Here is a 127,615-nt window from a genome sequence, read left to right as displayed (position 1 = left end):
CCCTAAACTCTATCTACCATGTCTTTTGCAATGAATACAGATGAGAAGTATTCCTTCAAGATCTGAGGTACATTCCCTGCCTTCATGTGCAGTTTGCTCCTTGGGTCCTTAATGGGACCTACTCTTCCTCAAGTTACCCACTTGCTCCTTAAGATACTTATACAATTCCTTGGGGTTCTCTTTAATCTTGTCAGTCAGTGATACATCATAGATCCTCTTAAATTTAAAAGAGAAGATTAGCTCTATTTGGCACACGTACATCGAAACATACAGTGAAATGCTTTGTTTGGGTAAGCAACCAACACAGTCTGAGGAGGTGCTGGGGGCAGCTCACCAACCTAGCATGCCCACAGCTTACTAACCCATATGTCTTTGAAATATGGGAGGAAACCAGGGCACCCAGAGGAAACATACATAGTCTTGGGGAGGACATACCAATTCCTTACACACAGTGACAGAATTGAAATAGGGTTGCTGGTGTTGTAAAGTGTTATGCTAACTGGAACACTACAATGCTGCCAGTTTTTAAAGAACTGTCCTACACTTTTGATACTCAAGGGTCTCCCCATTTTCAGGACTCAAAATCTGCCACATGTACTTTTTCTTTATCAAATCCTCAACATCCTTTGTCATCCAAGGTTCCCTAATCTTTCCATCCTCACTTTTCCACCTTACAGGAACATGCTGGCTGTGAGCTCTCACTATCTCCCCATCTTAAAGTATGGAGGTTAAGCCAAGTCTAACAAATACCAAATGTGCCATGGTACAGCAAAATTTAGTGCAATTTGTCTCATTCCCTGGACAAAAGGAGCCCCTGTACCATTGTGCCCATGATGTTTCCCACGTGAAACTTTGGGAGTTTTGTCCTGTGGCTTCACCTATGTTCCAAGTGACTTCAAAAAGTCCCAGGCTTGCTTTACAACCTCAGAGCAGACTATTCCTTTGTTCCTCCAGATCACAGTGTAAAACACAGTACATACAACACATAAAGTAAAGTAACAAATAATACAATGTATTCCAGATACTGGGCGCTTAGCAGAAGGTGCAGTTGTGACACAAGTTTTAAAAAAAGTACTTAGCATTTACCTGCATGGTTAAATTCCTTGTAGTTCATTAAATGTAATGATGTTGACTAAAAGGGTTTTTACTGGCACATAAATTGCATTGCTGAGGCTTGAACTTTCAGTAGCCATTAGCCCTGAAGAAAGCCCAGTGTTGTATGGGACAAAGCATCTCACTTGGAGGCACCCCACCCACCGCCCTGTCTATCATTTACAAACTGCACTGTAGTTAATCACCCAGGCTACACTGGCAGCATCTCCCAAGCCCATCACCTCTGCTACCCAGGTGCAGGGGAACACTACCACCTGCAGGATCCTATCCTAACCTAGAAATATACCATTGTTTTGCTGTTACTGGGTCAGAACCCTGGAACTCCCTCCCCAAAAGCACTGTGGGAGCACCTTCACCAGAAGGAGGACAGCAGTTCACCACCACCACCCTGTGAACGACAGTGAGGGATGGTCAACAAATGCTGTTTGCCAGTCATACCATATTCCAAGAAAAAAGAACTATTTAAAAAATTCCTCTCCTGCTGCTGTCTTCCTTTTGGAAAAGGAATTCTCTGGGGTAGTCAATGAGTTCATGCAAAGCAGAGATTGATAGGATATGAAAGGAATCAAGGGATGTGGGGATACTGCTGGAAAACGGTGAAATGGTACTGAGGTGGATCATGCTCAGAGGACTAGAGGGCTGCATCCTGTACCTCTTTCTCATGTTTTTCTAATATCATCCTTTCTACCATAAGCCACCAGTCGCTGAAACCCATTTGGCTTTTCCCTGCCTTACTCAGACTGTGACCAGAGGGCACAGCTTCAGAATGTCCCTTTAGAACAGGAGGAATTTCTTTAGCCAGATGGTGCTGAGTATGTGGAATTCATTGCCGCAGAAGGCTGTGGAGACCAAGTCATTGGGTATATTTAAACTGGAGGTTGATAGGTTCTTGATTAGTAAGAGTGTAAGTCGTAAGGGGGATAAATGAACCGAGATCGAATGGCCTAATTCTGCTCCTGTGTCTTATGGTCTCAAATCCCCAGACTGCATTACTCTCATCTTTTGTCTCAGTCTCTTCCAGGGTCACTATCCCAGTCCTTGAATTTCCTTCAGCACTAGGGGTTTAATTCCTCAACTCATCCTGTTCACTTCCCTCACCAGGAGAAGTTAGAGGCTAGTAAAACTACAATGTTTAAGAGACTTTTGGACAGGTATACAGATAGAAAAGGTTTAGAGGCCTTCTACCTGCACTGCACGTTTGCTGTTTTCTACATTCTGGTTATTTCTTTTCCCTTGTACTACTTCAATGTACTTAAGTTTTGAAATGATCCATATGAATGGCAAGATAATAAACCAATTCCAAATGCAGGCAACTGGGACGACCTGACGAATGCACCTTGGTTGCATGAATAAGTCAGGCAGGAGGGCCTACTCGCATGCTCTTTAACTCTTCGACTCAACCCCTGAACCCTCATTCTCCAGACTTCCTCCAAGGACCCTAAACCCATCATTCCAATACCTCAAGAGGTTGAGTACCTCTTATCCGAAATGCCTGGGGCCATAAGTGTTTTGGATTTTGGATTTTTGTTGGATTTTGGATGAGATAACTTGGGATTGCCATCATTTGCAACTGAATATAGGTGCTATCAGTAAGCAGACTTTGTCTTACACTTGTTCATTGTACGTGTGTACTTAACAGTAAAAGTTACTACATACCATTAATATAGTGAAAACGTAATGTGTGCAGTGTGGCAAAAGCAGCACAACATTGGGTGAATACCCGAATCAGCTGTTGAACAACAACTAACAACAGTCTCCACCTATGATACCGTGTTTTGATGAAAAGGTTACAGTACACTGTATTTTACTTTCTTTTAGGTTTATGTAAGGTATAAACATAATTAGCATTTTAGACTTGTTTTGGTGTTAAATATCTATCAGCCATGCTTTAAAAATGTAATGGCATTTTATAAGGTATAAAAACAATCAGCATCATATACTTGTTCAAGTGCTAGATTTTCGTGATCAGCATACACTTTAAGAACTTAATGCCGTGCCTTTTCTTAAATTCCTGCAACCAGCCTGTTGAATATTCACAATTATGTTCAGTTTCAGTTCACTGTGATAGATGCTTGCTTCATGATCAGCATGCCGTTAAGCAGCATAGCTTCACACTGACACTGACAATAAATGAGTAAGATTTTCATTTTTCACTTTATGCAATGCCTTTCTATTTTTTCATTACTTTCTGTACATTACATGTATGAGGTGACTTCTCAGAACTGTCTGTGGTGTGCAGAGACCTGCGCATTGCCTGGGAACCTTCCCAACGTCTTGTGGAATTTTCTATCTGTGGCATCATGTTAGTGTTCAAAAAACATCTGGATTTTGGAATTTCGGATAAGGGGTACTAAACCTGTATTTCCAGAATTTCCCTATCTCCCTCTACTGATTGGCCCACTGTCATTTTCTTAACCTGCCCCACTGTGTCCTGCATCTTCACTAGCAAGGTGTGTCCAGTCACTCCCACACAGGGCTCCCTCCAATGCAGGGGAAGTATCACACATTCAGGGTGTCTTTGTTAGCTGGTGATGTGATGGAATGGAATGAAGGAAGAGATAGTGATACTGGTAGTTGGAGTGTTGTAATCAAGGAAGGAAATTTGAATTACACAGGTTTCCAGGTCTGCAAATCTGACCTATTCTGGGAATCTCTCAGGCAATCAAGGATGATTAGTAACTCGTTAACTGCCTGTATCAACAATAACAATTTTGCATTTATATAGTACCTACAAGGTGAATAAAATAGCCCAAGATGCTCCAGGGTATTGTACAAAAGTAGAGCCAAAGGAATTAAGAGATCTTCAGCCTGGTTAAAGAAAAGTTTTGAGAAGAGAGGCATTAGTGGGGAATTCCACATTTCTGGTTCTGAAACTGGAAACTCAGCCTGAAAATAGATTATTGGATTTAAACCAGAGTTAAATTGGAGGTTTGCTAGTATTTTGTGCCTGTTTTAATATTTTAATACAGATTAAGAATTGTTATAACTAGGAAACAATATTTCAACTAACAATCAATAAACAATATACCATGGAATTAAACAACCAAAAATATATTTAAATATGGCAATACCTCTACTCTTAAAATAAAAGACAACTTTTACACTTTTACGTAGACACGCGACTTTGTGGACGCGACAGAGACATTCGGATTGTATGTTGCCTCCCTAGTGCTAGCATCAGAGATGCCTTGGATCATGTCCATAGCATTCTAAAGGAGGAAGGTGGTGAGCATCAGAAGTTTTGGTATACATTGGTACCAATGACATAGGTTGGAAAATGGAGGAGGTCCTGAAGAGTGATTTTAGGGAGCTAGGTCGAAAGCTGAAAAGCAGGGCCTCCAGAGTAGCAATCTCTAGATTGCTGCCTGTACCATGCACCAGTATGGGTAAGAGTAGAATGCTTTGGCAGATTAATGTGTGGCTGAGAAACTGGTGTAGGTGGCAGGGTTTCAGATTTCTGGATCATCAGCTTGTGTTTGAGCCCACTAGAGAATTAGCTATACTGGATTGGGTGTTGTGTAATGAACTGGATTTAATTAGGCAGCTTATGGTAAAGGACTCCTTAGGAGCCAGTGATCATAATATGATAAAATTCACCCTGCAATTTGGGAGGGAGAAGCTGAAGTCAGATTCATCAGTGTAGTAAAAGGAATTACAGAGGCATGAGAGAGGAGCTGGCCAAAGTTGATTAGAAGAAGACACTAACAGGGATGACAACAGACCAGCAATGGCTGGAGTTTCTGGGAGCAATTGAAATTGGTGGCTCTGGGCCAGTACCAGCTGGAATTTAGCTGAATGGGGGGAGGGGGTGAAATCTCATTGAAACCTATCGAATGTTGAAAGGCCTAGATTGAGTGGATGTGGAGAGGATGTTTCCTATTGTGGCGGAATCTAGGACAAGAGGGTACAGCCTCAGATTAGAGAGACGTCCATTTAGAACAGAGATGATGAGGAATTTCTGTAGCCAGAGGGTGGTGAATCTGTGGAATTCATTGTCACAGACATCCGTGGAGACCAGGACATTGGTGTATTTAAGGTAGAGGTAGTCAAGACGTGGAAGGTTATGGGGAGAAGGCAAGAGAATGGGGTTGAGAAGGAAATGGATTAGCCATGGTGAAATGGTGGAGCAGACTGGATGGGATGTATGACCTAACTCTGCTCCTATGTCTTATGGTCTTTCAGACAAAGATCAGTGAAAGTAGACAGGTGCCACAAGCGAGTAGCACTCACACTATTGTGTGAGAAAATTGAGGGTTTGAGTCTCAGCATAAAGGTTGGACCTTGGTGCAATCTCAAGTTTGTTGTCATAGGCATACATACACAGGGTATGTATGCCATGAATAGCAGCTTTTTGCAGCAACAGCACAGCACAAGATTATGACAAACATAAAAGTTAACATAAATGCAACATAACTGGTACAATATTTAGAATTCATACATAGTTTGAAGGAATGTGGCACTTCTTGGTTCTCGGGTAAGCGAGGGACAGAACTATGCTGAAGAGCATAGTTCCAGAATCCAGGCCAACATTTTTCTCTCAATCAACATCGGTGGAACTGTTTGGAATCCTGATGTTCACTGTCTTTATTGAATTTTAACAGTAACTAAATTCAAAGATTTACACGAATCCAAATCCTCTGATTAGTTTCGGATGCTGGAGCTCGCCAGTAACAAATATGGTGGTGGCGTGTAGCGCGGGCGGACGGTAACTGCCAGCGAGTGTCATGGCTGCGCAGGCTTCAGCTCTCGCCATGGGAGAGACGCGGCATTTCCCGGCGTGCTCGCTCGCTTCTGTTCCGTTCCGCTGCGGTCACAGTGTGTTTTGTTGTTGTTGTTAATTTTTGTCGCCCAGACTGAGTGAAAGCCGGGCTATCTGATGCTGTGAGGAGCGCCTCTCTCGGTGAGTCACTCGATCCTCACTTCCAGCCGAGGGAGTGGGCGCCCAGAGCCTGGATCCGGGGGAGGGGGCGGGGGCGAGGGGGAGGGGGAAGGTCCGGCCCGGAGGCTCTGCCTGCGCTCCTAGGCCGGGCCCACACAGGATTCCTCAGGGACTCGGAGGGCAACTCAGGACTCCCATGCAATTTATGGGGGAGGGAATGGGAATCCCACTCCAAAACACACTGCAACAGCGCTAGAGATGATTTATGAACCACAATGGGGAGAATTCGAAAATCAAAGCTGGGTTCCCACACACAGTGCCTGCGGCATCTCACTGCTGTCCGGGCCTTGGACTGACGTCTCACAGTCAGGAGAGTTGCCTTTCAGAAAGATCCAGCCCTAAATCTGCACTTTATTTTTTTTTCACATCTATGTAAACATTGCACACAGCTTCCACGCCCTCCTCAAATAACATCAGCTTACAGGCTTGCGATGCACTTAAACCAACATCGCTGTGAGGTGAACTCACTTGAACACATCTACATTAACGCCTCAGGGTCCGATGATGGTATGTGGCTACTGCGCATTTATTGCTGCTTGGAGTCCGCTAAGTGCTGCTATGTTCGTGTTCCAAAGAGCGTTAGATCTATCACCAAACATTATTGTGTAGTTTGTAAGATTCATAAAAGCGCGATAACTGTGGATGCTAGAAACCAGAAAGAATACTGGCAATACTGAGGGGTCGAGTACCATATGTGGAGAGGGAACAGAATTCGCCTTTCAGGTCAATTACCTTTTTCAGCATTTTTAAGGATTTTCCAGCTGGCGTGAACCCAAATTCCTCCCGATTTTTGAGTAGGAAATCATAGTGATGAGGGTGAAATTTGGACAGAAGTTGATTTTTTGTATTATTACCTTGAGGGATCTGAAATTCTGGTTTGGGAAGTGGAATTTGTATGATTATTTCTAATATGTTTCTTCCTCCTGTTACTTTCTCTCCTTTTGCCCAGACAAAATAATGTGAATAATACTAGAACCTCTAATGTTGGAAAACTAGTCAAGTCATTGCTGGCACCTTTTTTAAAATAATATGCTTGTGCCTTTTCACTACAACCCAGTCCCACATCCAAATTGCTATTCGATGTGAGACATATTTATAAAGTGCAATCCTGGGGACTAATCCCTATCTCCAAAATTTGAGATGAGATCAGCACCAGGTCAGAGAAAGCTTCTCCCTGCTGTAGATTGGTGACAAGAACAGATCACCACAAATTGGATTTGACTTTCTAACAGACACTTTAAAGGGAGTGTTTGAACATCCTAATAGTTAGAATGTGAATTTGCATAGCTTAGCTTAGTTTTGTTACTGAAGTAGCTTTTTGCAACCGATTTATCCACTGTCCTCTGGGTCTCTGTCATGGTCCTGCTTGGATGCAACAATGTGGATGATTAGGGCTGACTACTGCTTGCTCTCTTTTTCTTTCTAGCTAAAAGTAACAGAATGTTAATAGGAGATTGTTTCAAAACAGGGTTACAATAGAACATTTCTCTCTCCCTCTTGGCAATTGCCCACAGGAGTCAGATTCTGTTTTTCTTTTACTTCAACTTCTGGATATCCCACCCTCACCTCCATAACCTCTTGCCATTTAAAAAAGTTATTTTTTAAGGACATATCTTGTTGACTGGTGTTTTGTTTCCCCTTTGACATCGCCGTCCATGGATTAGCAATGTTTTGCCTGCTTTTTAAAAATTTACCATCCCGTGGTGGTATGGGAGGTTTTGCTTTCAAGTCCTACTCCAGAGTTGACCACTACAAAGCAGTGAGGAAGAGCGGTGGTGGGGGGGGGGGGGGTCTCCTTAGTGTCCTGGTCAATATTTATCTTTTAATATAAAGTAATTTATTGACCATTATCACAAACTTTGGGGGATTTGGAGATTTTGTGTAAAATTGTTGCATTCTTATATTACAACTGCAGTTCAAAGGTACAAAGTGACAGTAAATTATTGAAATGTTATTTGTGGGAGCTTTCTGTGTGCATGTTGGTGGTTGTTATTAGTGAATAGAGCAGTGATTGCACTTTGGAAGTACAGTGGATTTCAGTTAAATGGGACACTTTGGGACTAGTACATTTTGGCCCATTGAAGCGATTGCCCCAATGAGCTGAAGTTTCATGGATATAGTTAAAAAGTTATGGAAAAGACAAACTTTTAACCAAATAACAATTTATATATTTAAGTGAAACATAGAACAAATTAGAACACTCTCAATGCTACTACAGTACTATGAAGCTGTGTATTTGTTCCTAATAGTTATTGACCAAGGAATTCACGCAGTGTACGCTACAGTGTTATTTTGATTGACTGTAAGTAAAAAAAATCCACTCAGATACCTAGTGCAGATAATGGACGTCCTTCATACGATGCTTTCAATGATTGCACCCTCCGAATCTTAATTTTCATACCTTCAAATTCTTCATAGTTCTTAACTTGTGAAATTGTTTAATTTTCACTCCTGGCTGTTTCTGGCATCTCCAAACCTGAATGCTCGAAACTGCTGTGAGCAAAACGGTTCTGAATTGTCTTACTGCTTATTTCTTGCTAACTGTTAACAACAAAAAAGTTATGCTTTTTCAAAACAAGCACATGCAACTGACGCAACTTAACTGTAATCCACTATATTTCATTGGCTGCATATGATAGGAAGTCTCAAGGTCATGAAAAGTGTAATGATAATAATTTTTAATTTTTTAAAATAAATTCAAGATATAGATTGAAATCAGGAGCTTACAGTTTGGGGCAATTGCAGTTGGAGTCCTGTATCATATCATTGCACAATGTAATACTTAACTGCATTCCTGTGAGTGGCTCATAAGCAAGTCATTTGTCAAAATATCTGCATTGTTTCAGGTACAAATGGCTGTCCTTATATCAAAGATGGAAGCAATTTTTTCTAAGTATGGCAAATATGGCAAACATGGGTAGCAAGATCTTGAAAGGAAAGTTGGAAATTGGCATTTGTCTGCAAGACAAAAAAAATCTGCAGATGCTAGAAATCCAAAGCAATGCTGGAGGAACTCAGCAGGCCAGGCAGTATCTATGGAAAAGAGTACAGTCGACGTTTTGGGCCGAGACCCTTCAGCAGGAGTCCCAATGAGTTGCTCCTCCCAAGGAGGCCTGCTGAGTTCCTCCAGCATTTTGGTAGGGTAGAGTTGTTAATGATGGTACTGGTGTCCAAGGAGAAGGAGCGATTTGCAATGTCCACTTAGCGTGGTGGTTGAGGCAAAAAGTTGTGGCTGGCAATTTAGTGACAGAGTGGTCCAAAGAGCAGTGAGTGCCATGGGTGTGCATATTTTTTATTTAGAGTTACCATTGTTTTGTAACTAGCTAGAGGAGTTTGTAAGGCTTGATGTATGCAAAAACAATTATCTGTGTTGAGTGATTGGAATATGGTGGAGATGCTATGGTTAATCTTAGTGCCCCAGCCTTTGCTGCACAGTGGGGTTAGAGTGTTAGAAGGGAAGGAAAAGTAGCATTGATTAGGTTGCTGTTCCCAACCACTCTGTTGTGAGCTTTACTGGAAAATTCACATCGTGTGCCCTTCAGTCTCTTCAGTCGTGCTCCCTTACCTTCAGTCAAATTGTCTGTTTACATCCACTTGAATGGCTATTTCTGGTTGACAACTTGGGCCATATTAGAATGGGTTGTAACTGCTGCCTTTCTGGAGTTGCTTATGATCAAAGACAGCTTCTTTGAGGATATGGCTATCATTTGTGGAGCAGTATCCAAACAAGGGTGGGTACTTTTGGGGCGAGAAATTAGAGGGTTAAATAGTAAATGTGTTCTTAATGGAGTTGTGGAGGACAGTAAGTACTTCATTGTTTGGGTATTTTTGAATATCAGTCTTCCTTTGTAATCACTTTATTGTAGATTGGACTGACCTTTGTCTTGAATATTGACGTACATTTCTTATAATTGACTCCCAATGATTATATCTGTTCACAGTATTTCAGCCAGATGAGCAGGGTGGATGGAATTTCAGATCATCCCAGTGTCCCAACAGGTGGACAGCAGTCCCTCCTCGAGTACAGCAGAACTCCCCAGCAGACACCTCTAATCGACAATGTCATGTTACAAGATAACTCCAGAGAAGTTGGAATCTTGCAGGACAGCTCTGTCAGTCATGAGGTTGTGGGGTCGCACAGTCTCCTGCAGAGTAGCACAATCAATCATCAGCAAATAACTGACAGCAACCCAGTAACTCAAAACGCTTTGGGAAGTGCAGATGAAACAGACAATCACATTGCTGTTACTGTAACACGGGGTCTACCCTGTGCACCTGAGGTAAGTACTTTGATTTTTTTTAAAGAAAAACATTTTCACAAACAAATCTTGAACCTCCAGGTATACAAATCATATTTAAAGGCAGGAGATGTTTAAAATATCTAATGGAATGCTGGTTTTTATTCCAAGAAAACTGGATTCCAGAAGAGAAATAGTATGTTTCATTTACACAGAACCTTGGTTAGATTACAGTTAGAATATTGCATTCAGTTTTTACGGCACTGCATCTCAGGAAGGATACGGGGTGTTAGCATGATAGCAGGATTTAGAGAGTTAAATTGTTCCCTTGAGCATAGAAGGATGAGGAATGATCTAATGCTAAAGGATTTCTGTGCAGATCAGTGTGATTCAAGAACAAAACTCGTAATTCTCAGATGAGAGCTAGGTTAAAGATTAAAGATGAGCTTTATTTGCCGCATGTACATCGAAATGTACAGTGGATTGTGCCATTTGCGTCAAAGTGAATGGACTACATCAGCAGAAGATCACACTGGGTTCTACTGCTGTATCTAAGGAAGTGGCCATTGAGTGTCTGGCTTACTTCCCAATGCCTGCATCTGTTATGAACACTGACCACATGCATTGTAAACTGTTCCAATAGCCGAAAACTGTATACCTGTTGTAAATGAGATTTGATCGCAGAAGCAAAGAACACTTATGTTTCAGCCTGTTAATGCTTGACAACAGGTCAATGAACTGATTAAATCTGTGACGCAGCTGAATGCTTATTTTGACACCATGGATGCCAGAGGATTAATTGCATTTATTTTTTGTTTTTTTTTTGTAATTTTGGGTACTTATTCTTGCTGGTCATGTTACACAAGTAGTGAAGGCCACAAACAATCTTTGGGTGAAGTGGATTCAAAGGTAGATAATTAATTGGACCATGGTGTGCTCATTTATTCTCGATTCATTGAAAAGTCTAAAATCCTGCCCTTGTTTTGTACTCCCACTTTGCCTTGCTTTGTTCACACTTATTAGTTGCATATGCAGTTCCCCTACCAAGCTCTAGATGATGGAATTACAATTCCTATCCAAGGGTCTGCAAGCTGAAACATTAACTCTGTTTCTTGTCCCACAGATGCGGTTTGATCAGCTGACTTGCTTTAGCAATTTCTGTTTTTGTTTTAGATTTCTGGCATTGGCACTTTGTTTGATTTTTCACTTGAACTGTAACCTGTTTGTGTAGGCAGTTTCTTAATAAATATTGATGTAGGAATTTATAGTCAAGGTTGACAGTTTTTTTATATTGTGAATTTGCATTCAACTTGTGGAGTATGTGTAGTAAAAATTTGATATCTTTTTGTTTCAAACTTTGGACAGTTCAGTTGCTGAGAGGGCTGGGACTAGCAGGTACAGAATAGTTCATTTGTTTTGTTTTGGAAATATGGTTGAGTTGATTGGTCACCTTGCTTTTTTTTGGCAGGTTCTGCTCATTGGATTATTGCAAGAATTTAGTTATATCTCATCTGACAGTTCCGGCTTTTTTGACAGTTCTTTGCATTTAATTCAAATTCTTCTCTTTTCAGTTTTGATCTGTTACACATAAAGGTAAAGTGTAAAAATTACAAGATGTGCCCATTATGTTGCAAGATTTTTCAGATATTATAGATGTGCAGTATATGTCATGGTATTTTGCATAGGGACAATCTTTGTCTTGTTTGTATGTGGCTAATTGTCTGTCTCCTCCTGTACCTCAATTTCTCCATGGTTTTCTTTCAGTGGTGTCCTGTTATGCTTTTTCTTGGAGGATCTCAATGTGGAATAGAGCTGATAAATTCAAATGGCCTGTTCTTCTTGTAGTGCAGAGGGAAATGTAGCATGCCATTCTTAGTAATGTGCTTCCTCTGGCATCCCTCTATTCCTTTTTGTTTTTCCATAGCTGCCGATTATCTCTATGTTCACCTTACCACCACACTTTCCCACCAACCCATCACAGATAGAGGGAGAAGCTGATTGATGTGGAGGCAGCTGCAGGTAAGTACTGGACAAACAGAGCAAAATAGCAGCACCAACCAGAATTGCGATGGTTGTAAGGTAAATGCAGTGAGTTTCCAATCTAAACAACACAAGATTGCTCACAGGAAGGAAGCTGGACAAATCCAAGACTTGTGCATATAAATTAGGAGCAGGAATGAGCCACTCTTTGAACCTGTTCCTCTCTTGATTAAGATCATGCCTGATCTGCCTATAACCTTGACTTTTCTGCCTACTCCATTTATTGAGCATCTGTTTATCTCTGCTTTAAAAATATTCAACAACTCTGCTTCCACCCTCCTTTTGGACAGAGAATTCCAAAGACTCAGGACGCTTTTAAGACAGTGGTTCCCAACCTTAATGGTATTGGGTGGCATTGTGTCATGACATAAAAAAGGCTGGGAACTCCTGCTCTAAGAGGGAAAAAATATTATCTGCTTTGATTGGGTGACCCTTTGTTCCCTCGTTCCAGAAAGAGGAGACCATCCTTTCCACATGCATCCTATTAAAACATACTAGAACCTGAGGGTTCTCAATCAGGTACCTTTTCACTCTTCTAAATTCCAACAGACATAAGCTAAGATTGTCCAGACATTTCCTCTGAGGCAGCCTATGCATTCCAGGTTTCAATATGAACTGCTTCCAGTGTATTAACCCAATGCATCTCAGTGCTCTGTCATCATTTATATAGAACATATTATCATTTTTACGATAGAAATAAAACACATTTTACAACTTCCCACCCACATAACCTATCTATATCCCATCGTAGCCTCCTTGTATCCTCAGAATTTATTTTCCGCATATTTTCTATTTCTCACACCTCTGTTGTCGCCTCTTCTCCTGCTTGCATCAAGAACACAGTTTTCTGGCTCTAGCCTTCACCTCACTGATCTCTGAATACAATATATCATCTTGCACTATTTTTGCCAGTTCCTTCAAGATTTTACCACCAGACACATAGTTCCTTCCCCTTTCAGTATTGTTACTGATTACTCCATTCACAGCTGGTCCACTCTTCTGTCTCTGCTGGCTTCTTCCCATTGTATGGCACTTTTCCATGCAACCATAGGAGATGAACCACCTGTTCTTTCATCTCTTTCCTTCCCATTATCCAGAGGCTTAAAAGTCTTTCCAATAAGGCAGCAATTCAGTTGTACTGCATTTGGTGTTCATAGCATGATCTCCTCTGTACTGGAGAAACCAAATGCAGATTGGGTGATCTGTTTGTGGAACACATTATTCATTCTGTAAGAGTAACCCTGAGTTTCCAGTTATCTGTCACTTTAATTCTTCATCCCACTCCCACACTGACCTCTCTGTCTGGGATCTCCTGCAATGTTACAACAAGGCCCAGCATAAACACATGGAAAAACATGTCACATTTTGTGTAAGTATGTTGCAGTCTGCAGGATTCTAAATTGAATTCTCCAGCTTTTAGATAACTTGCTCTCTTTGTTTGTATCAGGATTGGCCATCTTTGCCTGCTGTTCCTCTTTCTTTCATCTATATGTTCTAGCCTGCTGGGCATGTCCTCTTGCACTCTCTCTGCTATGTAGACAGAGAAGTTTACTCTCTTTCTCAATTTCGAACTGAAATGTTAACTCTGTTTCTGTCTCTCCACAGTCACTGATGAGGTTTTCCAGTTTTTATTTCAGGGTCCTGACATCTGCTCTTTCCTTGATTATCATTTTTTTCTTATCTAACTTTTAGATTCATGGAGATTTTAAGTATGGAAATAGCCCGTTCAGCCTTACTCATCCATGCTGACCAAGATGCTGATTTAAGCCAATTCCATTTCACTGTGTTTGTTTCATGTTCCTCTGAATCTTTCATATCCATGTACTTGGCCAAATATTTTTTAAATAATGTAATTGCTCCTGCTTCTACCACTTACTCTGTCAGCTTGTTTCATATATGTACCATCCTCGATATGGAAAAGCTTTCCACTCGATCTCTCTTAAACCCTAACTCCTCTCACCTTAAACCTATACTCTCTGGCTTTAGACTCCCCTACCCTGGGGGAAAAGCCTTGTACCATATCTGTCTATATCTTTAGTATTTCTCTAAAACTCTATAATGTCTCCCCTCAGCATCTTTTGCTCCAAGGAAACATACCCAGCCTTTCTGATCTCTCTTTATAACTCAAGACCTCCAGTCCCAGGATCACCCTTGTGAGTCTTTTTAGCACCCTTTTTAGCTGAATCACATCCACGATTAACTTTAGCAAATTTAATGACCATAACCATACCTTTGTTGTCTTCACCCACGTCATCTGTATAAATTGTAAAAGGTTGAGGCCCCAAGAACTGATCCACATAGCACACCTCTTAATTGCCAACCAGATAATGGCCCATTTATGTCTAATTTGTTTCCTGTTAACCAGCTAGTCATGAGCTTTTATTTTCTGAATGATCTTTTGGTGTGGCACCTTACTATATGCTTAATGGAAAACTTATTCTTATCACCAGCAAATACTACTTATTCCAATATATCGATGAAACATGATCATGCTTGATAACTTCAATTTTTTTTCTGTGAACTCATTAAAAGTAACTTCTAGCATTTTCCTGATGACAAATGTGAAGTGAATTTCCTGAGGTTTCTTGTTTTCTGCCTTTTTTTTGAATAAAGGAGTTATTTAATCTATTTATGCAATTTTCCAATCTAATGCAACTTCCCCAGATCTAGTGAGGTTTGGAAAATTGAAACCAACGAATCAACTGTCTCACTAGCCACTTCTTTTAAGGTCCTAGGATGAAGTCTATCAGGGCCTGGTGTCTGGTCATCTCAGGTGTGCCTACTATTTGCCCAGTGTGACTCTAATTTTCAGTGGTGATGTTGCTTGCATATATTGTGAAGACTTATACAAAATACCTGTTTAATTCATCTAGCACCTCTCTGTTTTCCAATATTAATTGCCCAAACTAACTAACTTTAAGGCCATCACTCAATGTAGCTTTTAAATATCTATGGAATATTATCTGTTTTTACAATTCTTGTTAGGGTTTCTTGCCTTTTATCAGCTATTTGCTGCTTTTCATCTTCCGTCCAGTTTCTTGACTAGCCATCCATCTCAGCCTAATAATGCGCTTCTTCATTAAGTCTGTTATTATTTTTAGTTTATTTAGTGAATCACGGGAATTTTCTTTCTCATTGGAATGTATCTGTTCTGTGTATTCTGAACGATTCCCATCAACATCTGCCACTGTGTCTCCACTGACTAAACCCAGCTCACTTTAGCCAGCTCTGCGTGTTGTCCCCTCTTTGTCATTCTTATGTAAGTTTAAAATACTTTTCTCGGACCCACTCCTCTCTCTCCCCGACTGAACGTAAGATTCAATCACCTTCTGGTCGCTGCTACTGAGAGGTCATTGATACTGTCTCATTGTACAATACCTGGTCTAGTGTAGACTGCTCTCTGCTTGGTTCTAGAGTGTGCTGTTCTACAGAATCGCCCTGAAAACATTGTGAACTGCCCATCCGCACAGCATGCGTACATCTGAGTTTCTAGTCTACTGTATGAATAGACTGAAACTTCCCCACTCACTTCACTCTGCCTTTCTGACAAGCTCCCATTACTTTTGTTCACTCTTCCACGGCCTGTACAGCATTCTCACAAGCAACTTTAAGCCCTTTATTGTTTCGTATCTCCATGCAAACAACTCCTACATCCTCAGTTTCTGAATGAGGGTCATTGCTCTCGATCACACTTAGACGAATGTTAATTAACAGAACCACTTCTCCACCTTCCCCAGCTTCCTGTCCTTCCAAAATAGAATATCCAGGTCCCAACCTACGTTGTCCTGTCGACAGGTCTGTGTGATGGTCATCAGATCAGTACTATTTGTCCTCTTGGGTCATTTGTTTGTTTCAAATGCTATAGGCATCCAAGTACAGAACCTTTAGTTTTGGCTTGTCATGATTTTTTTTAACATTTAAACTTAATGATTTATTCTTAGATTTCTTCACTTCATCCCTTCCTGCCCCACTCTATTAATTCCTATGCTGTTATCTTACTCCTTCACCTTGTCTACAGCTCTACTCTTTGACTTACTGCATCTTCCTAACTTGTGTTGCTTGCCCCCACTACTTACTTTAAATCCTCTCTGGTTTGGCAGCTTGGTAAGGCACTTGTCTCGGCATGATTCAGGTGTGTGTTGTCCCACTGTGATAGTGCTCTGAATGGCCTGCAGTGCTGACAGGAAGTTGATGGATATGACTTTTCCATAATAAAATGGAGGTGATGGGGAGTTGGTTATATGCAATCTGATGTGAAGATAGGTGAGTGACAGTACCCAGTAATGAATAGGGAGGGGTGTATGAGGGTTGCTTTTATAAATATTTGAACATAGAACAGCAGCCTAGGATGGTTATTGAGAATGGTGAGGTAGAAGGGTTGAAAGGGCAAGGATGAGCTGAAGTGATTGGGTGAGTCTGAGCATGGCGTTTGGTTTGTAGTGGGTAGAGTGCATGGCTATAGTTAGAAATGGTGAGATTGGGCAGGATAGGAGTCGTGAATTCTGGGTGAAAGAGGAAACACGTAGCAGGCAGTAGTCCTGGAAGCTGGAGACAGTCAATTGAACAAAGAGCATAGCGACCAGAGCTAAAGCTCACAGGGTTGGAAGGGATGTGCTGGAGTTTGGGAGCAGAGTTGAAGGGCCAACTCGGTGAATGAAATAGGACTCCAGGAACCTTGAAGTGGGAGAATATCAATGCAGAGATCAGTTGCAAGCTGGAAATGCAGCACAGCACTAGACAAAGGCCAGTTATAGGCTTGGCTGTGTTACCAGGTGTCTTGTGAGATTGCGGAGAAATCTGATAATTAGCAGATTGAATTTTGGGGCGCAAGAGTGAATGAGCTAATGCTCATTTCAGGGTGGCATTGTGGGATTGAACTGTCTTTCAGACTAGTGATGCCATCCTCTTATTTGTCAGTCGTTTTCCAATGCCCCATCATGCCCTCTATTGTGCCATTAATGCAAGCTTATCGTACAGACTTTGCTACTAGCTTAAAGCACGTGATATGTTATTTGTGGTTTTCCTCATTTAGAATGTCATTTATATTTTTGCTTTGAATAAAATACTCAATACCAAATAGTTACTTAAAATTTATCATTATAGTAAATATAACTTAAGCTCCCAAAATGATTTGAAAGCAGAAGTTTTCAAGTGACTTTTTTTTAAATCAAAGAGGGATGTCTGTCTCCCAAATCACAACAACATGCTATTAGGTTAATCATTTAGTTGATTCCTGATGTAATTGGGTGGCAAGAGCACCGGGAGTTGATGGGTATTTAGGGATGAGCAAATTGCTGCAAAATGAACAGCGGGAATGAAACTGATGGGAATACTATGAAAGCCAGCATAGACTTGAATGTGCTAGCAGCTCATTGCATACACTCATAACCCTCTGAGTGAAGAAGTTTTCCCTCATGTTCCCCTTAAATTTCTCACCTTTTACCCTTAACCCATGACCTCCAGTTGTAGTTCCACCCAACCTCAGTGCAAAAAACCTTGCATTTACCTTGCATCTATACCTCTCATCATTTTGTATACCTCTATCAAATCACTATCAAACCCCAACAAACTCAATTATAAATTTCACACCAGTTGGAAAAGCACCCTTTCCCTGTGACGTAGCCAATTTCATTTCTGTGCTGTTGTAGCCCCTTTTTGTTTCATAGACTTTTATATGGATGTGGCACTTTACCTAATGCATTTTTTTGGAAGTAGATACAGTAAATGCTGTATCATTTGTAGTATGTTTATCTGCCTTCTCTTATTTCCAAAAGCAGCTCTACCAAGTTGGTCAGACAAAATTTCCCATAAACAATCACAGTTGTCCAAGTTGATTATGGTTCCCACAACTTGAGCATTTCCAAGGTTAAACTGCTTGGTGTGTAGTTCCTGGGCTTATCCTAAACCGACTGTGATAGAGCTTGATTAACAGTTAACAGAGATGATGAGAGTACAGCCATTGATTTCTGGGTTTGAGTTACAGGTTAGAACCTAACTGAAGTGTTCAGATTGTTTATGTATAGTCTGGATATTGTCGGGGGGAACAACTTACCAAGGGGAAGCCACAGCGATTGGATGTCTACAGGTTTCAGAAAGGAAGGGGGGAAGAAGAGGGTTGCAGTAGTGATAGGGAATTCCATAGATAGAGGAGTAGACACGAGATTCTGGAGATCCTGTGGACAGAGACACCCTGATGAAATGTTGCCTCCCAGTGCCTGGGTCAGGGATGTCTCAGAGCAGGTCCACAGCATTCTGAAGGAGAAGAGTGAGCAGCCAGAAGCCGTGGTACATATTGGTACCAGTGACATCGGTAGGAAAAGGAGGATGGTCCTGTAGACCGAACTTAGGGAGCTGGGTAAAATCTGAAAAGCAGGTCCTCCTGCAGAGTGATCTCCAGATTGCTGCCTGTCCCACACACCAGTGAGGGCAAGAATAGGGTGATTTGGGAGACGAATGCGTGGCTGAGGAACTGGTGCAGGGGACAGGGTTTCAGATTTCTGGATCACTGGGATCTCTTTTGGGGAAGGTTAGACCTGTACAGAGGGGACTAGTTACACCTAAACATGAGGGGGACCAATATCCTTGCTGGCAGGTTTGCTGGAGGTGTTGGGGTTGTTTTAAACCAGTTTGGCAGGGGGATGGGAACCAGAGTGATAGGGCTGAGGGTGGGGCAGTTGGTTTACAAGCAGAGGCAGTGTGCAGTGAGACTGTCAGGAAGGACAGGCAGATGATAAGGCAAAATTGTGGTCAGTGGCATTAGTTGCAGTGTAATAGGTTGACAAAATTGAAAAGGGTGATGAATACAGGACTGAAGATATTATATTTCAATGCACACAGTACAGGTGGTCCCCGAGTTATGGACAACTCGTATTTACGAACAAAGGAAGGAGAATGCCGTCCGCCATTTTAAGTCGGATCGTGATGCCATCCGCCATTTTAAGTCATTGCCGTTGACACTGTGTTGAGTGTTTAACTTTGTATTTGACTTAAATTTTTCTCAGTAAGATTCTCCCTGGGCGCCCCCCCCCCCCCCGCCCCCACCCCCTCCCGTTCCGGTCGGCTGGTGGCGCAGTGAGATCAGCGCCGGGCTCGAGAACGGAGGTTCCTGAGTTCGATCGACTGACAGACCACTCCCGTGCTGGGTTGACGTCGATCCAGTGACTCCCGTACCACCTGTGCCGAGCTGATGTCGAGCTTGCAACTCGACCTCGTATAAAAAAACCACTGCCACCTCCAGTTTAAATTCCCACGTGGAATATTGTGAAGGATCAAATACCCAAACCCAGCACAGCCCCCACTTGTCCCATTTAGCCTGTCTCAGTGTGGTGGACCTGGGGAGCCGGTGGAGCACGGGACCCGCCGCCCACAGTGTACCTGTTCCACTGATGGGAAGCGATCGCGATTGAAACTAAAGTGGAAATAGTAAAGCGTTTGGAAAGAGGTGAAACGCCATCGGTCATTGGAAAAGTGTTAGGCTACAGTCGGTCAACGATCAGAACAGTCTTAAAGGATAACGGATAAAGTGAGAATAATAGAGCATGTGAAAGGCCATGCCCCAATGAAAGCTACAATTTTTACTAAACAACACAGTGGTTTAATTATTGGAATACATACGTTTCTTAAATGTTTTATGGCCATAGAGAGGTAAAATATATACTGTACAAATGTTTGACTAACTGATGCTAAATAATACCGGATGTTCTTGTTCCGACTTACGTACTAATCCGACTTAAGGACAGACTCAGGAACGGAACTCATACGTAATCCGGGGACTACCTGTATACGAAATAAGGGAGATGAACTTGTAGTGCAGTTAGAGATTGGCAGATGTGACATTGTGGGCATCACTGAGTCGTGGCTGAAAGTGGGAGTTTAAGGTCCAAGGATGTACATTGTATGGAAAGTACAGGCAGGTAGACAGGGATGGTGTGGCTCTGATGGTAAAAAGAGCAAAATCAAATCCTTAGAAAGAGGTGACATAAGATTGGAAGATGTAGACATAAGGTAGAGTTAAGGAACTGCAAGGGTAAAAAGAACTTGAAGGGAGTTGTATGCAGGCCTCTGAACAGCAGCCAAGATGTGGGCTACAAATTACAATGGGAGAAAGAAAATGCATTTCAAAAGGGCAATATTATAATCATGGGGAATTTCAATATGCAGGTAGATTGGGAAAATCAGGTTGGTACTGATTTTGGATCCCAAGAGAGAAGATTTGTAGAATGCCCAGGAGACAGCTTTTTAGAGCAGCTTGTGGCTAAGCCCACTGCGGGATCAGCTATTCTGGATTGGGTGTTGTGTAATGAATCAGATTTGATAAAGGAGGTTAAGGTAAGGAACCCTTAGGAGGTGATAATCGTAATAAGATAGAATTCACCCTGCAATTAGAGAGAGAGAAGCTGAAGACAGATGAATCAGTATTTCAGTGTAGTAAAGGGAATTACAGAGGCACGAGAGAAGAGCTGAGGAGCAGGCCAAAGTTAATTGGAAATTGGGACATTAGCAGGAATGACAGCAGAGCAGCAATGGCTGGCGTTTCTGGGAGCAATTCGGAAGGTGCAGGATAAATACATCTCTCAGGATTGGGAAGATTTAAAAACACCCAAAAGGCAAATAAGAAAGTGATAAAGAGTGAAAAGATGAAATATGAGCTAGCCAATAATATCAGAGAGGATACCAGAAGTTTTTTGATGTAAAAGGAGTAAAAGTTAGGGGAGAGTAGATATCACACTGCTAGAAAATATCTCTCAGGTAAAAATGGAGGACAAGGAAATGACGGACGAACTGAATAAGTATGTTGCATCAATTTTCACTGTGGAAGACACTAGCTGTATGCCAGTTGTTCAAGAGTGTCGGGGCAGAAGTGAACACAGTTGCTATTCCTAAGGAGAAGTTGCTTGGGAAGCTGAAAGGTCTGAAGGTAGGTAAGTCACCTGGGCCAGATGGACTACATCCCAAGGTTCTGAAAGAGGTAGCTGAAGAGATTGTGGAGACATTAGTAATGACCTTTCAAGATTCATTAGATTCTGAAATGGTTCTGGAAGACTAGAAAATTGCAAATGTCACTCCACTCTTCAAGAACGGAAGAGGACAGAAGGAAGGAAATTATAGGCTAGTTAGCCTGACTTCACTGGTTGAGAAGATGTTGGAGTCCAGGCAGTTGTGGAGCCCAGGTCATTGAGTAATTCTTCAATGTCTTATGGTCTAATTACAAACTGCAGTCAGAAGGTTGAGAGTAGGATCAGTATATAGTAAAGCCTTATCAGTTTATTTCTTTTCCAGTGACTTCCATGCTGGTGAGAAAGTTACGACAATGACAATTAGGTTAAAAAAAAGTGAACGCTAAATCTCTTCATGTACTCAATTGAATAGGACGTTTGACTGAATTGGATGGAAGTGAAATTATAGGCAGTGGGGGTAAGAGGTAGCAGTGCGTGGCTGGAACACTATCAGAATGAAGGCTGCGATGATGTGATGAAATCTGTGATGATTTGGGAGATGGGAGCTTGGTGTTCATAGCATCAGTGGGGGGGGGGGGATGTTGTGAGGGGGACCGCGGTTGGTGAAAACCCAGCGGGGTTTGGAGCTGGCTCAGGCATAGAATCAGAAGAGGGTGATGGGAGGGAGGTGCGAACTCATCAGGTTTATCACCTTCACTACAAACTTCAAACCTCAAACCCACCCTCATTTCTGACACCTCTATCCCTTTTCTGCATCTTCATTTCAGCAGGCAAACGTATCCACTGACATTCATGTCAACCTAGACTTCCAGTCCTTACGAATCATCCTTTTAGTGAGTCAACCATCCTTTTTACTCAGTTTCTTCATTCTCCTGCATCTGTTCTCATGGTGAAGCTCTCTGTATTCTACTTAAGGAAATCCAGCTTCCCTTCTGCTGTGATTGATAGAGCTTCACTTGCATTTCATGCATTTCTGCTCTCACTACTCCCATCCGGACAGCACAGAAGTAGAGTTCACTTGGTCCTCTATTCTTCACCCTACCAGCCTTCACATTCAGCACGTTATCCTTTGCCATTCCCACCAGATGCACAGTGATTTCACCACCAGTCACATGTTCTCATCTCCTGGCAGGATATAGGAGGTATAACACCTGTCCCTACACCTTCTCCATCATCCAGGGATTTAAACAGCCTTTCTGGGTTAGGCAAAGATTCCTTTGCACCTCCTCCAACCTGATCTACTGCATTCGTTGCTGTAAATGTGGTCTTCTCTACATCGGTGAGACCAGATGTGAACTTGGCAACTGTTTTGGGGAATATATCTGCACTTTGTCCATAATGACCAGACCTCCTGGTTGCGCATGCCATTGTTTTACTCCCCTCCACACCTGGTTCCATCTGCATGTCACTAACTACTGGGTCTCCTATCCTCTTCCTCCACTGGTTCCATCTGCCCCTCACCCCCTCTTATCTGGTTCTATTCATCACCCTCTTCACTTATCTGATTCCAGCATCAGTAGCCTCTTGTTTCTACTTATCACCTTCTAGCCTTGTCACTACCTTCACCTCCACCTCCCCTTCCTCTCCTGCTCACCTCCCAAGTTGGCTTTGTCTGCCTCCTTTTTTCTTTCTTCTTATCTGTATGTACCAGCTACAAGTTATACTGCAGAAGCTTGTCACATTTTTTTTCAACAGCACCTCCTAAAACCGCTGATAAGAGGACAAGCGTATTGGAAACAACATGACTTGTGTGCAGACTGTTGTGCAATAAATGTCTCATCCTTTATCAGTAGGTCAAAATTCTGGAGCTTTTAACTTAACAGCATTGCTGACATTGTTATTACAATTAAGAATTGGCATTATGGGCTGGTCTTAGCAACAATAATCACTGCCTGGAAATATTTTGGGGTGAATTATGGCTGGCAGTGACCTGTATATCTAAAGGCAACTGTTAGACTTCAGTTGCTTCCACTTGAGTTAACTAAACATACTGAGCAAAAACTGTTGACTTATCTGTAGTTTAATTCTGTTATTGGACTCCCATGTGAAGGTCCATCTTGCAAATATTTAGAAACAGAGGTCCCTTTCTTTTATATGTGGATTTCTGGCCTGGAGATCAGGATTATAGTAAATTATTTATTTGTACATATAATTATATTAGACATAATGACCAGAGCAGGCTATTTGGCTCACCTGGTCTTTGCCGGTGGTTAAGCCCCATTCAAGTCTCTTCCTGTCAAAATCTGGCAGCGTAGCTCTTGTTCCCTTATCCTCATACTCTTGTCCAGCCCCCCCTTATACTTGTTGTTCTACTACCTCTGTAGGAATCACGTTCTCACTGCCCTTTGTGTAAGGAAGTTTCTGAATTCACTTTTAATATCTTAGTGACTACCTTAGTTATGCTCTTCACCACAATTAGCAATAGCCGCTCCATCAAAACCTTTTAGCATCTTAAAGATCTCTATAGGACACTCTCTCATCTTCCTCCATATGTAGAGTGAATCAGCCTGACAGTCTGATCATTGTTTTCTGACACGGTAAGAATGGGGGCACTACGGTACTGTAGTGGTTGGCGTGACACTATTACAGCACGGGCATTGGAGTTCAGAGTTCAATTCTGGCGCCGTCTCTAAGAAGTTTGTATATTCTCCCTATGACCGCATAGGTTTTCTCCGGGTGCTCCAGTTTCCTCCCACAGTCCAAAGACAGACTGTTTAGTAGGTCATTATAAATTGTCTTGTAATTAGTCCAGTGTTAAACAGGTGGGTTGCTGGGGATACATGGCCCGTTGGACCGGGAGAGCTTGTTCCATGTCGTATCTCCAAATAAAAAAAAATACCCTTGCATTGCTGGTGTTGTCTTTGTAAATCTGATCCATTACCTCTATATTGAGTGGCAGTATTTCAGGTCAGCCCTCAGCCTCCTCTGTTGCTATCCAATCACTCCTTGTAACTGAAATCCTTCAATATGGGCAGCATCTCAGTGAATCTCATCTGCATGCTCTCCAGTGCAATTCCATCTTACTTTCCATGGCACCACTGATCTTTATGTTGTCTGTAAGTTCTAACCTTTTGGACCACCAGGTCTTGCATATGAGGTGAGATTAAGTAGATTTAGCCACCATAAGTGGAGTTGTGAAGAATGAGGTGACCTCATTGAAACTTTGGATAGGGTAAATACAGTGAGGATGTTTCCTGTGATGATGTAGTTTCAAATTAGGGGCCCAAGTCTCAAAATATAGGGCAAGCCATTTAGGACATCAGGAAGAAATTTCTTGACTCAGAAGGTGTTGGATGTTTCCATAGAACATAGAACAGTATAGCACAGTTTTAATTTTAAATTAAACAATTTAAAACAGGCTCTTTGGCTATGATTTTGTGCTGACCTTTAACCTAACTTCCCTCCCACATAACTCTCCTTTTATCATCCATGTACCTACCTATCTATAGAACATAGAACACTACAGCACAATACAACTTTCTCTTCAAGAGGGCTGTGGAGGCTGTCATTTAGTTCATTTATACTTTCTTTTTGCACAATTTATTTATTTTTTTATATATTACTGTACTTTAGAGTGATTTTTATGTATTACAATGTACTGCTGTGACAAAACAACAAATTTTACAACATATGTCAGTGATAACAAAACTGATTCTGATTTTAATTCTGTCTATGAAGTTTGCATGTTTTCTCTGTGCCCGCATGGATTTCCTCCTACATCCCAAAGATGTGCAGTTTGGTAGGTTAGTTAGCTGTTGTATGAGAATGTGGGGAATAAAAAATGGGTTAGACTAGAATTGGGAAGAACACTGGGCCAATTGGCTGGTTTCCCTGCTGACCCTTTCACCTATCACCTTCCAGCTAGCCTCTTTCCCCTCTCCCCCACCTTTTAATTCAGACATCTTCCCCTTCCCTCTCAGTCCTGAAGAAGGGTCTTGGCCCAAAATGTCGACTGTTTACTCTTTTTTTTTCCATGGATGCTACCTGACCTGCTGGGTTCCTCCAGCATTTTGTGTGTGTCCCTTTCTATGTTTCTATGGCTAGAGTGAAATGTGTTACATGTGATTTGACCCTCAAAAGTAATTTGGATTACCAGTCTGTTCCTCCTTACCAAGGAAAAGGTTGTGCATTATTGAGGTAGATGGAGGGAAACTTCCACTTGCTGGAAAACTCCATATCAAGGGTGCATAACTAGATGTTCAAGGGTAATGTGTTGGCCAACACTTTTTGTTTAAGTATAAACATTAAGGAACTCCCTCAAAATTCTGTTGAGCTTGAGGACTAACGGTCAGAACTAAGGCTACATTTTCTACAATACGACAACAAAAAAAAAACCCCAAGAACGAGATAGGAAATTAATACAGTGCAAGATAAACATACAATGATAATATAGTTCACAATAATAATTGAAAAAACACCCAAATTAAAGTCGTGTAAAGTTAGTGTTCTTCCCCCCCCCACCCCTGCAAAGAAAAAAAAAGAACTAAGGCTACTTACAAATTTTATTTGTTGAGTAAGAGGTATAGTACCAAAGCAGATATTTGAAGTAGGGTTTGATGAGCTACAGTCAAAATAAGCTTTGGAACAAACTGTAGGATCTGAATGGCTCACTCATCTTGTGTACCTAAGATACTTGGTTCTGTGTTTTCAGTAGTTCAATAATTAATTCTTCACCATTTCATGGGGACTGGAATATGTTATGTTTCTTGAGAAGCTGATTCCGATATGCTGCTTTTTCACCTTACACTCAATCAAAAAAGTGTTTTTGGGGAGTGAGTTACTAGTGACCCTCAAAATGTCTGCACTCTGCAGTTCTCTGAACTTGAGACTTGTGTTTCTTAGGCATTGGAAAATTTTGTTAAGAACAACAAAATTGCTAGATGAGTAAAGGTTTAGTTCCATCAGACCAGGTGATCAATGGTCCTGGTTGACTCAGGAATCAAAATACTTAATTTCCATTCTCTTCAGCAGACCCAGGAAACACCCAATGGTGGAGAGGTTTGTGACCCACACATATAAGGCCTCAAGATGGAAAAATTAACTTTTAAAAACTATTGTACCTGACTGTCTGTCTTAGTATTCTTTGTGTTTAGACTTCTGGATCTTTTTTGACTTCTACTGTTCCAAGTCTGTCACCATTCAAAATACTTATTCCTATCCTTTCATCCAAAATGTTCCATATTAACGTACCTGTGTTGAAATCTGTTATCTACAGTTCTTATTCACTTAATCACTTAATGTATCAAAGTTCTTTCTAATTTTGTGCACATTTCTACAATAGTCATTGCGTCAACAATACTTACCTTATTATAGGTCACTATTGTGGCATTTAAGTTATTGTTATAGGTTGAGGTACTGCACAGACCCATATGGGATTTGAATTCAAGAAAGTATCTATTATCTCTCTTTTGTTTTCTGTTGCCTAACTGAGCCTTGATTAAACTGGAGAAGAGACTTTGAATATTTTTAGAGCAGAGTTAGATCAATTTTTGATGAGCAAAGGGTAAAAGGTTATCTCAGAAGTTAATGTTACACTTAGATCAATCATGATCTTAAGCTGGACAGGCTTCATGTGCTGAGTGCCTACTCTTGCTCATAATATGTATGTTCATATGATAACTGGATCTGTAGATATCCATATGGTCAGCTTATTTTTTTACCTCTTCAAAATAATCAGATGAGTACATTATATATTGTCACTTTTCACTATGTCTTTCCTGGTAAGAACACATAACTTATGTAAATCACCCCTCGTACACCAGTCTCTTCAACCTCTGTCATTCTGGTTGCTCTTGTTAATAGTTATGTTATCAAAGTCTTTTGATGACCAAAACAGTTTACATTATCCTAAGTATGCTCACACCAATGATTTAAGAAATTACAGATTTATTTCCTTTTTTTTGGATCCTTACTGGTCTATTACTGGTTATATTTTATTAGGAGTTTGAAAAGATTTGGTATGTCAACAAATACACCCAAAAACTTCTATAGTTGTACTGTGGACAGCATTCTGACAGGCTGTGTCACTGTCTGGTATGGAGGGGCTACTGCACAGGACTGAAAGAAGCTGCAGAAGGTTGTAAATCTAGTCAGCTACATCTTGGGTACAAAGTACCCAGGACATCTTTAGGGAGCGGTGTCTCAGAAAGGCAGCGTCCATTATTAAAGACCTCCAACACCCAGGGCATGCCATTTTCTAACTGTTACCATCATGTAGGACATAGGTGTCAAACTCAAGGCCTGCGGGCCATATCCGGCCCGGCTTACAATTATATCCGGCCCGCGAGATCATTTTAGATAGATCTATTATTTTAATTATTAATGGCCCGGCGATATGAAGCCTATGATTGTAAGTTAATACCAATCATAAAAATAATGCTTGCTCAGCAGTCTTCTTCATAAAAAACAGAATTTGTGAAGTGAAACACTTTGTAGTTATAGCAGAGACTGAGGCACATGAGAGCAGGCTGAAAAAACAGAGGCAATGAAAGCTGCGTTCACACGCGCCCGACTGATCCGGCTCGCATGAAGCTGCATTTTGCCCAATCCGGCCCGTGACCTAAAATGAGTTTGACACCCCTGATGTAGGAGGTACAGAAGCCTGAAGGCACACACTCAGTGATTCAGGGACAGCTTCTTCCCTTCTGCCATCCGATTCCTAAATGGACATTGAATCTTTGGATGCTACTTAACATTTTTTTAAATGTACAATATTTCTGTTTTTGCATGTTTTTTAATATATTCAATATATGTAATTGATTTACTTGTTTATTGATTATTATTATTTTATTTTACTTATTTTTTCTTTGCTAGATTATGTATTGCATTGAACTGCTGCTGCTAAGTTAACAAATTTCATGTCACATGCTGGCGATAATAAACCTGATTCTGATTCTTGATCCATCACGGAATATGAATCACTTTATTCCTCGCCATTGAGTAATGTTACAGTAGCTTCATGTTTTTTCACATCAGGATCCCCAGCTCTCTGCCTGTAGCCAATAGGGGAGTCGGGGGTTAAGAGGACAGACTGGAAAGTCGAGTTGAGGCCAAAGTCGGATTAGTCCTGACCTTAATGCATGGTAGAGCAGGTAAGAGAGGTTGTTTGGTCAATTCCTGTCCGTGAATTAAATTTTCTTAAGTGATTACTGATAGAAAATTTGGAAAAGAATAGAAGAATCAAGATGAGAGCAAGATGGAAATTTACAATTTGACGAAATGTTCTCGTTCAAAGTGAAAGAGCAAGTGATGCTAAAATAGTCAATAGTACAGCACAAAAAGTAGTGAGGGAGGGGACTCAAGTTGAACTAAAATAAGAATATTACAAAATTCACAAAGGGTGTGTTCTTTGTGTATTCTGATGTCCTTGGCTTGAGGCACTGGCAGAGACACCTGGCATGAGTCTTTTCTACAATTCAAACTCTGCACTTGAATAATGGTTGACTCACCTGCCAATATATGCAGTAAAGTCTGTGTACAACTGGTGAGAATGGAATATGACAGATCAGCATGACAGTATGATTTGGGCAATTCCTCCATTGGCTATAGAATAGTGAAAGCAAGACCTCAGTTTCACCCTTGAAAAGGATCTCTATATTAAATAGCTAAATAGTTCAAGAGCAATTAATTCATAAAAATTAATAAAAAGTCTGATTGATTAGCAGCTCCTGTTCTCATGAGGAAGGATTTTTAACCATTCCCAGAGAAATCATTCACAATCATCGAAGCCCTTCAAATGGAAGCATTATGATTAATGTTTCTACATTGACACATGAGCTACTTGGAGCATAGCAGGAAGACTTAGTCACGGACTTTTTTCAACATCATAGCAGATGTAGCAGCTGTCATAGCTTGATATCCACCATATTATAGAACATTGAGTACTGAGGGATCTCTTTGTGCCAATCCTCATCATAGCAATTCAATGTGGTTGCATTGCCCCCTCTGATGTTTCAGCAGTCCTGAACAACCGTCCTGAACAAACCAGGTGGCCAAAAATACAAAAAATACAGATTATGAAAATTGCAAACCACTGAATTTCTTCAGATCTGTGCTGTCTAATATCCTATTATAGGGCAGTCTCAAGAACATGGCAGTAGCCGTGTTGTTTGACATATTTGCACTGACAAGTGTGACAGTCAAGAAGGCCGTCCATTTGATTTAAACATTGTATTTCCCTGTTGTCATGCTACTTGACAGTAGTTTCACAGCATTCATGAATATAGAGTGTAAGAGGGGTTACTGTGAAAACAGTGTAATGTGAGTATCTTCACATAGCCGTCACAAATTAATGACAATCTGTGCTACTGGCTATAATTAGCAGAGTTTGTGCAAAAAATGATACTATCAATAGGCTGCAGTCTGCAGGCAATAACCCCACCGTTATACAACCCAGATTATTGTGAGTGACAATCATGGGAGAGCACTGCCCACAGAGTAATCGTGCAATGCACAGGGTTGACAGTTTCATTGGAATTACATTTCATGTTACCTTTAAGATTAGTAGAGGAGGTCAGTTGTCACCAAATTCATAATTGAGCCTGTAATCATTCAAACAGTTCTGTGCACTTGAGCATGGCAGACTCCAAAGTTCCCACAAAACTCCTATGGGAGGCTCATTTGCCTTTGATCTGATTTACCTCCTTGCAACTCCACTCGTGCTGGAAAGTGAAAGTGGGTCTTCTTCAAGGCCTGGTCATTGCTGATGGCATCACTGCCAAGATGCCTTAAATCTCTGGTCCTCTGTGGTGTTAATGTCCACATGTGACTCTCCATTGAATTCTCACTGCTGGTGCAAATACTAGGGAAGGCCATGCAGTTTGATCTCCCCCAGTTTAGAGGGCAACTAAACTGCCCTCTTCACAGGGATGACACACCAGGAAGCATTAAAAAGTCATTAAAAAACTGGTATAGATGCAGAAAATATTTGCTAACATGCATGTGTTCAGTTCTGGTCACCTCATTATAGGAAGGATTGGAAGCATTAGAGAAGGGTACAGAGGAAATTTCCCAGGATGCTGCCTGGATTAGAGAGCATGTCTTATGCTGAGCAAGCACATGGGAAGGGTGGATAGGACAAAAGAGATATCTCTGACAGGATGAGACCAGAGCTGCATGAGGATAAACTGTTAAGGCATTTGATAAGGTATCCCATGCAAGGCTTATTGAGAAAGTAAGGAGGCATGGGATCCAAGGGGACATTGCTTTGTGGATCCAGAACTGGCTTGCCCACAGAAGGCAAAAAGTGGCTGTAGATGGGTCATATTCTGCATGGAGGTCCGTCATCAGTGGTGTGCCTCAGGGATCTGTTCTGGGACCCGTTCTCTTCGTGATTTTTATAAATGATCTGGATGAGGAAGTGTAGGGATGGGTTAGTAAATTTGCTGATGACACAAAGGTTGAGGGTGTTGTGGATAGTGTGGAGGGCTGTCAGAGGTTACAGTGGGACATTGATAGGATGCAAAACTGGGCTGAGAAGTGACAGATGGCGTTCAACCCAGATAAGTGTGAGGTAGATCAAATATAATGGCAGAATATAGTATTAATGGTAAGACTTGGCAGTGTGCAGGATCAGAGGGATCTTGGGGTCAGAGTCCATAGGACACTAAAAGCTGCTATGCAGGTTGACTGTCATGGTTTAGAAGGCATACAGTGCATTGGCCTTCATAATTCGTGGGCTTGAGTTTAAGAGCGGAGAGGTAATGTTACAGCTACATAGGACTCTGGTCAGACCCCATTTGGAGTACTGTGCTCAGTTCTGGTTGCCTCACTATAGGAAAGGTGCAAAGGAGATTTACAAGGATGTTGCCTGGATTGGGGAGCATGCCCTATGAGAATAGGTTGAGTGAACTCAGCCTTTTCTCCTTGGGGCAACGGAGGATGAAAGTTGACCTGATAGAGGTGTAAAAGATAATGAGAGACATTGTTAGTGTGGATAGTCAGAGGCCTTTTCCCAGAGCTGAAATGGTTGCCACAAGAGGACACAGGTTTAAGGTACTTGGAAGTAGGTACAGAGGAGATGTCAGGGGTAGGTTTTTTACTCAGAGAATGGTGAGTGAGTGGAATGTGGTGTCGGTGATGGTGGTGGAGGTTGATACGATAGAGTCGTTTAAGAGACTCCTGGATAGGCACATGGAGCTTAGAAAAATAGAGGGCTGGGGTAACCCTTGGTAATTGCTAAAGTAAGTACGTGTTCGGCACAACATCATGGACTGAAGGGCCTGTATTGTGCTGTAGGTTTTCTATGTTTCTATGTTCTAAAAAAATGTAAAAGCTGCAAAGTGAGGGCAGTTAGAGAGAGAAAGCATGAACAAGGAATATTTAAAAGCTGTGAAACACAGAGCTGTAGAAGATGCCCAGTAGGCCAGCCCATGCTGGTGAAGAGTGCCAATATTATAAATGTATGACTTCTAGTCGAATGGGCCAATTCTGATATAAATAGAAAAAGCAGTTTACCTGATATTATTGAATTCAGTATTACGTCCACAAGGCTGCAATGTGCCAAGAAGATGAGGTGTTGTTCCTTAAGCTTGTTTAACAGTATAGGAGGCCGTAAACTGACTGGTGAGAGTCCTTCGATTCCCTTGATACCTAAAATTCTATCAATCATCGATTAGTTCTGGATTACATGGGTAAGATTTCAATGGGGGTAGGCTGAATTAGGGACAAAAGTAGTGGTAAATATTGCTGAGGGGTATGTAAGTAAACCTATCGAATGGACATAGAACCTCTTTTTGAGTTAAATAGGATACTAAGATTGCCAACAGCTTGTTCCCCCTGAGAGACGACAGTGGGAGGTGAAATTGACGGAAAGTTTAGAGGAAATTATACTAAGCCTGAAAGAAATGGTTTAGGTATTCTCGGTGCTTGGCTGGGAAAAAAATGTGACTCTTTCAGTTGGATGAAGTATGGCTAACCTGATACCCCAGAGGCTAACAGAGGGAGTCTGAAAAGTGAGAGAAATTCAGAACTGGTTGCTGCTGGCATGTGTTTGAGAGCTGACTCGCCCTGTGTAAATGATGCTACCAAGAAATAATGTGGAGGTGAAAAAGAGGAATGGACTAGGGATAGATCCGTGGGTGACTGAAAGTACTGGTGCAAAGTGCGAAGAGAAATTAGAAGTGCTCTAGTTGGACAAGTAAGAGTGGAACCAAACAAGTGCAATTTTGTTGAGCTGGAACATGGGGGGAAGGGGAAATTTTGTGGGGTAGTTTGCATGAACTACATCAAAGGCATCAGGCAGGTCAAGGAGGGAGAACAGATAATGGTCACTGTCACAGAGGTTGCTGTTTGTGCAATAACTGCAGTGGTCAGGGCAGAAACCTGATTGCTTCCAGTACTTCAGAGGTCTAGAGCAAGGGATTTTGTTTAGCATTGTTTAATGAATATATGGAAGAAATTTATAACTGATAATGACGAAAACTGCTTTATACTGAGAATTCTTCAGGCTGTGGAGTTTGCTTTTAGGATTTAGGCATTAAATGGATGAAAGATTGTGGGAACAGGTTGACTAAATATCATTGAGATCATTTGCTTCAATGGTAAGTGAAAATGTGGACAGATTGAACTTAAAACACTTTGCCTCTCAGTGAAATAGCTATGCTTGGTTCGGAAGATCAATAGACAACAAACTTTCAAAGAAAGTTGAGGAGTGAGCTTCTCTGAGAAGGAGGAGGAATGTCAGGAGATTCTGTGCCACCGATGCTAGCAAAAAAAAGCAAAGCTGACTTGATTAGATGGCCAGATACTCAAGGTTGAATTTAGTAGGTTTAAATGTGTCTGGGGAGAGTGGTGGCCAGAAAGAGGGTTGCATCACTGAGCAAGTTGAAAGGATAATGATATAATTGGGGTTGTTGTTGCATTTAGTAGGTTTAAATGTGTACACGTCAAAAGCAGGACAGAAATACAAGATTAGCTCTCTAAGTGTATGATCAAAATGAAGAAGTGACTGATGAAAGGAAAAGAAAGCATGCTTCATAAAGATAAAAGCTATTGGGTAACTGTTGGCAGTGAAACCAGATTGACAAATGCTGATTCCAGTTTATTTGGCTATGGTCCATCATTGGTTTATGGTTTCAAAACCCCACAATTTAGAAATGTTCATCTTTGTTTTGAACTCTGTCATTGTCTTGCCCTTTCTTATTTCTATATCCCACAGTAACAACTCCCTGAGGCCACTTCCCTCTTTCATTTCTGGTCTCTTGTGCATCTTGTCTTTAATCACTACACCACTGATGACCACACTTTGAGCTGCATGTTACCCAGGTTCTGGGATATGCACCCTAAACCTCTCCACCTCATTTGTTTTCTCCATTAATTTGATCCTTAAAAATCTAATTCTTTGAGTAAGCTTGTTCAAGTATCTAATTATGTGGCTCATTGTTCAATATTGTTTTGTAATGCTCTAGTGAAGTGGCTTGGGGTGTCTTACCAAATGAAAGTTGTGGTTGAGATGGTAGCAAAAACAAAAGTGATCTGATAAAATGCCCAAAGCTTGTCATTTGCATTTAACAAGTTTTTAATCTGAGAAAAAGAAAGTTCTTAAGTCACAAAAGTAGTTCAGGAGAACAAGATTAAATTAACCAAGAGTATGACTAGAATGCAGAAGTTATTGACAAAAGTTAAAAAAAAAACATATTTCCAACAAAGCCCCTTGAATAACTAGAAAACAAAGAAACCGGAATTGCAAGTGGTACAGATTACAGTTATCTGAGTAATCCGTTAAAGAACACAACATGCCTTAGCGATACAAGCTTTGTAAATTCATTTGGTGGTTTCATTTATCATATTTTGGAAGCAGTGAAGGAGTTTGGATCTTCACAAGATAAGGGAATAGAACCTTCTATTATTCAGTTTCTGTAATGTACAAAAAATATTCGTGTAAACTATACAAATTGCATCTGTTTCGAATGGACAGATTTATGTTTTGGGGAAAGGCCTGCAGAATGCACATATTCAGAATGCACAGCTGGGGTGGAAGTTCTATCCAACTGGAGAGAGAGAGAAACATATTCAGTTGATGGCTTGATTTCTGACACAGGCTGAGGGCTTTAAGTATGTTTTCAGATGAAATTTTAGAAAAGAGAAGATATTCTTAGTGGGTTAATTTCATTGTTATTTTGAAATACACTTTTAAAAATGTTATTTAAAATGTTATTTTGTATGTTATACATGTCATTTATATAGCAAAATAGCTTTTTTTGAGTGCTTTTATCATTTTTTCCCAAATGGTTTGTAAAATTTCTCACATTTCTCATTCTTTCACGATATAGAAGGAGGTCATTCAGCCTGTTGAGTCTATGTTGGCTCAAAGAGCAATTGCATCAATCCAATGCCCTCACTTATGTACTTACAACCTATTTTCTTCCATATACAGTTTGTGAATTCTTTGCAATTACTTGGTTTTCTGTATTAGTTACTCATAAAATGAGGTCTGATCTTCATCTAAGTCAAATAATAGAAAAACACAATCTGCCTCAACTAATAACACACAAACAATTGTACTTCTTATCAGTACTGAGTACAGCATTTAAACAATCACAGTCTAGGTTCAAAAAAGTATGTGAGTCTCTGGGGTAATGCCTTCTTCAAAAGCTATTTGGAGTCAGATGTTCCAATCAATGAGATAAGATTGTAAGAATGGGTTGTAGAGGTACCCTGCCCTATATAAAAAAAGACACAAGGTCAGATTACTGACAGAGCTTGCTCTTCTGAAGAAAGATCTGTTTATGTGTACCATGCCTCAATCAAAGCAACTTTAAGAGGACGTTTGAAGAATTGTAGAGATGCCTGAAGCTGGAAAAGGCTACAAAAGCATTTCTAAAGACCCGAGTGTTCATCAGTCCACAGTAAGAGAAATTGTCTACAAATGGAGGAAACACAGTTCTGTTGCTACTCCCTAAGAGTGGGCTTCCTGCACAAATCACATCAAGAGCATAACATGCAATGCTGTAGGAGGTGAAAAAGAATCCAAGGGTGACAGCAAAAAACCTGCAGAAATCTCTAGAACTTGATAAAGTCTCTGTTCATGTGTCCGCTGTAAGAAAAACACTGAACAAGAATGTTGTTCATGGAAGGACACCACAGAGGAAACCACTGCTCTCCAAAAAAACACAAAGCTGCACATCTCAAGTTTGCAAAAGACCACCTGGATGTTTTACAACGCTCTGGGACAATGTTTTGTGGACGGATGAGACAAAAGTTGAACTTTTTGGCAGAAATGCACACTGCTATGTTTAGAAGAAAAAAAGGCACTGAACACCAACACTAACATTTCATGTCAACTGTGAAGTATGGTGGAAGTAGCATCATGGCTTAGGGGTACCTTGCTGCCTCAGGGCCTGGACAGCTTGCAATTGTTGAGGGAACAATGAATTCAAAATTGTATCAAGACTTGTTACAGGAGAATGTCCATTTCATGTGTCCCTTGAGCTTGGCAATCAAGGTAATCTACCCTCGACCCGAACCGGCAGCTTATAAGCCCCTGGCTTTAGCCGTTCGGGGCGAGAGTGTTCAGAAGCCTTCGCAAGTCACCGCCACAACAAGCCAGAGTGATCCTGCCCACATCGGAGTACCAGCAATTTACCTTCTGTCACCAGGGTGGGTCCGGGCAAGGTCAATCTACCAGAGGTGAGTTGAAGGCGGAGTCCCGACTCGACGTTTATGCCCCTTGTCCGTGTCTATCCCTCGAAGAGTCCAGGCTCGGTGCCTGAGTGGAAGGTGGAGTCCTGGCTCGATGTTCATAACCATTGTCCGTGTCTACCCCTCGAAGAGTCCCGGCTCGGTGCCTGATCTGAAGGAGGAGACCTGGTTCAAGATTCCTTGTCCTGTGTTTTGGTGTCCACGTTTCTGGCTGCAGCGATCCATGGTATCCAAGTGTCTGGCGGCAGTGAATCAAGGTCCCAGTCCCCAAGTCCAAGGGCCGTGGCGGTCCATGCTCCCCCTGTCCGAGTCCAAGGTCCGCGGCGATCCAAGTCCATAGTCCCCTAGTCCGAGGTTCGTATTCCTCTTTGTCCTCGATTTCCCAATCTTCTGTGCAGCGAGTAATAAACACTATTTTATTGTACCTAAGAAAGACGTGTTTGTGTCCTGCGTGTGGGTCCTCTCCCAGCACCCTTGTCTCCACCTCGTGACAGAACACTCTTGCCAAACAAGGACCCAGCAGACACAAATAGTATTTTTTGTCCCGAACGCTCACGAGCCAGGGTTCCACACAGTTTTTAACTTAGAAATTCATGAAAGAGACTCAGAGTCTCAGTTACCCTTTTAGTAGGAATTAGGGCAAGGTTTTATCATTTGTTTTTTGCCCACTGGCCCAAGACCCCTCCCCCCCCCCACCCACCAGAGTGATTGATAATATGGGCGAACATGTTGGTCGCCTGGAGGCGACCATTAGGGAGGGGGTACTGTCATGGTCCGGATCGGTTCCCCTTTAAATTTAGTTAGGTTGCAATCCGGACCATTGATGCCTTGTTCCCTTCTAATTCCGTTTCACGCGTCCCTTGAGCTTGGCAGTCAAGGTAATCTACCCTCGACCCGAACCGGCAGCTTATAAGCCCCTGGCTTTAGCCGTTCGGGGCGCGAGTGTTAAGAAGCCTTCGCAAGTCACCGCCACGACAAGCCAGAGTGATCCAGCCCGCATCGGAGTACCAGCAATTTACCTTCAGTCACCAGAGTGGGTCCTGGCAAGGTCAGTCTACCAGGGGTGAGTTGAAGGCGGAGTCCCGGCTCGATGTTCATGCCCCTTGTCCTTGCCTACTCTTCGAAGAGTCCCGGCTCGGTGCCTGAGTTGAAGGCGGAGTCCTGACTCGACGTTCATGCCCCTTGTCCATGTTTACCCTTTGAAGAGTCCCGGCTCAGTGCCTGAGTTGAAGGAGGAGTTCCGGCTCGATGTCATGCCGAGTTGTCCGTGTCTGCCCCCCACCCCCCGAAGAAGAGTCCCGGCTCGGTGCCTGATCTGAAGGAGGAGTCCTGGTTCAAGATTCCTTGTCCTGTGTTTTGGTATCCACGATTCTGGCTGCAGCGATCCATGGTATCCAAGTGTCTGGCGGCAGTGAATCAAGGTCCCAGTCTCCAAGTTCAAGGTCCGTGGCTGTTCCTGCTCCCCTGTCCAAGTCCAAGGTCCACGGCTGTCCACGTTCCCCTGTCCAAGTCCAAGGTCCGCTGCTGTCCATGTTCCCCCGTCCGAGTCCAAGGTCCGCGGCTGTCCATGTTCCCCCGTCCGAGTCCAAGGTCCACGGCTGTCCATGTTCCCACTGTCCAAGTCCAAGATCCGCAGCTGTCCACGTTCCCCTGTCCAAGTCCAAGGTCCACGGCTGTCCATGTTCCCCCGTCCAAGTCCAAGGTCCACGGCTGTCCATGTTCCCCTGTCCAAGTCCAAGGTCCACGGCTGTCCATGCTCCCCCTGTCCAAGTCCAAGGTCCGCGGCTGTCCATGTTCTCACTGTCCAAGACCAAGGTCCGCTGCTGTCCATGTTCCCCCGTCCGAGTCCAAGGTCCGCTGCTGTCCATGTTCCCCCGTCCGAGTCCAAGGTCCACGTCTGTCCATGCTCCCCCTGTCCAAGTCCAAGGTCCACGGCTGTCCATGCTCCCCCTGTCCAAGTCCAAGGTCCGCGGCTGTCCATGTTCTCACTGTCCAAGACCAAGGGCCGCGGCTGTCCATGTTCCCCCCGTCCGAGTCCAAGGTCCGCTGCTGTCCATGTTCCCCCGTCCGAGTCCAAGGTCCACGGCTGTCCATGTTCCCCCTGTCCAAGTCCAAGGTCCGCTGCTGTCCATGTTCCCCCGTCCGAGTCCAAGGTCCACGGCTGTCCATGCTCCCCCTGTCCAAGTCCAAGGGCCGCGGCTGTCCATGTTCTCACTGTCCAAGACCAAGGGCCGCGGCTGTCCATGTTCCTACTGTCCAAGTCCAAGGTCCGCGGCTGTCCATGTTCCCACTGTCCGAGTCCAAGGTCCACGGCTGTCCATGTTCCCCCGTCCAAGGTCCGTGGCTGTCCAAGTCCCTAGTCCCCTAGTCCGAGGTTTGTGTTCCTCTTTGTCCTCCTTGATTTCCCGATCTTCTGTGTAGCGAGTAATAAACGCTATTTTATTGTACCTAAGAAAGACGTTTGTGTCCTGCGTGTGGGTCCTCTCCCAGCACCCTTGTCCACACCTCGTGACAGTCACCTGAAGCTTAATAGAAGTTGGATGATGCAGCAAGACGATGAGCCGAAAGATAAATCAACAACAGAATGGTTTAAAAGGAAGAAAATTTGTGCTTTGGAATAGCCAAGTTGGTGTCCAGACCATAACCCAATTGAGGTACTGTGGCATGACCTGAAGAGTGCTGTTCATGCAAGGTATCCCAGAAATATTGATGAACTGAAACAGCTTTGTATGGAGGAATGGTCTAAAATTCCTCCTTGCTGTTTTACAAGACTGATCAGCAGCTACAGGAAATGTTTGGTGGGGGTTATTGCTGCTAAAGGAGGTTCTACCGGTTATTAAATATAAGGGTTCACATACTTTTTCCAGTTTGGACTGTGATTAAGCGTGTGTTCAATAAAGACATGAAAAGTACAATTGTTTGTGTGTTATTAGTTTAGGCAGATTGAGAGAGCAGCACCACTATACTGATTAATAAAAACTGAACCAATCAATACTGAATGTTTGCTAGGTTTTTTTATGATTTTAATAACTATTTACACAGGTAAATATGTACATTGGAAGTGGGGAATGCAAGATTGTTTACATAGTTCTGCCAAGTCAAATTTATTAAGTCCGATTTACTACAATTTTAAAACCGCATCCTTGGGAAGTCTATGATTTTTTTTGTTAATTTTGAAGAATGGCATTTACTGTTTAGGGAAAAGTAGGTTCTGCTCTTTTATGCTCCTTTGTGGGTCTACTTGGCTTGCATAGGAGGAAACCAAAAACTGATACTGTCATGGAGAGTGCTTATAAATTCCACACGGATAGCACCAGAGGCCAGAATTGAATCTTAAATTGTTGGAGCTGCACAATTTAAAAAAACTGGCTTGATCAATACTAAGTGTTCATTAGGATATTAGGAAATGCTGAAAACATTCAGCAGGTTAGACAGCATCTGTGGAGAGAGAAAGAGTCAACACTTCAGATTGAAGACTTTTCATCAGCGATCAAGATTGAACAGTGTCCACATGGCCTGAATTGACAGGAACCTGGATGTTACGTCAAAATGTGCACCTAACCTGTTCCAAACACATAGAAGAGGTGGTTAATCAGTATCATGTTTTGAGTTTCAAAAATCTACATTTTATGAGTAAAGAAAGGATGTGGGAGGGCAGAAGTTCCAGATGATTTACTTAATGTTACCAGCAAATGGATAGTATGTTTAAAATGATTATGCTTATGGCAAGGGTCAGTTCAGGTTTTCAAGTCTGGAAACAGTTACGCACTTACCTTGTGTCTGGATTTAATTTCAAACCTGAGCAGACCTCTTTGCAAACTGGCCAGTTTACTGAGAAAACTTCCTTGTTTTTTGAATAATTTCATGGGATATTTTGCAACTACTTTCAAAAGCAGGTTAGCATCTTGTCTTAAAGTCTGCATTTTTGAGAGTGCAGCACACAGATTGCAGGCTGAGGTTGATGGAACCCACAGCTTTCTCACTTCGAGGCTGGAGTTACTGAATCATAAGTACCAGGGCCATAATAATTTTAATAAAATGGAGAGAAATGAGAGGGCTATGGAAGCAGCAATTATTGTTTCATTCTACCTTGTATCCATTTTCAACAAAGCTTGCCTTACACAATGTTTCTCTTCATTAAAGGAACTGGGGAAAACCACAGTTCTGGATGGAGTTGAACAGTTTGATGAAAAGCAGAGAGAGCAGGAAGATCTAGAAAAGCTGCAGGTAAATGAAAACCTACTGAAGCTCAGAGAGAACGAAGACATGTTGAAGCTCAGACAGCATGAAGAACTGATGAAGCTTAGGGAGCATGAAGATTTGCTGAAGAAACAGAAGAGTAAAAAAGTTGGTACTACCTCTAAAGTAAGTTTGCCACGATTTTCGTAAAAGATCGTGATTTGCAGTTTCCACAAGGAATACCGTTGGAAAATGCACTGAAAACTATGCTGATGTTGTTTGGTAATGTTATATCCAAATCTCTCCTCAAATCATTTGCATGTTGCCGAGCATAAAACCTTCCTTGAATAAATGCAATAAAACTTCATTAACGAGCATAGTGGAAAATTTGTTCCAGTATTTGGTGTTTTTGAAGAACCAGATCTGGGGTTTTAGTTTACTCTTTTTTTAAAACAGTTGCATTACCAGGGAAGATCAGTTGACTGAGTTTGAACTTATGTACGTTGAAATTAATATTATTTATGTGTTTCTCAACTTCCGTATGCTTGACATGTCTCTAGCCAGTACATGTGAATGACATTTTAGGAGACCAGTGGGATAGATTTGCTGACTGCTGCAGGGCTGCAGAATCTTCTGCCATGTGGGAACACAGTTTGCGGATGCTTTTCCATCTTGCAAAATGTTTGGGTTGTGAGCAGTTCACAGGGGCAAGACCCTGTCATAATCTGAGGAGGACCTGAGAAGCTATAGCATCCGGATGAGAAATAGATCTGAGTGAGGATTTCATTTCATTGCTGGCCGCGGCCAGTCAGGTTGTTAATATGAATTTGCGTAACTGCACATACTTGTCGACCTAGGATCCTGGTGTAATGTTTGAATGCCTGTCTGTAACAAGTGTTTCAGTTGGGAAAAACTTGTTCTGTGTGTGGATGATTGTGGTAAAGCGACATTTGAAATAAAGGTTTGAAGAACCTTTGCTCCATTGCAAAGTGGTGGCTTGTGCCCATAATGTGTTAAAATTTTGGAGGTCTGTGATTTATTACATTTCTACTATGTAGGTTGAGTTATTACCTGGACAGAAACTATGTTGGACACACCCAGTCCAAACTTGATCAAACGTGTATGAGATAAATATGTATTGAGGCCACCAGGTTTTCACAGTGATAGCAGAATTCTTTTTTACATTCAACTCTAGTTGCATTAATGTTGTCCTTAACTGGAGAGTTGAGACCTGCTAAGGGAGCATTTCTAGGGGCTAATCTTGCCCACTCTGTTGTCAGGGAGCCTGATGCATTTGATTCAATATGTTCCCTGTTGTTCATGCAAGCCCACCTTTGACAACTGACCCCTTTACAATTCCAATTTGCATGGATACCAGCCTGATTAACAATTCTGATGAAAGATCTTTGACTGGAAATGTTAACTCTTTCTCTCTCTCTACAGATGCTGCCTGACTTGCCAAGTATTTGCAGTATTTTTTTATTTTTATTTCAGATTTCCAGCCATCTGCAGTTTTTGTTTGGTTTTCAGTTAACTGACACCCTTGAGTTCTTCTGCATCTTTGCTGATGCTCAGTTCCTCAGTAGCCTTTGATCCCCTGGCAGCCTACATTCAAGAAAGGCTTGATCCTTATTATATGCAGTCTCTCTTCAATCCCTGAAATCTGTGGCATGCACTACTTTCTCATATGGAAGATTCCCTAAGGTTTTTGATCATGAGGTTTTCAGTGATTTATTTCAGAGGAAAAAAATCTAATGGGGAAAATTGTGTGTGTATGTGTGTCCGTGCACATATAAGTGAACTTTTACATATTTACATTTCCTGTTGCACATGGAACAATCTCAGTTTTAATGAATTACCAGTATATGGCATTCTCTCCTTTATCAGTGCACACTCAATTAGTATATTTTTCAGTTTTTTAATGTTTATCCCATATATTCCATTTTCCAATATATTTTTCATGTCTGAACCTTCAGAGTTTCTTTCAATGATATTTGAAGAAGGGTGATATTCTTTAGTTATTTCTCCAATTCCTTGTCATAACTTTGTCAGGGGATTGGTGAATACTGAATAAATTAGCCTTAAGGCAACATTTGTCAGCCATATGGTAGTACAAACCCCATTTCCAGAAAAGTTGGGATATTTTCCAAAATGCAATAAAAACAAAAATCTGAGATATGTTAATTCACGTGAACCTTTATTTAACTGACAAAAGTACAAAGAAAAGATTTTCAATAGTTTTACTGACCAACTTAATTGTATTTTATAAATATACACAAATTTAGAATTTGATGGCTGCAACACACTCAACAAAAGTTGGGACAGAGGCATGTTTATCATTGTGTTACATCACCTTTCCTTTTAATAACACTTTTTAATCGTTTTGGAACTGATGATACTAATTGTAGTAGATTTGCAATTGGAAATTTTGTCCATTCTTGCTTGATATAAGACTTCAGCTGCTCAACAGTCCGTGGTCACTGTTGTCTGATTCTCCTCTTCATGATGCGCCATACATTTTCAATAGGAGATAGATCTGGACTGGCAGCAGGCCAGTCAAGCACACGCACTCTGTGTCTACAAAGCCACGCTGTTGTAGCCCATGCAGAATGTGGTCTGGCATTGTCCTGCTGAAATAAGCATGGACGTCCCGGGAGGAGACGTTGCCTTGATGGCAACATATGTCTCTCTAAAATCCTAATATATGCCTTAGAGTCAATTGTACCTTCACATACATGCAACTCACCCATGCTGTGGGCACTGATGCACCCCCATGCCATCATAGATGTTGGCTTTTGCACCTTTCGCTGATAACAATCAGGATGGTCGTTTTCATCTTTGGCATGGAGAACTTGAGGCCCGTTTTTTCCAAAAACTAGCTGAAATGTGGACTCATCTGACCAGAGCACACAGTTCCACAGTCTTTCGGTCCATCTGAGATGAGCTCGGGCCCAGAGAACTCGCTGGTGTTCCTGCATAGAGTTGATGTATGGCTTCCTCCTTGTGTTATACAGTTTCAAGTTGCATTTCTGGATGCAGCGATGGACTGTGTTAAGTGACGATGGTTTTCCGAAGTACTCCCGAGCCCAGGTGGCTATAATTGTCACAGTAGCATGACGGTTTCTTAGGCAGTGCCGCCTGAGGGCTCGAAGATCACGTGCATTCCACAGTGGTTTCCGACCTTGTCCTTTACTCACTGAGATGTCTCTGAATTCTCTGAATCTTTTCACAATATTATGTACTGTAGATGTTGAAAGACCTAAATTCTCTGCAACCTTGCGTTGAGAAATGTTCCTTTTGAACTGACTAACAATTCTCTCATGAATTTTGGCACAAAAGGGTGAGCCATGACCCATCCTTGCTTGCACAGACTGAGCCTTTGATGGACGCTACTTTTATACCCAGTCATGATACCTCACCTGCTACCAATTAGCCTGCTTAATGTGGAGTCTTCCAAACCAGTGTTACTTGAATATTCTGTACACCTTTCAATCTTATTTTAACTCTGTCCCAACTTTTGTTGAGTGTGTTGCAGCCATCAAATTCTAAATTTGTGTATATTTATAAAATACAATTAAGTTGGTCAGTAAAACTATTGAAAATCTTTTCTTTGTACTTTTGTCAGTTAAATAAAGATTCTCTTGAATTAACATATCACAGATTTTTGTTTTTATTGCATTTTGGAAAATATCCTAACTTTTCTGGAAATGGGGTTTGTACATTGAGAGCACCCTCCCAGAGCTTTGCTAATTCCCATCTCGTATTTTAGTTAATTAAGATGAAGGTGATGGGTAGTGAGCCACGTCCTCAGCTTTGGTGAGACCCCTTGTTGAAGGGTATGGCCAGTGCCCCTAATTTTTAAAACATAGATCCTAGAATTTCCATTAGGAATCCTGAGGGAAAATTAAACCATGTTTGTGCTTAATCTCATTATCCTGAACTTCATTGTAAAATTTCACATCTGTCTTATTTTGTGGTTGGGAGCTAATTACATTTTTCCACAATTGATTTTCAAACCAGTGTGAAAACATCGAGTGTGAAAACTTGACCCTTGTTAGCAATGGGTGTACCTTACTTAGATTTTAACTATTTGGCTCTTCCTAGATTGTACTGATATCTAGGTGAAGATCAAGTGGAAACCCAGAGCTCTGGATTTGTGTGGCATTTTGTACAAAACTGAAGTCGATATTTTGGAAGATGTTGAATAATGTAATTTTCATCACTTTACTGTATCCTGATGGATTGGGAAAGAGTAAATGCGACAGCGAGTTTGAAATGTTGTCTTAGCAACAGGAGATTTGGTCTGTTTCACTCACCAAACATGATCCACCACTCAAAAATGATTACTTTTTTTAAAGCATCATCTTGATTCTTCTGTGTTGCTACATTTAGGGAAGTACATGGTGTACCCCCAGGTCTCTGTGTTCTACAACACTCTCCAATGCCCTGTCATTTACTGCATATGTCCTGCCCAACTGGTCCATGCTGACTAAGATGTCTTATCCAAGACTTACCTATTTGTCAGCATTTGGCCCAAAATGTTCTAATCCATGTACCTGTTCAGCCGGCAAGTTATTGTAAAGTTGTTAATATACATGCCTCAACCACTTCCTCTGGCAGCTAATCCCACTGACGCACTGCCCTTTGTGTAAGCAAAAAGCTTGCCTCTTAGGCCCTTGTTGAATCCATCCCTTTCACCTTAACGGGGACCTGAGAGGCAAGCCTTTTGCTTACACAAAGGGTGGTGCATAAGTGGAATGAGCTGCCAGAGGAAGTCTTACTTCGGAGGTCCAGTCCTGGACCTAGCACGCAAGTGCAATTATGAAGAAAGCTCAACAGTGCCTCTGCTTCCTTAGGAGTTTGTGAAAATACAGCATGTCATCTAAAACTTTAACAAACTTCTATAGGTGTGTTGTGGAGAGGATATTGACTGGCTGCTTCACAGCCTGGTATGGAAACACCAATGCCCTTGAATGGAAAATCCTACAAAAAGTAGTGGATACAGCCCAGTCCATCACGGGTAAAGCCCTCCCCACCACTGAGCGCATCTTCACGAAATGCAGTCACAGGAAAGCAATATCCATCATCAGGGATTCCCACCACCCAGGCCATGTTCTCTTCTCGCTGCTGCCATCAGGAAGAAGGTACAGGAGCCTCAGGACTCACCACTAGGATCAGGAACAGTTACTACCCCTCAAACATCAGGCTCCTGAACCAGAAGGGATAACTTAACTCAACTTCACTTGCCCGATCAAAGAAATGTTCCCACAATCAGTGGACTCACTTTCAAGGACTCTTCACCTCATTTCTCAACATTTATTGCTTATTTATTTATTACAGGTCGACCTGCTTTTATCTGGCACCATTGGGACCTGAGGAGTGCCGGATTAATGAAAATGCCAAATTACAGAAGGATCACACTAAGCAATAGCTAACTGCCTCATCATACTTGTAAAATATCATGTAAATCAGTAGAAGTTAGATAATAATGAAACAAATAATAAATGAGTAGCAAGTGAAATTTTAGTACAAGTAATATACTGTATAGGGACAAATAAAATAAAGGGTGCAGGTAAATGTACAGGAATTAACTTGTACAAAACAGTTGAGCACTTCCGCTTCTAAAGTGAGACGTTTAATATAACTTCAGGCAAAGTTACATGTCTGCAAGTGTGGGGTTGTCAGGATCATCAACATCTTCATCTTGAAAAATGAGTGAAGCATCAGGAACTGGTGCTGAAACTGGCACAACAGTTTCTTCAAAAACTGTTGATGATGGTGACAGCACATCTAGGTGAGCACCACAGTGGTGGGGCTCATCAGCAAAAATGATAAAAAAATGTACAGGGAGGAGGTCAAACACCTAGAGAGCTCGTGCAGTGAAAACAACTTGATGCTTAATGTCACCAAAACCAAGGAGATGATCGTTGATTTCAGACGGTCTCAGCCTGAGCACACACCCCTCAGCATCAGCGGTTCCATAGTGGAGAGAGTGGAAAACATCAAGTTCCTTGGGGTGCAGATCTCGGACAATCTCACCTGGTCCAGTAACACCACTGGGATTGTGAAACGGGCCCAGCAGAGATTGCACTTTCTGAGGAAGCTTCATCAAGCATCACTCCCCACTAATGTCTTAACTACATTCTACAGAGGCGTGGTGACCTTTTGCATCACAACCTGGTACTCCAGCTGCAGTGTTGTTGATAAAAAAAAGTCTTGCAGAGGGTGGTTAGGGGAGCAGAGAAGGTTATTGGGGTCTCCCTACCTTCTGTCCAAGACCTCTTTCAGATGCATGGCCCAAGGACTTATCCGCCTTTATGAACCTGAAGACCGTGTTCACCTTCTCTTTCATCATGTTGATATGCAAGACATCACTATTTTCTTTGCTGACTTTCTTCACAATAAATACAGAAGAGAAATATTAATTTAAGACTTCACACATCTCCTGTCGTTCCACATGTAGATAACCGCATTTATCCTTAAGGGAGAGGCTGTTTGGAGATAAAGTGACATTTGATAAGTGAGAGACTTTTGAAAGTAAGATACGATCAGTTCATGGTTAAAACTCCTATTAGAGTGAAGGTCAAGGCTGGCAGGAGTAGGGAACTCTGTGATCCTTTTGCTCTTGATATTCTTACAGGATCTCTTGAGATTCCCCCTTATCTTATCTGCCAAAGCTATCCAATGTCTTCATTTGCTCTCCTTATTTCCCTCTTAAGTGTACCTGTAACATGTCTCATATTCCAGGGATTTGCTTGATCCCAGCTGCCACTACCTGACATTCATCTTTTCCCTGACCAGAGCCTCAATGGCCCTTGTCATCCAGGGTTCTCTACTCACGCTAGCTTTGACTTTCACTCTAACAAAAATTTTAACCCTGAACTTGCCGGATCTACTTTTAAAAGCCTCCCATTTGTCAAATGTTCCTTTATCTGCAAACAGCCCTTCCTATTCAACCTTTGCAAATTCATGTTTTGTATAATCAAAATTAGCCTTGCCCCAATTTAGGACTTTAACTTGAAGACCAGTAGTGATATCTTCCTCTCTATCTACTTTAAACCTAAGATAATAATGATCACTAGTCTCAAAGTGCTCTCCACTAACACATAAATCATTTGTCCTGCCTTATTTCCCAAGAGTAGGTCAAGTAGGGCCATATACATATTGCTTGAGAAAACATTCTACGCTTAACAAAAACCAACCTATCCATGCCTTTTGGTCTAGGTAGTACCAGATAATAAGAAGGAAGTTAAAATCACCTACTTTTACAGTCCTATTGTTTTTACGGCTATCTATGATCTCCTTACATATTTGTTCCTCTAATTCCCATTGACTATGGGGGGGAGGGGGTTCTGTATAACAATCCCATCGAAGTGATCACCCCTTCTTATTTCTAAGTTCTCTCCATATAGTATCACTGGGCAATTTCCCAGGAATATCTTAATTTGTATTTTCCTTTACTACCTTTTGTAATAGGATACATTTCATGGGTGAAATTCATCCAAGGTACTTCAAAATTTGACAACCATAGAAAGATAGAGGTAACTGAAACTTTAGTTATAGAGCTAATTTTTCCATGTTGCCACCTAAAAAGTGGCAGAGAAGTTTAGAGAGAGAATTCCAAAGCTTTGAGACTTATCAGTTGAAGACATGGTAACCAATGACGGAGCAATTAAAAGTAAAACTGCAGAAGAAGCCACAGATGGAAGAATGTAGAGAGATCAGAAGCTCATTGCCTGCAGGCCGTTGCCTGGACTGCTTTGCTCTTGGAGTTCAGTGTTTGCTTTCAGCTTCTTGGCCTCAGGATCACTTCTGGCTGTGTCTGCTGATCTCCATTGCGTGTCAGAGTTTGCTGCTTGCTTTTTGGAAGTCACTGAAACTCTATGCTCAAGTAGAGACTTATTTTCTCTCTGCCCATTGGAGCAGACAGCCTGGCCATGGGCATTTTCCTGCATTGCAGGCTTCCCCAAAGTACAGATATTCTGAGACTGCATCCTTGTTATTACAGAGATTTCCCTTGCACCACTCTTCACCAGCATGCTCTGATCCCTCTCATCCCAACATGCCTGTCCTACCATTGTCATTGCAAACTCTGATACCGGTGTTTAGGAGACATTTAGACAGGCCTGTGAACATGCAGACACTATTTGCAGGCAGATGGGATTTGGTTAACTTATCATTTTGTTTGATGCAGACACAGAGGGGTAAAAGGCCTGTTTCTGTGCTGTACTATTTTATTTATCCAGTCATCCAGTAAGACCATAAAGCATAGGAGCAGAATTAGAGTCTGCTCTGCTATTCCATCATGGCTGGTTTATTATCCCACTCAAACTCCTTTCTTCTCACCATAACTTTTGATGCCTAATCAAAAACCTATTACCCTCCAATTTTAATATACCCAATGTCTTGGCCTCCACACTGTCTGTGGCAATGTGGAGGATTCAATCCCCTCACCCTCGGCATTCAGAGAATATGCCCTCTCATCCTAGACACCCCCACTACAAGAAACATCCTCTCCATGTCCAGTCTATTTAGGCCTTTCAATATTTGATGCGTTTCAATGAGTTCCCACTCATTCTTCTAAATTCCAGTAAGTACTGGTCCAGAGCAATCAAGTACTTCTCATACATTAACCCTGTCATTCCTAGGATGATTCTTGTGAAGAGAGAATGTAACAGAATGTCACAGAGAGTATCGACACTCCCTGTGGAGCTAAGCTGTGAGGCTTTTATTGTGGCATGTCCTTTTATCAGCTGGTTGCAGGTGTGCCAGTGAGGCTAAATGCTACCACCTTCAAGAGCTTGAAATAGGGAATATTGCTCTGCCACTGACTTCCAGTATTTATGTGGTCCCGTGCAGAGAAACGGGACAGCACCTTTGAACCTTGAAACCCAAGTTTTTGATCTTTGGAGAACTATTGCAAACAGATTTAAGACCAGAAGACATAGGAGCAGAACTAGGCCATTTGGCCCATTGACTGTGCTCCATCATTCAATTATGGCTAATTTGTTTTTTTTCCCTCAACCCTATTTCCTGGCCTTCTCCCTGTAACCTTTGATGCCGTGTCCAATCAAGAACCTGTCAAACTCTGCCTTAAATACACCCAATGACCTGGCCTTCACAGCTGCCTCTGGTAACAAATTCCACAAATTCACCATCCTCTGGCTAAAGAAATTTCTCCACATCTCTGTTTTAAATGGATTCCCATCTATCCTGAGGCTGTGCCCTCTTGTCCCAGACTCTCCCACCATGGGAACCATCCTTTCCACATCTACTCTGTCTAGGTCTTCCAACATTTGAAAGATTTCATTGTAATCCCCTCTCATCTTTCTGAATTCCAGTGAATACAGACCCAGAGCTATCAAACATTCCTCATATGATAACCCTTTCTTTCCCGGAATCATCCCTGTGAACCTCCTCTGAACCCTCTCCAATACCAGCACATCTTTTCTTAGATGAGGAGCCCAAAACTGTTCACAATACTCTGGGTGAAGCCTCACCGGTGCCTTATAAATCCTCAGCATCACAACCCTGTTCTTGTATTCTAGACTCTTGAAATGAATGCTAACATTGCATTTGCCTTCCTCACCACTGACTCTACCTGCAAGTTAACCTTTGGAGTGTTCTGCACAAGGACTCCCAAGTTTCTTTGCATCTCAGATTCTTGGATTTTCTCCCCGTTTAGGAAATAGTCTGCACATTTATTTCTACTAAAATGCATGAAAATGCATTTTCCAACATTGTATTTCTTTTGCCACTTTCTTGGCTATTCCTCTCCTAATCTAAGTTCTTCTGCAGCCTACCTGTTTCCTCAATACTTCCTGCTCCTCCACCAATCTTCATATCTTCTGCAAACTTGGCAACAATCTATTCCATCATCTAAATCATTGATATACAGCATAAAAAGAAGTGGTCCCAACACCGACCTCTATGGAACACCACTAGTCATTGGCAGCCAACCAGAAAAGGATCCTTTTATTCCCACTCACTACCTCCTACCAATCAGGCAATGCTCTAACCATGCCAGTAACTTTCCTGTAATACCATGGACTCTTAGCTTGATAAGCAGCCTCATGTGTGGCACCTTGTCAAAGGCCTTCTGAAAGTCCACTACATCCCCTTTATTTATCCTACTTGTAATCTCCTCATAGAATTCTAACAGGTTCATCAGGCAAGATTTTCCTTTCAGGAAACCATGCTGACTTTATCCTACCTTGTCCTGTATCACCAAGCACTCCATAACCTCATCCTTAACAATTGATTTTAACTTTTTCCCAACCACTGAGGTCAGGCTAACTGGTCTATAATTTCCTTTCTGCTGCATTCCTCCTTTCTTAAAGAGTGGAGTGACATTTGCAATTTTCCAGTCCTCAGGCACCATGCCAGAGTCCAGTGGTTTTTAAAAGATGATTACTAATGCCTCCATAATCCCCACCTCTACTTCTTTCAGAACCCAAGGTGCAGTTCCTTCGCACCCTTCAACATCTGGCACACTCCTAGTGTTTTCCACAGTGAAGACAGATATAAAATACTCATTTAATTCCTCTGCCATTTCCTTGTCCCCTGTTAATAGTTCTCTGGCCTCAATTTCTCATGATCCTATATCCACTCTCATCTCTCTTACTTTTTACATATTTGGGAAAGCTTTTACTATCCACTTGATATTGTTTGCTAGCTTGCTTTTATATTTCATTTTTTCCTTCTTAATGGTTATTTTAGTTGCTCTCTGTAGGTTTTTAAAAGCTTCCCTATTCTCTGTCTTCCTGCTAATTTTTGCCTTGTTGTAAACCCTCTGTTTTGCTTTTACATTAGCTTTGACTTACTTCCCTGGTCATCCACGGTTGTATTAATTTGGTATTTTGAGTATTTCTTCATTTTTGGAATACGTCTATCCTGCACCTTCCTCATTTTTCACAGAAACTCAAGCCATTGCTGCTCTGCTGTCATCCCTGCCAGTATCTCTTGAGATCCATTACCAACTTGATTTTCCCAATCGACTTGCATGTTGAAATCTCCCATGACTATCATAACATTGCCCTTTTTGACACACCTTTTCTATTTCCTGTTGTAATCTGTGGTCCACAGTAATCTCAGCTACTGTTGGGAAACCTGTATAAAACTGCCATCAGGGTCCTTTTACCTTTGTAGTTTCTTAACTCAACCCACAAGGATTCAACATCTTCCGATCCTATGTCACATCTTTCTACTGATTTGATACCATTCTTTACCAGCAGAGCCACACCACCCCCTCTGTCTACCTTCCTATCCCTCTGATACAATGTGTAACCTTGGACATTCAACTCCCAACCACAACCATCCTTCAACCACGATTCAGTGATGGCCTCAACATCAGACCTGACAATCTGTAATAGTGCAACAAGATCATCCACCTTATTTCTTCTACTCCGTGCATTGAGATATAACATGTTGAACACTGTAATTGCTACCCTCTTTGATGCAGTACAGATTTTTTTTTCTTTTTTTACTTAGGCGGAGATGTATCTGCATCTATGCTTTTCTTGGGGCTTGCGTCGATTGATATCGACTTGTTTCTGGGCTTTGTAGTTTGGGTGGGACTTTTTTTCTTTTTTTCCCCCATTATGGAATCCTGGAGCATACGTCAATTATTTTTATTGTTGTTCATCTCCGCCATTTTCGACTACCTTATCCTGACATGCGTCTAACTATTGTTTTTAGATACAAAGTTCCATGATGATATCTAAACAGCTAGATGTTTTAACTTGGAGTGTTCGTGGTTGGAATCATCCTATTAAGCGTAAGAAAAATTTAAAGTTATTAACCGATTCCAGCCTGATATAATCTTTGCTCAAGAGACGCATATCAGGTTATGTGATAAAAATTGATTTTTTTTAAATTTTGGAAGGGTCCTCAGTTTCACGCAAATTCCCAGAGTAAAACTAGAGGTGTTTCTATTTTTATTGATTCTAATATTCCTATTAATCAGGAGGATATTATAGCTGATATTAATGGTAGATTTTTGATTGTTAAAGGAATAATTTGTAATAGGAAAATGGTTTTGGTTAATATTTATGGACCAAATGTTGATGATCCTTCATTTTTTAAAACTGTTTTTGCTCTATTACCCGATTTAAATGAATATATGTTATTAATGGGTGGTGATCTTAATACTTGTCTAAATCCTTTAATGGTTAAGTCATCATCCAAATATCAACTTCCTAATCGTTCTGCATCACTTAGTAATTCCTTTTTAATTGATTATGGTTTAATTGAGGTCTGGAGGCATATGCACCCTAGTGATAGAGAATACTCCTTTTTTTCACATGTTCATAATAAATATTCGAGAATCGACTATTTTATAGTTGACCCTCGACTTTTATTCAATGTTCAGAAATGTGAGTATGATGCGATTGCTATTTCTGATCACGCTCCTTTAAACTTAATATTTGAACTGAAAGATGTTGTTTCTACCAGACCATTTTGGCATTTTCCAGAACATTTATTACAAAGTTCAGAATTTGTTGAGTTTATCGAAGCTCAGATAAAAGAGTTTTTTCTATTTAATAATATAGGAAACGTCTCTAAGTTAGTAATTTGGGATACATTAAAAGCTTATCTACGCGGTCAAATTATTTCATATATAGCTAAACTGAAGAAACAAACAAGATTGGAATTAGATAAAATCTCTTAAAAAAAATTAAAGAATTAGATAACATCAATGCAATCTCTCCAAACGTTTCATTTAAAAGGAGTAGAACTACAATCACAGTATAATTTATTATTAACATGTACTATTGAAGGATATTTGCTTAAATTGAAAAGTCAGTTTTATATCTTTGGGGATAAAAATAATAAACTCTTAACTTCTCAATTAAGAGCAGCCAGAGCTAAAAGACAAATCTTAAAGATTCATAAAAACAATGGAGATATAGTAAGTAATCATGAGGACATTAATAATACTTTTCAAGATTTTTATTCTGATATTTATAGATCTCAATTTCCTGCAGATTCCTCTAAAATGAAGGCTTTCCTACATAAGATTAAATTTCCACAGATTTCTCTTGAAGATCAACAGATGCTTGATGCTCCAATTACCGAGCATGAAATTCAGAAAGCTATTTTATCAATGCAATCAGGTAAAGCTCCTGGACTTGATGGTTATTCAGTGGGATTTTACCAAAAATTGGAAGGTTACTTTCTCCGTATCTTTTGGAAATATTTCATGAATCCTTTGAGAAGGGTAATTTACCACCTTTTTATGAAGCATCTATTTCCTTAATTCTTAAAAAAGATAAAGATCCTGTTGAATGCTCATCATGTAGACCTATTTCGCTATTAAATGTGGACGCAAAATTTCTCTCTAAAATAATGGCTAATTGCTTGTAAAATATTTTAACTAAAGTAATTTCTGTGGATCAAACAGGCTTTATTAAAGGCTGTTATTCTTTCTCTAACGTCCGGAGATTGATGAATATGATATATTCTTCATTATCTAAACAACCTCAATGTGTTACCTCTCTCGATGCAGAAAAGGCATTTGATAGAGTTGAGTGGCCATATTTGTTTAAAGTATTAGAAAAATTTGGTTTTGGTAATAATTTTAATAGATGGATTCAAATGATTTATAAGAATCCTATTGCCATGGTTATTACTAATAATTGCAGGTCTTTTTTCTCACTTTCTCGTGGCACTAGACAAGGATGTCCATTAAGTCCTTTATTATTTAACCTTGTATTGGAACCTTTAGCTATAACATTACGTGAAGCTAAAAATATTCATGGTATCTCTATGAATGGAACCATATATAAGATTTCTCTTTATGCAGATAATCTTTTGGTTTTTTATTTCAAATCTTGAGGAATCAATTCCTAATCTTTTGGAAATACTAAAAGATTTTGGTAAATTTTCAGGATATAAACTTAATTTGAATGAAAGTGAATTGTTTCCATTAAATGTCCCTGTTAGTATATACAATGACATTCCTTTTAGAATTGTTAATACATTTAGATATTTAGGTATTATAATGACTAAAATATATAAATATCTCTATAAAGCGACTATAGTTCCTTTAATGGACTCCATGAAACAACTATTTTCTAGATGGAATCCACTTACTCTTTCTTTAATAGGTCGTATTCATGCTGTGAAAATGATGATTTTACCTAGATTTTTATACATTTTCCAAAATATACCTATCTTTTTAACTAAAAAATTTTTCGATCAAATTGACTCTCTTATTTCTTCGTTTATTTGGAACAATAAGAGACCAAGAATTAATAAGTATCATTTACAAAAATCTAAAAAAGATGGTGGACTTGCACTTCCTAATTTAAGACTATTATTGGGCTGTGAATATTAGACAATTATGTTTTTGGTTATATTGGCTTGATAAGAACCAAAAACCATTATGGGTTGATTTGGAATTAAAAGCTGTTAAACAATTTTATTTAACTTCAATTTAGGAGCTCCATTACCTTTACAGCTCTCTAAAATTCCAAATTTAAATCTTTATCCAGTTATTAAACAATCTTTACGGATTTGGGTTCAGTTTTGTAATTTTTTAAATTTTAAACAATTTAAGTTATCTAGTTTTTTATATTGAAACGTCTCATTTAAACCTTCAACAACTGACCCTATTTTTCTTCTATGGAAAAATAAAGGCATTCATTCTTTTACAGATTTATTTTGTGACGGTCGATTGATGACTTTTGAGGAGTTAATGAACAAATATTCTCTCGCTCATACATATTTTTTGCAATATTTTCAGGTTAGACATTTTTTACAACAATATTTACAAGAATCTGATTTGTTGGATACCATTTTGAAATTGAATCCCTTAGTGAAAGGTTCCATTAGTAGAATTTATAATTTATTTTTGTTACAAAAAGAGAACCTATCACTAAAGATTAAGTAAGATTGGGAGAGAGAACTTAATATGACCTTTGTTAATGAAGATTGGCTTCAAGTTTTGAAAAATGTAAATTCTTCTTCTGTATGTGCCAACCATTGTTTAATTCAATTTAAAATTGTACACCATTATTACTTAACAAAGGAGAGATATTTCCTAGTATAGATAACTATTGCGATAGATGTAAAACTGAAGTAGCTACTTTGTCACATATGTCCTGGTCATGTTCTGCATTAAAATCGTTCTGGAAATCTTTATTTTCTACAATCTCTAAAGCTTTGAAAATTAATTTACAACCTAGTAGATTGACTGTTCTATTTGGAATAGTTCCGCATCATATTCAAGGTATTTCATTTTCAGATCAACATGTAATCGCATTTGTTACACTACTGGCAAGAAGGGCTATTTTATTAAAATGGAAAGATATTTCTTCCCCTACATTAATTGAATGGTTTTCTCAAGTGATGTTATGTCTTAGTTTGGTAAAAATTAGAAGTAGAATTTTTGATCCTCGATTTGATTTTGAGAAAAGATGGGGTTCTTTTGTCAAATATTATCATTTAATTTGAATTAAGTTGTATGTTATCCTTCCAATTTTATTTTTTTTTATAAATATGAAATGGCAGTTGATGACTTTTTAAAATATATTTAGATGATAGTTGAATGTATTGCTCCGGGGGGTTGATTCCTAATGGGTGTTTTTTTTTGTAGTTAGTGGGTTTTTTTTCCTAGTTAGATGGGGTTCTTTTTTTTCCCTTTTTCCTATATATAAATTTTTTTTCTCATTTTTATATTTTAAGATCAGTTTTTTTCTTCAGCTTTATTAATTGTATACATATTAATCTGTTGAAGTTTTGTAGCATTTTATAACTGTTGAAGATTATATATCAATAAAAAGATTCTAAAAATGAATTGCTACCCTCTTTGATTGTGCATCCCTAATACACTGATATTCACGTGCTGGCTGCAATTTTGTCCTATCATCTGCTTGCCCTTTCTGACAATCTGACTGCACACTACCTTTGCTTTTTTTTTTAAACCATCCTTCCTATCCTGAGTCCCTTTACTCCGGTTCCCTTTCCCCTGCCAAATTAGTTTAAAACCTCCCCAACAGCTCTAACAAACCTGCCCACGAGAATGTTGGTCCCTCTCGGGTTCAGGTGTAACCTGTCACTTTTGTACTGGTCATACCTCCCTTAGAAGAGATCCCAGTGATCCAAGAACCTGAAGCCCTGCCCCCTGCACCAGCTTCTCAGCCATGCATTTATCTGCCAAATCATCCTGTTTCTACTCTCACGGGCGCGTAGCATAGGTAGCAATCCAGAAATTACTACACTGGATGCCCTGCTTCTCAGCTCTAAATTTTCTCTTCAGGACCTCTTTGCTTTTCCTTCCTGTATCATTGGTACCAATATGTGCCAAGACATCTGGCTGCTCTCCCTCCCCAGCCAGAATTTAGGATGATTCACAATGCTGTTTTAGCACCTTTCAAAGGTAATAAAGCAATCTCTTAGCTTCCATTTTCGAATTTCCTATCAAACCCAAAACTACTTCACTGAGCATGATGTTTATGCCATAATACATTTGTGGACATTTTATTGATTGTATATGCTACGTTTGAATGGGACAAAATGAACTTAATGTAGGATTGGGAATGTTCTGTTCTTCCCTCTAGGTTTCTTGTGCTTCTCTCCTCAGGATCAGTGCCAGTGCCATCTGTTTCTTTGGGGTAGTGCAGTGGCATAGTTTTACTGGGCCTGTATGTCAGACTGCCACATATAACTATACTGTACTCAGGTTGCCATCATCCATAATTGTGATGTATTTATTCTGGTGTCACTGTGTCATAGTTAAACTAGCAATGACTGTTGCTATGCTACAGCTGTAGCCATGGCATAGCAGCCTCTACCGTGGAGCAGTTCAGCAGCTGCATCTATTATTGTGCAGTTCTCCTGGCATCAGCTTCTTCTGTGGCACAATCTGCTAAATGCTCCTGCCGTTGTGGTGCAGTTCTGCTGGAATCATTCATAATTGTAGTGTACTTGCGCTGGTAAATTCTTTTGCTGTTTGCATGGTTCTATTGCAGCATCTGCAACTGTAAAGCAAAATCAGAAGGCACCTAGCAGATCAGGTGGAATCTTTGGACAGAGAAACATACAATGTTTCAGGTAACTGACCTTAAATCAGTACTAGAAAAGTGGAAAGAAAACAAGTGTGTTCTAAGGTATAATAGAAGGGAGGTTTGGAGAGAGTATGTTTTTGGCGGGCTGGAGATCAATTTTCTCCAGGTAGAAATGAAACAAATGTCATAAAATCTTGTTTATGTATGTGTGCAATGATGCAATGAAAAACTACACAGCATTACAGGCACACAACATCAGATCAGGAGCATTCACAAGAGCAACGTCAAGTAAGCTTGGAAGAACACAAGTAGAACCGCATGGTCCTTTTTAGTGCAAAGTTGTCCCTACTGAGGTAGGGTTAGGTATAAAGTTCTATACTGAGGTAATGTTAGGGTTGTGCTGGTTGGTTCAAGAACCAGATGGTTAAGGGAAGTAGCTGTTCTTGAATCTATTGGTGTGGGACTTCTGGCTTCTGTACTTCCTCCCTGATGGGAGCTGTGAGAAGATGTCATGGCCTGGATAGTGGTGATCTGAGATGACAGATGTCACCTTCTTGAGGTAACACTTAATGTAGAAAGTACCTGTAGTAGCTGAGAGTGTGAGAGGCTGAATATAATGTTTGTTGGGAATTTGAGACAAAAGGGAATGCCAGAAATAATGAGAAAATCAAACATCATCTGTGAAGAGATGAAAAACTGAGTTAAAGATGACCCTGCCTCAAATCTTGCCAGGTCTGACACAAACAGCTGGTTCTCTGAAGTTGTTAAATTCAGTAATGAATCCTTAGAGCTGCATTGTGCCTAGAAAGGAGATATGATGTTTTTCCTGTGCTTATATATGGTTTCATTGGAGCAGTATGAGAAGCTAAAGGTTGGGAGATCTGAGTGGAAGTAGGACAGAAAATTAAAGTAACATGCAACTTGGAAGCTCAGGCTGCAGCCAATCTGCATTTTGTTTTTCCAATGCAGAGGTGACCACATTTTAAACACTAATGCTGTAGACTAGATTGGAAGAAATATAAGTGAATTGTTGCTTGGTTTGGAAGGACTGTTGGGTTCCTGGTTAGTAGGAAGGGAGGGGGTACAAGGGCAGGTTTGCAACTCCTGCAGTTGCAGAAAAAAGAGCAAATCAGGGAATTATGAAGAGAAGGGTCCCTTTCAGGATTCTAAAAGGTGGGGGGAGGCAGAGAGAAGACATGTCTAATGGTGGAATCATGTTGGAAAAATTTTGAAGAATGGTCCATTCCATGTGGAGGCTGGTGGGGTGGAAGGTGAGGATAAGAGACCTTGATCCTTGCTCTGTCTGTGGGCAATGGTGTAGAAACTTGTCACAAAACTAAATTGGACTAGAGATGTAGAAACTGGAAGAATGGAATGGAGTCCCTGAACAAAACAGGGTGGGAGGAAGAGCAGTTGGTTTAGTCATGGGAGGCTCTGGGTATATAATGGAGATTGGCTCCTAACCTAGAACCTGAGGTAAAGAGAGGTCAAGAAAGGAAAGGGAAGAGTCAGGTATGGGCCACATATAAGTGGGAGGAGGGAGGAAATTTGCATCCACTCAAATTCCTAAGTTCTGTTTGAGTGCAGAGAACAGTACCGATATGTCATCTGTGTGACAGAAGAAAGATTTGAGGGTAAAAGTCCTGAATAAGGCTGAGATAAAGGCTGCTCCATGTATCGATGGAAGAGATGGGCTTAGCTGGGTGCCATGCAATTTCCTGAATCTGTACCTTGCAGAAAGGCAGTGGAGTTAAAGAAGTTTTCAATGTGAGAGTGTTCAGGCAGCGAATGAGTGTGTGTTGCAAGACAAATGGTTGGTTTTCTGTTGGAGGAGTCAAAAAGGTGTGGGATTGAGGTGTCGAGGAGTTGGACTTTGGTGATTTAAATAAGCTGATTGGAGCCAGAAAACTGGAAACAGTGGGCAATATAAATGTCACAGATGGAAGTGGGAAGGTGGAGACGAGTTCCCAGGAAGGATACATAACTGAAGTGGGAATGGACTGGTTCAGGGTAGAAAACAGAGTCAAGCTAGAAAGTTCTCTGGGGCAACAGCGGGCTGAAACAGTGAATCCATTTTTATGTCCTGCTTATGGATCTTGAAAAGGAGCTGGCAGCAGGCTGTGTGGGGATGGGGGACTGTGAGGCTGGAAGGAAGGTCTCAAGGAAGTGAGGCTGATGACTCTCTGGAAGATGATGACCTGATGTTCAATGGTAAAGGCACAGTCCAATGGGGAGGTATGAAGAGCTGTGAGAGAGATGGCATTTAGCATCTGCAAGGGAGAGGTCATTGTGCATATTCACAACATTGCACTTGTCTGCAGGCTTGAAGATAATTTTGGGGTTGGCCCTTGGTGAGTGGAGAGCTGCTAGGTTAGAAAGAGCAAGGAAAAATCAGATGGTCAGTGTCCGATCAACATTTTCATTGTAATTACAAGTTCAACAGGCAGTTGAAAATGGTGGTAATGGAGACTAGTTGGGCTTCAGGGTCAAGGAGAAAGAGCCTGCAGATCATCCTGGTTTGGATGGATGTGGCGAGGAAATGCGAATAGTTCCCATGGGAACCATGTGCAGCTGAAGTGTGGTTCCCCTGGCATCAATAGCTGGAGGATGCAGTGTTTGTCACACCAACTCTGGATTAAATGCTATTTATCATTAATTTCCTTTATTGTGGTGTAGTTCCCTTGGCATCAGCTCCTTTTGGGATACAATTATATATGGTTGTTTCTGTCAGGGAGGTCTAATTCCACTGAAACCACCTTTGCTAAGGTGCAGTTCCACTGACAAAATCTCTTCATTTGGTGCACTTTGCATGGCATTTACTGATGCTGTAGTGCATTTACACTGGTACCACTGGGAGGGTCTGTTCCCAAGGCACAGTTCCAGCAGAACCACCTCATGCTGTAACTCCATCCAGTCGACACCATTTCTTCCTATTGTATTTTCCCATTGGTATTGGTAGGTGCTGTCTGTGTGGAGTTTGTACATTCTCCCTGTGACTGGCTTCCTCCCCCATCCTAAAGATGTGTGGGTTGGTAGGTTAATTGGCTGCTGTAAATCACCCTTGGTGTGCAGGTAAGTTGGAGAATTGGGGATGTTTAATGGATATATGTGAGAGAAAATAGCCTATTGAAAAATAAGTAAGGGTATGGGATTGGTTAGATTGTTCTGAGAGCTAGTGTAGGCTTGATGGGCTGAATGGCTTCCAGTGCTGTAAGGAATGCAATATCATATGAGTTCAATTAGCACTATCAGTTACTGTGGCCCAATTTCACAACTAGGCCACAACGTGTCATTGTGGTCTAGTTCCTCTGGCATTATCCATTGTTGTAGTATGTTTCAGTAGCAGCGGCACCATCAGTTGCTGTGGTGCAGTTCACTGGCAGTAACCATTCCCCTTGGGCATTTTCACTGAGATGATATGTTGTTTCACTGCACCATCTGTTGCTGTGGTGCAGCTCTATTGGCACCATCTTTTTTATGGCTTAATTGCACTTGGTATAGACTGTTATTGTAGTACAGCTCAGTTGGTACAATGAGTTACTGTGGTTCTGTTCACTGGCACTATCTATAGTGGTACATTTGCACTCGCATCATCTATCACAGTGCTGTGCTGCAGTTGTCTTCGCACTACCTGTTACTAGGTGCATTTTACAATTTTCCATGGCACCGACAGATCCTGGCCCTGCATAATCCTGTCATAAGCCCTTAATGTAATGCAGGTTCCATGGGACACAGTTCCGCTGGTGCTGTGTACAGCTGAGATACTGCTGAATGTTGCCATGGTTTGGTAGCAATCTGAGACTTTGTGTTTACTTAATATTTGAGCAGAAAAATCATTCAGTCATTGATTGGTAGCAGAGCAAATGATGTAAAGCAGAAAAAGGAGAGGCAGGAACAAAAGTAATTCCAATATTGGAGTATTGCTATTAAATGTCATTTACACTGAAATATGTATTTGGTAAAAATCACCTTTTGGTCCATTCTAAACCTTTTCTGCAACAGTTGTAATGAGAGTATTGTACTAGTTGATATGTAGCAGAATATGTATACTGTAGTAGTTGTCTTGTATGTCCATGGTGTGATTTGCCTCGCAAGGGTTTCTGAAGACAAGTCAAATGCCTTATCAGTAAACATACAAAGCATTGTATATGAATATTCTGCCTTTCAGATTCTGGTAGTCGGCGAAGATGGGACCTTCATGGTTAAATCTCCAAAGACTCACATCTGCGAGCAATGCAGTGCAGCCTTCCGGACTAACTACCACCTACAGAGACACATCCTCATCCATACAGGTAGAACACAGGGCCATGGCATGTCCGGAGCTCGCAGTAAGATAAAGAATATGTCTATTTGCAGAAGAAAGTACCACTGCAGCCAAACTCTTGTTACACATATGAGAAGGCATTAAGTTCTAGTTCCATTTGATAAGAGTTCTTTTATTTATGGTTTGAATATTGTCTTTTATTGAGTTTTTATAAGATGTTCTTTTATCATAAAATTACCATAAGCTCAAAATTTTCCCATCTCTTTCTCTTAATGAAATTACTGAGATGATAACTATGCAGGCACCTCATCCTGTGTGGGCCTCTATGCTAATTGTTGAGGGTTATTTTGGCACAGCAGAGCTGGATCTTGTCCTTTCTTGACATCAAGGAACGCATACTTTCCAGCAGAGGTCTGTGATTAAGATCAGTAAAATTGGTGCCTTTACAATCAATGGGCCTTTCTAATTGGATCCTCTTTTTTAAAAAAAAAGTTCCATTAAATATTTAATGCTGTTGTAAATTTTATGATGTTTTTCAAAATGAGGTGTGTTCCTTCACATGGGTTTCTGTAAACTGGAAACATGGATTCTGGTGTGCGCATGAATGGTGACTATAAATGTGACCATTTGATTAGTGTACTGCTGTACAAATGCAGTGACTTAGTCTGATTTTATTCAGTTTTTATAGGTGATAGTGTTATATATGGAAACAAGAATTGAATTTTCAAGCTTTAATAAGTAAACAGATAACCATGCCTTTCTCTCTTCCCTTTTCTGATCATGTGACTTCTTGGTGGGAGTACAGTTCCACAGATGTCGAGCACCCTTCAGTATCTCGATCAAGTGGTCCGTCCTCTAGTCCATGTCAGTGGACTGCTTAACTGAGGGCAGGTGGATATATATCACAGCTGAACCTGCTCAACATCCTGGAACTGTTTCCTGGCCTGTGATCAGAAAAGGGAACCCTAGTCATTCAGCTCTTGCTATCCCCATCACTTTCTCTGCAACAACTCCATTTGGAGTCAACTAAGAGAGCAAAAAATGAAAAGAACCTGGGTCTTTTCCCATCTGTTTGGCTCAGTGATATTTTGAACAATTTGCCAACTAATCATGCTTAAGGGGTTCAATGCACTCTTGTTTTTGCATTTCTGTGATCTGTGGGCAAATTGATTGTAATTTTCCAACAAAAATCTAAACCATGAATGTTTTTCATGTTTAGTTTGCAAAAGGCAAACTGCTGAACACAGTAGTGCATTGTGTAATCTGCTGCTTGTGTCAAACTTGGAATGTAAGGTTTTCACAGTTCTGAACAATAACTTTTACCATCGCAAGATTCTGTACTTTAAATTGCTGGCATCAGTTTCATTCTTTATTATATTTATAACACATTGGCTCTAAACATTTTTCTAACCCTGCAACCTGCCAATGACAAATCTCAAACTGACTGATGCAGCTGTGAATGGGAAAAGTTAAATGTGCCAAGTGTAACAAGGGTTCTGTTGTAACAAGGTTTGACTGTTGTTTGAATTCACTTTGGGCCTTTGTTTCTTTTCAATAACTTGGCACCAAACTGACTACTTTACAGAAGCAGTCTGCAGTTAATTCCTTGTACTGATGTGTATTCTGCCTGCATTATAAGTAGGTACAGATTAATTTGTTAAACATGTGCAGAATTATAAAAGATTATGAGGTATGTAAATTAGCTTGAGTACGCTGGTAAAATTTGTGTAATCTTGCAGTAACATTGACTTTTTAAGTCAAGAAAAGTCAATTACCCCAAAATACAATCAGAAACATAAATAGCTTGGGCAGAAAGGGAATAATAGGTGGAAATTATATGTAAACATATTTATGTAAAGTGAGATGGTTTGAGACAATCTATGTACTGAACAGAAAAGGTGGCTGTCATGAGCTGCCATGACCAGAAACTTTCTACCATCTTAGTCTTGTAAAATCTATCGATTTATCTATTCCTCTGAAATATTGAACATGACTCACCATCTTCAACAAACCTCAGTTGTAACACCAGTTTAAATACCAATGGCTTTCTTATGATTTGTTCTGATAATTTGGGCAACATTCACTGCCCATCCTTAGTAATCAGCCATTCGATACAAGGCCAGATTTGGTAAGTATTCCTCCCTGAAGGACATTAGTGATCTGCAGGGTTTTCAACTACTGTCTGGCAGCTTTTCCTGGTCAGAGGTTTAACGCATTCATTTTCATGACTGATAGTAGTGTCTTTGATCTCATGACCTCTGGCTTGTTGATCCTCTTTTTAAATAAAGTCTATCTCATTGCAGTGCCTTTTGGTAAGTATTAAACTGGTTTGCCTTTGAAATTCAGGATAAAGTGAAGCCTGCTAGGTGAAATAAATCAGTTAGGTTCAAAGTCATCTGGGCAAGACTCTACCGCAGAGACCTTACAGACTTGCCCCTCTTCACCCCTCCTTTTGCTCTCCTAGCTTTTAAAGTGGACAGTGGCTGAATCAGGGTGTAATCTGCAGAGACCAGACTAAAGTAAGATAATCAGTTGAAGTGCTAATGTGCAGTTGATTTTTAAATGCTGTAAACACTCAACAGATCAGGAATTTGTGGAAAGAGAAACAGTTGATATTTTCAGTTGAAGCCCCTTTGTCAAAATTGACAAGGACAGAAAATGAGTCTGTATCAAGCTGCAGGTAGGAGGGGAAGGAGTTGCCCTGGGAATCAACCATAAATGAGGTAATTTGGTTATTGGTTAAAATGGGGCAGTTACGAGGATAGAGAGAAAGAGGTAGAGGGGGCATGGTGTTTGTTCGTAGAAGCTATGTAATAGGACAGGAATGCAAGAATTGTAAAATGCAGGATATGCTCAGCATGCAAGTCTGACCTAATGGAGAGAGAAATACTGAGCTAATAGCACATAATGGATGACCAGGCCAATTCTGATAGAGACAAAGAAAGCAACCTACCTGAACTTGTGAGATTGAGTATTGAGTCTGGCAAGCTACAATGTGACCATACGGAGATGAGGTGGTGTTATGTTGGGCCTTAATATAATGATGCAAGAGACTACAGAGAGACAGATCAAAGTGGAGTGGGACAGAGAATTAAAGAGACAGATAACAGGAGCTCAGGGTTGCCCAGTAGACTGAACACTAATGATCTGTGAAGCGATTGCCCAAACTGTGTTTGGTTTCGTTAGTGTAGAGGAGAACATATTGTGAATATTGAATGCACTACACTCGATGAGAAGTACAAATGAATTGCTAATTCAATGGGAAAGACTGTTTGTGTCCCTGGATGGTGTGAAGAGATAGGAGTTACATTCTTGCAGTTGCATGGGGAAGTGCCATGAGAAGCAAAGTGGACACAGAAGAGAGGACAAGTTATAACTTATAAAGGCAAGGTTTAACAAATTTGTATTGTTTTCCATAGAGCGTCAGAGGCTGAGGGGTGACCTGATAGAAATTCATAAAATTTGTGAGAGGCATAGACAGGATAGACAGTCAATCTATCCTGTATTTTTCTCAGAGTGAAAATGTCAAATAGTAAAGGGCATAGGTCGAATGTGAGAGGGGGAAAGTTTAAAGGAGATTTACATTTTATTTTCCCACTGAGTGGTAGGTACCTGGAATGGACTGTCAGGGGTGCCATTGGAGGCAGATACAATTGTGGCATTTAAGAGCTATTTAGCTATATGTGTAAGCAGGCTGTGAACGGAGAGATATAGATCATGTGCAGGGAGCTAAAGAGTTGACATCATAGCCTGTTCCTGTGCTGTACTATTCTGTATTCTAGGACTGGGGAGTTGCAAAGGGAATGGTTCTTTTGAAATGTTGAAAGGGAAAGAATACAGAGATGTATTGATGGAATCCTATTGAAACTTAAACTATGTTTCTATTTCCACAGATACAGTTTGAGTTGCTGAGTGTTTCCAGTATTTTTTGTTTTCCAATTTGCAATTTTTTGCATTTGAGTTTGTGAACTTGAATTTTTTGTCTAGAAGCTGAGTAAATTTAGGCTTTGGAGCATGGATGAGTTGCTGATTCCTCCATAAAGATTGAAATGTGATGTGTTTGATTCAGGGAGTTATTCACTGCTTTGACAAAGTTGTTAATTATGGGACACAAGGGACTAATGATAAGCCCTTCACACTTACATTATATTTTAAATGTACTGGGATTTGAAAGTAGTGTGCTCTACAAACAGCACATAATATTTTGACACTCTTGTATGACTTGTGCTTTTACATTGCACTTTCTAAATCTGCAGCCATTCCTTGGAGCCAAAACATTGATTGTTTCTCTTTCCACAGATGCTGCCTGACATGATGAGTTTTTCTAGCATTATCTTTTTTTTTTGTTTAGGTCCCCTAAAGCCTCTTTTACATCTTCCTCCTGTCGCAATCCCAACTGCTTTTATATTAGAAATAAGACAGTTGGTTGCCACAGACAAATGGTCTGTTAACCATTTCTTAGTTCGTGCCAATATATTACTCCATTTTCATGTGCTTGACCCTTATTGATCAATCTCTGATGTGGACTTTATCAAAATACTTCTGAAAATAAAGACATCACATACTCTAATTCTCCCTTATCAATTATACCAGTTGCATCCTCAAAGCACTCTTAATTGATTAGTAAAGCACAATTCCTTTTCATAAATCCAAGAATTTTGAGGGATGATTACCAAATGTACTCACTATCATAGGTACTTGGGATATTTGGACTTCCAAAATTCTCTAGTACTACATCCTTACTAATACTGATTTCCTTCAGTTCTTCATTCTTGCTAGACCATTGCTTCACTAGTATACCTGGCAGTTTTTTTTCTGTGTCACCTTCTGTGAAGATGGACACAAAGGAGTTGTTAAATTTCTCTGACATTTTCTTATTCCCCAGTATAAATTCTCCCATCTCTGGCTGTATTTGCTTCTGCAGATTTTTTTCCTCCTTGCATACCTATAGAAGCCCACCCAACTGATTTTGATGTTTTTTGCCAGTTTACATAAGAAAATAGGAGTAGGAGTAAGCCACCCTGCCCCACCATTCAACACGATCATGGCTAATCTGCCCCAGGTCTCAACTCAACTTCTCTGCTAATTCCACATCCCTGAATTCCCTGATTTTTATCACCCTCCAGTGATCTAGCCTGTACACCCTTCTTCTTACAAAGACCAGAGAATGTCCCCTTGTTTGAGATTCTGCCACTGGTGAAAACATGCCAAAGTTTACCCTATCAAGCTCCTTTACAATCTTGTAAGTGTCAATAAGCTCACTCCTTATTCTATTAAACTCTAAAGAATACAGATCTAATTTCTTTAGTCATCTTATCCCAGGAATTAAATTGGTGAATCTCTTTTGGACAGCCTCCAATGTCAGTACATCCTTTCTTAAAAGGTGAGACCAGAAATGTGCACAGTGCTCCAGGTGTGGCCTCAGCAACTATAACATTATTTCCAAATTCAAAACTGCAACCATCTTGCAATCAAGATGCCACTTGCCTTCTGAACTACCCACTGCACCTGCCTACTAACCATTTGCAACTCTTGCACAAGAATACCTAGGTCCCACTGTACTTTATCTTAAATTTCTCTCCATTTAGATAACAGTCTACCTTTGATTTCTATTATTGAAGTTCATAGCCTCACACTTTCAGCATTAAACTCCATTTGCCGACTTTTGCCCAACCTGTATTTATCCTATTGTGGAGTCCAAATATCCTCTGTGCAGTATGCCTTTGCACCTATTTTAGAGTTATCAGCAATTCTGGATACCTTACACTCTGCTTCATCCTACAGATTATTAATATAAATTGTAAATAATTTAGGGAAAATAACTGATCCTTGAAGCCCTTCACCAATTTTTTCCCATTTTAAAATTTTTGGTTTTAAAAGTGCTGAAAATCATCAGGCTGACTGCCATTTCTGGCAACTTTATAAGCCTTCTTCCTTTGATTTAATTTTATCTGTAGTTTTTCCTTGTCAGCCCAAAAAGGATGTCCCAAAGGTGTCCACTATTGAGTTTGTACAAGGCATCCTCTGGTTCATAACTTTTGGCTTTTGGAATACTTAGTCCATTCATTTCTGAACAGTTTTTTTTCCTGTTTTACAATGGTGTCAAATGGAAGCATTTACTCTCAAGTTGCCTATCAACTTCAATAGATAATGTATTATTGCACCCCAGGTTTGCCTTCAAGTTTTAAGCAACAATTTGGCTTTTGTTAGAATGAGAAATTGCAAGGTATTTGGAGGCTCTTGGTTATGGGTGATTAATGTGTGGCTTTGTTGCGTTACATTGCTAGCATTTGAAAAAGTCTAGAATGATTTCTACAATATTTGCTTTCAGAATCCCTCATTGTTTTGGAGGAGCCCTTTGTAGGTGCTGTCAATATTCTTGGTGATAGTTGAGGATGAGTTTTACTAGAGCAACAAAATGGGATAGTGTCTCACTACTTAAATTCCTTCTCTTAGGAGCTATGTTCAACTGAGGAGCTTCAGAGCATGAATGTATCTCGGGTCGCTTGCAGCCTGCCTTTAAAACAAATCCAATATTGATAGCTTAGATTGCTAGACTGAGAAGAAATAATTATAGGATTTATATCCTGAGTGAGCTGAGGAGAAATTTGGATTTTGTTTTGCTTTTAGGTGAAAAGCCATATCAGTGCACCCAATGTAGCATGCGATTTATCCAGAAGTACCTACTGCAGAGACATGAGAAGATACACACTGGTAAGTGAAATGCTAGGGGCATGTGCCAGTGACACGAGATAAAGCATCTATGAAACTCCTGAAAGAGACATTATCCCTTTTGTTGACCGATATGTTAAATAAGCACTACTGTTAAAGCATACAAAAAAAACTAACAGTATTTCTGTTGTTTGCTCCTTCTTTGCAAATTACAAGGTGCTTGCAGAAGCAATGGTTTGCCAGTGTACAGTTAAGTGAGATTATAAATAACGTTCCAGTTCAGTTACTGCCTCCTCAGATCGCAGTTGATTCAAAATATCAAGTTACTTCAAAACCTTTGAGTAGTGAAGGCATCTTTATGTTTTAAAGATGCATCTTTTCTCTACCATGGAGAGTCCGCAAAGCACGTTTTCTGCAAATGTATTATAGCATGGATTTGGGGCAGAAGCCAAAATTCCTAGTGTTATTATTCACTGAACGTAGCTAAAATATTTTCCTAAAACATCTCACATTGAGCTTGCAAGCTTCAAAGGAATTGATAAATTCATGCTATCAAGTCATAAATAGACACCCAAAATAGATATCAGATACTAGCGATATTTCTTTAAACCATCGGTAGCACTGAGGTTACCAAGTGGGATCAATGAGGGGAAACTATGCCAGAGATTTGTCATGTCAGCTAGGTAAACAAAGAAAGAGGGATACTGTCTCTTTAGTTTCTTACCTAACCACAGTAATTCCTGTTGCTCATTTACCATGATGACTTGTCATTCACTTGCATTGTAATATGAGTCTCTATTACCCATTATATGCATTGGAAATGTAATGTCCCGGGGTTACTCACTTTGCCACTGTTATATCTCAGAATATTTAATACTTGCAGAACATATACATCGAAACATCAAAGCATAATGAAATGCGTTGTTTGAGTCAAATTAAATCAAATTAGTAAAGCTTGTGCTGGGAGCCCACACTTACAGTGCCCACACAGCATGCCCACAACTTCCCCTAACCATGCATCTTTGGAATGTGGGAGGAAACCCATGCAGTCACTGGGAGAATATACAAACTCCTTACAGACAGTAAAGCTGGCACTGTAAATCAATTGCGCTAACTGATACTCTTCCGTGCTGCCCGGGTAGAGGTATAATAATTGCACTGTTATTGATAATGACTGAAGTAGATTATCAGCCTCTGAGTTTACAATCTGGTCTTCACTGTCAGCAGTAGTTGATGCTTTTCTTCTTGAGTTGATCAGCACAAGTTTAATGTCCAAATGTACACTCCCTTTACATCCTCTCTGTCTCTCCTCTCTTCCCTTATGGTCTGATTCTTTCTTGGTATCTTTGTCTTTATACATCCTCTTTTGCTGACTGGCAGGGTGCTTGCATGAATCTTAGCTTAATTACACTCCAAAATGCTGGGGAACTCAGCAGGACAGGCTGCATCCATGGAGGGGAATAAACAGTCATCAACATTTCGGGCTGAGATCCTTCACCCTTCAAAAGGTGGGGGAATCCTTCCCCTCCCGCTTTCATCTTATTCTGGCTTTTTCCCCTTTCTTTATGTTGCTCGACCTGCTGAGTTCCTTCAGCATTTTGGGTGATGCTTTGGATTACCAACATCTGTAGATACTCTTGTGGTTATTAATTGCACCCCAGTTTAATACTAAGTCAAAGAAGGCAGGCTCACAAAATGGATTTCTTCTTTTTTCCACCTCATTCAGGTGGCCCCCATTGCACTATACCTTCATATCTTTTGTGTGGACAGCGTGTACCTTCCCCTAGGCAGCTTCCCCAATAGTTCCACAAAGAGGCACTTTCCCATATTCTTTATTTTTGAACTCTTGAACAATGGCTCTTTCTGAAGTGTGCCCTTGGGCAGGTCATGACTCTTATAAATAACGTATCTTGTGCGGTTCAGGACTAAGCTAATAATACTAACATTGTCTATTATTGTGTATTGATGAACTGTGGGAATTAACAGCCAAAGTTTTATTATTTCAATTAACCATATAACCATATAACAATCACAGCACGGAAACAGGCCATCTCGGCCCTCCTAGTCCGTGCCGAACTCTTAATCTCACCTAGTCCCACCTACCCGCACTCAGCCCATAACCCTCCACTCCTTTCCTGTCCATATACCTATCCAATTTTACCTTAAATGACACAACTGAACTGGCCTCTACTACTTCTACAGGAAGCTCATTCCACACAGCTATCACTCTCTGAGTAAAGAAATACCCCCTCGTGTTTCCCTTAAACTTTTGCCCCCTAACTCTCAAATCATGTCCTCTCGTTTGAATCTCCCTTACTCTCAATGGAAACAGCCTATTCACGTCAACTCTATCTATCCCTCTCAAAATTTTAAATACCTCGATCAAATCCCCCCTCAACCTTCTACGCTCCAATGAATAGAGACCTAACTTGTTCAACCTTACTCTGTAACTTAAGTGCTGAAACCCAGGTAACATCCTAGTAAATCGTCTCTGCACTCTCTCTAATTTATTGATATCTTTCCTATAATTCGGTGACCAGAACTGTACACAATATTCTAAATTTGGCCTTACCAATGCCTTGTACAATTTCAACATTACATCCCAACTTCTGTACTCAATGCTCTGATTTATAAAGGCCAGCGTTCCAAAAGCCTTCTTCACTACCCTATCTACATGAGACTCCACCTTCAGGGAACTATGCACTGTTATTCCTAGATCTCTCTGTTCCACTGCGTTCCTCAATGCCCTACCATTTACCCTGTATGTTCTATTTGGATTATTCCTGCCAAAATGTAGAACCTCACACTTCTCAGCATTAAACTCCATCTGCCAACATTCAGCCCATTCTTCTAACTGGCATAAGTCTCCCTGCAAGCTTTGAAAACCCACCTCATTATCCACAACACCTCCTACCTTAGTATCATCGGCATACTTACTAATCCAATTTACCACCCCATCATCCAGATCATTTATGTATATTACAAACAACATTGGGCCTAAAACAGATCCCTGAGGCACCCCGCTAGTCACCGGCCTCCATCCCGATAAACAATTATCCACCACTACTCTCTGGCATCTCCCATCTAGCCACTGTTGAATCCATTTTATTACTCCAGCATTAATACCTAACGACTGAACCTTCTTAACTAACCTTCCATGTGGAACTTTGTCAAAGGCTTTGCTGAAGTCCATATAGACTACATCCACTGCCTTACCCTCATCAACATTCCTTGTAACTTCTTCAAAAAATTCAATAAGGTTTGTCAAACATGACCTTCCACGCACAAATCCATGCTGGCTACTCCTAATCAGATCCTGTCTATCCAGATAATTATAAATACTATCTCTAAGAATACCTTCCATTAATTTACCCACCACTGATGTCAAACTGACAGGTCTATAATTGCTAGGCTTACTTCTAGAACCCTTTTTAAACAATGGAACCACATGAGCAATATGCCAATCCTCCAGCACAATCCCCGTTTCTAATGACATCTGAAAGATCTCCATCAGAGCTCCTGCTATCTCTACACAAACTTCCCTCAAGGTCCTGGGGAATATCCTGTCAGGACCCGGAGATTTATCCACCTTTAAATTTCTTAAAAGCGCCAGTACTTCCACCTCTTTAATTGTCATAGGTTCCATAACTTCCTTACTTGTTTCCCACACCTTACACAATTCAATATCCTTCTTAGTGAATACCGAAGAGAAGAAATCGTTCAAAATCTCTCCCATCTCCCTCGGCTCCACACATAGCTGACCACCCTGATTCTCTAAGGGACCAATTTTATCCCTCACTATCCTCTTGCTTTTAATATAAGCAATCCATACAAATAATCAAAAACGTGAAGGTGGATGCCCGGATTCAATAAAGACATTTCCTACCACACTCAGTATTTCATTAACTGGATTTGCTATTGCTATAGTAATAAAATAATAAATAATACAGTAATAAAATGTCATACTAAATTTTAACTTTTGTAATAATGACTGGAACTGCCATCAGCTTGGATGGGCCAGAATTTGTTCAGTCTGCCCAGGAAAGTTTTCTCAAGCCAGTCCTACTAGAGAGGGGGTAACATTGAGCTCTTATTGGGAAATGAGGCTGGACAGGTGGCTGGACTGGTGAGTGAGCCCCAGTCTGAAAAGGGTGGAAAAATCCCCGGGACCTGACCATGGTTATCTTTGGACATTGTGAGGAAGGTAGGGAAGAAATTGCTGGAGAAGCAAGAGACAGCAGATGCTGGGTTCTTGAGCAACACTCAAAACACTGGAAGAACTCAATAAGTAAGGCAGCATCAATGAAAATACATGGATAGTCGACATGTCATGTTGGAACCCTTCATTTGGATGGGAAAATCTCAGGGGCCCTGGCAAGAGATTTGTATCACTGTTAAATATGTGTGAAATACCGGAAGACTGGAGGGTGGCCTTTGTTTAAGAATGGCTGCCAGGACAAGCCAGGAAACTACAGGCTGTCGAGCCTAACATCAGGATTTACCGGTATTTGGAAAAACAAGAATTGATCAGGGGTAGTCTGTATGATCTTCTGTGTGGGTAGTCAAATATCATGAATTTGATTGAATTTTTTGATGAGCTGACTGAGAGGATTGCTAAGAGCAGGGCAGTAGATGTCTGCAGCAACTTTTGCAAGGCCTTTGACAAGGTCCTGCATGGTAGACTGGTCCAGAAGGTTAGATCACATGGGATTCAGGGTGAGCTAGCCAGTTGGTTACAAAATTGGTTTGGCGGTAGAATTCAGAAGGTGGTAGTGGAGGGTTGTTTCTTCAAATTGGAGGCCTGTGAGTGGCAGTGTGCTGCAGGGATCAGTGATGGGTCCACTGTTGTTTTCCATCAACATGAATGATTTGGATAAGAGTGTAGGTGGCATTGTTGGTAAGTTTGTGGACTAAAATTGGTGATGTGGTGGACAGTGAAGAAGATTGTCTAAGGTCACAAAGGATCTTGATAACTGGGGAAGTGAGCCTGGGAATGGCAGATGGAATTTAACTTGGACAAGTGTGAACTGATGCATTTTGGTAAGTTAAACCAGGGCAGGACTTGCATAGTGAATGACACTGGGGAGAGTTATAGAACAGAGTCCTCACAGAACAAGTACTGTACACGTTTCCCTGAAAATTGTGACACAGGTAGACTGAGTGGTGAAGAAGGCATTTGATGTCAGTCAGGGCAATGGGTAGAGGAATTGGGACATCGTGCTACTGCTGTACAAGTTGTTGGTAAGATCACATGGAATAATGTGTGCATTTCTGGTTACTGAGGTATAGAAAGAATGTGATTAAGCTGGAATGGGTCTAGGAAAGATTTAGAAGGGTGTTGCTGGGACTGAAAACCTTGAGTTACAAGGAGAGACTAGATAGCATGGGACTTTTTTCCCTGGAATGTAAAAGGCTGAGGGGTGGCACAGTAATGTAGTTGTTAGTGCAATTGCCATTACATTTTTATATTGCCATTGCAAGGTCAGGGTTCAATTCCCGCTGCTGCCTACAAGAAGTTGGTATGTTCTCCCTGTGACCACGTTGGTTTCTTCTGACTGCTCCAGTTTCCTCTCACATTCCAGAGGCATATGAGTTGGTGTTAGTGAGTTGTGAGCATGCTATGTTGGTATTGGAAACGTGGCAACACCTGCAGGGTGCCCAGCACAATCCTCGCTGATTTGATTTGACACAAACAATGAATTTCACCAAATACATGTGGCAAATAAAGATAATCCTTCTCTTTCTTTCATTGGGGCATAGACTATCAAAAACTAGAGGGGATAGATTTAAGGAAAGACGAGAAAGATGTAAAATGAATCTGAGGGGCAAGCTTTTCACATAGTGGGTGGTGGGTATATGCAATGAGCTGCTAGAAGAAGTGGTAGAGTGGGTACAATAACAGAATTTAAAGGATACTTGGACAGGTACATGGATAGGAAAGGTTCAGAGGGATATGGACCAAACATGGGCAAATGGTAGGCAACTTTCTCAGCATGGATGAGTTGAGTAAAAAAGGCCTGTGTCTATGCAGTATAACTTTTAATACCCTCTGAAGTACCCCATTATGTTCATTGTTGTTCTTGTTATACTTGCTAGCACTCAGCAGGGTATGGAATTTCCCACTTCACTCATTGTTACCTGTAATCCCCAGAACTGTAACTGGAATATCTCACAACACTATTATATTTTAGCATTCCATGGCAGGTGTTACACTCAATGGGGCATTGTTGCACTGGGCAGTCGTACAGTCCTCATTGATACATTGTGAATTGCCACAACATTCAAGGGAACACAATGTTCTATAGCACATTACTGCACTGTAATACCTCATGACAGTTACTGGGAGATTGAAATGCCCTCGAATACACATTGTATGGTAATACCCCCTGATGCTGCCAGTGATGTTGGGATATCCCATAACTCTCATCGTCACACTATAATCATCCACGACTCTCACTAGCAGAAAGAATACCACATTGTTACACTGTAGTACCACACAGTATATACTGGGACATTGGGACATCACCATAGTGCACAATAGTACACTAATATCCCACAGCATTCATTGGGACATAGTTGTATCACTTGGCTGTGGTTGCTTGTGTGTACTTTCTCATTGCATTCGATCTGACTTTGGAATCTCCCACAGCACTAATTGTGACAATGAAACTCCAAATGATATACATTGTTACACTGTTATACCTCACATGACTTGCTGAAAAATTGTTGTTTCCACAACCCAAATGGTTGAATTGGCCACTCACTATGACACTGGAATAACCCTAAACACTCAGCGTAACTCGAGTACCTCATGGTATTAACTCCCACAGTGGCAGTGGAATACTCTAGGACAGTCATTTGGCCCCCTTCATTTGAAGTGTCAGAGATATACACCTCAGTATTTATTATATTGTCTTAAACTATGTAGCTGTATCTTCATCTGTTGCACTATCACGTGTCTTCTTGCCAATTTTTTTCCATCTCCAAATTATTTATTTTGACCCGTTTTGGAGTTGTTCAAAATGTCAACACTAATTTCTGTCTAATTAATCAATGAACAGCTGTTTTTCCTTAACTGAGTCTGTGTTATACTGTTATCCATTCCATTGTCTATATGAAGCTGCCTTTTATCCTTGCTCTCAATTTTCTCCCTTCTATCTGGTTTGAAACTTTCTATAGCTACTTATCGACCCCAGAAGTCTCTGACATTGTATCTTGCCAAAGATTTCTGAATGCCCACAAAGTTAATGTTGACTGTCTTTCCACATTGGCTATCTCATCAAACTGCTCTCGTAACTTCATCCAGCAAAATCTTTTTGTTCAAGCCTGTGTTGACTTTTAATTATTTAGGAACAGCAGTGGTCTTTGGGAATTCTCAACAAGATTTCAGACCTTACAGCATCAGGTCAACATGGGCCTAATCCTGATTAACACAACTACCTCCACCTCATCTGGTGAAATGGTATTTCTTCATATTGAATAGGACTTGGAAGAAACATTGCAAATGGTAAGGGCAGAGGACAAGTGTTTAGTTCAGTAGGGTAGGCCATTTTAATTCCTCACCAAAAGTGTCTGTGTAGCACTGCCACTGACCAGGCTGGTCAAATTCTTAAACTCATAGCTGCCAAACTGGACAGATAAACTAGGTTGAGGGGTAAATGTACTTAACCTCATACTTGCTGATTTGTATTTTGCAGATGGATCTGCTTATTACTATATCTATATGTGTGACTACTACCAATGTTTGTGGAGGCAAAGTCCCGTTTCACAACAAGGGCTTCCTCCATTACCACAGACTCAGTGGGATAGGGTTGTAATAAATCTAGTGGCTCAAAAATCATCTGCAAGGTGTAATAAGGGTGCTATCAACTATGCCAATATCCGGATTTTACTCTATTACAATTCATAATTTTGTTGGCTAGCACATCTTTCACTACCATTGCCATCAAGCCAGGGGACAAACCTTGATTCAGTACAAAGCCATGATGAGAACAGTGCTGGGCATGTCTAACCATGATGAGGTGACAGCCTGGTGAAGCTGTAACACAAGACTCCATGTGTAACATCAGCAATACATGTGTACTCTAAAAATAAGGCTACAAGTACTGACAGCATCTGTGGCGGGAGAAAGATAGGGTTATTATTTCAGGTGAAGAACCCTCCAACAGAGATTCCCTTTCCCAGTTCTAGTAAATGGTCCTGAATCTAAAATGCTGTTTTGTTTCTCTTTCGACAAATGCATCCTGATGCTGAAGGTTTCCAGGATTTTTCTGTTTTTGTTATCACAGTGGCTGTTCACTCCATGTGATATCAAAAGTAGCTGAGAGCACTGGATACAGCAAACACAATGAGAACAGACAACATCCCAGCTGTATAACTGAACCATTTGTGCCTCTAGCCAACAATGTGGAAAATTATCCAGGTATATTCTAATCCAAGTAGAAGGAGTTGTCAAGACTCTAACAATCCCCTCATTGAAGCCCAGTTTGTTTTTTTTTAGTTAAGTGAATGAAAAGAGCTGAATTTTACTAGAAAGGTGAAAAATGACTGGATTTAATATCAATGCTGCCTGGTTATAAAGTACAAGACTAGTGTGTGATATTGCCACTTGCCCGGATCATCACAGCTCCAACAACTTTGAGAAACACTTACACTATCTGAATATTCACACCACCCCTTCCACCACCACTGCACTATGGCTGAAATGTTTACTATCTACAAGACACATTTATTCACAATGGCTTCTTTGACAGCACCCCACCCCTGCTAAAACCTGTGTGACACTTACCACCAAGGACAAGGGCAGCAGGGCCATGGAAACACCACCTGCATGTTTCCATTCAAGTACATACCCTGAAACAACCCAAGACCTTGACCATCTCTTTGTCTCCATAGAATCTGCTTGACCCACTGAGTTCTTCCAGCAGTTTGCTTTTTGATCCCATTCCAGCATTTTGTGACTACATTCCATCCTGATGTGGAAATATAGAACCATTCCTTAATCATTGATAGGTCTAAACAAAAATATAGAAAATTGGAGCAGAAATAAGCTATTCAACTCTACAAACCAACTGTACCATTCATTATGATCCTGACTGATTATCAACACTCCCCTTGTTCCACCTTTCTCTCTACGGCCCCAAGAACAACATCCAACTCTGGAATATATTTAATGGAGTGTCTTCAATTGCTTTCTGTGGTGGAGAATTCCACAGGTTCACCACACTCCAAGAGAAGGAATTTTTCCTCACATCAGTGCTAACTGACATCCCTTATCCTTTCTTTGTGACTAACCCTGCTCTCTGCCCGCCATCAGGAACATCCTTCCTGCATCCAATCTGTCCAATCCCTTTGAAATTGTGTTGGTTTCTGAGGTTAACTCTCACTCTAATGAACCCCACTGACTATATGCCTAATTGATCCAACCTCTCTTCATATGTCACTCCTCTCTGATTTTAAATGTTGAAATCAAGCTTACACAAACCATTTGCGCTGGCAGCTCGTTCCTCACTCTTACGACTCTGAGTGAAGAAGTTTCCCCTCGTTCCCCTTAAACTTTACCTTTAACCCTTAACCCATGACCTCTAGTTTTCCCACCCAACCTCAGTGGAAAAAGCCTGCTTGCACTTACCCTATCTACACCCCTCTTAATTTTGTATATCTCTATCAAATCTCCTCTCAATCTTCTACGTTCTAAAGAATATTCAGTCTTTCCTTATAACTCAGGTCCTCCAGACCTGGCAACATCCTTTTAAATTTTCCCTGTGCTCTTTCAAACTTACTTACATCTTTCTGTAGGTAGGTGACCAAAACTGCACACAATACTCCAAATTAGGCCTCACCAATCTCTGAGACAACTTGAACACAACATCCCAACTTCAATATAACATCCCATCTCCCATACTCAATACTTTGATTTATGAAGGCCAATGTGCCAAAAGCTTTCTTTACAGCCTATCAACGTGTGACACCACTTTCAATGATTTATGGACCTGTATCTCATATCCCTTTGTTCTACCGCAGTGCCCTACCAATCACTATTCAAGACCTACCCTGCTTGGTCCTGCTAAAGTGCAACAGCTGGCATTTGTCTGCATTAAATTCAATCTGCCATTTTTCGGTTCATTTTTCCAGCTGGTCCAGGTAGACATGATAGTCTTCCTCATTGTCCACTACACTTCCAAACTTGGTGTTATCTGGAAATTTGCTAATCCAGTTAACTCAGTGGTTCCCAACCTTTTCTATGCCCCACACCCCTAGGAAATGTTTGATTAATGTTTGCACCCCCTACAAAAGTAATATCACATTTGAAGATGAAGTCTAATTTCTAATTTTTGAACCACAAATTGAACCACATACAGTACTGCGGGTAAACAAATTGAACTTAAAGAAATAAGCTTTTAACTCAGTGCATTAAGTGCAAATATAAATTGAGCAATTAGATTCTAATTTATTCAGAAAAAATTGTAAACAGTAAATTGATGAGACTCCTCAACTCTGAGCTGTAACTTCCCAGGTAACACTGATGAGACTCCTCAACGCTGACTCGGGCAGCGGGAGACTGGAGTGAGTTTACGTCTCTCTCGACTCAGGCAGCGGGAGACTGGGGTGTGCTTGGGACAAACGTTACTACCACTTCTCAAGTCACACTGGCAACTGGCTGAGTGATGGCTCGTGACTCGCCACTCAAGCACACAAGCCACTCTTTGTCACACCCCCTGAAATTCCATCTGGCACCCCCGGTTGGGAACCCCTGAGTTAACTACATTATCATCCTGATAGTTCATATAGATGACAAACAATGATGGACCTAGCACCAATCCCTGTGGCACTCCACTAGTCACAGGCTTTCAGAGAGACAACCGTTTACTGCCACTCTCTCTGGCTTTTCCCACAAAGCCATTGTCAAATCCAGTTTACTACTTCTTCTAAGGTAGTAATATATTCCAGTTTACTACCTCATCTAAGATACTAAGGTAGGTGGTGTTGTGGATAATGAAGTAGGTTTTCAAAGTTTGCAGAGAGATTTAGGCCAGTTAGAAGAGTGGGCTGAACGATGGCAGATGGAGTTTAATGCTGATAAGTGTGAGGTGTTACATTTTGGTAGGAATAATCCAAATAGGACATACATGGTAAATGGTAGGGCATTGAAGAATGCAGTAGAACAGAGTGATCTAGGAATAATGGTGCATAGTTCCCTGAATCTCATGTGGATAGGGTGGTAAAGAAAGTTTTTGGTATGTTGGCCTTTATAAGTCAGAGCATTGAGTATAGGAGTTGGGATGTAATGTTAAAATTGTACAAGGCATTGGTAAGGCCGAATTTGGAGTATTGTGTACAGTTCTGGTCACCAAATTATAGGAAAGATGTCAACAAAATAGAGAGAGTACAGAGAAGATTTACTAGAATGTTACCTGGGTTTCAGCACCTAAGTTACAGGGAAAGGTTGAACAAGTTAGGTCTTTATTCTTTGGAATGTAGAAAGTTGAGGGGGGACTTGATAGAGGTATTTAAAATTATGAGGGGGATAGATAGAGTTGACGTGGATAGGCTTTTTCCATTGAGAGTAGGGGAGATTCAAACAAGAGGACATGAGTTGAGGGTTAGGGGGAAAAGTTTAGGGGTAACATGAGGGGGAACTTCTTTACTCAGAGAGTGGTAGCTGTGTGGAACGAGCTTCCAGTAGAAGTGGTAGAGGCAGGTTCGATATTGTCATTTAAAGTAAAATTGGATAGGTATATGGACAGAAAAGGAATGGAGGGTTATGGGCTGAGTGTGGGTCAGTGGGACTAGGTGAGAGTAAGCATTTGGCATGGACTAGAAGGGCCGAGATGGCCTGTTTCCGTGCTGTAATTGTTATATGGTTATATCTTGCATGCCAAGTGACTGAACCTTCCTGACTAACCTCCCATGCAGGACCTTGTCAAAGGCCTTGCTAAAGTACACTTAGACTACATCCACTCCATCAATTTTCCTGCTAACTTCCTCAAAAAACTATAACATTGGTTAGAAGTGACTTACCACGCACAAAGTCACGTTGACCATCCTTATCAGACCATGCCTATCCAAATACTCGTACAGTATATCTCGTCCCATAGAATACCTTCTAATAACTTTCCCACTACTGATGTGAAGCTCACTGGCCTATAATTCCTAGTTTATTTTTAGAGCCTGTCTTAAACAATGGAACAACGTTGACTATCCTCTAATCCTTTGGTACCTCACCTGTTGCTGAGGATGATTTAAATATCCCTGGCAATTTCTGCACTTCGCTCTCACAACATCCAAAGGAACATCTTGTCAGGCCCTGGGGATTTATCCACCCTGATTGGGGAAATTTCACTGGACTGTAGTCATTCAAGGTGGCAGCTCACCCCTACCTTTTCAGGGAATTAAGGGTGGATAATAAATGTTGGCCTTGAGCAACACACACAAAATGCTGGAAGAATTCAGCAAGATGGGCATCATCTATGGAAGAAAATAAATAGTCAATGTTTTGGTCTGAGATCCTTTATCAGGACTGGAAAGTAAGGAGGAAGAAGTCAGAATAAGTGCAATTAAAATGGGGTGCCATGAGGAAAATAGTTTTTTGTGGCTGACAGAGCAATGGTGCTCAATGAAGCCATCCCCCAATCTACCTCACTTGGAAGGACTTTTAAGACCCTGAGTGGTGGTGAGGGAGGATGCTTAGAGACAGGTGTATCACTTGTCCCACTTGCAGGGATAAGTGTCAGGAGGGAGATCAGTGGGGAGGGATGAGTGGACAAGGGAGTTATGTAGAGAGTGATCCCTGTGTGGAAAGCTGTAAGTGGTGGGGGGCTGAGGAGAGGAAAGATGTGTTTGGTGGTAGGATTTGGAAGTCGTGGGGTGATAAGGACAAGGGGAATCCTATGCTAGTTATGGCAGCAGGACGATGGGGTAAGGGCTGATGTGCGGGAAATGGAGGAGATGCAGATGAGTGCGGCAGTGATGGCAGTGGAGGGCATTTTCAATGTTCTAGATTGAAAAATCTCATCCTGAGAACAGATGCAGCAAAGTCATTGGAGCTGAGAAAGGAAGAAAGCATTTTTACAAGTGATAGGGTGGGAAGACGTTTCGTTAAGATAGCTGTGAGAGTCAGCAGACAGTCTGTGAAAGATAGCAGTAGACAGTCTGTCTCCAGAGACTGGAATAGCACATTAAGAAAGGGGAGAGAGGTGTCAGAGATAGACCAAGTAAATTTAAGGGCACGGTGGAAGTTAGAGACAAAGTTGATGATACATTGGCCTTACGAGTAATGTTTATACCTTATAAGAATCAAATTGTCCTTTGCAGATGCCTTGTCTGTCTGACATCTAGCCTGGGATAAGTATTCTCAAAGCACTAGTGAGAAGGCTGAAAGTTCATTTGCTGGTCATGAATTCCATTCCTCTTCCTGCATAGAAACTACAAATAAATACAACTGATAAAAATCTAGATGATTATGGTTATTTATCTCTTTTCTTTGCTAGAAGTTAATGCTTTGTAGTGGTCCTGCTGGACCTCCAGCACCACCGGGAGCAGGAGGGCAGAGCCAGAAAGCAAAGTGAATGTCAGGGGAGGTCAAATGAGTACAAGGAGTACGAGGTGTGGCTAGGAGAGTCTGTCCTCCACAGTCTTTTGGGAACCATGTTCTTAATTCCAGCAGTCTGAGGAGAATTGCATTGTGAAATAATCCATTGAAATCTCCCAACTTCAGCAGAGAGAGCTCCAGATACGCATCCATATCTGGTCTCTTCTTTCTGTAATGATGAGCATCATTGCACCCTGCACTACTTCACCAAGACAGTGCATCAGCTGCCCTGGCAATTTGATAGAGGACATTTGGCTGATGTCCTATCATAATACAAACTCATGATGGCAGTGTCCTGAGCTTTTTCAAGAGTAAGGCACTGGTGACCTACTCTACTGTGATTGAAGCAGAGGTGCTGCACTTAACTTATGAACATTGAGCTGAATTTAGCCACCACTTCAAAGCAACATACAATGAGCTCCAAAGACCTGTGCAAGGTTGGAGCTGAGCTCCTATTCCATCCTTGATATCTGTCAAGCTTTCTGGCATACTCATCCACCTACACTCAGTGGTCACTTTATTAGGTACACCCGTAAACCTTATTACTGCAAATATGTAATCAGCCAATCACTTGGCAGCAATTCAATGCATAAAAGAGCCTTGTTAATGAGAGAGGTCAGGGGAGAATGGTCAGACTGGTTTAAGCTGGCAGAAAGGTGGTAGTAACTCAAATAACCACATGTTACAACAGTGGTGTGCAGAAGGGCATCTTTGAATGCACAACATGTTGAACCTCAAAGTGGATGGGCTGCAGTAGCAGAACACCATGAATGTATCCTTATAAGGTGCCTTCTGTATCTAATAAAATGGTCATCGAGTTTATTTCTGAAGGCAAGTCTTGAGATTTTCAAGTCTGCCCTCTGGAGATTAGATATATTGTACAAGTTAATCTTTCAATGTAACCTGCTTGCACTACAATGACCTCATGATCCCAGTTAACCTATTTTCTCCACATAGTTCTGGGATTTGTGTTGTGCTTGTGCATGGCAGATGTAGCATCTTTTTTAAAAAATCAAATTCCTTGCATTCCCTCGCCTTACCAAGCAGGGCCTGGCTTGTGTTTATGAACTGAGAAAAATAGTAGGGATTGTTTGGGGGAAGATGCTAATTAAGCAGCCAACTTTTGAACCATGTGGATATTGTCAGGCAGGAAATCTTGCAAAATGAGAAGAGATGTCAGAAGGTTCTGAGCATTGCTTCAGCCTCAGAAGCCATTAAGTCATCAGTTATCAGAGGCTTTATTAACAGGCAGTGGTGCTTCCTCTAACTAATACGCACTGGGCACTGAAGAGACCCTTCTGGATTGCTCTTGCAGCAAGCACAATAAAATAGGAGCAGGCCAGTCAATACATAAGACCTGACCCACCATTTAATATGATTATGACTGATGTGTTCTACGCCTCATCTCCTCTCTGTGCCATTTCCCCATAACCCTCAGTCCCTCAATCTTTCAAAACTATATCTACCTCCCCTTTAGATGCTTGTAATGAGGTAGCCTCCACAACTTGCTGGGGCAGGTAACTGCAGAGGTTTACCAGTCTGTGCGGAGAAACTTCTATATACATTGGTTTTAAATGGCTAGGCTCATATAGAGTAATGGAGAGAGATACCACAGAAATAGGTCCTTTGGCCCATTGAGTCCACACCGACAGTCAACCTTTTCATATATCCATCCTCCATTAAACCAATACTGCTTGCATTCTCCCAAACCCATGCACCCCGACCCCACCTCAGATTCTGTCATTTATCTACATGTTAGGGGCAATCAACCTCCTGACTTGCACGTCTTTGAGATGTAAGAGGAAACTGGAATTAACCTGGTGAATCTCTTAAACTACCTCCAATGCTGCCATTATACTTTCTTAGGTAAGGACATCAGAACTGTACACATTACTCCAAGCCTCACCAACAAGTGTAACAAAACTCCTTGTTTCTAAACTCTTAATGTTCTTGCAATAAAGGCCAAGGTCCATTTGCCCCTTTATCTACTCGCTGCTCCTGCCTGCTAACCAATAGCGATTCATGTAAAAGAACACTTAGATTCCTCTGTAACTCACTCATTTGCAGTCTTTTGCTATTTAAAAACGCCTTTTGATTCCTCTTACCAAAGTGTGTGACTTAACATTTGCCCACATTAAACTCCCAAGTGCCCTTTTTTCACTCTCTTTATCGACATCCATTTGCAGATTCACAATTTCCCCATCACAACTTGTACTTCTACCGATGTTCATGTTGGCTGACTTTAATATCTTATCTGCTTCCACCTTCTCTAGATTATTTATGTCCAGAGGATATAACTGAGAGCCCAAAACTGATCCTTGGGAATACCACACCTGTTCCATTCTTCCAACTGGAAAAAATATTTATTCCAGCTCTGTTTTTTATATATTAACCAATTTTCAATCCATGCTGACACTTTTCCTCCAATACCATGAACTCTTGTGCATCAACCTTTCATGTAGCACTTTGTCAAATACATTTTGGACTTGTGTCAGACACAGATTTCCCTCTATCTACTCTGCTTGTTACATCCTCACAAATCTTAAGCAAATTTGTCAAACATGATTTGCCTTCAATTAAACCATGTTAACTAAATTTTATTAGTTTAAGGTTTCCTAAATACCTGGCTGCAGAAAAAAAAATCTATTTGTTCAAGAGAATGGAAAAAATATTAGTCACAATAAGTGTGACATCAACATTAGCACTAGCTTTATCCTGTCCTATTTTCAAACCACATTCCCATTTTGCTCCCCACAGATTCTACCACTTTTCACACTCAGATGGCACATGGAGCAGCTTGTAGAGCTACTGCCTCACAGCACCAGAGACCTGGGTTCAGTCCTGACCTCAGGTGCTGTCTGTGTGGAGTTTGCATGTTCTCCATGTGACTGTGTGGGTTTTTCTTGGGTGCTCTGGTTTCCACCCATATCCCAATGATGTGTGGGTTGTTAGGTTAATTGTCTGCTATAAATGACCCCTAGTGAGTGGGTGAGTATTAGAATGATGGGGAGTTGATGGGAATATGAGGAGAATAAAATAGCTTTACTATAGGATTAGTGTAAAATGAATGGTTAATGGTTGGCATGGATTCAGTGGGCTGAAAGGCCTGTTTGCATGCTGAATCTCTCTATAGCTCTGATCTTTTGTACATATTGAGGTGATTTGCAGTATCCAATTAACCTATCAACCAGCTTAATTTTTTGACATGGGAGGAAACACAGGGAGAATGTGCAGACTGCACACACACATCATCTGGAGCTCAGGATTGAACACAAGTTGCTAGATCTCCATATGATTCAGTTTTTGTGCATGAAATGGCTACCATGCTTGAATATGTGCAAGGTGAGCATGAGTATTAAAAGTAGCAGTACATCTTAGTCATGCTTGATGCCAGATTTGTGTCTGCTTTCCTAATATTTAGACCACGTGAGTGATGTCATTAATCCTATTATGCCAATGGATCTGCTTATCAAACAGAACTCTTTTGGCTACTTCATGTCTTTGGTCCTTCATTGCAGCCTGGTGGGGGGTATCCTAGAACCTCTGATGTACAGGACCTCTCTGTGGCTGTCCTCTTCTACCAAGATTTCAAGGTCAGCATCTGTGAATTGGGTTGTCTGTTCCCATTTTGGCTGCTATGCCTGTGTCATTAATTCTCTGCTCAGGGTTCCATGGTGGTTACCTCATCTATAAGAGGAGGAGGCATGTTTTCAGTGAGTTTTGCATTACCCACTTGTAACTTGCGCCAACAAGGAAATGAATGCAATTGGCCTTTTAGAGTGTATGCACTTTTGGATGAGCCGCATATGTGAGGATCATATTGCAACAGTTCAACCTAGCATTTGTAGTACACAAAGATTTTTTTTATGTTCCTTTAAGACATAGAAGGAAACCATTTGGCCCATTGAATGTATGCCAGCTCTCAGAGCAATCCATTAATCCTGTTCCCTCATATATTCCCTGGAATTTATTCTCCCCACATTCCTATCAATTTGCCCCAGATTTCACCGACATCCTGGGGACAAATCATAGTGGAAAAGTGATCTACTAACCACTTGTCTTTGGGATGTGGAAGGAAAGGGCATACAAGATAGCAAAAGTGAGTGGGAAGTTGGATGATTGGGAAGCTTTTAAAATCCAACAAAAGGCAGCTAAAAATGCTATAAGAAATATGAGGGGAAACTAGCCAATAATATAAAGCAGGATACAAAGCTTTTTCAGTTATATGAAGAATAAAGGGAAGGTGAGAGTTGATATTGAGTCACTGGAAAATGATGCTGGTGAGGTACTAATAGGGGACAAAGAAATGGCAGATAATGCATACTTTGCATTAGTTATTACTGTGGAAGATACTAGCAGTGTGTCAGAGGTCTGTGAGTGTCATGCTATTATGGATTATAATTATTATAATTATAATTATAAGATTATATATTATATTATAAGATTATTATAATTCACTGGAATTTAGAAGATTGAGGGGGGATCTTATTGAAAAGTATAAAATTCTGAAGGGATTGGACAGGTTAGATGTAGGAAGATTGTTTCCGATGTTGGGGAAGTCCAGAACGAGGGGTCACAGTTTAAGGATAAAGGGGAAGCCTTTTAGGACCGAGATGAGGAAAAACTTCTTCACACAGAGTGGTGAATCTGTGGAATTCTCTGCCACAGGAAACAGTTGAGGCCGGTTCATTGGCTATATTTAAGAGGGTTAGATCTGGCCCTTGTGGCTAAAGGGATCAGGGGGTATGGAGAGAAAGCAGGTACAGGGTTCTGAGTTGGATGATCAGCGATGATCAGACTGAATGGCGGTGCAGGCTCGAAGGGCAGAATGGCCTACCCCCGCACCTATTTTCTATGTTTCTATGAAGGAAAAAGTGCTAGGCAAACTCAAAGGTCTTAAGGTGGAATAGTCACCTGGACCAGATGGACTGACCCCCAGAGTCCTGAGAGAGATTGCTGAAGAGATAACAGATGCATTGGTCATGATCTTCTAAGAATCACTTGATTCTGACGTGGTCTTGGAGGATTGGAAGATTGCAAATGTCACTCCACTCTTTAAGAAGGGAGGAAATTATAGGCAGTTAGCCTAACCCCAGTGGTTGGGTAAGTGTTGGAGTCTATTATTAAGGATAAGGTTTCAGGGTACTTGGAGTCTAATGATAAAATACATCAAAGTCAGCATGGTTTCTGTAAAGTGAAAACTTGCCTGACAAATCTAATAGAGTTCTTCGAGGAAGTAATAAACAGGGTGGACAAAGGAGAAACAGTGGATGTCATTTACTTGGATTGTCAGAAGGCATTTGATAAGATGCCACACATGAGGCTGCTTAACAAGATAAAATCCTATGGTGTTACAGGAAAGATACTGGCATGGATAGAGGAATGACTGACAGGCAGGAGGTGGTGAGTGAGAATAAAGGGGTCCTTTTCTGGTTGGCTGTCAATGATTAGTGGTGTCCCTTAGGGGTCAGTATTGGGTCCACTACTTTTCATATTGCTTGTCAATGATTTGGATAATGGAATTGATGGCTTTGTGGCAAATTTTGCAGATGATACGAAGATAGTTGGAGGGGTAGGTAGTGCTGAGGAAGCAATGCGATTGCAGCGGGACTTAGACAAATTGTAAGAATGGGCCAAAAAGTGGCAGATGGAATACAGTGTTAGGAAATGTATGAATATGCATTTTGGTAAAAGGTGTAGATTATTTTCTAAATGGGGAGAAGGTTCAAACATCAGAGGTGCAGAGAGACTTAGGAGTCTTCATGTAAGACTCCCAGAAAGTTAATTTCAAGGTTGAGTCTGTGGCAAATGCAATATTCACATTTATTTTAAGGGGAATAGAATATAAAAGCAAGGAAATATTGTTGGGGCTTTATGAGACACTAGCCAGACCTCACTTGGAGTATTGTCAACAGTTTTGAGCCCCATATCTCAGAAAGGATGTGTTGTCATTGGAGAGAGTCCAGGGGAGGTTCACGAAGATGATTCTGGGAATGAAGGGATTAACATATGGGGAGTGTTTGGCAGCTTTGGGCCTGAACTCACTGGAATTTAGACAAATGTGGGGCGGGATCTCATTGAAACCTATCGAATGTTGAAAGGACTAGATAGGGTGTGTGTGGAGAGGATATTTCTTATGGTGCGGGCATCCAGAAGTAGAGTGCGCAGCCTCACAATTGAGGGACAACCTTTTAGAACAGAAGCAAGGAGGAATTTTTTTTAGTCAGAGAGTAGTGAATCTGTGCAATGCTCTGTCACAGACTGTGGTGGGGGCCAAGTCTGTGGGTATATTTAAGGCAGAAGTTGTTAGTTTCCTGATCAGTCAGGGCATCAAAGGATATGGCAAGAAGGCAGGTGTACAGGGTTGAGTGAGATCCAGATTCAGCCATGATGGAATGGTGGAGCAGACTCAATGGGCTGAATGGACTAATTCTGCTCCTATATCTTATGGAAACCTGCAAGGTTACAGGGAGAATGTGCACATCCCACACAGTTACACAGGAGGTCAGGATTGTGAGACGGAGACTCTACCTGCTGCATCACTGTGTTGCCTATTTGTGTTTTCTCTGATTGCTTCATGTGCCAGTTAATCAGTATCCATTGGTTACTATCAGTTACGAGAAGCAGTTACTCCATTTTTACATTCATGATTTGAACATTTGCATCAAGTTAGTTCTTAACCTTTTCTATTTCAAAAAGAACACCCCATATTTTTCAAGTCTTCCCACCTAACCCTAGTATTATACTCTCCTTCCACCTCTCCAGGTCCTGGCATCCTTCCTAAAGTGTAATATGTAGAATTGCCCACAGTATTTCAGCTGAAGCTCAACAATGTCAGAGCCTTCATTCTCAGAACGTAATATACCAACCCTTTTAAAGTGTCACTCTTAGTATGTTAGTCTCTTAGTGGCCACTGAAATTTCTCTAAATGTGATACTGATGTGTTGGTCTTATTTCATTATCAATGTTGTGTATTAATTCTCTGTGACAATGTGCCATTATGGATTCATCACTCTGGTGTAAATCAGAGGAACAAATAATGCACTTTACAAAGAATTTCAATCTTATTATGGAAATGTACAAGACACAGTATTTACATAATTGGCTTGGAAACTTGTTATGCTGCATGGACCTTCATTGTTTTGACAATATAACAGTCTCCTCAGCATTTAACATAAGAGACCACTGAATTTAATTTTCTGGCTTCTCACTTTCACAGTACCAAAACAAACTAATCACTGTGATACAGTAATATATTTCAGCTAGATCCCAAGCACCTTGCTGCAACACTCAAACTTCACATCTTTAGTGTCATGCTCTTAGCATTGTAATCTTAACAGTGGCCCTTGTTGGTGGAACTGTGGCACCATAGTTTACTGACTTCTCAGTATGACAGTATGACACAGTAATATGCTAGGGCAAGTGTTTCTTTCCAGTCTTCATATATGAACTCCTGATGGCATAATCTGTATAATTGACTAAGAAAACCCAGGTTTTCCATTAACTGCTACCAGCCATTACAACATTTAAGATCAACAGTTGGCTTTAATGTCTCTGGAAAAATTAGCCAAGATTACAGGTTATGATTTGCTGTAAAGCATACCCCTGCTATGTTCAGGTCAGGACTGACTTGGGTCCTGTATCGTGGACCCATACAGCTGAATAGTTTGTCAATAATCCAGGCTTACTCAAGAAGAATTGCTGCTTCAGAAATGTACAGAAAGAGGCATACTGCATCGAGGAGTGGACCTGAACAAGTAAGTCCATTAAGGAGTGGAGAAACTTGGAAGGGGGTGAATTATAGTTTATCTTCCTTGGAGTTTAGATTCCATTCCCAGCCAACTGTACAGATTAAAACACTTCAATTCAAGAGTTAAGCTCGGAGCAGGAATCTGCAGTTCAAGTTAGAAGTTATTTTAGGTCACGAAATTTTGTATGTTGCAAAAAGACATGTATTAGATGATTCTTAATTTAATTTCACAGGTGAGAAGCCATTCCACTGTGATGAATGTGACATGCGGTTTATTCAGAAATACCACATGGAACGACACAAACGGACTCACAGTGGAGAGAAACCATACCAGTGTGAATACTGCCTTCAGGTACTGTATTACAAGAGCCATGTGAATACTACCTACAAGATCTGTATTATAGGAACCATGTGAATAATGCATTTAGAAACTGTTGCAAGAGCACTGTCAATAATGCTAACCAAAACTGTATTACGAGTAATTATGCCTACAGGAATATTATGTCAATGCTGCCAACAGAACAGGTAGTGCAGCAGCATTGTGAATACTGTATAAAGAAACTGCCCATCAGAGCAGTTTGAATGCTGCCTACAGATAGGATCTTGCAGGAATATTGTGAAATCTGCTGCCAGGGTGGTATTAACAGGAGCAGTGTTAAAACTGCCTTCAGGAATTGTATTACAGGAGTAGGGTAATTCCTGCTTAGAAGAACTATTATTGAAGCAGCTTCAAACAAGAGAAAATCTGCAGATGCTGGAAATCCGAGCAACACACACAAAATGCTGGAGCCACTCAGCAGGTCAGGCAGCATCTATGGAAAAGCGTACAGTTGACATTTCGGGCCGAGACCCTTCAGCAGGACTGAAGAGAAAATGCTGAGTTCCTCTAGCATTTTGTAATTGAAACGGCTTCACTGATTTCTACTGGAATTTGTATTACAGAAGCAACCTGCCTCCAGGAACAATGTAATTACCACCAACAGGAGGTTTTGTGCAAGAGCAAGACGAATGCAGGAGCCTTGTCAGTGTAGTATTGTGAATACTACTTACAGAAACTGTATTACATGAGCATTATCAGTGCTACTTGCATGAACTGTATCAGCATAATGTGTACTGCTGGAAGGAACTATTTTATAAGAGCTGTGTCAGTACTACCTATAAAAATGGTATTATAGGAGTAGTGGCAATACTGTCTAGAGGCTTCCTGAATATATTGACTTGAGGAATTGTAATAGTAAATCTGTGTGTGTGTTTGCTACAGTTCCTCTAGTGCAGTTGTCATGTCCATTCTTTTTGTGAGAACTGTGTTTCAGCAGCAGTGTCAATGCTGCTTGCAGGAACTGTCGACATTACCTGCTGCTGAAGGCAGTGCACAAACTGCACCCATAGTGTAGACCCAGTAGTCAATACAGTAGTTCTAACACAGCTGCTGTTAGCAGTATTTGTACTGCTTATTTATAGCATTTCCTGTATGCTATGTTTACACTGCTTCTGTAAGACAGGTAGATCTTTATGGAGCACCATTAAACTGCTTCCAGCAACTGTATTGCCAGCGTAGTTTAAGTAATGTCTTATGTGAGCTACGACACTGGAGCAATGTGAATACTGCTCAAAGGGAGGGTGTAATAGGGTGAGCATGAATGCTGCTAAGAAGAATTGCATGACAGCAGTAGTTTAAGTGTTACCGAAGGTACTGTTTTACACAAGGTGTTTGAATGTTGTGCACATAAACTATATGTGCAGTCCTAAAAGAGCAGTGCCAATCTTGCCTGCAGGAACTATAGAGGTGTTGTCAATATTTATTGCAGCAACTATCACTGCCTTCTGGAATGGCATGATAGGTGTACTTTGTGGAGTCTATGGTGTTGTATGGTCAGATCAGTGTGAGTGCTTCCTTTAGCATGTGTGAAATACTTTATGTTTAATTTTTATAAGAACTGTATTCCACAAATAGCTCGTATGTTGCCAACAAAAACTACCGTACAGAGCCATAGATTTGTCACAGCTTAAGAAGCTGTTTGGTCCATTGTGTTTACAATCTCATCTATCCCATTCTCTCTGCTCTTTTCCCACAGCTTGAGAAATTATTCTGTTATCAAGTATTTGAAATTTCTGATTCTTGCCATCTCCAACATAGTGAACTCCAGATCATCTCTACTGTTTAAAATGATATGTATCTTTTAATCACTATTTTAAGTCCGTTTCCCCCGGTTCTTGAATCACCTACTAATGGAAGCAGCTTCCCTCTATTAATATCTCTAAGCTCACCAAAATCATATCCATCTCTATCAAATCTCCCTTCAAGCTTCTTTGCTCTGGGAGGAATAATGCAAGCTTTTCTGGTCTAAACCTACAGCTGGAATCCCTCAGCTCAGAATATACTCTCATCATTTTTTTCTGCACCCTTTCGAAGATTTTCACATCCTTTTCAAAGTTAGGTGAACAGAATTGGATGTGATGCTCTAACCATCCTTTTACATATATTCAACGTTTTCCTGCTTTTGTTCTCAAAACCATTGTAGTATTTATTACCAAAGACTATCATTGTTTCTTGCCAGAACTACAAATTACAAGAATTCTTTAATGCTGCATACAACAGTGGCTAGAGAAACTTTTTGAGATCTGTGCCGTGACTGTCCGCAAAAGCTCAATTACAGGTGTCATGATTATACTTCCAGTAGAATATACGTTTGAGAGCAACATCAGCTTTGGCCTAGAATCTATTACAGGAGCATTGTGAATATTGCTACAGGAGCTGTTACTGTGTTGTCACTCCTGCTTACAGTGACTTTTAATGGATTGTGCAATGTTGCCTGTATTTCTTGACCTTGCGTCATGCCCCTGGATCCATTACACAAAGTACATTTTTGTGCTAAATGTTGCCATATGGATGAAGACAGGGGCCTAGTCCAACCCACATTGCCCCAACATCCTCTCTAGAGATTGGAAAAAATTACAAGCAGCTTCAGTCTCACAGTCTACAAAGACAGTGAAGCCTACACAAAAGATTATAAAATCACCCTAGCTATTCTGAGGAAATAGTTTGTGCCTTGACACAGACCTATTTTCTAGATGGAAGGAGCTAGAGGGTACATGCTGGGCAGAAAACCAGGACTTCAACACTGACCCCACACCAAAGGTCCCACTCTTTGATCTTTCCCTAAAGACAGTGGATAGTCCTCAACAAAATCCACGCATGCCATGAACAATTTGGTCATAACTCCACAAATGGAAGATACTATGTGTGTCAAGGAGCCCTTGTGGTCCAGAGTCCCAAACCATGAAACACATTACATCAACCAAGAATGAAGTTTTATTTTCATTTCATACAAGAGAGGATGACAGCTCAGGAGAACTGAAACAGGAATAGTGTCAATACTAACTTCAGCAAGAGTCTCACTACAACACGGCGAATGCTACCAACAGGAGAGGAATGAACAGTTAACATTTCAGGCCAAGACCTTTCATCAGGACGAGAAAGGAAGGCGGTAGAAGCCAGAATAAGAAGGTGGGGGGAGGGGAAGGAGTACAAGCTGATAGGTGAAGCCAGGTGAGGAGAAAGGTGGGGGGGGGGGAGGGATGAAATAAGAAGCTAGGAAGAAAAGGTAAAGTAAATGGCCAAAGAGAAAGGAATCTGATAGGAAAGGAGAGTGAAACATGGGAGAAAGGGAAGGGGGGGGGGCATCAGAGGGATAGGCAAGGTGGGGAGAAGAGGAGTAAGAGGGGAGCCAGAATGGAGAATGAAAAGGAGAGAAGGTGGAAGGGGAGAAATTAACTGGAGTTGGAGAAACTGGTGTTCATGCCATCAAGTTGAATTACAAGACCAGTGTGATAACTGCCTCCTGGAATTGTGCTACCAAGCAAGGGTACTACAAGAACTGACTTACTACAGCACTGTCAATACTGCATTAAAAAAATTGTATTCTACTGCACGTACAGCTTACATATCACAGGAATAGTCTCAGTTCTGACAGGAACTGCATTACTGAAGCAGTGCTAATATTCCTTGCAAAATCCATTGTAGCCACCATCTTTATTGTGCTGATTGGAGCTGTTTTACAAGAGCACTCTCAGTGTTATTTATGGGATTTACACAGCAACCCTAACTGATACTGCCAATCAGAACTGTATTAGAGGAGTGGTGTCAATGCCTGCAAGAACCTTATTTCAAAAGCACTGTGAATATTACCTGCAGGTATAATGCTGCTGTACTAGATTCTGTACAAGAGGCTGCTTTAAACTGACTAAGCAATCAATAGTGTGAAAACTGCCTGCAGACACTTGTCAAAAGGAACACTCTTACAGGAGCTAAATGAACTAAATGCAGGAATGGATGTCAATAGTCTGGGCAGTGTCTGTGTTACAGGATGTTTGTGTATACTGTTCATTCAGCCTGAATTACTAGAGTAGTGTGTACACAAACTTGGGAATTTTATTAAAGGAACTTCGTCAATTCTGCCTCACTACAGGACTTGTTCTACAGGAACAGCATTAGTATTGACTGCAGGAAATATTATACAACGTACTGTTTCATTGAGTGCTTTCCATATTTCCCAGGTGACATGTAATCCAGACACAATCAGAACATTAACTGCATGTTACTGTTCTGCAAGAGCAGTGCTTAAACTACTTCACCCTATGTGTCATGTTTGCTCATTTTGTGATGTTCTCACCTCTTGGAGATTGAATTCAAGCTTGTGGTAACTATAGAAAGAATGCAGATGAGATTCACCTGGATGTTGCCTGGAAAGGAGGGCGTTAGTTGCAAGGAGAGATTTGATAGGTCAGGATTGTTCTCACTGGAGCGTTGGAGGCTAAAGAGTGACCTTTCAGAGGTTTATAAGATTATGGGGGGCATAGATAAAATGGATAGATGGAATCTTTTTTTCCCTGTGTTGCGGAGTCTAGAACTAGAAGGCACAGGTTTAAGGTGAGAGGGGAGATTTGAGGGTACACTTTTCGTGTAAAGGGTGATAAATATCTGGAATGATTTGCTGGAGGAATGGCAGATATAGTTACAATATTTTAAAGGCATTTGGGCAGGTACTTGGATAGAAAAAGCATAGAAGGATGTGGGTTTAATCTGACTAATTACCACTGACCTGGTCTTTGTTTATTAGTGAAGTGGTAGAAGTTATCTTAAGTACAAATAAGTGATATTTACTTGCCAGCAACTTTCTCTGATGTCCAACTTGAAATCTGGCAGTGCCATTCATCTCCCATCCTTGGCTCAAGCATGGACTAAAGAGCAAAGTTTGGCATGAATGAGCCCTGCTAAAACAGAAGCCAGTAGGCATCAAGGGAAAGGCACTTCAGTGGTTAGAGACATAACCTCATATGAAAGGAGATGCTTGTTGGGTCAATCATTCTAGCCCCAGGATATCACTTCAGGAGATCCTCAGGGTTGTGTCCAAGGTCCAACTGTTTTCACATTATGTCAGTTCCCCTCCAAGTACAAACCATCCCAACTTGGAAGCATACTTATTGCTGGTCCTTCACCAACATTGGGTGTAAACCCTGAAACTCCCATCCCCAACAACACCGGGAGCACCTTCACCACAGAAGGACTGCAGTGGTTCTAGAATGCAACTCATTATGGAAAGTTAGGGTTTGGTAATAAATGGCTACATAATAAAAATAAATTAATTAATTTTAAAAATTCTGTTATCACCTGAACAATATGAGTTGATGAAATCATGCCTATAGATTCTATGTTAAAGGAACAATTTTAATATTGTCACCAGTTATTGCTTTTGAGATAACTGCAAACACCACCAATGTATAAAATTAATACAACAAAATTGGACGTTCTGACTAGAGGCAATATTTTCAAGGGGCAATGTATAACTTCTAGATTATGAATACTTCCTGTCTAATTACTGCATTATAGGAGAATTGTGGTCACAATCTGAAGTAGTATACCACAGGAGCTCTGTCGCCTTGGGTACTTTATAAGAAACACCATGATAAAACCTGCTTAGCTGGTACTGGATAACATGAATATTTTGGAAAATTACCATATAGCACTTGCAGTCTGAAGCCCTTATCCCAGGAACAATAAAAATGTTTTCCACTATGTTATCTCCATAAGTCTATCAGTACATGGGCAGACACAGAAATGCTGCTTCAAAGAGGTCAATGATGAAGGTCTCAAGTGCCTCAAGAAAGCTCTCCTCTGACCAGCAATTGATAGAAACCGCAGAGTATCTATGTCACGGACAACCCAAATGAGCACATGTAAAGAGACCTGACTTTTCTGCCAGAAAATTGCTTTTTACGCTGTATGTCATTGATTTGGACTATGGGATTAATGGATTTGTGGCTAAATTTGCCAGTGATACAAAGATAGGTGGAAGAGCAGGTAGTGTTGATGAAACAGAGAGCCTGCAGAGAGACTTAGATAGTTTAGGGGAATGGGCAAAGAAGTGGCAATGAAATACAATGTTGGAAAGTGTACGGTAATGCACTTTGATGGAAGAAATAAATAGGCAGACTATTATTTAGATGGGGAGAGAATTCAAAATGCAGAGGTGCAAAGGGACGTGGGAGTCCTTGTGCAAGATACCCTAAAGGTTAACCTCCAGGTTGAGTCAGTGGTGAAAAAGGCGAATGTGATGTTGGCATTCGTTTCTAGAGGTGTAGAATATAAGAGCAGGGATGTGATGTTGAGGCTCTATAAGGTACTCGTGAGACCACGCTTGGAGTATTGTGTGCAGTTTTGGGCTCCTTATTTTAGAAAGGATATATTAACATTGGAGAGAATTCAGAGAAGATTCACGAGAATGATTCCAGGAATACAGTATTAGTAATAAAATGCCCAATTGAACTAATCCCTATCATTCCTTGCGCGTTTATGTTAAGAGCCTCTTGAACACCTCAATCGTATGTGCCTCTTGCAGTGTATTCACAAGACTCACCATTCTCTATGTAAAAGCTTGCATCTTTGAACTCCTTTGAATTTACCCCGTTGTGTTAAATGTATGCACTCTAGTATTAGACATGTCTGCACTGGGAAAATATAACTGGTTGTCAATCTATGCCCCTCATATTTTATAAACCTCTATTAGATTTCCCCTCTCCACCGCTCCAGAACAAACAACTCAAGTTTGTCCAACCTCTCATTACAGCACATGTCCTCTAATCCAGGCAACATCCTGGTGAACCTCTTCAAAGCCTCCAAATCCTTCATACAATGGACGACCAGAATTAAATGTAATACTCCAGGCGCAGTCTAACTAGACTTTTATAAAGCTGCACCATAACTTAAAGACTTTTGAACTCAATGCCTCAACTAATAAAAGCAAGCATACCATGTGCCTTCTTTATCACCCAATCAACCTGTGTAGTTACCTTCAGGGAATGTTAACTTAGACCCCAAGATCCCTCTGCTCATCAATACTGTTAAGGGCCCTGCCATTAAAAGTATCCTGTTCCTTTACATTCGATCTCTGGAAGTGCAACATTTGGCTGAGTTAAACACTATTTGCCATTTCTCTGCCCATACCTACGTGCTGCTGAATTCTTTGATAGTCTTATACACTATCCACAATACTGCAAATATTCATATAATCTACAAAGTTATTAACTCACCCATCAGGTCAGTAATATACAGCATATCATGAACAGCAGAGGTTCCAGTACAGATCCTTATGGAACTGCACCAGTCACAGACTTAAGCCAGATTAAGTCCCATCAACTACTACTCTCTGTCTTCTATGGACAAGCCAATTCTGAATCCAAATAGTTAAGTCACCATGGATGTCTAGCATCTCAATCTTCTGGACGAATCGTCCATGACGTTCTTTGTCTAATGCCTCACTAAAATCCATGAAGACAACTTCATCAGTTCTACCTTCATCAATAACCTTGATCACCTCCTTGATAAACTCAATCAAGTTAGTAAAGTAGAACTTGCCCCACATGAAACCACGTCTCTAATTAGGCCATGATTTTCCAACTCCTATCCCTAAGAATCTTCTCCAGGAACTTCCTTTCCACTGACGTGAGGCTCAGCAGTCTTTAGTTTCCAGGATTATCCCGATTTCCCTTCTTGAACAATAGAACAGCATGAGCTACTTGCCAGTGCTTTGGGACCTCACCTGTGGTTAGGAAGGACAGGAAGATATTGGTCAAGGCCTCAGCAATCTCACCTCTTGCCTCTCTCAATAACCTGGGGTATATACCATTAGGCCTTAGGGACTTATTCGCTTTAATGTTTGTCAGGAGAAACCTAAACTAGCTCCTTCTTTATCTGAAAATGCTGTAGCACAGTAGTATGTTCTACACTGATCTTTATTCTCCATGTCCTTTGGTAAATACTGATACAAAGTACTCATTTAGAACCTGACCCACATCCTCCACATCCAAGCACGTGCTTCCACCTTAATCACTGTTATCCTCTTGTTCTTGATGTATGTATAGAATGTTTTGGGATTCTGTTTAATCCTTGCCAAGGACTTTTTATGACCCCTCCTGGCTTTTTTCCTAATTCCCTTTTGAGTTCTTTCCTGGCTTCTTTATAATCTCCAAGGGCTGTGTATGATTTTAGCTTCCTAAAATATGCTTCCTTTTTCTTTTGACTAATTTCACCACTTCTCTTAGTGTCCAGGGTTCCCTTACCTTGCCATACTTCTGATTGGAACATACCTGTCCTACATTCTGTGCAGTTGGTCTTTAAACACCCTCCACATGTTAGATGTAGATTGTCTAAAAACAGCTATTCCCAATAAACTCTACCTAGTCCCTGCATAATACGCTGATAATTTGCCTTGCTGCAATTTAATACTCAACTCATTACCCAACATCAGGTCCAATATGGCTCTTCCTCTTGTTTGACTATCTACATATTGATCTTAAAAAACCCCACTGGACGCAGCTAACAAATTCTGCCCATCTCTAAACTTTAAAGGGGTCCTAGTCTATATCAGGGAAGTTGAAGTCACCCACAACACCAACCCTGTTTTTTTACACACTTTCCCCTAATCTTTCTACATACCTGTGCCTCAATTTTCTGTAGCTATTGGAGGTCTGTGATATAACTCCATCAGAGTGATTGCAACTTTCTTACTTTTGAGTTTGACCCATATAGACTCAGTGGATGAACCCTCTATTATGTTCCTTCTCAGTGCAGCTGCGATATTGTCCCTGATTAACAGCATAACCCCCTTCCTATCCTTACCCTCATCTTTACCATTTGTAATCACCAAGAGAAATGCAGAGTGCACCACTATGCCTTTGACTCTGTCAGCTAAGATGGACTGTACGGACATTTTCTCAAACATTGTCTTCCTCAGAAATTTGCCCCCATTTTATTGCTGCTATATGATGGCATGCTAGCCATTGTTTTACTTAACAGGTCCAGTTAATTTACCTAAGAAGGCTGTGCCAGTTCTCCGGTCACTTTACCTTTCCCTGCAACATTGTAGTTCACCTGTAACTTGTTTCTTGCAGGAATGGTACTAATCAACAGAACAAATTGTAACATGTTCAAATTATATCCCCTGCACTTCAGAACCAAGGTAATTCCAACTTTAGTCATTGGGCTGCAGTGCACAGATTCTGCTTGTGCTTATGTGCACTTGGAAGATAAGTTTCAACTCATAGTTAGTCTGATTACTAAAGTTTACCAGAGAAGGGGCCTTACACTAAGCACCCACAAAATGAGGTGTTTTACCGACCTGCACTCTGTACAACATGGACAATGCTGAATCCCTGGAAAATATGGACCACTTCCAAATCTCAGGAGTAACTCTTGACAAAGACAGCTTTGATGATTACGCCAGTCACCATCTCTAGGTACGCAGGATAGACTTCAGTCATCTGAAGAAAAGACTGAAGATTAAGATCTTAAATCTGTCACAAAGCTCATGGGTGACTTCATGACGGTGATGCCTATCGTCCTGTTTCAGAGACACCAACAACTCGAAGCACTGTATAGATGGTGTTGATGCTGGCTGTGCAAAATAATTCAGAGCAAAGGCAGGATAATGGAACCAACATCAACATCCTCTCCCAGTCCACGTATCCAGCATTGAGGACTTAATTATGCTCATTTGATTCCAACAGGCAGTTCATGTCATTCAAGTGTCTGGTTCAGCCTGGTGTTGGCTGAAGTAATGTGAAAATTTATCAGAATCCTGTATTTCCAGAGTAACTTGTGTAATTGTTAAAAGTTGTTTAATGCAGTTCAGTACTTGAGGGCACCATGGTAGTGTAGCGATTAGTGTGACACTATTGCAGCTTGGGGCCCTTTGGAGTTTGGAGTTCAATTCCAGCACCACCTATAAGGAGTTTGTACGCTTTTCCTGTGTGCACATAATTTTCCTCTGGATGCTCCAGTTTCCTCCCACAGTCCAGTGACGTACCGATTAGTCAGTTAATTGGTCATTGTGAATTGTCCTGTGATTAGGCTAGTGTTAAATAGGTAGGGTTGCTGGGTGGTGCAGAAGGGCCTGTTTCACGCTGTATCTAAGTAAATAAAATAAATAATATTGATTACACCACTGGATTCGTGCAACAATGCAAAGTGTAAATTACAGTTCTTGTATTGCAAAGCAGTATATAGCCTTCAGGTAGTATATTAAAACAGCAGTGCCAAGCAACTGCAGGTGGCGTGTAATTACGTTGCATTTTACCAGAAGCCGTGCTTTCTGCAATGTGAATATTAAGAGGAGCCCTGTGCATATATAAATTGTTCCAGAGAATAAATTTGCATGCTGCTTAATCGTGTAGTATTATAGCAGTGTAAACACTGCCTGAATGTGCACATGGCTTAAAGTATTTTTTATATTATAAAGAAAATGCAAGCATTAAATACAGCCAAATAAGAACAATAAAGTTGTGATGCTACTGCAGCAATATTAATACAAACCTAATCAACTAAGCATGTATTGCAAATAGTTCCCATATTACAGCAGCATGCGTTATTGCCAAAGGCACCTATAATGTGCAGAAACTGCCTATAGGGGCTGTACTGCACGAGCAATGCAAATATTCTATTTTGTAGCAGCACTGGAATATGCCCAACTACTATATTACAGGATCAGTGCAAATATTTGGAAAAAGGCCATGTTAAAGCAGCGGTAGAAAGAATTAAAATGTGCTGTATTGAAGCACGGCTGTCAATATTAGCAAAAGGTCTTTTATGGGATCAATGCAGCTATTACCAGAAGTTTATATACTAGTGCCTGTTATTGCCGAAAACTTTTGTATGTTATAGCAACAGTACAATTGTTGCTGATAGATGCTGCATTACAACAGGAATGAAAATACGTTTTACAAAATAGTGAATTGTTGGAGCAATGCAAATTTTGTGGAGAGGTACAGTATCACAGCAGCACCCCTTCCATAAAATGCTGTATTTTAACAGTGCATTTATGGCTAATTACGTTGTATGAAAGCAGCAGTGCAACAAGGCCAATATTGGCAAAAGATGCAGTATTGTAGCAGCACTTCAAATGTTTTTGGAAGGTATTCTAGCAGCAATGCAATATTGATGGGCGATGCTGTGTTCCAGTAGCAACACAGTAGCAGTGAGGATATATGGGATCAATGGGATAGTATTGCAGCATCAGTGCAAAGATTGCCAAATGTTTTTTGTAGTAATTATGCAAATAATGCCAAAAGTATTTTAATATAATTGCAATGCAGAAGTACTTTATGACGCAGCAGTGCAAATACAGCACAATGTGCACTTGTGGCAACAATAAGAATGTTGCTGGAAAGTACTGCATTATAGAAGCAACGTACTACATTGCCAAGTCTATTGGTTAAGGAGCCATGCAGACATTCTGAAAGATATCTGTAGCAACAGCAAGTTGACAACTTTATTTTATATGAGCAGTACAATCTAGTACTGAATAGCAGCAACAATATGAAAATTGCCAGAAATTTGCCAATATCAGCATCAGAGCAAATATTGCTGAAATATTCTGTAATACAAAAGCAGTATGGATATCACAATTAGGTGCAGACAATGCTGAGGTAATCAGCTGTACCAATATTTTTCAAAGGCACTTCATTGCAGTAGGAATGCAGGTATATGCTAAAAGTTTGCCAAACAGCACTGTATTACAAGAGCACTTCAGTTATTGAAGAATGGTGCTATATATAAACAATGATGCAAATATAAATAATGAGGAAGCAATACAAATAGTGCCAAAATTACTGTATTGTTACAGCATTGCATACAATACTGACAAGATTCTATCACTGCAGAATGCCAATTTTGTTGAAATTGCAGCAGCAATGCAGTTACTGACTAGTGGTAGTGTATTACAGCAGCTGCGCAATTATTTCAGAATATTGCAGTATAAAGCAGCCATGCAAATATAAATAATGACAAAAAGTTCTTTATTACAGCAAATATTGCCAAAAGATACTGTAACAATGCAAACATTGCCAACATGTATTACTTCATAGCTGCAAGTGAAACATTGCCAACTGGTACCCCATTGTCTGTGCATCACTCCTACCGTACAAATATTGTTGAAAGGTTCAGCATTACAGTGACAACACAAATATTGGCAAATAGCACTGTATAACAGCAACAATGCAATTATTGCACAGTGTTACTGCATAAAGACAGTAATGCAAATATGAACAATGACAGCTTTACAGCAGCAATGCAACTATTGCCCAAAAATTCCCTATAACATCCACAAAGTAAACATTGGCTAATGACATTGTATAACAGCAACAATGCAAATTTGCTAAATAGCTTTATGTTATAGTAGCATTGCAGAATGCTATTGTATAAAACGGTAAAGCAAGTATAAATGGTGATCTCATTTACTTTATTACAACAGCAATCGAAATGTACTGATTTACAGCTGCAATGCAACTATTGCTGAAAGATGCCGCCTTACAGCATCAATGCAATTATAGCTGTGAGGTACTGTATTAATACAGCATTGAAAACTAATGCTGAAAGGTCCTCTGTTACCATAGAAATACTAATATTGTTCAAAGGCATTGTGTTAAATAATGGCAGTTATGGCAGCAATGTAGTTTGCTAAGAAGTGCAGTATTACAGCAACTTTGCAATTATTGCAGATTGTTACGGTGTAAGAAGAGTAGTGCAAATATAATAATGGCAAATTTCTTTATTATAGCAAAAATACAGATATTGACAGAAGGCACTGTTTTAGTTGCAATATAAGTATTTATAAACATTTATAGCAGCAATGCAAATATTGGCTAATGACGGTATATTGCTGCAACAATGCAACTTTGTCAAGCTATTGTAATTATGCAATTATTGTAAAAGCACTAATGCATATATAAGTAGACACCAGCAATGTGGATATTGCCAAAAGCCAAAAGATATTGTATCACAGCAAAAGTTGAATATTACCAAGTGTTACCCATTGCTGCAAGAATGCCAATGCCATTTTTCAGAAGGTACACTATTACAGCATGCCAGACCCACTAGGCATGGCAGTACAGTGCTATAGAGTTGGGAGGTCCTCGGAGTCTTTAAATTTGACTGCTGACCCCATGAAATCACGTAGCATCAGGTCAGACATCCTCCCTTAACGGATGAATCAAGCACCAAAATTAGCAAAGGCATTGAATGTACTCAGAATAAATCACCTCAACAGTGAACTGAGACTGAGCTGGCTAAGTCCTGAGGCACATTTGCTGCCAGACTGGGTCTGTGGTAGCTAGTAAGGAAACCAAGATGCAAATGAACCTACTCAATCTGGTCCTCACTAGTCTACCTGTTGCAGATTCATTCCCCCCCCCCAAAAAAAAAAAATTATTGGTGTGTCCACCACACAGTCCTCATGGAGACAAAATATGTTATATGGTACTGCAATTGTACTAAATGTGGCAGATTCTGAATGGATCTGGGAGCTCAAAACTGGGTCAACAGTGGCAGCAGAGTTGTACACCAGAATGATATGTAACTTCATAGTCCAGCATACCCCTTTCTCTACCATTATCCTCAAGCTATGGGGCCACCCTTAGTAAAATAAGGACTGTAAAAAGATGTGCTGAGGCGCACCATGCATATGTGAAAATGAAGTATAAACTGCAACACATGACAACAGGCATGCTCAAGAACATAGAGACAGATAAGTGTTCCTAATGAATGGATCAGATCCAAGTTCAGAATCTGAATCAGGTTTTATTATCACTAATATATAATGTGAAATTTGTTGTTCTGCAGCAGTAGTACTATAAATTACAGTAAGAAATATATAAATTAAATAAGTAGTGCAAAAAGAGAGCAAAAATAGTGAGGTAGTGTTGATGGGTTCGTTGTCTATTCAGAAATCTGATGGCAAGGGGGAAGAACCTGTTCCTAAAATGTTGAATGTGTGTCTTCAAGCTCTGCAGTGCTGCCACGTTTTGTCATGGACAGTGGTGGACAATTAAAAAGCTAATGGGAAGTTGAGCTTCCAAGAACATCTCCCTTCTCAATGATGGCAGAGTGCAGCATGCAAATGAAAAAAGACAAGGCGTAAACTTTGCCAGAGGTGCCAAACAGATGATCTATGTGGGTATATTCACTGATAACTACATTCAGTTTCTTTATCACTTTTCGTAAAATCCGAATATTGTATTGCAGCACCAGTGCAAAGCTTCTTGAAAGGTACTGCACTACAATAGCAGTGCAAGTTGCTAGTGTGCTGTATACAGCAGCAATACAAATATTGCCTCTTGTTCCTTTGTCAAGCCAGAAATGCAGATTTTGCAGCAACAATACCATTATCAGCAAAATTTATTACAGTGCAGAAGGGTACTTTACAATGGCAGTACATATATTATACAGTTATTTTGTTATAGTAGTTCTGCAAATATTACCAAAAGATATCATCACAGGAATGCACATATTGCTAAACATAGCCACTAAACAGCAACATCAGTGCAAATGATGCTGCAAGGTACAGTATAACAGCAGCAATGCATATATTGCAGAAAGATTCTGTGTTATAGTGATAATGTAGTATTGCTTAAGAATACAATATTGTTAACAGCAGTGCATATATTGTGGAAAGCTACTGTAATATAACATTGCTGAAAGATGCTATATTACAGCAGAATACAAATATTTCTTAATGCAGTCTAAAAACAGGAATTAAACCATTACATAGAAAGTATTTATATTGCTGAAATATAGTATTATGATAGCAATGCAAATATCACCAGCAGGTGTTGTGTTACACTAAAATGGAAATATTGCTGGAAGGTACCACATTAAGTGCTTTCAAGATTTACTGTGTTATAGTACCAATAGAAATATTGTCTGAAGAAAAGTGATATTCATGGTTTTCTATAACTATTTAACTCTCTCTCCTATATATAGGCATCCGTTAGTCTCGAGAGACCATGGATTTGCGCCTTGGAAAGTTTCCAGGGTGCAGGCCTGGGCAGGGTTGTATAGGAGACTAGTAGTTGCCTATGCTGCAAGTCTCCCCTCTCCATGCCACTGATGTTGTCTAAGGGAAGGGCAAGGGCCGATACAGCTTGGCACCAGTGTCGTCACAGAGCAATGTATGGTTAAATGCCTTACTCAAGGGCACAACACGCTGCCTTAGCTGAGGCTCGAGCTAGCGACCTTCAGATCACTAGACCACCGCCTTGGCCACTTGGCCATATGACATGTTGTAAAAGAGACAAGAACACAGTGCAGCTTTGCTTACTTAACTTTTAATTCAGCTAATATGATAATGTTCCTTTAAGAGAAGGAGATAATTTCTCAATGAGGAACCCTGTGAATTTCAGCACCTAAGTTACAGAGAAAGGTTGAACAAGTTAGGTCTTTATTAGAACATAGAATAGTACAGCACATTACAGGCCCTTCGGCCCACAATGTTGTGCCGACCCTCAAACCCTGCCTCCCATATAACCCCCCACCTTAAATTCCTCCATATACCTGTCTAGTAGTCTCTTAAATTTCATTAGTGTATCTGCCTCCACCACTGACTCAGGCAGTGCATTCCACGCTCCAACCACTCTCTGAGTGAAAAACCTTCCTCTAATATCCCCCTTGAACTTCCCTCCCCTTACCTTTGGAGCGTAGAAGGTTGAGGGGGGACTTGATAGAGGTATTTAAAATTATGAGGGGGATTGATAGAATTGACGTGGATAGGCTTTTTCCATTGAGATTAGGGGAGATTCAAACAAGGGGACATGAGTTGAGAGTTAACGGGCAAAAGTTTAAGGGTAACATGAGGGGTAATTTCTTTAATTTCTTTACTCAGAGAGTGGTAGCTGCGTGGAACGAGCTTCCTGTAGAAGTGGTAGAGGAAGGTTTGATTTTGTCATTTTTAAAAAAATTGGATAGGTATATGGACAGGAAAGGAATGGAGGGTTATGGGCTGAGTGTGGGTCAGTAGGACTAGATGAGAGTAGCGTTCGGCACGGACTAGAAGGGCCAAGATGGCCTGTTTCAGTGCTGTAGTTGTTATATGGTTATTTCCAGATATTGCATTGGACTTTGTGGTTCCATAGCAGGCTTGAAGATTAAACAATGCCTCTGATTCTGTCAAACTGCTTTCCAGTCTTGAAGAAGGGTCTCAGCCCGAAACGTCAACTTTGTTCATTTTGATAGGTGCTGCCTGACCTGCTGAGTTCCCCCAGCATTTTGTGTGTGCTACCTTACTAGTTGCATATTATAAATAAGCAAATAGTATCAAGATCCTTGATACGGTCAACTATGTACTTGCATGAGTTTTAAGATAATTTTTCCCTGAAAATATGTTAGCCAAACAAAATGAAGGCAATGAATATATCCCAAAAGTATACTGTATTTAAATTGCATATATAACTTGGCTGAGCTACAGTGGGAGAGTAAACATTCCTAGAATTCTACCTCCTCAAGCTTTCACACTTTAGGAAGAGAACAGAAATAAATTGAGGGAAATAAAATGTAAATTAATGTACTTACAGTTTTGTACTTGTGCAATCTCTGTTAAACATACATAAGTTTCTGGTAGATAGCATTTAGAATCAGAGAATTATAAAGCACAGAAACAGGCCTTTCAGCCCAACTAGCCCCAGCCAACTAAGATGTCCATCCAAGCTAGTCCATTTGCTTGCTTTTGTCCCATACCTGCCTCAACTTCTTCTGGCAGTTTATTCCATATACCCACCACCTTCTCTATTAAAAAAAAATGCCTCTAAAGTTCTTAATAAATCTTTGCCTACTCACCTTAAACCTGTGCTCTCCAGTTCTTGATTCCACAATCCTGGGAAAAAGACTTAAGTGCACTCACCATCGCTGTACACCTCTATAAGGTCACTCCTCGTCTCCTATGCTTCAAGGAATAAAGTCCTAGCCTGTCCAACTTCTCCCTATAACTCAGTCAGTCTGTCAAGTCCTGGCAGCGTCCTTATAAGTCTTTTCTGCACTTTTTCTAGTTCAGTAACGTCTTTTCTACAACAGGGCAAGCACAACTAAGCATAATACTGCAGGTGCGACCTTACCAGTGTCTTGTACAACTGCAACATAACCTCTCAACTTTTATACTCGGTACCCTCACTAATGAAAATCAGTGTGCCAAAAGCCTTCTTCACCACTCTTGTCTACCTGCGATTCCATTTTCAGGGAACCAGACACCTGAACTCCAATGTTCCTCTGTTCTCTCCAGGGCCCTACCATTCACTGTGAAAATCCTACCTTGTATGACATCCCAATATGCAACACATCACACTTAACTGAATTAAACTCCACTTACCATTCCTTAGCCCACTTAACCAGCTAATCAAGATCTCCCTGTCATTTTTGATGAACCTCTTTGCTGTCACCTGCAAACTTACCGGCCATGCCTTGTACATTCTCATCCAAATTATGGTTTGATCCCAAATTTCATCCAAGATACTCATTCAGTTTCATGTTTAATACATCCTTATAAAAGTAGAATAAAGAATAAAGATAAAGAGTAAGATCATTTGCATAATTAATTAACCCCCATCTTCAGATTTCCCTTCCTCTTCCCCTCTTCTGAAATTGGACCCTTGCATGGAATCCATGTAGTTTTTGCATGGAATCCAAATAGTAAAACAGACCACCCCTCACCCCTGCCACTCACCTGTGCTCCTCCTGTCGTCATCTCGCTCTTATTAACTCTTTCCATTCTGTCTCCATATCTTTTTACTGGTATACATTTCCACAGATGCCTCAAGTTCCTTGCAAAAGTTACCATTTTGATGTGTGAATCTGGATAATGAATGTCAGCAGAATATTTTTTTTAAAGTAAATTTCCTCACTGTCACTTTCAACCCAGTCTGTATCTGACACTTACCAACAAGAATTACTGGATGCAATACAAAAAAAAAGACAAAGGTTAAAACGTTCACTTATTATCAAAGCATACAATTCTGAAATTCTTCAATTCTCAGGGTAGCCATGAAATCAAGAAAGAAAAGAAAGGCATCACGATCATCAACCCCCAACTCCCACCTCCCTGCAAAAAAATACTAACAAAAATGCTCATCCCAAATCCCTCATCCCACACACAAAAATACAAACAAAATGGATCAGGCACATCGACCGCCCAATCTCTACTCTCACACGAAAAAAAAACCAAACGGATCAGGCACATCGACCCTCAAATCCCTCCTTCCACACAAAAACCAAACAAAGTGGATCAGATGTGGAAAGTTGTTGCATCTCCAAGGCCTGCAGCTAAGTTCATCACAAACTGAACTCTAATGATCAGTGTGACTCAATGATACATTATGTAGTACATTACTAACTGATTCCATGCAAGTACCACACAAGTTCTTGTTTCTGGGAGGGGAATTTACACTGACTGTAGTTCTCCAACAGAGTGCTGCCAGACAGTAATTGACAGAATTCAAGTTTAAGTCAGAAGTTTGGGTGAATATGGTGTATCATTTGGTGATTGTTTCATTTTACAGTACATATTTCCAAATTTCTCGTGTGTCATCGACAGATGAGGCCTCTGCTGGAAATGCAGTTGGAAAATTATACCCAAGGGTTAATTGTAACTTGTTTCCACCAGGCAAGGCAGGTAGGAAATGGACATGAAGTTGTTGTCTTGGACAATCAATTGGGTTAAAATGGCTACCCTTCCCCCTGCCACCTATTTTATACCTGGCAGGAGGAGTTAAAATCTTCCTCTAAGCTAAAAACTCTATATTTGCTGTAACAAATTGGAATCATAAACAAACAACAATAAATTCAGAAATGTATGTGCTGTTATCTGTGTCAGTGGTTGAACAGTTTGAATTTATGAGGGTTTTAATCCATCCTATAAATTTCTAATTTTTAGTGTCCAAACTTTTAATTTGCTTATAACCACAACGAATATACACCTTCATGTCCATTATTTCTTTAATCATAACCTAATAAACAATAATGACATTAATTCTCTCTAATGCATTTCCTTGCAGTATTTTTCTAGAACTGATCGTTTGCTTAAACACAGAAGAATGTGCCGAGAAAATCAAGCGAAAGCTTCTGACAAAAACCCAGCAGTGAAAACTGAGCCAATTATACTTGCCATCAATTCAGAGAACAGGTTGTTGCCATCACAGAAGGATGTCATTAATCCAACATCAAAGAAGCTCAAAACTGAAGAGAAGTTGGAATTAGAAACTTGTAGTAAAGCGGAGACTAGCAGTCCAACAGATGTTAACTTGAACAAGAGAGAGTGTATGGAGTATTACACCAGCACCTTGAAGATAAAGGATGAGTATAAAGTGGAGCAATCCTCACTTATAACTGCACATTCTTCACAAGATAGTGCTCATCTAGGAGCAACGTATCAGAATCTGAATCCACCAAAGCTTATTCTGAAGAGGATAAGCTCAAACAAAACTCAGAAGACAACAGAACATCTGAATCAGACTTTGCCAGTTTCTACCAACTTTGATGCCACAAAAGTCACTAAGTACACCTACGCAATAGGAAGCAACCCCAACCTCCTGGTCATTGAGGGCCAGAATACTGATCAAGGGCAAGATGCCTCACGCAAGCCTGGAGGAAGCCACAACAACTATGATGATGCAATGCAATTTGTTAAGAAGAAGCGATTCTTGCAAGGGCCTAACAGTACCAGCAGGGAGTTTGCCTTATCTGTAGGCCAGATTGCAGCCCAACCAGCTGTAACACAAGCAGTTAGCATTACCTTAGGTGAAAGCAGTAGTGGCACGTCCATGTTGGTGCAGCTTGGCAACTCCGAGCTGAAAAGCAGCCAGGACAAAAGTGGAATTCCCGATGAAGTCCTGCAGACTCTCTTGGACCACTACACTAATAAACCAAATGGGCAGGTTCCATTTTCTGTCAGTGACACCCAAGTTGCTCCAAATATAACTGTAAGCTCTACCGATAGTTCAAATGTGCCTCCATTGGAGCAAGTCAGTGAAAGTTCACAGCCAGCATCTACCGACAACTGTAACATGCTCCATGAATATTCAAAGTTCCTTCAACAAGCTTTGGAAAGGACATGCCACAATGATAGCTATTCGAGTGAGCATGGGCTTGTATATGAGACTGAAGCTCAACCCCTAACTGGAAGTCTTCAGGTGCCACCTCTGTTTTCTTCTCTAGAGCGACAAGTTTTTGCCACAATGGTTACCCAGCATGGCTTTAGACCAGAAGTGGGTTCTTCTTTACGGTTACCAGCACAAAAGTCCCAGTATGGTTTGTTAGTTGGTGAATCCCAGCATCCCTTTGCTTTCATACCAACTGTAGCAAGCAACAACACCATCTCATCTCTGCCAGATTTCACAGAGCAGGTTAGCTCACAAAAAAAGCGACAAGAGCCAGCAGCTCACAACAATCACCATTTGGGTACATTCGGTCAAGACTCTAGGTTCTCAGCTACTGGAGGAGAAATGACCCCATCATTCAGTGACAATGCCAGTGGACAGATGAACTTAAGGGTCCGGCAGGGCAACTCAAACTACTCGGAGTTTCCTTTGGTAAATGTGCCAGATGGAAGGGATCAAATGAGTGCCTCACCAGCTGCGACAGGGGGATCAGACTTTTAGGTGAACTGATTTCCCATCGTACTTGGGATCATAGTTGCTCCACAAAGAAAACCATTTCAAACTTTTGAGTTTTAGAGATCTTATTTGGAGATCTTGTATTACCTTATTAAATGGCAGAACAGGCCTGGTCCTTCAGACCAGGTTTGAATTACCTGGTCCTGTAGTTTCTTATGTTCTTATTAGTGGTCTTGTCAGAGGTTATTTTAGAGTTCAGGATTGAAACATTCTTCTTCCTCTGATATGTTTTTGCTGCCTAGCACAGAAAGGGGCTATACATGTTTCCTTCCAAGTTCTTGTGTTCATCAGGAGCATTTGTCCATCCACAAAAAGTACCATGGGTGGGAGCTGGTTATAAGATAACCGTGGAATTTATCAAATCATTTACCAATTCTGATATTTATTCAGTTTAGGCATTGTCATTTCAACCCATCAAATAAGTGCATTAATACACATCCAACAATTTCCTTGATAAGTATGTCATCATTTCAAATAATTGGCCTGGTAATTATCTATAAATTGATACAGTAATACCACTGTATAGGTATTTGATTGCATGCACTGTTTACCCTGATATCGGCATTGTATATTTCCAGTAAATGTCCCAAATAGATGAGTTAATGACACCAGCATAAACATTTGATCCACTGATTATCTTGAATTTTCCATGAATACAGTGATCAGCTTGATTCTGACATAATGTGGAGAATCAACAAAAGACTCACAGCATAAAAGGAGCCATTGCTCTATCATGTCTCTGCTAGCCCTTTGAAATGTTCAAGACTTTGTTATTTTTGTGGTTATCTTAAGATTATGCCAACTTTACTAACTTGCTTGCCAATTGAAATAGTTTCTTTCATTTCATACTTTCCTATTATACAAAGTCTGCCCTTAGACAACTCTGAAATGTTTGCTTTAATGAATTGAGCTGTATTAATAACAGAAACCTTTCACAGATTGGTCTTTGTTCCTATATCCCTATTTATAATATCTAGAATTCTATTTGTGTACCTGAGCTCTTCTGTTTATCCCAAAATGTCATTAACACTGATACACCTTTAATACATAACCTGATATTGACATTGATGTAACTCTTTCATTAATATTACTCCATCAATATTGATCAGCCTCATAATTATGTCACATTGATATTGGTCAATAATAATTTTGAATTTGCAAAAGATATGCTGTTAATGTAGCTCCAGTTGTTGTCTTGATATTAGCATTGATACAGCCCAAAATTGCCCTGTTTTTGTTATTGGTTCACTAATTATTAATGCTGATACACACAGTAAAACAGTCCAGTAGCTACACTGATTCATTTCCACCATTCATCCTGATATTGATACTCGTGTAGCCTGTAGTAACTCTGGTATTGCTATTGATGCAGTTTTACTAATTTGGTATTTACACAGTTTAAACAATTATCACAATGTACCCAATACTTACTTCCAGTAAGTATCCTGATCTAGGTTTCGGTGCAGACTCTGATGTTGGCATTGTGTTTATCCTGATATTGGTATTAAAACAGCTCAACAATTATCCTGGTATCTGCATGTTGTCCTTCCAATACTTAACTGATATTACCACTGATAACTCCTCAATAATTATCCTTATATATGCATTAATTCATTTCCAGCAAATGCTTCTGTTGAAATTGATTAACGTTAGTGTTCACAAATCCAAAGTACTACCTTGATACTAGTATTAATGTAACTTGTATAACTCCAAGATATGGCCTGATGCTGGCTTTAACACATCTACTCCTAATATGATTCTCCTAATTTTGGCTGGTAACACAGCTCCAACTGTTATAATTTGATTACTATTGGCATAAGGCAATAATAATTATCCTGTTATTCACTTTGATACAACCCAATGATTGCACTGATGTTTGATTAATCCGGTTCCAGTGTTTACCTTGGTATTGGTACTGAAGTGGTTCAGTAATAGACTTGGTCTTGCCATTGATATGCTTCCAGTAATTGCCATGGTACTGCAGTTGATTCACATTTAATAATTTTGCTGATAAAGGCAACAATGCACATTTAATAATTACAGTGATACTGTGTGTACTGATTAGATGCCAATAATTGATCTCACAATTGCATTAGCATATCTCCTATAATTATCCTTATGAGCTTGAAAGTGACACTAACCTGCTATTATTTACCCCAATTGTCCTAATATCAACATTGATTCACTTTCAGGGGTTACCTTGACTTTGATGTTAGACCATAAGAAGCAGGAGCAGAATCAGGCCACTTAGCCTACTGAGTCTGATCCGCCATTCCGTCATGGCTGTTTTATTATCCCTCTCAACCCCATCCTCCTGCCTTCTCCCTGTAATCTTTGACACCCTGACTGACCAAGAATCTATCAACCTCCACTTTAAATATACCAGATGACTCGCTCTCCACAGCTGCCTGTAGCAATGAATTCCACAGATTCACTGCCTTGTGGCTAAAGAAATTTTTTCTCATCTCTGTTCTAAATGGACATCACTCTATTTTGAGGCTGTGCTCTCTGGTCTGAAACTCACTCACTATAGGAAAGAAATATCCTCTCTACATTCAGCCTATCTTGGCCTTTCAATATTTAATAGGTTTCAATGAGATCACCCCTCATTATTCTAGGCTCCAGTGAGTACAGGCCCAAAGCCATTAAATGTTAACCCTTTCATTCTTGGAATCCTCTCCAATGCCAGCATACCTTTTCTTAGTTAGGGGGCCCAAAACTGTTCATAATACTCCAAGTGCGGTCTGTCTAGTGGTTTTATAAAGCGAGGCATCACATCCTTCCTCTTATATTCTAGTCCTCTTAAATTGAATGCCAACATTGTATTTGATTTTCTTACCACTGCCTCTGCCTGCACAAGGACTCCCAAGTCCTTTTGCACCTCTCATTTTTGAATTTTCTCCCCATTTAGAAAATAGTCTATGCCTTTATTCCAAAGTGCATGACCATGTACTTCCCTGCACTATATATTCGATCTGCCACTTATTTGCTCATTCTGCCAATCTGTCCAAGTCCTTCTGCAGACTCCCTGCTTCCTCAACACTACCTGCCCCTCCACCTATCTTTGTATCATCTGCAAACTTGGCCACGAAGTCATCAATTCCGTCATCCAAATTGTTGACATATAATGTGAAAAGAAGCAGTCCCAATACCTACAACTGTGGAACACTAGTAGTCAGCGGCTACCAGCCAGAATAAGCCCCATTTATTCCCATTCTTTGCCTCCTACCAGTCAGCCCATCTTCTGTTATCTTTCCTGTAATAGCATGGGCTCTTGTTAAGCAGCTTCATCTGTGGCACCTTGTCAAAGACATTCTGAAAATCAAGATAAACATTCACTGAATCTCTGTTGTCTATACTGCCTGTTATTTCCTTAAAGAATTCCAACAGATTTGTCAGGCAAGATTGTCCCTTACGGAAACCATGCTGATTTTGTGGCCTACTTTATCATGTAACTCCAAGTACCTCGAAACATCATCCTTAATAATGGATTCCAACATCTTCACAACTACTGAAGTCAGGCTAACAGGCCTAGGATCACCTTTCTTCTGCCTCCCTCCTTTCTTAAGGAGTGGAGTGGAGTGGTGTGGCATTTGCAATGCTTTAGTCCTCCAGAACCATTCCAGAATCTAGTGAGTCTTGAAATATCACTACTAATGTCTCCACAATTTCTTCAGCTACCTCTTTCAGAACCATGGAACCATCTGTCCAGATCACTTATCTATTTTCAGACCTTTCAACTTCCGAAGCACCTTCTCCTTAGAGATAGCAACTACGTTCACTTCTGTCCCTGACACTGTCGAATTTCTGGCTTACTGCTAGTATTTTCCACAATGAAGTCTGACACAAAATACTTAGTAAGTTTGTATGCCATTCCTTTGTTCCCCCATTACTACATTTTCCAGCGGTCTGATATCCACTCTTGTCTCTCTTTTACTCTTTATATATCTGGAAAAAAACTTTTGGTATCCTCTTTGATATTATTGGCTAGGTTACCTTCATATTTCATCTTTTGGGTCTCTTTAAGGTTGTTTTAGTTGCCTTTTGTTGTATTTTAAAAGCTTCCCAATCCTCTACCTTCCAGCAACTACTTTAATATCAGCATCAATTCACTTGCAATAGTTGCCTGATAAGGACACTTATTCTTCCCAATTATTACTCTGATGTTGTCATTTGTTCTATTCAATAATTACATTCATAACATTGTTTCTATTTTAATTATTGTCTTTTGTGATTGATTGACTTCCAATTATTATTCTGATATCAACATCAAAGTTCAAAGTAAGTTTATTATCAAATTACATATATGTCACCATATACAACCTTGAGATTAATTTTCTTGTGGGCAACTCAATAAATCCATATTAGAATAACAACCATAATGGAATCAATGTAAGGCTGCAGCAACTTGGGCATTGAACCAGTGTGCAAACGATAAACTGTGCAAATACAAGAAGAAAGAAATAATAATAAATAAGTAAGCAATCAATATGGAGAATATGAAGTGAAGAGTCCTTGAAAATGAGTCCATTGGTTATGGGAACATTTCAATGATGGGGCAAGTGAAATTGAGTGAAGTTATCCCCTTTGGTTCAAGAGCCTGTTGAGGGTAGTAAATTGTTCCTAAACTTGGTGGCGTGTGTCCTAAGGTTCCTTTTTCCTGATGACAGCAGTGAGAAGAGAGCTCATCCAGGGTGGTCTGGGTCCTTGATGGTGGATGCTGCTTTCCTGTGACAACGCTTCGTGTAGATGTGTTCAATGGTGGGGAGGGCTTTACCTGCAATGAACTGAGCCATTTCCAGTACAGTTTGTAGGCTTTTCCATTCAGAGGCATTGGTGTTTCCATATCAGACTGTGATACAATCGGTCAATGTACTCTCCACAACTTACCTATAGAAGTTTGTCAAAGTTTTAGATGTCATGTCTAATCTTCTACGGAAGTAGAGGTGCTGCCACGATTGATTCAGTTGATATTGTTTTAGTAATTAGCCTGGTAATGACATGAATATAGCACTATAATTATATGGATATTGATTTTGATTGGCTTCTACTGATTATTATTGTATTGGCTGATTCACAATCAATAAGTCACCTGATATTGGTACTGGCATTGTAATTATTCAGGTATTATTATCTCTTCCATTATTCGCATTAACATTAGTAGCGATCCACTGCAGTAATAACCCTGATATTGCCAGTGATCCTTTTTCAGTAATTACCAAAATATTGCCAACAGATCACTCACAGTAGTAACACTGATGCAGATTAGATTTTGAATACTAACATTCAAAAGAGTCCATGGTATCATTGATATTTACGCACCTTTGTGGGTACTGATGCAACACAATAATGTCCCTGGTATTGCCATTTACATGCTTTCAGGTTTTACCTGACAATGATTCACTTGCAAATCTTTGAAAATTGTCTTTGAAAATCATGCACTTGATATTGATATTGGGACTGATTCATTAGTCTTCCTGATAACAGCATTGATGTACAGTACCTCAATTCATGCCCAGATGTTGCTAATGGCACAACTAAAGTAGAGAATGTGATAGTGACATTCATTCAGTTCCAATATTCACTCTGAATTTAATTACAGTGTAGTTCAATATAGGATCAGATTTATTATCACTGACATATTTCATAAAATTTGCTGTTTTATGGCAGCAATACAGTGCAATACATAAAATATACTATAAATTACAATATAAAATAAATAAGTAGTGCAAAAAGCAAGAATTGACATTGCCATTCTTCTAATATTTGTCCAGATACCACCACTGATACACTTCCTATAAATAACTAATTGATGGGGGTATATTTACAATGTTGTCTGTTGAGTGCCATCGACTTGCCAATGACTCATGGCCGCTCTTTGGATAGTGTAGTTGTCCATAGGGTTTTCACGATAAGATACAGAAGTAGATTGCCAGGCCTTTCTTCCACGCAGATACTTCTGCTGCCCAGGTTGGGACCTGGCCGGATTCGAACTCGGGGACCATCCGCCTCGAAGTGCCGTGCTGATGCCACTACACTGGTTGGTCCAAACTTATAATAAGTGCCCTAATACAGAAATTAATGCACTGACATACCTACAGTAAAAGCCCTGATATAATCATTGAAATTATTTTACTAATTACCTCCATGATATTGTGATTTTATGTATTCAGAAATTACCTTGTCATTAATTTGTTTACAAAAATTTTGCTTGACAGTGGGATCGATAGACCCCCAAGACGCTCCCAACAATTAAGAAATCTGATGCCACCAGAATTGAAAGTGAGGATGGCAGTTTGAAGCTACAGGAAGATATCAATGGACTGTTTAGGTGGCAAATAGAATTCAGTCTGGAGAAGTTTGGGGTAAATATTTGATGAGGGCAAACCAGGCAAAGTAATGGGTAAAATACTAAGATGTGCAGAGGGATCTTGGCATCCATGTCCATAGATTCCTGAAGGCAGCAGGATGTCCTGGTGAGGTAATTAAGAAGGCACAGACAAAGATGAATATTAAATGCTGCCTTTGTCAAAGATGTCCACATCCTGTCAATAAGTATTTGTCCTTAACAACTGAATAAGTGCAGGGAGATTATATTATAATTGTACAAAATGGTAGTGAGGTCACCACACTATGGGAAAGGTGTGGGAACACTGGAGAGGGTGCAGAGGGGATTCACCAGGATGTTATTGGGGTCAGGGTTTCTAGTTATGAGGGGAGACTGTTGAAACTTTGGGGGGGAGGGAGGGAGGTGGTGTGAAGATAGACTCTGGGGAGGGGGGAGATGATCAAAATGTTTGAAATTGAGAGGCTTGGACAGAGTAGACAGGAAGGGAGCTTACCCTTGGCAGGTGGGGAAATTAATAGAAGATTGCACAAGTGTTGAGGAAATTATCTCAGCTAATGAGTGGTGGTCATCTGGAACTCACTGCCTGAAAGGATGGTGGTGGCAGAAACCTGCCCCTGGAAAAGCCCATGAAGAGGCATAACCTGCAAGACTATGGACTCAGTGTGGAAAATGGGGATAATCTCATCAATTTGTTGCCAGCATAGACACATTGTCTGACTCGTATCCTTCTGTGCTATATGTTCATGTGATTCTAACTTCAGTATTGATTCTGCTCCAGTAATATACCACTAACATTGGTATTAACACAGCTGCAGTATTAACCCTGAAGTTGACATTGATACAGCTCAAATAATTTCCTTGATATACTGTATACATTGATACACTTTCAATAGTTATCATGTTGTCACTTTCTGAAATGTCGCCTGGGATTTTCAGCGCACTGGTATGTTTCCAATAATTACCTGATAATTTCCATTAAAACACTCCCAGTAATACCTTTGATGTTATCACTAAAAACACATTCAGTAATTAACCTGATAATCTAACTGAGACATTTTTATTAACTGTACTGATAGTGATGCAGTTCCAATTGTTACACTAATTTTTGCATTGATGCTTCTTTTCTAATAATTACCCGGGTATGGATATTGAGGCACATTCGATATCTACGCTCATATTAGAATTGATATCCCAATAATTAAATTGATACACTGTACTGACCTTGGATACCAGTAATTATCCTGATAATATCCACTGGTGCATTTCCAATAATCACCCTGTCATTATCATTGGTACGTGGCCAGTAAATAAAATGATATTGACATTGATATGTCCCCAGTAGTTATCCTGATACTGAAATTGCAGCTCAAAAAAGTACCCTAAAATTGGGATCGCTATGCTTCCAATAATTATACAGAAATGTGTATCCACTGACTAACCTGTTACACTTCCAATAATTAACTGTGTACTGGCAACGATTAATGTGGCCATTGAAAGACTTTTAATATTTATCCTCATGCTGCCAGTGTTTCTTGTTAAAATTTTGTAATTTATTCCACTGAGATTGGCAGTAATAGACTTACAATAATAACATTGTTATTCTATAACCATCAAAATTATCGTTGCATTCTCACAGCCCTCCGAAAGAAAGGAATTCATCTCATCCATGCATTAAATGTGTGACAGCTTATTTTAAACAGTGGATGCTTGTTCTAAATTCTTCTACAAGAGGAAATATCCTCTCCACATCCATCCCCGGGATACTAATACATGTCTAGTAAGTGAAGTGATATTGGTATTGATTTCAATAATTTTCTGTTATATTTGGTATTGATACAGCACCAGTAATAGTCTGAATATATTGCCTTTGATAGACTTCAAATTTCTCTGATGTTACTATATTTTCACCTCTTATAATTACCTGATATTGATATTGCTGTACCAATAGTACTGTTAATAGTTACCCTGAGGTAGGCTGATGGTTGCCATTGACACATTTCAAATAATTATTGATTGGTATTGATACTACCTGATAATAATCTGGGCACTGGCATTGATAGGTCTCCAGAAATCGCCCTGATTCTTACTTCCAGAGAATATCCAGATATTGGAACTGATGTGCCTCCTGTAATTATCCTGTACTGTGATGTCCCACTAGTAATTACTCTGATATTAACACCAATTTAGACCATAAAGACAAAGATGCAGAATTAGGCCATTCAGCCCATTGTGTCTGCTCCCCATTCAAACATGGCTGTTTTATTATCCCTTTCAACCCCATCCTCCTGACTTCTCCCCGTAACCTTTGACACCCTGACTGACCAAGAGTCTATCAACCTTCACTTTAAATATACCCAATGACTTGGTCTCCACAGGTGCCTGTAGCAATGAATTCCTGTCCTTCTCAACCCCATTCTCCAGCCTTCTCCCTGCAAACTTTGACACTCTTACTAATCAAGAAATATAATATCTAATTATCCCAACATAGACAATGATAGGGCTTCAATAATTACTGTTTTGTTGTCACTGAGATTTTTCAATTAATACCCTGATTCTGCCTTTAAGCCACTATTAATAATTATACTCATATTGGCCGTGATGCAGCTTCATTAGATCCCAGAATTTTGTGTTGGTGCTCTTCCAGTAATTACCCTGTTGTGGACATTGTTACACTTCCGGTATCTATCCTTTTGATATTGCTATCCCCAACAAGTCAATGAGTGTGGCTACTAGTACACTCACACACTTGTACTGCAATTGATCAGCCTTCATCCCCCATTCACCCCATTTTTATTATTTTCAGGCTCTAATTCTCCAATGGCCTGCTGTTTTCCGTAGGATATCAGTTATGCCCTACATGGTACCCAGCCATAAAGACCAGAATTATTCAGGTTCAATTTTCTGACTTTGTGAGTTAGTTAATTTCAGCCAGGACAGCAGTAGGAGTGTTATAACTAGACATTCAACCTGAACTAAGAGGGAAGACAATCACTGAGGGTCTCGGCCCTAATTAACATCCCATGAATCAGCTTAGATCTTGTGCATCAGTAGTGAATTCAGTAAGTTTGGCTTCAGTGCTCATCCTTGCATCTATGTGATGGTCATTTCAATAAAGTGGCCAGGGTGTAGGGCTAGTGGATTGTGGACTGTCCATAGAATGGTAATTAAGCATGAGTTTAGCAGCCTAAGGAGAGGATGGAAGCATTTTGGAGAGTGTGGTGATGTAGTCTGTGAAGTTGGCAGAAGTAGAAGATGTTAACTCAATCACGTTAGCACAGGTTTATATTGTAAGTAATTCATCAGTGTTAACTGCTTATAAGCAATGTTTTCTGTGTTCACTGTTGCTGCCTATCTTAGTTGTTGATTCCAGGATTTTGGAAGTTGAATTCTGGTATCAATTCTGTACATATAACCTTTGACTCAGAGGCTCTGACTCAGGATCCAGATGAAAGCAGCAAGATGTATATTGGAATTTAGTGAGATTATAAGCATTTTTCATTAACCTAGTGAAGGTATTTATTACAACATTCTTTAACAAATCCGTGTGTGTATTTAATCACAAATATTTTAGTCAAATCTGTGAGTAGAATCAAGGGAAGAAGCTGCTGGTACCTGACCACAGAACCGTACTGATGTGTGCAGAGAAAATCCCTTGGTTCTAAAGATCTCACCTGACTGGAGTGTAGTGTTTAACGCTTTTTGAAGGTGGAAGAGTACACTGTGCAAAAGGAGATACTTTACATTTTTCTTTGAATGTTTTAGCTTCCCTAGTCGCCGCTAGTATGGTTCAATAACTGCCAAGGAGCAAACTGTTCATCATCAGTGTGTTTATTTTCTCCATCTTGTGATTTGCTGATTTGGCAAAGAATTATAATTGGTGTGAATATATGCACTGAGCAGAAAATTTACTGGTGCAGAATGCTACATCTTTTATAAAACATTGATTTGACCACAATTGGAGTGTTGTGTCCTGTTCTAAATGCCACACTTCAGAAGTTACAATTTTAGAGAGAGAATAGGGGAGATTTACCCTAATCATTCAGGAAGGTAGTTATGTTGATGAAATCAAGAAACTGGTGTTCCCCTTGGATCAGAGGTTGTTGTGAGAGGATCGAATAGAGTGATTTAAAATCATGGAGGGTATGGACAGAATAAAAAGAGAGAGAAATTCTGTTCCTGTTAGTCAGGAATTAGGGGACACAAAATGAAGGCAATTGGCAAAAGAACCAAAATTGGCGTAGGGAAAATCTTGTTTGCACAGCAAGTGATTGGACTCTGGAATGTATTACCTGGGGAATTAGTGGAGGCAGTCTTAATTGTAGCATTAAAAAGGAGCTGGATTAGTATATGAAGGGAAGGAATTTGTGGGGGGAGAGGGGGAAGCTATGGGGAGAAGAAATAGCTGTTGCAGATTCAAAGGACCAAATGGCCTCTGTCTGTGCTGCAGCCATTCTGTAATCCTGCATTCAATGGTGCTCACACTCTTCAAACTTTTGGTACTCCATTTTATGTTGATTAGCATATTTTACAGGTAGGATAGTTGGAGAAAAAGTAGGGCTACAAAATGAGCCACCCACTAAAGTTTAATAAAAACAAAAGAGTATCTGTTTAAGATCTTGGTCAAATTTGAAATACTTTATTATTGTGTGTGTCTCCATAACATGCAAAGCAAAGTCAAATCTCAATTTAAGGTCAAACACATTCTTTATTGAAACAAGTTTAATTCAGAAATATTATTCTTGTGTAAAAGTTGTACTGAGTTTCACAAGTAACTAGCTGAAGTATTGTACTTAAGGAGATAGTTTAATTGTGCTCCCTATTATTAATTTGAAAAGTATGCAAATAGTGTGTTGAATTGTTTGTTTTTAGAAGTTGTAAGTAGCTTTTTCCATATATGTAAGAAGATATGTATCATTCACTTAGCTGTAGTATTTCACATGTATACCCTTTATTAATCACCAGCCTGCATTTATAGTTTAGACCAGTTTTGTAGCTATAATGTTCAAATATTTCAAAATTCCTGTTCCTTCCTACTCTGTAACAAATTGATACTCTGTATCTGGATTGATCGGCAGCTGTTACCCCTGCAGTATCTGTTGAACCTGTGTATCAATGGAACAGTTTGCCAACAATATTTAAGGCTTCTGAGATTTCAATTTTGGATTTAACTTTCTTTTTAAGAAATCAGTCAGCAGTTAGAGACCATAAACATATATTGGAGTGGTAAGGAATCTGCTCAAATATTAAATGAAGCTGACCAACAGCTCATTTTCTTTTGTTACATCATGATCACATCTGGATGAATAAGAAGATCATACTGAAGTATTTCTTAACACCAAAGATCTGTTAGAAAGCTTTATTATGGAAAACAATAGGATTGGTTAGGGGTGGGATAGTAGCTGCTTTTAGCCTGTGAGCATTTGCAAGCTAGTTTGTACGGTGGCAACAAACAGCCCAGTCAGCTTATATTCTGCATTTTGGAGAATACATTGAAGTAAAAGATTTTCTATTAGATCCACTGTTGAAATAATCCCATTTATTGCCCTAATCTGCAATATATTGTATCTTCATTGCATATTTTAGCCTGGTTGCTCCAAAAATGAATGAGCTTCGTCAGTAAAGCACAGAGACCTACTGTTTCCAGGTATTTAATACTTAACAGTTTTCAGACGCAAGTGTCTCTGTTTGTCAGTGTGAACCAGGACTTTTTGTTGGTCAAAATGGTACAAGAAGGGACTGTACTATTTAATGAACCCCCATGAACTGTAATTTTCTGCTTCCAACATAAGCCTTCTATTCCCTGTAAACTCTCCTAGAAATTAGAAAAAGACTATTAAAAATAGACAAATCTATGAATAAAATGTGGTTTTATTTATATTTGGCACACTTCATGGGCTAAATTTTAACTTTTGTACCAGAAATTGAGCATAGACACCTTACAAATCTTAACAGGATTTTCAGGATACCATCACACCACAGTGGAAACTTGAAGGAAGCCCTGAGGAGCGGGAACTTGGTTGTACTGTACCTTGCACACATATTGGAGAGCGTAGGTAGATGATTTTCATCTCCAACACTTGTGTATCCTCTGTTCTGAAGGTCCAAGCCATGAGTTGAGGCAGATATTTGTGATGCCCTATCCTCTGAGAACTTTTCATGGACGAGCATAAACACTGAGTGTTGATAGAGGTAAGTTTGCCGTGTGGGCAGAGTGATAGCCATGCCCAATGCTTTTATCACCAAAAGCACACAGAGCCCGACATTCACACCCACATGTGTAGAGGTGTGCAAGTTGTTTATGTACAAGCACACACTTGCCAACAGGGATGATGGGGTAGTGATCAGGATCTAGAACCCTGGCTATTTTCAGTTTCTCAGCTGTTGAGACTAGCTGTAGTTTCCCTAATGCTGCCTTGGTTAGCATAATGATGAATGTAGATTTAATGTACTCCCTCATGAAATCTGTGGTCCCATCTTTTGTGTTCCATTCAGAGTGTGGTAATGGTAAATGAAACCCCGTTATCAGAGAGCCATCTTTGAAAGCAATGCAGGATGTCTGAGATGGGGCTACCACACTATTGTACAATTTCTCTGATGCCTCTGGAAGCCAAGCTTACTGAATTGGACTAATTCTAATGGTATACAGAGTCGTGACCAAGTTTAGTTTCTGAGAGACAGGTTGAATAATTGGGCCAGGGGTAACATCACGCATTTGGTTCCAATTAAACATTTCCATTTTAAATCCTGTGTCACAATTATAAAGGAACCCAGCACACAGTAATTATACCCTTCTACAGCTGATGGTGCTGCTGTATTTTTGTTAGCTGGAAGGTGCAATTACCACTTGACAATTTCATCCTGAAGCATTGATACAGCTCCAGTGCAATGTGGAGTGAGCTTCTATAGCTGTCAATTATTCACAGTTAATCTGTGATTAATGCCTTGACTTTTAATTGCTTTTATGCTTTTTATACTGGCTGAGAGCTTCATCTGAGCCACGCCTGCACTAGAATCAACATGTGTGAAGCACCTGGGCTGTTTGTATGATACACATGCCGTCACTGATTAACTGGACTCTGAAAACTCGCACTCGTTCTTTAATCTATTTACTTGTGCTCAAGGAGATCAGCAGAACCCTTGTCACCAAACTGTTCTGAAGTTTGAACAAAGAAATTGCATTTTTACTGAAATTGACTAGTTAGATACAGATACTGACCAATTGGTAACGTTGTGAATGTTCAAATTTCTTATTTGCATAACCAATCACACTACTGTAATACAGGTATTAATAGCCAATAGAATCTATCCATTAAAGCCAATAATACTTAAGAATTAGTAAAGAAATTGACCAAAGGTAAGTGTCACCCTAGAATCCTTTATCTGCATCCTTATTTTGTCTTGGTATGCCAAATAGCAATGGCTTCCTGCTGTGCAAAGGGAAGCTATGCTCTTCAAAGAACTCTCTTTGTAAGCCTTCCTTGTTTTGGCTGACTGTACACTCTGTAATCTATCTTTGCCTGGACATTATCTTAACCTTTGCCTTGCCACAACTTCCACATACACAGAACCCAACTCCCAGTGTTACTGTTCTCTCCCATGCTTACAGCTTTATGTTAAAACCCAAACCTCATTTTCTTCCTATTTTCACAAGGCACTTGCTCTAGCCCCACAGCCACCATCTCCACTTTGACTTACATGTCCAGCATCAAACCACCACAAAGACAATTACAGCTTGTTCTTCATGCTTTAATCAACCAACAACTGCAACCAGATCTCAGCTTTTGAAAACAACTGGGATTTTCCACTTGCTTGCCATTGAAGGTTGCCAAAAGTTACTTCGGGATATTGACTGAATGCAGAGCTGGGCTGAGAAGTGGCAGATGGAGTTCAAGTTGAAGTAGTGTGAAGTGATTCACTTTAAAAGTCGAATTTGAAGGCAAAATACAGGGTTGATGGCAGGATTCGTGGCATTGTGGAGGAACAGTGGGATCTTGGGGTCCACGTCCATAGATCCCTCAAAGTTAGTGTGCAACTTGATAGGGTTGGTAAGAAGGTGTATGGTGCATTGGTCTTCATTAGTCGGGGGGTTAAGTTCAAAATCAGTGAGGTAATGTTGAAGCTCCTTAAAATTCTGGTTAGATCACAAATGGAATATTCAGTTCTGATCATCTCATTGTAGGAAGGATGTGGAAGTTCTGGAGAGGCTGCAGAGGAGATTTACCAGGATACTGCCTGGATTGGATCCAGATTTACCAGGATACTGCATGTCTCATGAGGATAGACTGAGTGAGCTAGGGCTTTTCTCTCTGGAGTGGAGGATGAGAGATGATAGAGGTGTACAAGATGATAAGAGGCAGAGATCGAATGGGTAGCCAGGAAGCAAGAGACTTCTTCACAGGGTGCAAATGGCTAATATGTGGGGGAGGAGGGAGGCATAATTTTAAGGTGATTAGTATAGGGGGAGATGTCGGAGGTAAATATTTTTACACAGAGAGTGGTGGGAGTGTCGAACACCCTGCCAAAGGTGGTAGTAGAAGCAGATACATTAGGGACATTTTTAAAAGCTTCTACACCGACCGGCACATGGTTGTTAGAAAATAGAGGGCTATGTAGGAAGAGAGGGTTAGATTGATCCTGGAGTGCATTAAAAGGTCGGCACAACATTGTAGGCCAAAGGGCATGTAATGCTCTATGTTCTATGATGTTAGTGAATTCAATACAGTTTAATTGGCCTGAAGCTCTGTTTTGAAGGGGAGCTTCAGAGTTTGCTTGCAGCCCTGCCATTTCCTTCTTTCACCTATACCTGTGAATCTCTATATAGTGACAATGGGATTGTCATCAAGGTTATTCACAATGGTGCAGACGTTATTCACAATGCTCGTATGAATAAAGTAGGCAAGAGGAGTCACGATGTGGCAGCAGAAGATGTGAAGGGAAGGAACGCTTGCACACCACATGAGAAAGTTGGGTTATTTACCAATCCACTATTATTCAAGTTCAAGTTTAATTGTCACAACCATACACATGAAAACAGCCAAACAAAACAGTGTTCCTCTGGGGCTAAGGTGCAAAATACAGTACCAATGGTCACACAGAGTACACAACACATATAGCACATAGAGAGTATGATAGCAGAAAAATATAGCTTAAAAAATTAAAAATATAATATAACCCAAGTCCCTGTGTGTCATAGCCCTGTGGATTGATGGTACATGGATGTTGTCCTGGAGCCCCTCATTTCTGCAAGAACAGCCCACAGCAGTTCCTCATATCACATAGTCCAGCCGCAGATTAATGCAATCCAGCTTGTCTCCTACCAAACAAACCTTGGAGGGCAGCCTTCAACCCAGCATGGAATCCAGCAGTGCACGACCAGATCTAGCGTCTGCTTTCATGGTAGCCGCAACAGGCAACTCAGAGGCATGAATGAGGCCTGACCCACACCACAACCAAGGCCTTGCAGCTCCTCCACCATCAGTCTCTCCAATAAACCAGTGAACATATGACAACTTGCACTTATTAAAACAGAAAACAGTGAAAACACTTAGCAAGTCAGGCAGTATCTGTGAAGAGGTAACAGTTCAATTCCAGCTTGGATAGCTGCTAAGTGCAACATCATAGAAATTAAAAAGAAGTAATTTACTGTATGTAAAGGAACTTCAAAAAGCATATTCATTTTGAACTTAAAAACCTTTAGAAGCAAAGTACCAGCACTTGTGCATTAGATGAGGTGTAGGACACAGGGAACTCCTGATGCCAACAGCTCAAGAGAAGGAGTTTGCTTCATCCAATGCCACAACAGTAGGAGGACAAGCCCAATGTGACCCATGGACAGAATGTGGTGCAATTTCTTTTTTGAAAGATAATTTGCACAATTAAAATCTTAGGAAGAATACATGCTAACTGATGTTTGTGTCAGTTAATACATTAATGCTGTTTATTAATACCCTTAAAACTTTTAATTTTGGTACTGTGCAAACTATTATGAACAAAAGTTAGAGAGCATTTGAGGTGTTTGGCTCACTGGTCTTCAGCAGTCAAGGCATTTGATGTGGAAGCTGTGATATGTTGCAGTTGTACACTATGTTAGTGAGGCCACACCTGGAGTATTGTGGACAAGTTCTGGATTTCTGTGAGAGAAGTGTATCTTGCCATTTATAGGAAAGCAATAAAAATTTTGCTGCAGTTTTCAACTTTCATGTGTGAGCAAGTTTTTTTTTGTTTAACAAGCATCAAGAGCAAGGGTAGAAATAATCTCATTTCAGTTGAAATTTATTATGTTTTCCTTATGAGTTTTTAAAATTTATGAAAGGGGAAGAAAGATTGATTTCAGCAAATTACGCTTTTCAAGAAAGGTTGGCAAAAAATTCATTCTCTATTCAAAAGAACATTGACAATTATTTTTGGATTATTATATCTACAACTTACTGATCACACTAACGTGCTGGGAGCTGTAGATATAATACTTATATCTACTTATATCAGTGTTTTTTTCTTAGATGGGGTTCTTTTTTTTCTTTTACATAATTTTTTTTCATTTTTATATATTACGATCAGTTTTTATTTTCTTCAGCTTTATTAATTGTATATATATTAATTTGTTGAAGTTTTGTCTCATAGCTGTAGAAGATTATGTACCAATAAAAAGATTCTAAAAATGAAAATACTTATTATGCAGGAGTTCCCTGAGGCCTGAACATTATTTCAAGGGTTCCCCCAGGGCAAGAAGTTTGAGAAAGGCTGTACAGTTTTAGTTATCCAGTTATAGGAAATGTATCATTAAGCTGGAAAGAGTACAGAAAGGATTTATGAGGATGTTGCCAGGATTTGAGGGATTGAGTTATGGGTAGAGGTTGGGCAGGCTAGGACTTTATTACTTGGAGTGTAGG

The 127,615-nt window shown here is 40.4% G+C and overlaps 1 protein-coding gene across 5 annotated transcripts; it reads left to right on the top strand.

Moving 5' to 3' along the window:
* Positions 1–6,256: 6,256 nt before the first annotated feature.
* Positions 6,257–114,595, top strand: LOC132384731 (zinc finger protein 148-like). 5 transcript variants are annotated; one of them, XM_059956146.1, is made up of 10 exons: positions 6,257–6,559; positions 9,994–10,332; positions 40,071–40,292; positions 51,804–51,882; positions 53,093–53,221; positions 54,764–54,852; positions 61,284–61,407; positions 68,010–68,093; positions 89,626–89,744; positions 108,761–114,595. In XM_059956146.1, the coding sequence occupies exons 1-10, from the start codon at positions 6,554–6,556 to the stop codon at positions 110,360–110,362; spliced, it is 2,793 nt and encodes a 930-aa protein (XP_059812129.1). In that variant the 5' UTR covers positions 6,257–6,553; the 3' UTR covers positions 110,363–114,595. The 5 variants fall into 5 exon arrangements, with proteins under 5 accessions (XP_059812129.1, XP_059812130.1, XP_059812133.1 ...); XM_059956147.1 differs by lacking the exon at positions 53,093–53,221 and having other exon boundaries at positions 6,259–6,559; XM_059956148.1 differs by lacking the exons at positions 51,804–51,882; positions 53,093–53,221; positions 54,764–54,852 and having other exon boundaries at positions 6,268–6,559.
* Positions 114,596–127,615: the final 13,020 nt, after the last annotated feature.

This window comes from Hypanus sabinus, chromosome X1 (genome assembly GCF_030144855.1).
Source record: "Hypanus sabinus isolate sHypSab1 chromosome X1, sHypSab1.hap1, whole genome shotgun sequence".
Lineage (NCBI taxonomy): Eukaryota > Metazoa > Chordata > Chondrichthyes > Myliobatiformes > Dasyatidae > Hypanus > Hypanus sabinus.
This window is presented reverse-complemented; position numbering and strand designations above follow the sequence as displayed.

Coding starts and splice junctions, on each gene's coding strand:
- LOC132384731 (XM_059956146.1), top strand. Junction 10,333..40,070: donor GTCTACCCTGTGCACCTGAG/GTAAGTACTTTG, acceptor TCTTCATTAAAG/GAACTGGGGAAAACCACAGT. Junction 53,222..54,763: donor TATTTTATCAATGCAATCAG/GTAAAGCTCCTG, acceptor ATTCTTTTACAG/ATTTATTTTGTGACGGTCGA.